At 37.4% G+C, this 144,179-nt stretch overlaps 3 protein-coding genes and 3 long non-coding RNA genes across 18 annotated transcripts; 4 read left to right on the top strand and 2 right to left on the bottom strand.

The window, feature by feature from the left end:
* Positions 1 to 27,444: 27,444 nt before the first annotated feature.
* On the bottom strand, positions 27,445 to 31,667 carry LOC110890482. 8 transcript variants are annotated; one of them, XR_004871675.1, is made up of 8 exons: positions 31,396 to 31,667; positions 30,840 to 31,266; positions 30,589 to 30,654; positions 30,288 to 30,446; positions 29,077 to 29,148; positions 28,569 to 28,688; positions 28,005 to 28,129; positions 27,445 to 27,683 (listed from the first exon to the last, which is right to left on the bottom strand). It is a non-coding gene; the product is annotated as an uncharacterized LOC110890482 (long non-coding RNA). The 8 variants fall into 8 exon arrangements; XR_002564524.2 differs by lacking the exon at positions 29,077 to 29,148 and having other exon boundaries at positions 30,840 to 31,065; positions 31,169 to 31,284; positions 31,396 to 31,663; XR_002564526.2 differs by lacking the exon at positions 29,077 to 29,148 and having other exon boundaries at positions 30,840 to 31,041; positions 31,182 to 31,266; positions 31,396 to 31,662.
* A 6,753-nt stretch (positions 31,668 to 38,420) lies between these two features.
* On the top strand, positions 38,421 to 40,891 carry LOC110890481. 5 transcript variants are annotated; one of them, XR_002564520.2, is made up of 7 exons: positions 38,421 to 39,241; positions 39,392 to 39,607; positions 39,689 to 39,810; positions 39,889 to 40,098; positions 40,517 to 40,551; positions 40,629 to 40,690; positions 40,767 to 40,891. It is a non-coding gene; the product is annotated as an uncharacterized LOC110890481 (long non-coding RNA). The 5 variants fall into 5 exon arrangements; XR_002564521.2 differs by having other exon boundaries at positions 39,392 to 39,578; XR_002564522.2 differs by having other exon boundaries at positions 38,421 to 38,893; positions 39,396 to 39,610.
* Positions 40,892 to 45,714: 4,823 nt separating this feature from the next.
* Positions 45,715 to 58,492, top strand: LOC110890479 (pleiotropic drug resistance protein 3). The gene is made up of 24 exons (XM_022138089.1): positions 45,715 to 46,076; positions 46,230 to 46,353; positions 47,332 to 47,417; positions 47,558 to 47,642; positions 52,831 to 52,990; positions 53,104 to 53,180; positions 53,268 to 53,321; positions 53,416 to 53,506; positions 53,622 to 53,923; positions 53,988 to 54,269; positions 54,350 to 54,663; positions 54,765 to 54,925; positions 55,008 to 55,111; positions 55,184 to 55,337; positions 55,414 to 55,545; positions 55,631 to 55,704; positions 55,784 to 56,116; positions 56,212 to 56,502; positions 56,598 to 56,681; positions 56,832 to 56,965; positions 57,103 to 57,330; positions 57,403 to 57,574; positions 57,654 to 57,908; positions 58,226 to 58,492. Exons 1-24 carry the CDS (start codon positions 45,715 to 45,717, stop codon positions 58,490 to 58,492), a joined length of 4,326 nt encoding a protein of 1,441 aa, XP_021993781.1.
* Positions 48,445 to 49,783, top strand: LOC110890480 (heterogeneous nuclear ribonucleoprotein U-like protein 1). Its single transcript, XM_022138090.2, has 2 exons — positions 48,445 to 49,441; positions 49,678 to 49,783. Exons 1-2 carry the CDS (start codon positions 48,667 to 48,669, stop codon positions 49,710 to 49,712), a joined length of 810 nt encoding a protein of 269 aa, XP_021993782.1. The 5' UTR covers positions 48,445 to 48,666; the 3' UTR covers positions 49,713 to 49,783.
* Positions 58,493 to 98,912: 40,420 nt separating the features above from the next.
* LOC110890478 lies at positions 98,913 to 100,374 on the top strand. Of its 2 annotated transcripts, none has more exons than XR_004871677.1 (3): positions 98,913 to 99,426; positions 99,620 to 99,702; positions 100,058 to 100,374. It is a non-coding gene; the product is annotated as an uncharacterized LOC110890478 (long non-coding RNA). The 2 variants fall into 2 exon arrangements; XR_004871678.1 differs by having other exon boundaries at positions 100,094 to 100,374.
* Positions 100,375 to 130,611: 30,237 nt separating this feature from the next.
* On the bottom strand, positions 130,612 to 131,511 carry LOC110888399. Its single transcript, XM_022135926.1, has one exon. The coding sequence runs from the start codon at positions 131,509 to 131,511 to the stop codon at positions 130,612 to 130,614; it is 900 nt and encodes a 299-aa protein (XP_021991618.1).
* Between the last annotated feature and the right edge of the window lie 12,668 nt (positions 131,512 to 144,179).

Genomic DNA, 144,179 nt, shown 5'->3' on the forward strand with positions numbered 1-144,179 from the left:
TGCTGCCAGTAACAATATCCTGAACTACGTCAGGAAGCCCATCAATGTATTTCTCAATCGCCTTATCCAGAGGCGTAACCATAATAGGGCATAACAAGCTCAATTCCTCATAGCGGTCAGTATAGGCTCGATGTTCCCCACTGTCTTGCTTTAAATCATCAAATTCCCTTTCTAGAGCCCTAAGCTCATGACGAGGACAGAATTCTTTCATCCTAAGAGCCCTAAGCTCGGCCCAAGTCTGTGCTAATGCAACCTCAGCACCGCGGTCTCTCATAACCCCGTTCCACCACGTAAGAGCCCTCTTCTGAAACACACTCGAAGAAAACTCGACCTTGCGATTTTCAGGACACTGAACGTGACAGAAAGTATTCTTAATGCTCTCGAACCACTGAAGAAGCCCAGTTTCTCCCTCAGAACCACTAAACTTGAGTGGTTTAGCCAAGTTAAAAATATTGAAATTGCATGGAGCATTGTTGTTGTTGATGGCTTGAGTTATTTGAGCATAAAGATTTGGGAAGGCAGCAGCCATTTGCTGCACGATAATTCCCGCCAGTTCGGCATTCGCCATCTGATTGTCGCGTCGAGGAGGCATTCTAAAAGAGGAAACATGAGAGGAAACGAGTGAGAGAGTTAGACGAAAAGAATGAGATGAAACAAATCTGAGGAAAGCAAGGATAGTGGTCATTTGTTTGTTACTACAAAGCAACAAATGACCTGGGTGATAAATCAAAGCAAATAGGTCAAAAATAATGTATCGCGAAGACATGCTCGCCTATAAGTGGACACTCACCCCAAGAGTTCCCAGGTAAGAGTGACTGGTCCGATCATGAGGATTTGTACGAACACTCTAGCCTTAGACAGAAAACTCAGGGTACAGGCACCCACCCTTCCAGTTTGCATGTGTTCACATTATTTAGACCAACTTTGACGGGATTTTGAAAATTCAAAGGGGTTCAAAACCTTATAACAGAGGGTTCAAAACCTAGTAATCAATCATCCTAGAACAGATGATTAGTTTTCAAAGCGGTTTTGAAATTTATGTTCTTGTTGGGGTCGTCGCCTAAGGATAGGTGACGGTATTGTTTTATAACTAAACGCAAGTGAATTCGCGTTAGGGTCCTAGGAAGGTTATAGACTAGGTCAAAGCATTACTAATAACCTAATTCCCTATAACCATTGGCTCTGATACCAACTTTTCTGTCACACCCCGACCACATGGAACAACAAAACGTGGCGGAAACGTCGGGGAGTGTTGTAACAGAATCATTGTTTCATAACACATGGAAATTGAAATATTGTTTTATTGATTAAATGGACTCATTGTTCTAGTACAATCAAATAAGTACAACTATGATCTTCCAAGTTTTAAAGTTGCTAAGGCACGAGTCCATCCTAAATGTACCACATATCAACAATCATCTCAAGACGGCACCTGAAACATGTGTAAAAATAGGTACGTCAGCATAAAAATGCCTGTGAGATACATAGGTTTTGTGAAAATGGGATTCATGACTTGAGTTTAAAGAAAACGTTTAATAACAGTCAGTCATGAACCTTTAAATTTGCTTTGTCTTGTAAATCATTTTTAAAAAAAATGGTAAAATCAGATGATATGTAATAATAAGAGAACACTGTGTGGTTAAATGGATAACCATGTAAAATGAGTTTGTATAAGATAAGTCGTTTGTAAATCATTGTCTTGTGAAAAGTGTGTTATTTGTATAAAATGTTATATGACCTAAATTGAAAGGATTCAAATAACGCTACGATATGTGATACCATACAAACACTTATATATAGGAAGTACCAGCGGCGTATCCACCATGCTTGTATCATATTACATCCGCCTCGTTACTTAAGTCACTTACGCAAACCAAACCACCAATATTGAATGTTCATGTTTAAACCAATAGTCCAAGGTTATTGTATAACTCAACTTAAATGTAAACCATGTAATGTATAAACAAAAGTTATGTATGGTAAGTGAAATGAGATTTCTTAAACCACAAGTAAAAATTGTACAAAACAAGGTGTTTGAATAAATCAAAAGTTATGCTTTGTAAAATAATGTAAGGTTAAACGAATAACCTTATTGTAGCATATTAACAGTATACTTTGGATTTGTAAATAACATATTAAAAATATGTTTTGGTTTGTTGATAAAATGCATCGGTTGGTTCTGTACAATACCACACATGAGAGTATATCAAACTATACTTTTTGGGAGTATATCAAAATATACTTTAAAGGTGCGATTTAAGAATTCATTCAGACCTAGTGCATCAAACTACACCTTTGAGACTATAAGGATACCACAAAGGAAATCCCTATTTGGATGGAGAAACAAATTGGTTTCAGACATTCCATGACAACAGGAATGGGGTGTCTAGTCCTATAGCGCTATATCATACTACCAATCGGTCTGGTGAACAAAATAAGTACTATTCCAACAATTACTTTTGTAATCTTTGAGAAAATCAGTGTTTAAACCATAGATAGTCATTTAGTTTGTCAAAAGATAAATACTAACATGTATAATCAATTATACTTTGAAATCATGAAAATAACAGATAGGTACACATGCTTCACCCCAAAACAGTTTGGAAAACAGTAAAAGAGGGGTTCAATGTACTCACCTGAGATTGCTTAGAAGTTCTTGTATGATAACCAAACAATGCTAGAGATTACGGAATATCAGACGGCACCTAATAGGTAGCTATGTTAATATACCGGACCAAATCGGAAGGATCGGATAGTATGCGGGTTCGTAAACCAAACGAGTATGGAGACTCGTGTAATATGGTTTAACAAAGCCTACATACTAAAATGACGCCTAACCTAAGTGCTTGCGACCCATCACGACCTGTTTAGGTAGCTTATGCTACCTTAACGCGTCGTTCGCGTAGAACGCGTTTGGAACGCCTAACACCGTGACCACAAGGCATAACCTCGGAAGGTTATAGCTATGGTCACCTAATGTGTTTGGTCGGATCCTAATGATCAACCAAACGGGTCGGGTTCGAAAGTATAAGCGATGGTTTAGATCGCTTACCTTACGACCCTATATAAGCACTAAACTAAAAGTGACGAGCTAAGCATGTTAGAACATGCTTAACTAAGATTTGAAAATAGGTTTGGCATCAAAACAAACGGCTTTGATGCTCACGAGTAGTTTGGTTACAAAATATGCAAGAATGCACATTTTGGCCGAAACTACGACTCGTCACTGAGCCTAGATAACGTGGTAATCAGTAGGTATAGTCACTACGGACTATAACCATCGTGATCACACTCACGTTATGAAGTTCCATGAACTTCGGGTTGACCATAGGCTGGTCAATGCAGAAAGTCAACAAAACGTTGACTTTCGGACTCAAAAAGCGTATAAAAGAGCGAAAGAATACTTACGGAGGGTCCCCGAATGCTAATCTAGATCAAAGAGCTCAGGTATGAAGCAAAGGCATCAACTTAGAGCATTTTGATCAGATTGTGTGGGTTTTTGGCAACAAGGGGGGGTATTTATAGGAAAAGTAGAACCGTTAGGATCGTTTATCGAATATCGTGCCATGATCTTGCCCATACACTTGTCAAAATGTTGTGGTTACTGACAATGGCCCTTGGCTCTTGATTAGGTGAAAGGGCATTACCCCTTGAACAAACGAAAGGCCAACTGCAAGTGGATTCAATGAATCTGCTGTACTGGGGACTCCTTACGGACCGTATGGGTTTTGGCTTATGGTCCGTAAGCCCTTAGTTTGGCAGATTTACAGTTTTGGTCCCTGCAGCTCCAAAACTTGGTATTTGATGCATTTTTGACACGTTTAAGCCCCGTTAACCCCATTTCAAAGCTCTAAAATGATGTTAAAGTATAGTGAACTTAAAATGTGCTCAAAAATATCTCGGATGTCGGTTCGTTTGGCTGTACGGTCGTGATGTTCGGTTAATTACGACGGAATGCGCATAAGCGCGAAAGACGATCCAAATTGCGCGACGAATGGATTTTTCTCATGCCATACACTAAGGCATAATATAAGGATGCTTACATAAATTTCTAGATGTCCGGATGTATTCAGAACGTAAGTTATGCGCAAAAGTGCAAACTTGTGCACTTTTGACACTTTTAGCCCTTGAATGATCCAAAAGTTTGTTTTAGCATACCAAACACCTCAAAGCCTATTTCTAAGCTACGTAAAGGATATTTATGGTATGTTTAACTTATGGACATGTTCCGAAATGTTCGTTACAGTTCAAATTGGCATACTTTCGCAGTTTGTCAAGTTTAGTCCCTGTAAGCGAATTAACTTGTTTTTGCCATACCAAAGCCTTCAAAACTTATTTCTAAGTTATGTAAAAGTTATTTAAGGTATGTTAAGCCTATGTCACTATTCCGGAGTGTTCGTTGGATTAAACTGGTTATTTTTACGCATCAGAGCGCGTATAACCTTCCAGAGAGCGGTTTAAAGCTTAAAATCGAACAAGAGTTGATGTGTGCAAATGATACACATATTTTTACGAATCCCAAGTATGAGATACAATTTTTTTCATTGTTTTGGAATTTGTTTGATGGTTGAAGTGACACAGGTGTCACAAGTTTGGTTGGATTTCAACTATCCATTAGTTATTAGTTAGGTTAAATAGGTTAGTTAGGTGCTTAACCCGGTTAGTAGTGTGTTGTGCTTTAGGGCGGGTGTTCGGGTATTCGGGGACCCTAACTGGCTCAGAAAAAGACAAATAATGTTTATGGCAATATTTTCATGTTCCGGGTATAGTCCGGTTGTTCGGTTGGATAGTAATCCGTTAAAGTGCTTAACAAAGCTTTTAAGTGTCGTTAATACCATTTTTAGTGACGCAACTTATTCCCGACATTTTGGAAAGTGTCTAGTAATATTTTTCTCATGTTTTGGCACTTTATTAGTTAACCAAATGCTGAATTGTTAATTAAAGTGCTGAGTTTTGTGCTTAGTGCATGTCCTAGGCACATCCTGTCATTGTATCTTATTCCGAGAGCCGCAGTTCTACAACCCTTGTATCCCTACACTCACTATGGGTGTAGTAAAATCTTTCTGGCTCATACAGGCCATAGAGGCAATATCTGCCTGATGCTGACTTTATCAGCATGTTCAATAGGTTATCCGTTCATAGTGCTATTGTGCTTTTGTGCATCATGTTTGTCACTAAGGTTCAGCATGTAAATAATGTAGTGACGGTATGTAGAGTATGATGCGGGAATACGCATGTATCAGAAATCAAGTAGCAGTTCATCAGTAATTTCAAGCAAGCAAAATAATTAAGCAGTAATTAATTGTTAATTAAGTCGTACGGATACCTGGTTTAGTGAGGGTTGTCACAGTTCAGGTGCCAGTAACGAAAACTTACAGAAGTTGGACACGGGGGCGTGTTGGCTGGGCACGACCCCGTGTTTGGTAAAAATCTGCAGAAAACTAAACAAACAGCAGGTCTGTGAGGTGGGCACGGGGGCGTGTCGGCTGGACACGACCCCGTGTGGACAGTCTGCAAGGCTGAAAAACAGGTTTCTTTCTTCGGTTTTCCTGTCCTGGCTTTAGTAGTACTAATGTTTAGTACTCTAAGCCTCGTTTGTACCCGTTCTATCAATAAATACCACACCAAACAATACCAAACGTCCTAAATTACCAAGTCAAACATCAAACCATCAAGTTAAAAGTAAAAACAAAAGTAGAAAATAAAAAGAGTTAGGGAAAGTAAATTGTTCAACACTTCGGCATGCAGGCTGGAAATTGTCTGATAGAAAGGGGAATTAACCTGTGGGCTCACCAACCGTCCACTCCTAGTCCATGTCTTCATCACTGTCATCACCTCCTCCCCCATGACCCGCCATATACTCCCGGATGTTCCCGATGTCATCTTGGATATCGGTGATGTTTCTCTCAATGGCTCCGACCAGGTGGTATGTGTTGTTGGCGAGGTTGTAGGTGTTCCTGGTGCACATAAGGTTTTCCTGCAAAAGATCATGTAAACTCTGAAGGTTAGGAAAACCACCTCCTTGTGAGGAGGACTGCCCCGGATCACCGTGGGGTTGGTACTGGTATTGGGGAGGTGGAGCGTGAAGGACTAGCGCCTCTTGCGGGTTCCATGCATAGCCTTGCATCCTCTGAAAGCTTACCGACCCGTCTTCCGCCTCATAGATCAGGTTCATGGCATGACAAATGTGCACATCGACCCGTCCCGACCATGGGCTTCTCTGGAAGGACCTAGGGATGTTCGTGAAGTGCTTGAAGAGGCGGTACACCCATCCCCCATAGAAGATAGGGGTTGGTGCATGAGCAAGCCGGTTCAGATGCATGTTCCGGAGTAGGAGGAATGGAACATCGAGGGCTCTTCGGGTGTGAATGCAGTGTAGGACTACCAAATCTCTCAACCCAACAACGCCGCTGCTGTCACGTCTCTGACTAAGAGAGTAAGTAAGGAGCCTGTGAATGTAGCGATATAGCGGATCCCTTAGCTTAGTGCTCTTAGTACTGCTCGGATTGTAAAACCCATCACCAATCTGAGCCCATGTAGCCTGGCATTCATTTTCATCCAACTCTCGCATTCCCCCGGTGTTTTCTTCACTTCCCGAATCTTCCTCTGAATACAGCCCCACTATTGCCCCGAATTGCGCCATAGAGATCGAATACCTTGTCCCACCACATCGGAATGCAACCCCATCATTGTCGAACGGGTCACACCTTGAAGTGAAGGTGAAGGTACTGTAGAACTCCAAAGTGTACTCGTGTACCGACCGGAGTCGAGTGGTCAAAGCAACCCTGAGCGGGCCGGTAACGAGGTTGTTAAAGCGGTCAAGTTGGTTCACCATGAGTAACAGGTCCGTGCATGCTTGCCTTGGGTATTCCTCTGGTCTTGTTTGAAGCGTATCATATCTGGCCCTAGCATCGAGCTCATTAGCGTTGAATCTCGTAAACTTCTTCGACATCTGAAAGAATACACCAAAATTTAGCACGAAACAGTGGAATTTTCGGAAAAAAAACTGCAAACAGTGAGCTGGACACGGCCCCGTGCTCAGCGGGCATGACCCCGTGTCCAGGCTTCTGTTACTCAAAAATTGCATTTTTCGTTCCGGTCCTGAAAATCTGAAAATTTTTGGCCAAGTTGGTGCGGTTTCCCCCGAAAATAAAACCCCAAGTGCCTTTTTTCCCAAAACAAACCGTTTACCCCTTCGATTTTAACTTTTTCGGTTCAAAAACAAGGGTTTGGGGTTTTCATGAGAAATTGGGCAAATCTATCAACAATATAAGTGTATTTACTTCCCATTATACTAATCTAAACTAACGCTAACAGATTATAACAAAAATTTGAGGTTTGATCCGGATGAACTTCAAGAACCCTAGATTTTTCCCCAAATTTTTGATGTTTTTACTACATGCAACTAACTAATCTAACTACTAATGATGATAGAATCATACCTTGATGTTGTTAGAGTGAGAGGAGACGTCGAAAATCTGCGGAAAATCGCCTGGACCAGAGCGTTTTTCGGGGAAACGGGGCGTGTGGAATGAAACTGTTTGTGAAAAAGGGGGGTTTTATCCCGACAGTTGCGCGGACATGGCCCCGTGCTGAGCAAAGTTTTTTTTTGAAGTGCACGTGTGAGTGCCCTGTTTTCCCAGAAACTTGGTTCGAAGACTTACCGTTTTCGATGTTTACCCGCTTGTTCGTAACTTACCAGGTATGATGTTGATGCCTTTAGTCGTCACCGTTTGGAGCGAGATTTCTTCCTCTTCATCCTCAATGGATCCTTGATAGAGCTTTAGCCGTTGGCTATTGACTTTGAATGGGATTCCATTTCGAGATTTAATTTCTGCTGCACCGTGAGGAAAAATATGGGTGATGGAAAAAGGTCCTGACCACCTAGATTTTAGTTTACCCGGAAATAATGGAAGTCATGAATTAAACAACAGAACCTGATCTCCTACTCGAAATTCATTAGGTTTAATGTATTTGTCATGTAAGTTTTTCATTCTTTCTTTATAAATTTCCGAGTTAGAGTATGCATAATTCCTTAGTTCGTCTAATTCATTTATTTGACAAAATCGATTTTTTCCTGCAATATCTAGATCTAAGTTTACATTTTTTATTGCCCAGTAGGCTTTGTGAGCTATTTCTACCGGCAAATGACAACTTTTTCCATAGACGAGCTTATATGGGGTTGTGCCTATAGTGGTTTTATAAGCAGTACGAAATGCCCATAAAGCATCATCTAATTTATCAGCCCATTCCTTTTTATTTAATCCTACGGTTTTTTCAAGTATTCGTTTTGAACCTCTATTAGTCACTTCGGCTTGTCCGTTTGTTTGAGGGTGATATGCTGTTGAGACCTGATGATAGACCCCATATCTTATTAAAAAATTTTCGAGTTGATGGTTACAAAAATGGGTACCTCTATCACTTATTAATGTTTTAGGTGTTCCAAAACGAGAGAATATTTTTTTCAGAAATTTTACCACAACTCTTCCATCATTTGTTTGAAGGGCTTCGGCCTCGGCACATTTAGACAAGTAATCAACTGCCACAAGTATATATTTGTTTCCTTTTGACGGTGGGAAAGGTCCCATGAAATCGAGTCCCCGCACATTAAAAATTTCACAAACGAGAATGCCATTTTGTGGCATTTCATTTTTGGAAGAAATATTACATGTTCTTTGGCAAGCATCACACGTCTTGACAAGATTTTTCGCATCTTTGTAAATGGTCGGCCAATAAAATCCTGAATCAAATACCTTCCGTGCTGTACTGGCAGCACCATGATGTCCTCCGTATGGACCTTCATGACAATGGCGGAGTATTCTTCTTGCTTCGTTCTCATGTACGCACCTTCGGATGAGTTGGTCAGCACACATTTTGAAAAGATAAGGGTCTTCCCAAAAGTAATGCCTTACATCAGCAAAGAACTTATTTCTTTGGTGATGTGGCCATCCCTTGGTGACTATACCGCTAGCTAAGTAATTAGCATAGTCGGCATACCATGGTTCTTGTCTGTATTCCACCATCTCCAGGGACTCTATTGGGAATTTTTCGTTGATTTGTTCGTCCCTGGTTGCCTCTAAAGCTGGGTCTTCTAGGCGCGAAAGATGGTCTGCTGCTGTGTTTTCTGCTCCTCTTTTGTCTTTGATTTCAATATCAAATTCTTGGAGGAGTAGAATCCACCTGATCAAACGGGGTTTGGCATCTTGTTTCTTGAAGAGGTATCGGATAGCTGCATGATCTGTATAGACTACAGATTTAGAAAGAACAAGGTAAGAACGGAACTTATCAAAAGCAAATACCACGACTAGTAATTCTTTTTCAGTAGTTGTGTAATTTTCTTGTGCATCATTAAGTGTTTTACTAGCATAATAAATTGGGTGGAAATGCTTTTCTTTTCTCTGTCCCAAGACTGCTCCAACAGCAAAGTCACTTGCATCACACATGATTTCGAAAGGTAGTTTCCAATTGGGCGCTATCATGATAGGTGCATTGACCAGCATTTCCTTGAGGGTGAGAAATGCTTGATTGCAGTCCTTGTCAAAGATGAAAGGCGCATCTTTTTCAAGTAATTTTGTTAGAGGTCTTGAAATTTTTGAAAAGTCTTTGATAAACCGTCTGTAAAATCCGGCATGCCCTAAGAAACTTCTGATTGCTCTAACGGAGGATGGTGGAGGTAATCGAGAAATCGTGTCAATCTTTGCTCGATCAACTTCCATTCCTTCGCTCGAGATCTTGTGACCGAGTACTATTCCCTCTGTTACCATGAAATGGCATTTTTCCCAGTTAAGGGCGAGGTTAGTTTCCTTACATCGGGATAGCATTCGTTCGAGGTTATCGAGGCATTGGTCGTATGAATATCCAAAGATAGAAAAGTCGTCCATGAAGACTTCCATTGTCTTTTCTATCATGTCATGGAAAATGGCCACCAAGCAACGTTGGAAAGTTGCGGGGGCATTACATAGACCGAATGGCATGCGACGATAAGCAAAAGTTCCATAGGGGCATGTGAAAGTTGTCTTTTCTTGGTCTTCAGGTGCTATTGGAATTTGAAAGTAACCTGAAAAACCATCCAAGAAACAGTAAAATTTATGATCGGATAGTCGTTCTAACATTTGATCAATGAAGGGCAAAGGAAAGTGATCATTCCTCGTTGCTTCATTTAATCGTCTGTAATCTATACACACTCTCCATCCTGTGACGGTTCTCATTGGTATTAATTCATTATTTTCATTAGTTATTACCGTCATACCTCCCTTCTTTGGGACTAGTTGGACTGGACTTACCCATGGACTATCGGAGATAGGATAAATAAGTCCGGCGTCAAGCAGTTTGATGACCTCGTTTTTAACCACTTCTTGGACATTTGGATTTACTCTCCTTTGTGGTTGTATCACGGATTTATAATCATCGTTCATCAGAATTTTGTGCGTGCACATGGAAGGGCTTATTCCTTTTATATCTACAAGCTTCCAAGCGATCGCATTTTTATGTTTTTTTCAAAAGTTTAATTAATTTTTCTTTTTCTATATTATTTAGTTTAGATGAAATAATTACAGGAGAACCACCATCTTTGTCTAGAAAAGCATATTCCAAACCTTTTGGGAGTTCTTTGAGCTCAAGAGGTGGGTCTTTAGGAGACTCCTTATTTTGGGCTCATCTAGATTAAGAACTTTAAAGGTTTGTTCTATGGCGACCTCTTCTTCAACAAAGTGTTCAACTTTTTCACTTGTATCGGGTGGCTCATCTTCATCTTCAATTAGGGGTCATTATTGCCAAAAGGATATTTCATTGAACGCTCAATATCTATGCTCCTTTTGAATGTCCCTAGTTGAAGAGGTAGATTATTAAACTTCCGGTTTTTCAAAGCTTCATGAGTTTTTACAAAAGGTCTTCCCAACACTAGAGGAGCGTCATCGAGGATGACAAAATCGGTTGGAATAACCATTTGATTTGTTTGAACCAAGACGTCCTCAACTACACCGATTGATTTTATTACTTTCCGATTGGATAGAAAAATGGGTATTTGAAGTGGAGCAAAATCACTAATACTTAATTTTTCGAAAATGCAATTAGGCATTATGTTAACACAAAGATCTTTATCAATGGTGACATTACTAATAAATGAATTTTGAAAAAAACATGGAACCGGTGTAATGTTAATTTCAAAAGGGTCTTCCTTTATTAGTGAAGTTTGATCATGAGTTAACTTAACACTTACCATTTCTTCAATTTTTGCGTTAGCGTTTAGTTCTTTTAAAAACTTAGCATGAGTTGACACTAAACAATGGTTTTCAAAAGAAGGTGACAAGAGATTAATTTCTTCAAAATTAGACTCTTCTTGGATTTTAACGTTATCGGCCTCACCTCTTTCGTTGTTTAACTCATGTGTCGGTTTTTTACTTGTTTGTTCTTCCATTTTTAACTCTTCGACTATCGTTTCTTTATTTAATTCTTCTCTTCCGCGGGACTCCTCTTCCCTTGCGCGAGATTCTTTTATGTAGCGTTCGATAGTTTTAAGTATTTCTACTATCCTCTCGGCTATGTCGGTGATAGAGTAAGGATCAGGATCTTCAAAGCTTGAATCCGGTTGTTCGATCCTTGGTTCGTCATAGCACCCATATGAAGTAGATGGTTCACACCATTGTCCTTCATTGTAAGCATATGATGGATAAGGGTCGTAATTTTGTTCTTTATAGTACTCATATGAGGTGGGTTGTTCACACCATGGTTCCTCATAATAAGTATATGAAGGTGGTGGCTCATATCTTGACTCCTCAAAGTATGAGTATGAAGGTTCATACCTTGGTTCATCAAAATATGAGTATGAGGGGCTAGGTTCATACCTTGGTTCATCAAAATATGAGTATGAGGGGCTAGGTTCATACCTTTGGTCTTCATAGGATGTGTATGAAGTTGATGGCTCGTACCTGGGCTCCTCATAATAGTTGTATGAAGTGGATGGTTGAAATAAGTTACAACATTGTACCGAGTGCGGGTTACCACAATTAGTGCAATATCCTCTCATATAATCATCCTCCTCATAGGTGTAGTTGTAGCCTCCTGAGTATTGATCCATAAGAATCACTCAGCAGACCACAACTGAGTCTCGGGACCAGAAAACAGAAATAAAGATGGAAATAGAGGCTGGACACGGCCCCGTGTCTGGTGAACACGGCCCCGTGTTCAGGGTCTGTATCTGGGTGTTTTAATTAAAGCTCCTGGTCTCGTTGAGCACGGGGGCGTGTTCAGTGAGCACGGCCCCGTGTTCAGACTCTGTATCTGGGTATTTAACTTAAAATATGCAGCACGGCCCCGTGTTCAGTGAACACGGCCCCGTGTTCAGGCTACTGTAAATGCAAACTAAACTAAAATGCAGAAAAATGTGCGCGCATTTTGAAAAAGTTTTGAAAAACTGATTAGGTCGTCGATTTTAAGCTTTCTTAAAATCCTTGTGTCCCCGGCAGCGGCGCCAAAAACTTGATGTGCGTGAAGTGTGTTATAATTAGGATGTATATTTTAAGCCCTTTTTACACTTTTAGCCAAGTTTTAAATTTATAAAACACGATATTTACTAACACTAATCACACATATGGGCAAGTGCACCCATCGTGGACGTAGTATAGTGTGGGTAAGATACCGAGGTCGTCCAAGGACACAAGAGCTTTTAGTACCGGTTTATCCTCAACGTCTAATCAAATCAAAATGTTAGAAAAAAGATTTTTTAACTAAGAAAATAAAACTAACTAAAATGCTGAAAATAAAAATAAAAATAAAACAGATAGACAAGATGAATCACTTGGATCCGACTCGTGTGTTAGTGTAACCTTTGATTATTTTCGCACTTTTGCACTTGTTTAAGAGATTATGTTAGTTATTGTAGTAGGCCCCTCTTTTGAAGGCGACGTTACCCTCAACCCAGTAGTTTGAGTCAGCAAGGATACAATCCTAAAGGGTCGGATTATTGAAAGATAATTAACTAAGTTATTAATGCATAATGTGGTAGGCCCCTCTTTTGAAGGCGACGTTACCCTCAGCTAAGTAGTCTGAGTCAGCAGGGATACAGTCCTAAATAGCTGAGTTAAAGTTTTAATAGTAGTTTAACTTATGAGGGGATCAAAGAGTTTGGACCCCCCGCCATCCAATACCTTTGGGTATTGAAGGAGGTCCTACTAAATTTGACCCAGGTCCCTTGCAGGATCTCTAAACGCTGAACAACGGCAAGACTCTTACCAAACCGTTCCCTTAACCCCCGACCAGGTAGCCAACATACCTCCATATAGACCGTGGAGATATGAATGGTGAAAATCTTTTATTTTATATAGACAGTAAAATAATGCCAAGACACCACGGACAAACGATAAGGAAGAATCACCTTCAACATAAGAAACTAGTAATTAAAGTCATTAATACAAAACCAATTAAAAAGTGCAAAAGATTAAAAATAAAAAGTATTACACTAAACACTTGTCTTCACCAAGTGATGTAAGAGACTTAGGCAAACATGGCCTTTGATTGTCAAGAACTCTTACGATCAATCTTGGATCCCGAGACGACTCACACACTCTATGATGGACAATGGACAATGGATGATGGTGGTGGATGATGGTGTTATGGTGGTGGTGCGTGGTGGGTGAAGTGAGAGAGGTGGTGTGCCAAGGGATGAGTTGAAATGTCTCCAAGCACTCCTATTTATAGGTTGAACAGAAGCTCGGGCACGGCCCCGTGTCCATCCTTGTCTCTCTCCTCATTAATTGTAATTGAAATTACAATAAATGCGCCTGCAGGAGTCTGACCACGCCCTCGTGTCCACTGGGCACGGCCCCGTGGTGGGCAATAGAAGCTTCTAAAGGTTTGTCTTTTCTGCTGCTTCTTGGGCACGGCCCCGTGCTTGCTGAGCACGGGGCGTGTTCAGTCTTCTGTTTTCTTGGGTTTGCTTGGGAAGATGCTGTTGAGGGGTCGGGCATTCCACTTTTGTTCCTTTTCTTGTATTTATGTTAGATTTTTCCGTCTTTTTGCTTCTTTTGTTAATTTGAGCTCATTTATTCCTGAAAATACAAAAGGAAGACAAAAACACACTTTTTCCAACATTAGTACTAAAAAAGGGTTAGTTTTATGCCTCATTTGATATAATTTATATGTTGCATTTTGTGCATATCAGGTATCATATATACGTGAAATTTATTAATTATAACCCTACTATGCACCATAGGGGCATTTTGGTAATTTCACATAAGCCTAAAAGATCAAAACTGGGAATCTGAGTTTAAAACATTTGCTTACTGTTAAAATATAAAAATTTACTGAGTATATCAGTAGGTATCAAACCTTATATGTTTAAAATAGTTTTATTACATACTACGTGTTAAAAACGCTTAAAAAGGCGATTTGGAGCCATTACCGGGTTTTCAAAGGAAAGCTGATATTTTTATTATTCCAGAAGGCTCAAAATAATTTATTTATCATATTAGATCAGTAGAAAAAGGTTTGGTATCAAAAGGATTTGTAAAACTCATTTTATAGCCCGAAAGGGCAAAACCGACAATAACCGTAATAAGCTTAGAACTCTAAGTTATGCTCAGCCTAAAAATAAATAAAAATCGCCAAAAATCTCAAAATATTATTTCATATCAGTAGGTAAAAAGTTTGATACCAAAAATTGGGTTTAGATAGGCTATATGCTAATTATGCCATTTAATTACTAAAAGCTTTCTAATTACGCTAACGAGCATAACTCTTAATCTAGACCTCAAACTGATGTCAAATTTTAAGTACAAGTTTATAAATTAGTGACTAAGGTGTCTACTCTTTTATATTTTCAAAATTCATATTTTAAGGTGAAAAGGGCATAATAGTCAACATTTAAGCAATTAACGGAAACATGCATATGAATTAGATATCTAATGAACCAAGTTGTATAACCACAGAGGGTTATACTAACATGTAATTAGGTCCAAAAGAAGCTCTTAGGCAATCCTAAACTAGGCTCAAACGGGTCAGAACTGAAAGTCAAAGTGTAAGTCAAACTATGCGACTGTCGGTTCCGAACCGGACCTAAACTGGAAATTGTCGGGGTGAACATGTTTAGACATGTTCTTACATTAATTACCAAGTTATATTAATGACAAAACAGGTTACATGGATCCCACATTGCTAATTATGTATTAATTTGAAATTAAGTATTCTATTGACTTTTTAAAGTTAGCTTTGACCCGACAATTGTCCTAGTTAAAGTGGGAATCAGAGGGTACCCTTTTAAGGGTTTATTACCCACGTAATTACCTAATCATAGGTATTTTTAATTCGAGATTTGACTGGGTAATTATGGACTAATCTCGAAGTCAAACTTTAATTACGATGGTTTGACTTTTAGCTAATTAACTAAGCTAAACTGAATTAAAGAGGATTAAGGACACTTACAAGAGTCCTAAGTATGCTTATGGATCCTAGGAGAAGTTGGTTGCTGTCCAGAGAGCTCCAGAAATGCTTGAGAAGAGTTGCAAATGAGCAAGTGAAAGTTGCAACAAAAGAACCACCTTATATAGCAAACAAGATTGCATGGGATCATTCCACCTTAGTCTAGGATTGATCCCAGATGAGTCCAGGTGCCCCCTATGATGCCAAAACCAGTTGCCCAACTCCTGATTTCGAAATCCACTCAAGTAAGGCGGTGGAACTGGCTGAACAGCCAGCTGTCCATTTTCTGCTGCCAGCGACAGCCTTACGGACCGTAAGCAAAAAGTCTTGCGGTCCGTATCCACCTCTTACGGACCGAAAGCCTAGGTGGTTGCGGTCCGTAACCGAACCTGGTCTGATGCGCCCAGATATGATCCTTACAGTCCGTATGCTTAACCGGATGCGGTCCGTAACCGACTCTTGCGGACCGTAAGCTTAAAGCCATACGGTCCGTATCTGATGACCAGACTCCAAAAATTTGTAAACTTCCAAGCTTTGACCATGCATTTCTTACAAGTCCGAATCTTATGCTTTCCTTTTCAGTTGGGGGACCAATTGCTCAGACTTTGCATGCTTTGCATGCACTTACACATTTTGGATCTTGTGGGAGGTTTTAAAATGTCGGAAATACCAAGAATTCACATTGGATCCATGTCTTATGTTACAATCAATTTATTATTTAGGATAACAAGAATTATTTGCATAATTTAGATGTTGATTAAATATCATGGTTAGGGATTTATTAATAGGTCACTCAGAGGAATAAATTAACACGTCGACGCTTTTAAATCCTACCGTACATCTTTATCTGGATCCGTTTTCATAACACGTTTGCATTACATGACAAGTGTCTTTATTTTATTGGGTATGATTTTACGAGGTGTTACAGGATAGCATATCAGTGGATAAAACACTGATTTTAAACAACAATGCTTATCAAAGAAATGAGAGGACAGGGGTTGACTTTCAGCAGTGGACAAACTTTTAGGGAGAACAGACTTTTGAACAAAGCAGTGGTTATGGCAGACTTTTAAGGATTTAATGAAAAAATTCATTTTTAGCTATTTTTAAGGATGGATTTTTGATTTTCTGAAAACATTTTAATGCTTTTATTCATAGAAAAACAGGATTTTGCCTGTTATTCCATGTTTAGCATTCCAATCCTAGAGATCAAGCTTTCAAAGGTGGATGTGTCTAATGCTTTGGTTAGCACATCTGCCAGCTGATCCTTAGTTGGAACATGGTGCAGAGAAATCAAACCTTTTTCATAGCAATCCCTCACAAAGTGATGTCTGATGTCAATGTGCTTGGTGGTTGAATGAGAAACTGGATTTTTGATGATATTTTCTGCTGCCTGACTGTCCAACATGAGTGGTGTCTTTAGGGCAGTGATACCAAAATCCAGCAACTGATTTTGAAGCCAGAGCAGTTGGGCTGTACAGCTTGCAGCAGCTATGTATTCTGCCTCAGCAGTGGATGTGGAAACAACTGCTTGCTTTTTGCTTTGCCAAGACACTAAACAATTGCCTAGGAATTGGCACCCTCCTGAAGTGGACTTCCTTGTCTTGTCACATCCAGCAAAGTCAATATCTGAGAAACCTAAAAGCTCAAATTTACCATCAGCTGGATACCAGATACCAAGTGTGGGAGCACCTTTTTGGTATCTGAATATCCTTTTTACAGCAATAAGGTTTGACTTTCTAGGGGCTGATTGGGATCTAGCACAAACACATGTTGCAAACATGATGTCTGGCCCGGATGCAGTTAGGTACAATAAAGACCCAATCATGCTACTGTACAAAGTTTGATCAACCAATTCATCCTTTTCATCAGATATGACTACTTTATTGGTTGCAATGGGTGTGCTGCATAGCTTACAATCATCCATCTCAAATTTCTTTAACAGTTCTTTGACATATTTGCCTTGATGGATAAAAGTGCCATTTTGCAGTTGCCTTACTTGGAGACTAAGAAAGCACTGGAGTTCACCCATTGCACTCATTTCAAACTCAGCTGTCATGAGTTGCCTAAACTCTTCACACATTTTATTACATGTGCTTCCAAAGATGTTGTCATCCACATAAATTTGGACAATCATTAAATCCTTTCCTCTCCATTTTAAAAACAATGTTTTATCTATTCTACCTCTTGTGAAATCAATGGATAGTAGGAAAGTGGAAAGGGTTTCATACCAGGCCCTTGGTGCTTGTTTACAAAGCTTTATTCAGCTTGTAGATATGATCTGGATTAAATGGATCCTCAAAACCTGGAGGTTGACAAACATATACCTCTTCTTGAATCTTACCATAGAGGAATGCACATTTGATATCCATTTGGTACACCTTGATGTTGTGGTTGACAGCAAAGGCCAGAAATAGTCTGATTGCTTCAAGTCTTGCAACAGGGGCAAATGTTTCATCATAATCAATCCCCTCTTCTTGTCTGTACCCTTGAACCATAAGCCTGGCTTTATTTTTGACAACAATACCCCTTTCATCAGTTTTATTTTTGAAGACCCATTCTGTGCCAATAGGACTTACACCCTCTGGCAATGGAACAAGCTCCCATACTTGTTGCCTTCTAAACTGTTGGAGCTCCTTTTGCATGGCTTCTACCCAGCTGTTGTCTTTCAGTGCCTCTTGGTACTTGACTGGCTGATGGAGTGATAAAAAACCAGCAAATAGACAAATGTTTTGGGATTGACTTCTTGTGAGCACCCCTTCAATGATGTTGCCAATAATTTGGTCTGGTGGATGAGATTTCAAGAAGATGAGCTCTCCTTGGTATGGAACAATGGCATTAAGTGGGGAGGCTGCAGATGTGAATCATCTGAGCTAACCACTACTGGTGACTTTGATGATCCAGCAGTGGCTTCAAAACGTGGTGGAATAGAAGGTAAAGGTGTGGACACATGCTGACTTTGATCCCCTGTTTGAGGACTTTTATCAACAGTGTTTGATGATGTGGAAGTAGGGGTTAAGGGGCTACTTTGGTCAACAACTGTTGAGGTAGCAGTGGTTGAGCTTTGACAGCTGTTTTGAACATCTGCTGCTCTTCCCATTTTGACAGACTTTTGAGGAATGATGATTTCATATCCATAGTCTGGTGCTGAATCCTCTTATGGACCTGCATTGTTAGTCTTGACATCAGTATTTTCAAAAGTGAATTTATCAAGATCAAACAAATCTGCAGGATTTGCTGGGATTTTCGTTGATGAAAGTTCATTGAATTTAGCAGTGGCTGAGTATCCCAGATGATATCCACAATCAATTTTGGCAGCAAACTTAGAAATGGAATCTTTTAAGTTTAAAATGAAGCATGGGCAACCGAAAACTTTGAAGTATGAAATCAATGGCTTTATTTTATACAGCAGTTCATAGGCAGTCTTTTGATGCCTGGGGTTGATTAGAACTCTATTTTGGACATAGCAAGTAGTGTTTACTGCCTCTGCCCAAAAAGTTAATGGCAAACCTGAATCAGCAAGCATGGTTCTGGCAGCCTCAATCAAAGTCCTGTTCTTTCTTTCAACCACCCCATTTTGTTCTAGTGTTCTTGGAATGCTGTATTGTCTCACAATTCCTTTTTACACACAGAAATCAACCAACTCCTTGTTCCTGAACTCTGTGCCATTGTCACTTCTGAAGATTTTTTACTGGAAGGTCAAACTGATTTTCAACCTGTTTCACAAAGTCTTGCAAAATACCTACAGTCTCATCTTTTGAGTGTAAAAAGTAAGTCCATGTAAACCTAGAAAAGTCATCAACAATAACTAAACAATATCTCTTTTTCTTAAGACTCATGACTTTAACTGGGCCAAACAAATCCATATGAAGCATTTGCAAACATTTGGTTGTTTTGGAATCATCAATGGATTTGTAGGAGCTTTTATGTTGTTTTCCTTTTAGGCAGGAAACACAATGCTCAGGACAGGTGAACAGTTTTTGAGGTAAACCTCTTACTAACCCCTGTTTTGAAATGGCAGTGATTGTCTTGAGATTGTGTGCCCCAATCTTCTGTGCCATAGTTCTGTCTCTTTGTTTGATGCAGCTGAGAACAGACAGGCATCAGTTCTGGGGCTCTCTTTTGACATATCCACCACATAAACATTGCCACTTCTTTGAGCAACAAGTTTGGTTTTTCCAGAATTGATTATTTCTTCAATCTTTTCAACCATTTCTGGTCCAACAATCCTACAACACTCCTTTGTGAAGAATGACCCATACCCCTTATCACTCATTTGTGAAACACTCAGGAGGTTGAATTTTAGATTGTTTATCAGATTGACATTTTCAAATTTTACATTTCCAGACTGTACTGTACCAGACCCCAGAACCTTCCCTTTACTATTATTACCAAAGGATATATCACCCCCTCCATGAATTTTGAAATCTTTGAGAAGGGCTTTACATCCTGTCATGTGCCTGGAGCCTCCACTATCTACATACCAAAGGCTATCTAAGCATGCAGAAGCTCCCTTAGCAGTAGCCATCATGGCACAATCACATTGATGATCATCTTCATCATCGGTTCTAACTCTTTCTCACCTGCTTTCTTCTCTTCCTTTTCTTCTTTGTCTTCTTTGGACCAGGGATCAGACAGTGGTTCAATCAGGGTTTCTGAATTTTCTCCCAGCAGTAGTTCACCAGCAACTACAGTAACCACTGCTTCAGCCACTTCATCCACTGTTTCAGCACTTAGCTGTTCACCTTCAGTTTCTACCCCTTCTGGTATTGACTCTAAAGCCATCAAGCAAAATTCATCATTAGAAGGTTCATTAAAAGCATAGAGTGCAAAATTTTCATCACCAAGCTCATTAGGCATGCTGCTCCAGTCAACAAAGCCTTGGGTGAAAAAGCTTTGTTGATCTGGTTGTACCACTGTTGGAGCAGCTTGTTGAGGTGCAACAGGTTGCACTTGTGCCTGAGGGACAGGGGCTTGAACATACTGAATTTGTGGAACAGTGGTTTGAACATAATGCACAGGCACAGGGGTTGCAGCATAGTGAGCAGTGTTAACATGGGCTGCAGGGGTATATTGGGTATAGTGCACAGTGCTTTGATTTTGTGGTCTAGGGTTTGAGCTAGGATGAGTTATTATTGGACCAGTGGTTTGACTCCTGCATTCCGTAGCAAAATGACCTAGCCTATTGCACTTATAGCACTTAATTTTTGACTTATCCAACCCCACTTTTAAATTCCCATGTAACCCTGGGAATTTTCTCCCTGTTCTTTTGTAGAATTTGCTTGTTCTTACACTAAGCAAAGCCAATTGATGCAAAAAATCCATCTCTTCTAAGTCAGTGGGATCAAAGTGTTGCAAATCATTGAGTTCAAAACACAAGTTATCTGACATCTAGTTTTCACAATTTGCAGTAAAAGCATAATTTGCAGAGTGAGAATCAGGGTTGTTGAAATTTCCACCTGCAGTTATATCAATAAAGTGATCATAACCCTAATCCTTACTACTGCTACCATATTCTTCCTGACCAAAAAGAGTTGTGCTGCCAAATGAATAATCATCAGCAACTTTGCAAGACTCTTGCAACTTCTTTTTCTGGTTTAACTCCCTTTCATAGGTCAGGAGTCTACCATGAAGTTGGGTCAGGGTCAGATCTTTGAACTCAGGAGAGTTTCTAGTAACAAATGCAATGGTATCCCATTTTTCTGGTAGTGATCTAAGGAACCTGCTATTTTGAGTTGAATTTGGAAATGTTACTTTAACAAGCCTTAGTTCACTAATGAGACAACTGAATCGCTCAAACTGCTGAGTCAATTATTCACCCTTGATGTGACAAAATGTTTCATACTGCTGATTCAGAATTTCCCTATTGTTTTTAATAACTTCTTCTGTTCCCCCAAACTGTTCCTTCAGTGCATCCCATAGCTCTTTGGCACTGTTACAATGTAACAGGCCAGCATAGATCTCATTGGGTAATGCAGATGCTATGATGCTAAATGCTTTGGAATCGAGTTCGAACTTTTGAAAGTCAGATTCAGTATAATTTTCAGTTGGTTTAGGTACGAACTTCTTTGCATCCTCGGCACTTGGCACCATAGGAACATAGGGACCAAAAACAACAGACCTCCAACATCCAATGTTCTGTTGAGCAAGGATGTGACCCATCCTTCTCTCCCAAATGTTGTATTCATTACGTTTAAGCATGGGTGGTTTGAAAAGAGAGCCAATGTTATTCTTATCATCTTGTGATTGTGACGTCATCCTGGTTGTCTTACAAGCACTGATTAATCAACTTTGATGGTGATTAAGCCTTGCTCTATTTTTCAACAAAATGAACAAACTATCAGTATCAACGATTTTGAGCTGAACTATTTATGTCAAAATGATTGTTAAATCAAATTGGACTGTCCAAGCTCTGATACCAATTGTTAGGATCTGAGTTTGGTTTTGATTGTGTTTTACGTTTGAATTAAAATGATCTATGAATGAGTAGTGCAGCGGAATATAATGGAAGCAAACTTTTCACAATCAAACATGAGAATTGCTTTTAACATACAAGTTTAACATTGAACCGAATGCTTGAATTTATTACACGATTCAATTACAATTGCAAGTATGTAACAAACTCCCCCTCAGCCTGAGCTCACTATGATTTGTTCGTGCAGGAAGAAGATGGTGAAAGAGCTGATAGAACAGTACAGGGTATTGTTCTATTTATAGGCACGGACAAACCACTGAGCATCTTTGCTGACGTCACCATGAAAGTGACATCTAACCTCCTAACAAACTCTAACCTCTGATCTATACAAGTACTGTTATGCTAACTACTGCTATTACAATACATTACATAAAGACAACAAAACTACTGCTGAATCCTTCCATTGATGTGAACCCAGCAGCACTTGATATAACCCAGCAGTGCTTGAACCAAGGTAGTAGATAGAACGACAGGGCTTTAGTCTTCATCAGTCTTTGACTTGATCAGTAGTTGTAGGTCAGCAGTTTGTACGATCAGTAGATAGGAGGTCAGCAGATGTTGAAACCACTTTCAAGGGGGGAGACTTGTATACATAACATCTGCTTATTCTGGATCCACTGCTCTGATCCAGTTTTGACTTTAATTATTTGTTCCTCTGATAGGGTTCAATCCCAACAATGAACAAATGCAAAATATTGTGTATTGAAAATGAGTAAAAAAAATACTAACTTCTGAATAACATTGATACGAATGTAAAAAATAACCTAGAAAATTGACATAAATGTTTAAGAGATGGTTCACCAGAGAAAAGCCAGACTAAGGCCTGGAAGATCCCATCATCTCTGAGATCTGAGTGCTTGACCAGGAGATTTTGAGATATAACCACAAATTGATTGCTGAGAAAAACAGAAAACAATGAAGAGAAACACATTTGGTGGTGCGACTACTGCACTAGAATGCGAAATCAATTTAACCTTAAATTTCTTACCCAATGGTCGAAGATGAAAAATTAGACGAGAATCGCCATATTGCAATAACCATTTGCTCGATTAGATAGAAAGCAACCTACGATTGAAGACCAGAGAACCAATCGCCTAATTGTAGTGAGGAAGCAGAATGATTTCACCTTTCATTGTAATTAGGGTTGAGGTGGGTTTCATAAGGGTGAACTACAACACGAAATTAAGGGAAATTGACGTTTTGGGGGAAATGTGATTTGAGAGGGGGGATGAAAAAAATTTCAAGGGAATGTTTGATTTTACGTGTACTGGTGGGGGAATGTAATTTGGGAGGGAGATGAAAAATAGCATTGTGGTTAATACTTTTTATTTTATATAACTAATCATTTTTTATAGTTTAAGTATATAATCATTCATCAATATATACACTAAATCTTATCTTATAAAATAATATATTTACCTAATGTATCATACTTAGTCACAATTAAGGGTGCAAACGAGTTGAGACGAGCTTGACTCGGGCTTGAGGTTGTTTAACTTACGAGGACTTGACTCGGTTCCAGTGGTGGACCTAACCCATTAATTTAGGGGTATCCCAAAAAGAATTTTTTACCGTGCAATCATACAATAATAAAAAAAGAAATTTGTTTTGGGGCTTGGGCTATGTTTATCAATTGGGCGTCTTTCAATTATATTATACTTAATTTGTGCTTAATTATTCTACAAGTTTGGTGTTGTAAAAGGTTTGTGCTTATAAAATTTGGAATTTTAATAAATTAAAGTATCCTATTTTTTAGGGGTATCCCCGTATTTGTTCAAGGGTATCTTTTATATAAAACCGAAAAAAAATACACTACGAAAACGAGGTTGAGCCGTAGCCCATGATACCCCTCATTATATTATAAGTCCGCCACTGCTCGGTTTGGTTTTGTTTTTAAAATTCGAGCTCGACTCGTGGGTAGTTTCTCAAGCTCAAGATCAGCTCAAATTTTATTTATTAAATGATTTATATGAATTATAATTACTATTTATTATGAACTGATATATAACATAACACATATAATTTAGTTGTTTTATCATAAATTTATAAATATAAATTATATATATAATAGGCTCATTTATGCTTGCGAGTTGGCCCAAGCTCGATAAGTAAAGCTCGAGTTCGGGCTTGGGCTCACTTAGAAGATGTTTGACACTAATTTTCAGGCCTTGATACTTCTCTTACAATCGTAGAACTTGAGCCTCGATACTAAAAATCAGTCCTTAATCCTTTTCATACATATAAAGGTATTCAAGACTGAATATCAATCCCAAATTTGATTCATTTTTGAAATATTAAGGACTGATTTTCATTCTCTACTATGTTCCATTCACACTAAAGACAAAAGATCAGTCGCTGATACACTTGCACCATTTTTCATTATCGAAAGAACTTATCTGGGACTGAAATTCAGTCATCGAAAAAGTTCCACCTAAAACCTTATATTGCACAGGAATATTTGTGACTGAAATTTAGTCCCAAATATGGTAGAAAAATATTAGCGACTGATTATCAGTCACTAACATAAGTCGTATAAAAATCAGTCCCCAATGTTATTAGTAACTGATAAATCAGTCCCAAATATTATGTATTCGAGACTAATATATCAGTCCCTAAGAGTTTAGTTTCTAATAGTCACTTTTGTTGTAGTGTTTATGTATTTCTTTTATGATTTCCAATCTTTGACTCCTTTTTACTTGGGTATGTATTAATGACGTTAATAAATAGTTTTTTTTTATATTGAAGGCGAATTTAATCAATCATTCTTCATATGTTCGTTGATTCAACATATTCATGTCTTTACGGTCTATATAAAGCATGTTAATTTCCTGTAAGGGGGTTAGAAGGGTGGTTTGGGTAATTCTATGTCTCGTTCAGTGTATAGATCCTGCGGGAACCTGGTTCAAGCCTAGTAACACCTCACGAGTCGGAGTGGGCATTACCCACCACGGGAGAGGTGCAAAAAGCTTGAATCCCTTATTCTTAAACTTTTATTAAAACATTAAACCAACCCCACGAGGACTGTATCCCTGCTGACTCAGACCAATGGGTTGAGGGTGATCGCCGCCTCAGAAGGGGGGTCCACGACATTTTGCATTAATAACTTACTTAATTATCTTTCAATAATCCAACATCTTGGGATTGTATCCTTGCTGACTCAAACCACTAGGTTGAGGGTAACGTCGCCTTGGAAGAGGGGCCTACTACTATAACTAAGATAATCTCTTAAAATGCCCAAAGTGTGGAAATCATCAAAAGGGTACATGAAAGATAAGTTGGATCCAAGTGATTCTTTCTTGTCTATCATTTTTATTTTATTTTTATTTTCTTTTTTATCTTTTTATTAGTTTAAAACTCTTTTATCAAAAGTCGGTTAGATTAGACGTTGACGATAAGCCGGTACTAAAAGCTCTTGTGTCCTTGGATGACCTCGGTATTTTGCCATCACTATACTACGTCCGCGATAGGTATACTTGCCCTAAGCGTGTGTGTAGAGTGATAGTAGAATATCGTGTTTTATAAATTTAAAACTTGAAATCGGCGAGTAAAAGAGTTAAAAATAACTAAAAAATATACACACCCGCACGCACGTTAACAGTAGCGGCAATTATGTTATGAAATGGAGTAAGCTCGTTCCTTTGAAATGTAATGTGCTAGCCTGGAGAGCGGTGATGGGGAAAATTCCTACCAGAGTGGCGCTTCGAAACCGGAATATTAACGTTGAAGACGTAAAATGCCCTTTTGCAAATCGAATGAGGAAACGAGGGGACATATCTTCACTTCACGTCCGGCTGCCTCGATTGTGTGGCAACATGTTAGCATTTGGTGTAAGGTGATCCTGTTCTTCGCCTCAATGATTATAGAAATTCCGGAGATGCACGACCACGTCGACGTTAAAGGGCTAGCTAAAGACGTGTTCCACGTTATCATTATTATTGGCTTTTGGAGTTTATGGCAGGCTAGGAATGGTATTGAGTTCGAGAACAAGCAAGTGCGGGTTGAAGACATTACTAGGGAAGTGAAATCGGTAAGATACCTTTGGATTAGTAGTAGACTTAAAGCGAGGTCCATATCATGGACCGACTGGTGTCATTTTGTGATTATGTAATTTGTCTTGTGTTGGCTTTGGCCGTCCCGTTTTGTAGGTTGGTGTTTTTTTATGAAGCTCAAGTTAAAAAAAAAGTATCTGTTATGATTTGTTAAATCCCATAATATTTTTTGATCAACTTATGTACTATAATTGTAGCTTATCGTTTTTTAGTATTACATGTAAAGTGGGAATGCCCACACGTTACGACGGGTGTCCCGGTTGACGTAAGATTCAATGATGATGTCTATTACGAACCAAAACCCATTTTTTTACCGGAACGCGATCCATGTGTAAGTTTAAAGGTGTTTGAATACTAAATTATAGTGTTATCATATTGTCAAAAGTGGTGACTTACAGCATAACATATTTTGAATGGGTAAGTGTCAAAAGATAACCAAACAACATTAAGGGCGTTTGGGGTCACAATTTACAATTGTTTACTATTTTATTAATTTTAAATATGTTATTGTATCCTCAAAACAAGTTATTGATGTATAAAAACATAATAACAAGAGATATGCTAATGATTTGCACAAGATCGCATACACGATCCTCAATTATCATCAAATTTCTCTCACGACATGAGTCTTACATGTTATGTTTTTACGCTGTAAATCATAAAAATTGTCACAGCCCAGCGTAACCACACCATGATATTGTTCGCTTTGGCGGCCAGCACGCCCCCGGCGTCCGCCCCTCACGGTTTTCAAAACGCGTCATGATGGTGAAGGTATCCAGCCCCTTATAAGGAAGCCTTTGTTCCCCTTCATAACTGATGTGGGATGTCACAATCCACCCCCTTAAGGGGTCCAGCGTCCTCGCAGGACCTGGCACCACCGGTCCGGCCCTGGCTCTGATACCATCTGTAACCGCCCAACGTAACTGCACCATGATATTGTCGGCTTTAGCGGCCAGCACGCTCTCGGCGTCTGCCACTCACGGTTTTCAAAACGCGTCATAATGGTGAAGGTACCCAGCCCCTTATAAGGAAGTCTTTGTTCCCCTTCACAACCGATGTGGGATGTCACAAAAACGATCTCCTTACAACCTAAAACATAAAGAAAACATATAAAGACATATTTCACCAAATGGTTGGAGAATCAAGCATTATCAACCCTTGAGGGCCTATATTACATCGAAAAAGGACTACAACATACACGATTCACATCTAAATTGAATCCAGTTATAACTTATAAGTAAACTTCCATCTTTAAACAATCAAACTCAAACATAACCAACAAACAATGATTTGAAATGATGTTGTAAACTTTCAAGTAATTATCTTTTGTTGAGATGTAAACTTTAAACTAAATTGTTTTTTGGATGATTAAACTTTGGAATTGCAAATTGGAGTTTGTTTTATATCATGCAGTATGTTTACTTATCGTATGGAATGATAACTTTTCAAGATCACACCTCGTGCTTCCGCCTCAGAAAGTGGTGTGACAACCATGGATTTTACAAAGAAAATAATATTAACTTTCTTAAGCATATATGGATGTTTTAAATCATTAAAACTAGTTTAATACTCGTCCGGTGGACGGGCTTTGCATTCCAAACAAAAACATTAGTTGTATACACATCCGGTGTGTGTGTGCCTGCGCGCTAGGCAAAGTTCATTCCTCAGCTTCAAGACACTTGGCAGGTCTTCAATGGAAATCTCTCCTAGTTTACGCCTTTCCATCTCTTCAAACCTTTATACCACTGCAAAATATGAACAATTAAGAATACTTGAAGCAAAAAAAAAAAAAGAGAATTAAGATAATTTCTCATGTCTAAAAAGATTAAGAAAAAGAATGAGAAGTTTGTTCTACCTCTCATGGCAAAATAAATCTTTGCTACTCTTTTAGGAAGAGACCTCAAGGGTATTGCAATTGCTTAGGGTAAAATAATATCATACAGTATATGATCTTTTTGTATCCTATCGACCACTAAAAAATCTTGTGTGGAAAAAGGATGAATTGAATTATAAGTATGGTTGATTCTAGCAGATCATGTTTTGAGTAGTATTTGAAGAAGTCATACCTCAAATGATGGGTACTGTGATTGGCATGCAACCAAGTTTAGAGTTGTATTTGATCAAGCCCTAATGTCCATTGTTATCTTCAGAGTAGGCAGGGAGAGTTTCAATAACGCCACTGTGACAAAATCTAAAAATGAATATAAGAGTTGTCAATTGATGGAATGACCCAGAAACAGTAGAATTTATAGTGGTGTAATATAGTTTAATACCCGTCCGGTGGACGGGTATTTTAGTGTCAAAATGACATAAATTTTTTTTTTCTTTGAATTTTAAACGAAAAGATTATTTGTTTAAAAAAATTATGCGGAATATTTTATAAATGGATTCATATTTACATGTATATTATCCCTAAAGAGAATCAAATGTTGAAGATTGACATAGAACGGGATCCATTCAACAGTATGTTTCATAATCATCAACATGAATTACATACTTTTGAGTGTCAAAGTCTCTCTTCATTTGAAAAACTCCCAACTAAGTGTGTGAATATAGGGAAGTGTCAATATCTCTCTTCTTTTAAAAAACCATCAATTGACTGTGTGAGTTAGGGAACTATGTCGGCTTACGATGGTCATGTCGTTGTTCTTGGTGTCGGCATCCCCTAGACTTGTCTCTTATCCCCATTATCATTGGACTCTTTATTCTTTAACATATCAAGAGTTTCACCTACTTCAAACCCTTTTCACCTACAGAATCAACCAAACATCATTAACAGAAATTCAGGGCTTATAAGCTGGTGAGTAATTTTCTATATAGGTCAAAATGCATTAGCACAGTTGCCCAAAACAGGTTTTGGGGAATTAAAACGGAAAGTTATACAGTTAATGATATGTGTGCTAAAGATTATTACTCAACAATAATTTTTTTTTATAAAACGAATTATTACGTTGTATGCTTAAAAACATTCTACATGAGACTTTCAACCCATTAACCCATTTGGCGCTAGAGATAAAACATGACCCATAAAATCAACATACATGTCTATAAGTAAATGGTATCGAACCTTTTACCCAACTGCTAATGGTGCTAATAAATAAACTTGTTGCATGGACATGGTAAAATAAGGCTACCTACCAGATTCTTTATTGTATATTTGAAATTATATAAGATAACATGAACCAGTTCACTAACGATGAAGATGCGTTCCTATAAAATTTTAAAGAAATTAATTAATAAATTAATAGAAAAAGCACATATATTGCATCAACCATTAGATTACTTCCAACTACTTGCATGAAAAAAATTAATCAGAAAGCCTTAAAATTTGGTGGTCATTTGCGATTTAATTCAGTCAATAGATCCTTATTCACATCAAAACCGGTGCCGCATATTCCATAAAGATAGTACATTATACATTAACACATCCTTAAATATAACAAACCATGGGTCAACAAACCTGTTCTCTTGAAAATCTATTTGTTTAAAAACCACTAACTAAAATCAACTAAATAGACTAACAACATGAATGAACCTATAAACACAAAATCCACCCCTACCCGGACCCGAACCGGCCAAACCCCGAAAAAAACCCAGATAAACCGGTCAAAAACCCGAATGCACCCGAAACCAATTCCTACCCGACCCGGTTCTTGACTTTGTTGACCAAACCCAGACCCGGTTCTTAAAAAAAACCTGTTTTGTGCACCTCTACAGTCTACACTAAGGTATAGTTTTGCTAGGCCCTGTGTCTCAGTTATGGCTATCATCCAAATCCCATATTCTCTGGCCAAGAGGTTTAACGTCATAATAGCAAAACTATCTTTCTTAAATTAAATTAATAATGAATGAAACATGATAAACTTAAATTAATAATGAATTGGAGACCTCTAGATGGAAACCCCATCAAATCACATTGTAATAAATGCAAAATTTTAACAATACACCAGTCATGTCACAGCCAATAACAAACAGGTATTTTGTATATTGAATTGTGATTGTCATTGTACGACTGAATACAATGGAAACTGAGATATATATAGACATGCTAGACCTAATCATAGACAGCTAATATAACATGATTAAGAAAACATAATCAGGCCTAATATATAGTATGATTGTTCTGTTTAATAGCCAAAATCACTTGTTTACGTCCTATAGGCAGTTGTATCCAATGGCTGAACAAACACCTCAGATGTATAAATAAGTCATGTCACAGCCAAAATCACTTGTGTGCGTCCTCGGCGCGTTTCATGGGTCGAATATTTATAACTCATATCTGGGTCACACGGGTCCACCCAACCTGACGCGTACAAGAAAGTTAACTTGTTCCATGTATTGCAACTCACCTGGGTTGTTGCAAGTTTGCAACCGTACAGGCGCCAACAACAGCAATAAGCAAGTAAGCTTTGCTCCCAATGATAGATATGTATCCAGATCTCCCAATGTACATCGTCCATTATAAATGATGAGAAACGATTGCTTCCTAGAATACATCAGTACGGTTCCTATACAAGATATGAATAAAAACAAAATACAATTAGTAAGTACTTTCACCAATACATTGCAAGGTTCAGATATGACATTAGCATCTAAACTTCAACACATCGTAAAACAACAATATAAGCATGAAACGGAAAACTCGATTACCTTTACGTATAATAGTCCTTGTAGCAGTTGAAGCCTAGACTGAACTTGATACCCTGATGTTTGCTTCTGCAGGAGCATGAAAGAACAACAAATACACACTTTGTAAGGTAATAATTACATAGTTGGATAACCAATTAAAGGACTATATAAACAACTTGGACGGAAATGCATGAACGAAAGCCTAATTCACAGAAAGACTAAGTCACAGCCAAAAGGTTTACCCCACATCAAATGACTCTAAAAGAACTTACATCATCCGACTCTTCTTTCTCTTTGACCTTTTTCTTCTTTCTTTGAAAACAGACCAAATGAGCATTGATCGATTAAGATGCGTATATATCTCAACCGCACATCATATCACAACGCCTTGCGGATTGCAAATTGATAGCATCAAAAACCTTTCCAGCAGAGCTTAGGAGGCTGTATCGCTGTAAGGAGACTGTCTGAATTTGACTTGAAAGCACCGACAAACAAACACTGGAATCATATTCAGGGTTACCATTGGGGGGGGGGGGGGCAAACAATAACACAAATTTACTCAAATAAAATATTTTTTTATCGAATTTTTAAACAATAACACCTCTTCATCTTACGGCGATGTGCTTCGACGCCGACATTAGCACCGCCGACATCGGAACAGGTTCTCCGGCAGCCTCTACTGAACTCGCCATCTCAATCCTGATCAAACAACAAACCCTATTTTAACACACACATCGATTTGGAGTGAGATCGGATCGAAACTAACAGGAAAATAGATGATAATTTGAAGTGAAATAACATGTAAATGTTAAATTAGGGTTTACATACCTTGGTTGGTTCTTGAGTTTTAACTGGAAATTACACACACACAAATGCTTGGAATCGGTGTTGCGACGAAATCGATGCTTCACTTTTACTTTTCAAAGAGCAATGGATTGATACAGAGCGATGAAGGGGAATGGCAAAAATGTAGGTTTGAGATCCCTATTAAAAGGAAGGGTAGGAAGTTACAAGAACCGTGGGGAGGGGACGTGGGAGAAATCAAACCCAAAACTGTTTGTAGTAGTGGATATGATGGGCAGGAAAAGATGGAGATAACCGTCAGCCATGGAAACTGTAAAAAACTGTCCTGAACTGCCCTTTTAGCAGTTAATTTTGTGAGTTTAAACGGCTGAGATTTAATCTCAGCAAGATCCAATGGTCAATATTAACTTCAAAGTTGGTTACACTTAATGGGTTCCATAGATATATATAATTCTATAACAAGAATGTTTTTCCTTATACAAATTGTTACGAATTTGAATATGTGAACTCACCCTCCATTGTGTTGACACTTGATTTTTTCCGTGTTCTTCATGTACATGAGTTCGGATTCGGGGATTTTGGCTTGTGTTGTCTTGTGGTTGTGTGATATTATTGTAATTAAATAATGTTTGGACACTTTTAAATTACTTTTGGGACCTGTGTAATAAGACTCTTAAGGATCAACCAACTATGATGTGGTTGTGATGAATGTGGAAACTTAAAACTACGTTTTAAAATAAACCAAATGTCCAACATGATTATTGTATCGACTACTAAGACGTTTATGGGTACCAACCTCCGTCATCGGCTCATCGCCATATTTGTATTTCCGCTGCGATGTTTTTGGGATGTTAACAACCCCCCTTGTGATTCTATATTCTTTCTTGAATGTTTTATTTAATACGTCAACTTAGCATATTAAAAATCTGCTAAATGTCTTGCGCTTTGGATTTTTTTTTTTTAACATAAAACATGGTGTTACTGCAGGTTCCAACACACATCCTTCTCCCCTATGACGTCCCTTACTTTATCCTTCACCGTTCAATCCGTTTTTCAACTAAATAATTCTTCTAGACCATGAGGTACGTAAATCATTATTTTTCTCTACAAGTCGGAACGGGTTGATCTGTCCTGAATTACTTTTTGTGTTTGAATAGTAAGTTTAATTTAATAATTTACGGCTGAAAACTGACAAGTTGCTTATGGATCGAACTTACGTAAATGGCCGGTTCAAGGGGGAGTGAAATAAAGCAAGTGTTTTGAGCCATCACTTTCATAGGGCCTAAAATTCTACAAAAAGATATTATATGTAGGTGATCTTGGATTTAAGATTATTGATATTGAGATTTATGATCTATAATTATGCATACACAGAGATGGTATATGAATAACTAGGTTGAAACCCCGTGTATTACACAGGTTGAATAAATGTAATTTTATATATTAAATAATAAAAAAAGTTATATCTTTATGAACCTCGTATATTGTACGGGTTAAATAAATGTAATTTTATATATCAAATAATAAAAAAGTTATATCTTTGAAAACCATGTGTATTACACAGATTAAATAAATGTAATTTTGTATACTAAATACTAAAAACGACGTATCTTTAAAAAACCCGTGTGTAATCGGGTTGAATAAATCTACCAAATAATAAAAAATTACATCCTAAAAACCCCGTATATTACACGTGTTGAATAGATCTAAAAAAAGTTATATCTTTAAAAACCATGTCTATACACAGATTAAATAAATGTAATTTTATATATTACTTTAGATTAATCTGATTTTATCTAGAATTTTATAATAACTTTAGATAAAACTGATTTTATCTAGAATTTTTAAATTAAAAACTGATTTATCTATAATTTTTTAAAACTGATAACTTTTATTAATGATCAAGAGATATTGATTTCTTTTATTAATGATCAAGAGATATCAAGAAATTAATACAAAGAATATATACTATTATTAATATTATCTCTGCATTTGAGTATGATACAAATCCTCATCTAACTAACTGATAATACAACAATAACTAAAACAATAAACAAACAAAAAATCATCCTTCATGTAAAATTACACATCCTAGAATACTCAAATCCAGTAAACTCTACCAAATCAACAAATCATAAAAATCAAAACGTAAAATCAAAACCTGAGTGACTCTGTAATTGAAATACGGGTCGAATTCATGAATCACACTCTCATACTTAATAACCTGTAACAAAAACGTTTCAAAACACATCAAAAACATACAAAACATATCAGTATACACAAATCGAAACTATATCATCATATACACATAAAACGATGTCCAGTAATTTTACCGAAAAAAGACGGATCGAGAACGCAAGCACTCCGATCAACAACAGAATGACACACACCAAGGGTAAATCAGTAACAAGCTCACTCATCATACCTTCATCACTCTCTCAGGAGGCTCTCTCTCTGAAGCCAAAGTCTCCTCTTCGTAAGTCTCGATTTGACTCCAAATCTCACACACAGAGGTCGTTAATGGTGGTTCTCGTAGATAGTCTCGGAAAACCACCGCCTGCATCGTCAACTCTACGGTTCGCGTTTGGAAATGTTCTCGCGTTTAATCATCCATCGGAGAGAAGAAATTCAACCGGAGATCTGCTCATACTTCATATTATCATCAAATTCACATCAGATTTGCATCAATTTCCAGTCCAGCAAGTCCGACGAAAGCAATCAACAATAGATAGTGAAGATTTGGGGGCGTTGTTTGCTTGCCAAAGGTTTTATTAGGGTAAAGATGAGAAGGGAAAGAGAATATGATGGGAAAAAAGGCGTGGGTACGGATATAATAGGATCCGAAAGTTGTCATAGGTCAGGAATTATACCCGCACCAACGACCCATTTAATCAAATGCCCTCTTTGAGCGATATGTGTCCCAAACTTGGTTTCTTTTATTATAGTAGATAGATAATGGGATCTAGATACCCGCACCAACGACCCATTTAATCAAATGCCCTCTTTGAGCGACATGTGTCCCAAACTTGGTTTCTTTTATTATAGTAGATAGATAATAGGATCTAGAACAATTTTTTTCTTTTTTCTTTTTTTTATGAAAAGGGTCTCAATTTTTCTATCCGCTTTAGGCCTACAATATTTTAGGCCACTCAAGTTTCAAAAGTGTTCTAATCAGGTCACTCAACATTCATTTTTATTAAAATTAAGGGTTTTTTTCATCAATTTCATAGGTAATTGTGGCGATGTGAATTTTGTTTCTTTTTTCCCTTTTATTTGATGCTAACGCCGAGTGATGACGTGGATTTTAACTTGTTTATTTTATTTTTAATGTAATAAAGTGTTTTTATTTTTAATAAATATAATTTCACATATTAAAATAATCTGACCCTAACATCTTATGCTATATTTTTCTCTTGACACATGGAAAAAAAGACATGACCCGATTTGAATGTTAACTTATCTAATGGGGAAAAAAACGATACGAGTAACCTAATTAGAACACTTTTGAAACTTGGTTACTATTTTATGACATCTATACTCTATAATAAAAGAAACCATTTTATGGACACTTGGCATTCTCTCCTTCAATCTCATAACTTTAATTTGTAATTTTATAATTAATAATTATTCTCTCATTCAATTAATAATTAATATATCTTGTATTATTAATATTATTAATTAATAATATATTAGTTTAAAATCTAATATCTAAAATATTGTTAATACATATAATAGGATATAAATGCTTTAAATCGTATCATATTTCATATATGCATAGACTTGTGGATTAAATTTTGGTTATTCTATAGAACTTTCTTTTCTACCTAGAAACTTTTTTTTCTACCTAGATATAGTTGTGGCCAGATTTATTTTTCATATCTATACTTTCTATATAATAAAAGATACCATTAAATGGACACTTGTCATTATATTAGGCTATGTAATTTTATTTTAATTATATATAATTTCCTACTAAATTATATATAATTGTTATTTTATCTCATCCTTAATTATAGATAATTATTATTTAGTTTAATCTTATATAGATAACTCTCCTACTAAATTATAGATAATTGTTATTTAGCTTAAATATAAAATTTATTTTTTTCATTATTAAAAAATTATATCAATTTTATTACATAATTTATAACTCAAATTGTATATAACTTGCAAATAATAATTTGATATATAAAATTAGATTTATTCAAACCGTGTAATACACGGGGTTTTTAAAAATATAACTTTGTATTAAAATGCTATTTATTTTTTTCATTATTTATTGCAAATAATAATTTGACATATAAGATTAGATTTATTCAAACAGTGTAATAAAGGGAGGTTTTTAAAGATATAACTTTGTATTAATGTATTATTTATATTTATTTTCATTATTAAAATATTATATCGATTTTATTACATAATATATAAATCAAATGGTATATAACTTTCAAATAATAATTTGATATATAAGATTAGATTTATTGATACCATGTAATACACGGGGTTTTTAAGGACATAACATTTTTATTATTTGGAATACAAAATTACGTTTTTTTCAACATGTGTAATACACGTGGTTTTTAAAAGTATAACTGTTTATTATTTTGTATATAAAATTACATTTATTCAATTTATACAATACACGAGGTTTTTAAAGATATAATTTATTTATTATTTGATACATAAAATTAAATTTATTCAACTCATGTAATAAATAATATTTTTAAGGATATATTGTTTTATCATTTAGAATATCAAATTACATTTATTCAACCCGTGTAATACACGGGGTTGTAACCTAGTTTTCCCTATATTTAATAAGGTTAGTCTTGAATTTATGTTTTTCTATTTTCGTTGATTAGTTTTGTGACATTTTTAACATGTCTTTTGGTAAGTCTTCAATAATGGATTATTTCTGCATTTGAAAATCTTTTCCAATTATGAAGTTATGCTAACCAATGTTTTAAAAACCGGTAAATACCGGTCGGTTATACCGGTACTACCGTTTTCAGATGTAAAACCGATAGGAAACACCCGGTAAATAAGTGAAATGGCATAAGGTTTGTACCGGCGGTAAAATCCGGTATACCGGTTTGAAACGTAATACCGGTACCGGCCTAGGGTTATTTTAGTTTGGGTCATTACTTATTTTTATTAAATATGTTACTTATCTTACGTAATTTTTATATATTATGATTATTCATAACTAAAAGTTTATTTAATCTATAAAACGAAAATAGTTATCCTTTAGTTGATGATGATGGCGATAATAGTGAATTTATCTTTTATGTGATCGTGAACTTAATGTATTTAACACTCAAATGGCTTAAACATATCGTACACTTTCATTTAAAAGAGCATGTTGGAAAATTGGATGATGTTCGATTATCTTTTGGATAATTTTTTTATTATAAATTTACTTTTGAATCATCTTTTAATATGTAATCATGTTTTTTTGGATTAACTTTTGAGTTGATATTGTAATTTGCGAAATTATAGAGTTAGGTAGTCAATCCGGTTGAACCGCTCGGTACAACTTGGTTCAACCGGTTAAACCATATTTTAGCCTATTCCGGTTTGATCTAAAAACCGGTATTTAAAACATTGATGCTAACCTTTAAGGCATTTTTTTATAGGTAAATCAAGGGCTTACTACGGAAATAAAGGGAGAACGGATCAATATGCTTAAGTTTCTACTATAAGGTAATGCGTAGTGGGGCGTTTTGGCCCCTTATAGCACCGTAATGGCACCGTCTACACCACCCCAAAGGGCGCTATGCCCAAATTTTTTTTGGAAGCGCGATGTTTATCGCGGCGTGAAGAGGAGAGGATTTTGAATTTTTGACCATTTACAAACGGTCATTTTAATAAAAAAAAATCAATTTATTTTTCAAACTTTCCTTTAAATCATTCTCCTCCCCTATTTTTTTACCACACACACTCAAACATTCTCATCTCTTCCATATTTTTTTAAAATTCTTGATATTTTATACAATGAATCCATTCAACCGTGGCTTCATTCCTCCCCGATCTAGTGCGGACCCAAACCAAAGTGGTAATCCTACTCGCCCCGTGGCGCCGGTTCCCACTAGACCCAACCCTTTCGGCTCCGGTTTTCTCGATTACAATCAACAAAGTCCCGGGTTCATGAATCTTTTGAACTAACCGCTATCATGGGACCCTAATCTCTACGGGTGGAACCCAAATCAAAACACGGATGGGATGGGGTCGTCTCAAGCGTTTGGGTCGGCTCAAGCTTTCGGCTCCCCACTACACGAACCTGATGTTGTTCCGGAGACGCAACCCGAGGTACCGGATACGCAACCGGAGACGCAAAAAGGAAAAGGAAAAGCAAAACGGGCACATAAAAAGAAAGTGGAAACCAACACCCGAGCGAAAAAAAATGTGATAACGTGGGAGCCCGAAGAGGAGTATGCGTTAACCCGCGCTTTCATCGATGTTTCGGAGGACCCGGTCATATGTATGTTTATTTATTTTCTGTTTTTAAATTTATTTTCTGTTTTTTATTTATTTTCTGTTTTTTTTTTAATTTTCTGTTTTGTTTTTTTTTCTGTTTTATATTTTTTTTCTGTTTTTTATTTATTTTCTGTTTTGTTTTTATTTTCTGTTTTTTATTAATTTTCTGTTTTTTATTATTTTCTGTTTTTTATTATTTTCTGTTTTTTATTATTTTCAGTTTTTATTTTTTTAAATTTTGAACTAACATTTTATTTTTTTTTAAATGATTACACAGGGGCTTTATAACTACGGCTTCAAATTGCATAACGCCCCATAAAGCCCCGAGGTGACGTGGCATGCCACATGTCACATAACGCCCCTAACAGGGCTTTATGACTATTTGGAATCTATTATAGATAAAGGCGTTTGCTTATTGATTATAAATTATAGATATTATAGACTGCTCCCAGATTGAATCAAATGACCGTCGGATCTTATCAACTTTAAATCTTGACCGTTTAAACTCTAAAAAAGACCGTAAAAATGGCAGTTATTGGCGGTTCAGGCTCTCTCACCTGAATTGCTAATAATCTGGCCATAATTCTTGAATTATAGCTAAAAGATAACTGAAAAAAGTGGTAGTTTTCATCAGCAGTATATGGAGGTTACACATTGTCTCCTAAAATTTGCAGTTAGGGACGGTTTTTATTTGAATCTGCAGTTTACACTACTCCTCAACCTATGCGCCTAAATTCATCCTTATAAACCCCCTTCCACTTGCTGAATCGATGCATCCTCTGGCTCTTTCTTCTCCCATTTGACCGATCCTTCTTCTCTCACATCCAAACATCTCAATACCACCTGGTGTCCATTGCCCAAATTGGAAAAAAAAAAAGGATCCGTAGGCCACTGGTGTTCACTTCCACTACCACAGTCGACGGTTGCGAGAAGTGGGCACTGCCTTTCGACCACAATTTGGTAATTTGTTCGTTTGGCTTGTCGTTCTCATCGTTTTCAGTAGTTCTGGCATAGCTTGGAGCACCATCAATCTCTCACACTCTCGGTAATGCGTTCTGTTTTTCAAAGCCCTAATTAGAGAGAATTTGTTAGGTGTTTGTTTGTTTGTTTTGATGAATTCGTAATATTATTGATAACGGTTTAAGGTAACACGGCTGAATTCCTTAAGTTACAATTTGCTTGATCTGGTTATGTTTTGAATTTGTTGGTCATTATTGAAGTTGATGGGATGTGTATAGAATTTAGGTCTGTTGTATTACATACATTATGCCTGTAATAGTTGTAATCATGTTCTTGTGCTTCTGGGGCTTTCCGAATCGAAACAAGGAGTCGGTAATGCCGCTGAGCTCCGTCACATTTTCGATCTTCAATTCCATTCATCAGTGCCAAAATTGTAAGATTTACATATTTTCGCTCCTGTTGCATCGTTTCTTTATTATCCATTGACTTCACTCCACTAATTGTTGGATTCGAAAGTCATATGTGTTCAATCCCTTTCTTGGAAATCGGTAAGTTCTAACGTGTGATTTACTTCTGTTATTAGGCAGATCTTTAGTGATGCCTCAACCAGCTAGAAATTTGGGATGTTTGAGAGGAAAAGTAAAAGTTGTTTAGTCTGGTGACACCATGGGCAGATCTTTAGTGATGCCTCAACCAAAGCAGAAAATTCTCCTAAGAAGGCTTTGGTTTTGCCTCATCTATGCACGTCGAGGTGGCCAGGATGACCATTTGTATGGGATAGCAGCAAATATCTCTAGAAGTTGTACATATCATGTTGCATTCTATTATTTAATGATGATTATATCAATAATTAATCTTTCTTTATATTTTTGTTTAATAGGCTGTTGTTTTTAGAACGGTATACACCATCTCAAATTTCGCCCAAAGATTCTGCACTATTTTCGTTGGTACCACAAACATTGGAAACAAGGTTGTCACACACGGCTGGGCAAAGCTGCAAAGGTAGTTTAAATTCCGTTACCAGCATATATCATTAATGATTTCATCTTTTCTTTCAACATCGGTTCACCATTCACTTAGTAATTACAAGTTAAGGAGGCTAAAGGAGAGGTGACCCACTGAGCATACCGAGCTGCTACACCGTGAAGAACAAGCTAGACAACAGGGTTAGTTACTGTTGCTTAAGTCCACAGATCGTTGCTAGGTGGCACAATGCAGGGCTTGTCATCCATTTTCTGTTTTGGAAGTGGAAGCTTTAGTTAAAGCTGTTGGGAAGCTTGGAATAGGAAGGTATATTGTTATTATCTCTTAAGAAAGAAACTTTATTTGAGAACATATATACATTAGTAATTTGCTTTGATGTATATGCTTGCAACATCATTACATTGTAAGCATATGATATGATTGACATATTCAAGCTGTTAACAACCCATGTTGGACATATATTAATGAGGAGGCCCCACCTGATGTGTGGATATTGGGACCAAATTCAAATGAAAGATATACAAACAAAACAAATAATAAACTGAAAATTTGTTCTTTTCTTTCATGTTACATGAACGATTTCTGACAATCAAGTTTGTCATCCTAAATACAATGACTTTTATTTATGTGCATAAGATGGACTAATTGTGAATATTGTATATCAAATCAATAAATTTATACATGATAAAAAGTATGATGACTAAATTATATATTGATTTTTTAGGGAACCACCTGACCCATCCATTTGCTATCCTATGTGTAAGTCGTCTTAACTAATTAATCGATGCAAATGAGCTTTAAATTCAAGAATTATATCGATTCATCGGAATATGCAGGTATAGAAGGAGCACAACTGCCACATATGTCCTGCCTGACCCATCCATTTGCTATCCTATGTGTAAGTCGTCTAACTAACTAATCAATACAAATGAGCTTTAAATTCAAGAATTATATCGTTTCATCGGAATATGCAGGTATCGGAGGAGCACAACTGCCACATATGTGGGTAAACATTACGAATATTTTGAATAGCTTGCATATTTGTTGATTCTATATATCAAAATGCTTATTTTTATTATAAAACTAACCCTCAAACTGACTATGGATTGTAATCACTTGCGTAAGTTTGTAAGTTTCCAGTCACTTCATAAGTTTTTTCGGGTGACCATATTGGTTAAGTTTGAAATGTAAATAAAAACCTGTCATTATGACACTAAAAAACCTGTCCACAGGATGGGTATACTGCTAGTTGTCTAATAGCCCATACAACTTTGCCTTCTGCGGTGTTCCATATCCCATATCAATTAATTAAAAGTGGGCTAGATTCTATCTTAGTTAAAACAACATTTTAAATAACCGGGCTGGGCCCAATTATTAAAGCTACATTACAAATTATACATAAAAATTAGTTCCGGGCGATATGATAAAAAATGGAGAGCCTATACAATAATTACATTATGTCATTACTCATTACCCTCTTCGATATCTTTAAATATTTTTATTTTTATTCAAATGAGGGGAAAAGATAAAATAAGAAGTTTATTTTGGCTAGCAAGAATAAGAAGCAATAGGATTATGACATGTGACAAATTTTAAAATAAAGAGAAAGAGTATTTTAGTCAATCCCATTATTTCTTCTTCCTTCTTCTCCCCAGTTACTTCAAAACCCACCATTTTCAAAACCCACTATCTCCAACCTTTTCTTTACTTACTATCTCAATAATTACTACATTATAGTGTGATTTTCGTCATCAATCAATGATTCAAACACCCGATCAACATGTTCTTCAGTTTTTTTTTTTGAAGAAAACCCAGTTTAATTTCATTCAAAATCTCGTTTTTTCCCGTGATTTTGAAGATAATCACTCGATCCATTCGATTCAATCACTGATAAGTTTTTCTATCATTCAAATTTCGTCAATCGATAAAGAAATCGGTTTCGATCCATGTAAGAAATTCTTTAATTTCATTTTCACGATCTGGGTTTTTGATTTAGTCATTGCGTTTGACGATCTTGACGGGGGTCCGGAGGGCGGCAGCCCCTGGCTGGCTGGGGTTGAATTGCTTTAATAGAAATGCATGAGAAAAAATAATGAGTTTTATAAATAAAGGATTGTGACTGTAATTATTAAAGTTAAAGGCTATATATGGGTTTTGTACCCTCATGTGCAAAACACATGCTATATTTAACTGAAATATTAACCAGGTTATGGCCAAAGGACGTACAGTGTAATGAGTTTTATAAATAAAGGATTGTGACTGTAATTATTAAAGTTAAAGGCTATCTATTGCAATTCGATACAAACATAAAGGACGAAAACTGTAATTTACCCTAGAAATTTATTAATCATATTGTTTCGGTTATGCAACCCATGTAATTCACGGGTTCTAACCTAGTTTACAGTTATTTGAATTCTTCAATGTGATTTGAAATTTGGGATCGGCGAGCAATATGATGGCAAAGATTCCCGGCAGCAAAAGGCGGTGGCGGGAGATGAAGAGAAAAGCTGACCCTTTGATTTCGATTGAAATGTGAATGTTTCCCAGTTTCAAGTTTGAACTCTCTAAACTACTGATTATCTTTTTACGAAAGGTTACTTTGAAAAACATACAAGATGAGGTCAGTTATGACACCAGAAAGAAAAGAGTGAGTTGTAAGTATCACTTCCTGTTTAGCTCCAAGGGCATAGTTAGAGTTTACTTGTTTAATTAACATCCTTTTCACCAATACCACCCTGTCAGCTTATTTGCAATCTGTTTATAATGCTTAGGTTGCATACCCCATAAGTCGTCTTCGGTTACACTATTTTAGTTGTGTCCAAGTTAGAGTTGATGTCTTCGAAACAATAGATACATGGATCCTGTTCTGGTTCATCAATTCAACTCGCCAAACCAACTCGAGTGTCAACTCAAGAATATATATTATTGTTCTTGTGAGAAAAAAAATGCAATGTATTTAGTAAGTTTCTGACCTTTGATCTACGAAGTTGACTGGTCTTCCAAAATCTTTGTGAATTGGGTCAGAATAATCTAATAAAAAAGTTGCATAATTTGTGGATCTTCAATATAAATAAATAAACTGTTTTGGACATAATATGGGTAATGATTATTTTGTTTATTGGGAATCTTCATCAGTACCTATGTCATGCCCTACCTCATATCTGGAAGGTTTCAACCTTGGATAATATAAAACAAAACAGCCTTAATTTTAGGGTATTTTTTTTATTAAATTACATATTTTAATATGACATCATTGGATAATATAAAACAAAACAGCCTTAATTTTAGGGTATTTTTTTTATTAAATCTATACATATAATAAAGTAAACCAATGTATGGCACGTGTCATTCATTGGAGGCCTCTATTTTTTTATTTTCCCGCCTTTCTTTCATATTTATCTTCTAACAATTTATCTTTTAATTTGTAGATAATATTAAATAGAAAAATATTTTAATAATTGTAAATAATATATTAAATAGAAAAATATTTATCTGATAACTATAACCCTTTTATTGAAGTTTTAAAGGGTTTCACGCCTAATAAAGTAAACCAATGTGTGACACGTGTCATTCATTAGAGGCGTCTATTTTTTTTGTTTTCCCGCCTTTCTTTCATATTTATCTTCTAACAATTTATCTTTTAATTTGTAGATAATATTAAATAGAAAAATATTTTAATAATTGAAATAATATATTAAATAGAAAAATGTTTATCTGATAACTATAACCCTTTTATTGAAGTTTTAAAGGGTTTCACGCTTTTTTGCACCTGGTCTTTTATGTTTTAAATTCTAGGATTTGGCTAAAACACACTTTGCCATTAATCACATAATTTTTTTTGGATTTATTAAAAATTCATGACTATATTATATACTTATAAGCTTGAATATATATGTCAAACTTAAAAATTATTCTTAAAAAAATTCAGTAACATCTATACTCAATATATAGTGACACGTGTCATTTATTGAAGACACATATTTTTTAAGTTTTCCCGCTTTTCTTTCATATATATCTTCTAATAATTGTAAATAATACTAAATAGAAAAATGTTAATCGAATACAAAAAATATAGGATAACATCAAATGTATATCGATTACTTAAATGAGTATACACATGTATGAGATTTTTTTACTATTATTATTAGTTTCAGTATTTATCAAATATATATAAGTGTTTCCGTCTTTGATTTGCATTTACAAGAAATATTTATTATATATGGTCGGCTCAACCATTTTAGAGGCCTAAAGCAAGTTTCAAAATCGGGGCCCTTCTTGCCTATTTTTTTTCTTATCCAAAAAGAATAAACGACGGTCGATCGGCCTAAAGGAGATTCAAACCCACCCCCTTAAGGTACACAGATGACATGCGCGCCAACTGGGCTACAACCTTTTAATAACAAGGCTCATACCCATATAGTATATAATTTTTTTTTAATCTTGAGGCCCTATACATTTGGTGGCATGAGACCCAAGCCTCAAAATACTTGGGCTTGGGCCGACCCTGTTATTATACAGTTTAAATTGTTCAACCCGTGTAACACACGGGGAACTAACCTAGTTACATATATTTTAATATGACATCATACTTGAATAAACGGTTATGCTTAGAAGGTAGTCCATGTTGCATATAAATAATGGGAACAGAACAGGGTGAATCAGCAGGATGCATATGTTAATCATAAGTTATGCTGACTATTCAATTAAGACCAAATGAACCCTTGACTGCACCTTAAGTAAGATCATATATCTGTTGGATTTATTTACCTTATTTGTAATTATCGTTAATTAAAATCAAATCATAGTTAATTGTATTATTTCTTTTTAGCTGTTAATAAGGTTTCCGCTGCTATGGGAGTTGCCACTTGGGAGCTCGATTCAATTGATTTAATATGAATACCAGTGGCGTTATTCACGTACCCTGTTCAAGCTCGAAAAATGTGCCCATATGCTTTAACAATAAACAATATAATTACGAAAATGACAAAAATTGTAGTATTTGATAAACAACACAACTGTCTAGTATGATTAATCTACAATTTACAATTTACATCGTTATTTGCAGATTACCGCGATCTACCAATATAGGACAATACTCAATAGTCAATCCAATACGATACGCCGTACGCGGATACGGGCAACATGGTTCTGATGTTAACAACAATTAACAGACTAACAATTTAACAATTAACACTAAACTGACGAACGGACCTTTTGAGTTCTGAATCTTCTGATCGATGTTTTTGTTCGTGTCTCTGATCAATGTTGTTCTTGTTCAGGTCTTTGAATCTTCTGTTCACAGTAGTCCAGGCCCAGCGACTCAGCGAAGTTCTGATGAAGTGATGATGTTCGACTGTTCGTTACTCTGATGAGTTTGTTCCCTTTCAGATTCCAGGAGTCCATGAAATTGCCGTCGTGTGTTATAATTTTATTAAAATCATATTAGTATTAGGCCAATAAACCTAATAAACCTAATGTGTAGTGGGCTAAATTATAAACCATTAAAAAGTATTTGATAATGGGCCTATATTGGAATTGGTATATGTTTACAATTTAAAAAAAAATAAAATAACATATATATATCGAATGTTTTAAAAAATCTGGTGCCCCTCGAAATCACAGGCCTTGTGCGGAAGTCCTCCCCGCACACCATCATAGCCGTCCCTGAATTGAATACTCATGGTCTGTTATTTATTCAGCTGCAAGACAAATGAAGATATAGTTAGTAAATAATATATATGAAAATCAACGTGTTGTTCACAGATACAGTTGTGAAGCATTAAAAAACGACTTCTTAAGTTATGAATGCGTAATGCATGATGCATTGCCTTATCATCATTTGAAGGAACAAGTGCCCTTACATGTGCATATGTTTATTTGTATATAGATACATACATAGAAAGCTCTACACAGCCATTTAGTATGGCTCAGTTAGTTGGATCTGAAGAAATAGAGTCACTTAGAATCGAGCTATCAGAAATAGGAAGAAGTTTAAGATCATCTTTTCGTCGTCATTCATCTAGTTGGCGTGCTAATTCAGAAACAAGTTCTGTGAACAACAATGATGAGACAGAAGATTCTCTTCTTCAATGGGCTGCAATCGATAGATTGTCAACATTTGAACGGCTGAGATCATCTTTGTTCGATGAAGAAGATGGAAAGAAGGTGGTTGACGTCACTAAACTCCTTCCTGCTGAGAGACACATGTTCATTGAGAAGCTCATTAAACACATTGAGCATGACAATCTTCAATTGTTGCAGAAACTTAGAAAAAGAACAGACAAGTGAGTTTTCATTTTCTGTTTGAATAATTGGTACTAAATTTATACGTTTCTTTCAATTTTCTCGTTATACAGTTTATCTGTTCAATTAGGTGCAATAGTTCCACTATGTTTTACCAATAAGGCGTTATCTGACAGTTAAATCTGTTTTGTTAGAGTTGGTGTCCAGTTGCCTTCTGTGGAGGTGAGATACAAGAATCTTCGCGTAGAAGCAGAGTGTGAAGTAGTTCATGGCAAACCCCTCCCAACTCTCTGGAATTCTTTTCAAAGTTTGCTTTCTGTAAGTATCTAAGTGTGACTGTTACTTGATTTTGTAGGCATAACTGATGTTAATTAACAAACTGTAAAGTGTTGTTGGTTCAAAGTTAAGATCCAGTTCATGGAATTACTAATCACAATCAATCGGTGAACAGGTTTAACTGAAGCATTTAGTACACAATTATTACTTTTCATCTTGGTAAAAAGCTTGCTACATATTTTCAATTTACAGTTTTATGATTTTGCTGTGAATGGGATACCAAGGTTATTGTTAAAACAATTATGACACTACATGAACCAAATGAGCTTTATCTAAAACCAGAAGCCGTGTCTCTCTCATGTAGTTTTATATCAACCTTCTTATCAAGTAAACCGTTCTCAGTTATTTCATCCCTTTGGTTGTTGTTAGATATTAGTGTGCCTATAGACCCTAATTTTGACCTACTTTGACCAATTTTGACCCTGAGTTACCCTGGCGAAGCTTGAGATTTCTGATTGGGGGGGGGGGGGGGAGTCACCGGACCTAAAAATTTCTATAAATTCCCGGGGGTTGAAAACGTATATACCCAAAAAATTCTATACGAAAACTACATATTCTCCACTACTAAGCGAAAAGTTCGGGGGGTCGGCCGCCACCTCCCGCCCCACTTAAACTTCACCTAAGGCACCGCCTCAAGGCCCTAAGGTGCTTTCCTGATCTCCTTGTTCGCCTTGCACATCAGGCGTGCCCTTTTAAACTAAAGTGACTATTATGTAGCTCATGAGCCAGAATGGTGTGTTATAGCATTGAACTAATTAAACTGTAAGGGTTATAAGGAACTTAACAAAGTCAGTACACAAATAAGACTGTTTCTTGTGTCACTTACTATGGATTACCAAAAGTATTGAATAAAGTGAAAGGATTTGTGATTGGTTCTCATGTGCATCCTTTTGGTGATATCTTCCGTGATTTATTACCTAAACTCCAATTCCAAATGAATGCTTTCTTCATCTCTGACAGGACATTATTATGATACCTGGTTTAAAGTCTAAACGGGCGAAGATAACCATCTTAAATGATGTCAGTGGTGTTATTAAGCCAGGAAGGTAAGAATACAACTTCTCACTCTCTCCAGCCTCCTATAATAGATTTTAATATGATGACGGTATGGTGTGCCCTTCCGCCTTCTCATAACATTGAGATGAAGTCATTATTTAATATTTGCTTGTTTAATTTTATTTTTCAGGATGACTTTGCTTCTCGGTCCTCCAGGATGTGGGAAAACAACATTGTTGAAAGCACTCTCTGGGAACCTAGACAAATCTCTTAAGGTTTTAAACTTATGTTTTCATGATTTTATAAGCATTATTTTTCCATGCTAAGAATACTTGTAACTAAGTGTATGTGTGCGTATAACTATATACATACGAAGAGGGGGAAGGGGGGTTCCGTGTGATCGACTCATTGACCTAAGAGAACATAAAGTTTGGATGGTAAGTTGCCTATAACTAAAATGGGTTAAACAGATCACATTTGATGGTATAATCATTCTGCACCCATATATTGTCAATATTACCAAGATGCTTACTCTGGTTCGTAGTTTGAGGCATTACATTATTAGCGGAAATATTGCACATAGTCAAACCTGTTATGTATATCTCATTTATGATAGGGAATATTGTTAGCAATCATCCATATTTAGATTAGGGCTTCGGTTGTATGTAATCCCTATATATAGGGTCAATAATTTCTCAATGAGATACACAGAAATTATACCATATTATCATTGCCTTTATGGTATTAGAGCCTTGGCTCTATACCCTAATCGCTGCCGCCACAACTTCCGATCATCCCCTTCATTTTGTTTTCTGATCTGTTGTTACGATGAGAGATAAACCCGAAGCCTCACAACCAAAACCGGTGGCCCTTCACCCGGCCTACTCGGTTTCCAACATCACATCCAAAGTCCGCATACTTGATGGTATACCAAGGTGACATATTCATCTTGGACAAAACTTTTCCGACTCCACGCCATGGCGTACAAAGTTTTGGATCATATTGACGGGACCCCGGCTCCGGCCGAATCTGCTGATGAATATCCCGTCTGGAAGGAACTAGATGCTCTCGTCCTTCAATGGATTTTCAGCACGGTCACCGACTCTATGGTTGGCCGTGTGATCAACTCAGCCACGACTGCTCGTGAAGCCTGGGTTCAGATCGAGAAAATCTATCTGAGTAACAAACAAGCCCGCGCTGCGGCTTTAGAAACAATCTTCGTGAATCTGACTCTGGCTGCCTGTTCATCACTGGACGATTACTGCACCCGCCTGCAGGATCTCGCTAACCAGTTGGCCGATGTTGACCAACCCATTGCCGAATCCCGGCTGGTTCTCCAACTCGTTCGCGGGTTACCAGCCGAATACGACACATGCTGACTGGGACACGGCACGGACCATGCTCAACGATGAAAAGATCCGTGTTGAAGCCCGTCAGCAACAACAATCATCCGTCCTCGCTGCTGCCTCTGTGCCTTCGAACGCCCCATCTCAGCCGCACCCTTCAACCAATCCGACCTACTACTCTAATAGGGGTAGGGGTTGTGGTCGGGGACAAGGATTTCGGTCTTACCGGGGTGGCCGCGGACGTGGAGGCGGCACCCGCCCTTCACAGTCAAACACATATAACCAAAACAATCCCACTCACTTTTCCAACACTTACCCTCCTTGGGCTTGGTGGAACATTCCGCCATGTCCCTACCCGACCCAACCCAACTACAGGCCCAATAACCCTCCACAAAACCCACCTGCCCCTAACACTCCATCGGCCCACTATGCAACCCAATACCCGCCTCCTGGCTTTGATCCATTTAATGCAGCAGCCTACGGCCCAAATGATCAGCAGACCGGCCCACCACAGGTTTCCTCAGAACCGCAACCTGGCCCAGCCGCATCACAGCCTGCTCATGCTTCCATTGCACAGGGGTTCTATAATCCAGCCGGTTCTGCGCAAGAGTTTGATGCTTTGAATCCTTCGGACCTCGGTGCAGCGTTCACCACTATGGTGCTCAACGAACCAGAACCCACCTGGACCATGGACACAGGTGCCACTGAGCATCTCACTACTCACCAAGGTATGATTCATATCCCATCTTCATTACCTGTATGCACTAAAATTTTGGTTGGCGATGGCAATTGTTTACCTATACTCGGATCCGGTACTGGCTTTCATACCCTACCCAACCGAAACTATGTTTTACCAAATATACTTTACACTCCTAAAGTCATTAAAAACCTTTTATCTGTGCGTCGTTTCACCCGTGATAATAATGTTTCTGTTGAATTTGACCCGTATGGTTTTTCTTTGAAGGACCTTACAACTGGCGACCACCTTTCGCGCCATAACAGCACAGGGGACCTCTACACATTTACCGCACCAGAGCCTTCCGCTTGTCTCATTACTTCTCAGTCTTTCCCATGGCATGATAGACTTGGACATCCCGGTGCACAAGTCCTGGACACGCTTATTCGTCATTTTAATTTTCCATGTAATAAAACAAAGGTTTCTACCTTTTGTGATTCTTGTCCTGTTTCGAACAGTAAACGTTTGCCATTTTATTCTTCTACTTCTATTACATTTGCACCGTTTGACATAATTCATTGTGACCTATGGACCTCACCGGTACTTAGTAAAAGTGGTTACAAATATTATATGGTCCTTGTTGACAATTTTACACATTTTGTTTGGGTCTACCCGTTAAAATACAAGTCAGAAACATTTCCTACTTTTACTAAATTTCACCGCCTCATTAAAACCCAATTTCATAAAAACATCAAATCTTTTCAATGCGATCTTGGAGGCGAATTCGACAACAACACCTTCAAAGAATTCGCTCACCAACATGGCCTTCTTTTCCGGTTTGCGTGTCCCCAAACGTCCTCTCAAAATGGACGTGCCGAACGTATGCTACGTCGCCTTAACGATGTCATTCGTTCTCTCCTCATTCATGCCAATCTCCCACCTACCTTTTGGGTGGAAGCCCTTCACACCGCTACCTACCTACACAACATATTGCCCACCAAACGTCTCAACTTTTTCACCCCTACATTCGCCTTATACCTACGCCACCCCTCCTACGACCACTTACGTGTCTTCGGGTGCGCATGCTATCCCAACAACTCCGCTACCCAACCTCACAAACTTCACCCTCGTGCCACTCGATGCATCTTCCTCGGATATCCTCCCGATTTCCGAGGCTATAGATGTTTTGACCCAACAACCGGAAAAGTATCCATCTCCCGCCACGTCACTTTTGATGAACAAACCTTTCCCTATAACTCCCCACAACCGGTCGAATCATTCCAATTTCTTGATGACCCGGTCCCTATCAATTTCACCTACCCCCAACCATCAGACCCGCCACCCCAACCCAACAGTCCAGTACCACAACCACACCACCCACCTCCCTCCCCACCCGCACCACCACCACCACAGCCTATCACCTATAGCCGAAGACCAAAAACTTCCACCCACTCCTCTACAACCGCAACTGCCAACCCCCCCCACTTCGGCCTAGCCTACACCCCCGGTTCCACAGTCCCAGGCCCAACAGTCCATGGCCCAGCACCCCTCTGCCCACCAGTCCACGGCCCAACCCTCAAACACTCACCCCATGGCGACCCGGTCCAAAACGGGATCCTCCAGACCAGCCCACAAACTTAATCTTCACACAACCACAATATCACCCATTCCCACTAACTACACCAAAGCCTTTTCGGATCCGAATTGGGTACAGGCTATGCAAGCCGAATTTAATGCGTTGCAGGTTAATGACACTTGGGAGTTGGTTCCACGTCCGGATAACCATCCTGTGATTCGTTGTATGTGGTTATTCCGGCACAAATTCAAATCAGACGGAGCATTGGAAAGGTATAAAGCACGACTTGTAGTTAATGGAAAATCACAGACCGTCGTCATCGATTGCGAAGATACTTTTAGCCCGGTCGACAAACCGGCCACCATCCGCACCGTACTTTCATTAGCCGTCACTCGCGCCTGGCCGATACATCAGCTTGATGTCAAAAATGCTTTTCTCCATGGGCACTTAAATGAAACGGTTTATATGCATCAACCGGCTGGCTTTGTTGATAAAAGATACCCCAATTTTTTTGTCGTCTTAAGAAGTCACTATACGGCTTGAAGCAAGCCCCTCGCGCTTGGTATACACGGTTCGCAAGTTACATAACCAGCCACGGGTTTCACAGCAGCAAATGCGATAACTCTCTGTTCATTTACCGGCACGGCCCACACACGGCGTATTTGCTTTTATACGTTGATGACATAGTTATTACAGCATCTTCTACTTCCTTCCTTTCGCAGATCATACAAACGCTCTCTCGGGAGTTCGCTATGACTGATCTCGGCCAGCTGCATCATTTTTTGGGTATCAAAGTCACCCACACTCCTCATGGCTTGTTCTTAAATCAGTCTCAGTATGCAAAGGAAATTATCAGTCGTGCCTCTATGACCGATTGCAAACCGTGCTGCACACCCGTGGATTTGGCAGCCAAACTAAGTACCACCAACGGTGACCCGTTCCACGACCCGACCCTCTATCGGAGTCTTACAGGTGCCCTTCAATACCTGACTTTCACAAGGCCAGATATCTCATATGCAGTGCAACAAATATGCCTTTTCATGCATGACCCGCGGGATTCCCATTTTGCATTTATGAAACGAATAATCCGCTACCTCCAAGGCATCACTGACTATGGCATTCGGATTATCCGCACCGCTTCTCATGAACTTGTAGCTTACTCAGACGCCGATTGGGGTGGCTGTCCGGATTCTCGACGGTCCACCAGTGGGTATTGCGTTTTCTTGGGTGACAATCTCATCTCATGGTCCTCTAAACGGCAACCCACAGTCTCACGATTAAGTGCCGAAGCCGAATATCGCGATGTGGCAAATGCAGTGGCTGAAGCTACATGGGTTCGCAACTTGTTACTTGAATTACACATCCCGTTACGACGGGCGTCGGTCGTCTATTGCGATAATGTCTCCGCCGTTTATCTGTCCGACAATCCGGTGCAGCATCAGAGAACGAAACACATCGAGATTGATATTCATTTCGTTCGTGAAAAAGTTCGTGTCGGACATATTCGAGTCTTGCATGTGCCCTCTTCCCTACAATATGCTGATATCTGTACTAAGGGTCTTTCCAAGGAGATCTTCACTTCTTTTCGGTCCAGTTTGACCGTGTGTTTACCTCACGCTCAAACTGCGGGGGGCTATTAGCGGAAATATTGCACATAGTCAAACCTGTTATGTATATCTCATTTATGATAGGGAATATTGTTAGCAATCATCCATATTTAGATTAGGGCTTCGGTTGTATGTAATCCCTATATATAGGTTCAATATTTTCTCAATGAGATATACAGAAATTATATCATATTATCATTGCCTTTATACATGAACTGCCTTCACTCAGTAATGTTTTTTCATTCACTAATGATCCAGATTAGTGGTGATGTTTTTTACAATGGATACAAACTGGAAGAATTTGTTCCCCAGAGAACCGCTGCCTATATAAGCCAAAATGATTTGCATATTCCCGAGATGACTGTTAGGGAAACACTTGATTTCTCATCCCGTTGTCAGGGTACTGGAAACCGTGCAGGTATGACTGATTGCTTGCTTCATTCACACACAACAAACACTACATTGTTTTGTATTCCATTTAAAGGGATGGGGGTTTAAGAACTAATTCAAAACCGATTTATTCTCGTAAAGAGATTATGATGGAGGTTAATAGAAGGGAGAAAGAAGGTGGAATCATTCCAGATCCAGATATAGACACTTTTATGAAGGTAACATGCTGATATGTATTGTTTGTGTATTAGATTACTTTCTGTAGTGTAGAATATTTCCTTTCATCTAATCTTTAATTTCCATAGGCAATTTCCTTTGAAGGACAAAAGACAACTCTCCAGACAAACTACATACTGAAGGTATTTCTTTTAGCTGACATGAACTTATTATATACTATTGTTTATATATGGATATGAACAACATGATTATTTTTCTGTTATCATGTTATTCCAGATTCTGGGACTTGATATTTGTGCTGATACCATGTTTGGAGATGCCATGAGGAGGGGAATCTCTGGCGGTCAAAAGAAAAGATTGACTACAGGTAACTTCTTCATTTGATGCCTTTTAGACATGGTCAATACATCAGCCCTATTTGATCACCTTTATTGCCTGCTACCTTCATGCAAATATAATTTACCTTGTATGGTTGTTTGCAGGGGAGATGATTGTCGGTCCAACTAAAGCTTTATATATGGATGACATATCAAATGGGTTAGACAGCTCGACTACTTATCAGATAATCACTTGTCTTCAGCAGTTGGCACATATAACAGATGCTTCTATACTCATTTCACTTCTTCAGCCATCACCAGAAGCATTTGATCTCTTCGATGACATTATGTTAATGGCAGAAGGTATGATTGTGTATCATGGTCCCCGCAGTAATGTTTTAGAGTATTTTGAGGGTCTTGGTTTTACGTGCCCCGAGAGAAAAGGCGTAGCTGACTTTCTCCAAGAGGTAATATCACATCCATGTACAACTTAATGTTGTTGAATATCATGCAATAACAACTTATTAACAGGTTGTGTCAAGGAAAGATCAAGGAACCTACTGGTGCCGGACCGAAGAAGCGTATGATTATGTCTCTGTTCACACCTTATCCATGAGATTTAAGGAATCTTATTTGGGTAAAGAAATTAATGATGATATATCCAAACCCTTCACGAGATTGCAAAACCATGAAGATGCCATTTCTTTCCATGTGTATTCTCTTTCTAAATGGGATCTTTTTAAAGCTTGTATGTCTAGAGAGATTCTTCTCATGAAAAGAAATTCTTTTCTCTACATCTTCAAAACAGTCCAGGTACTATCACAACTTTCACCATCTTATACCGTTATCTCTCAGTTCATATGAAAAGTTGTTTTTCTATTACTTGTGTGCAGCTTACTATAATTGCAGTGATCACAATGACTGTCTTTTTGAGAACTAGATTGAAGCCTGATATCATTGATGCGAATTATTATCTTGGTTCACTCTTTTATGGACTTGTGATGCTTATAGTTGATGGGTTCCCAGAATCGGCTATGACAGTTTCGAGACTTCCGATTTTCTATAAACAGAGGGATATGTACTTCTACCCTGCATGGGCTTATGCGATTCCTGCATCCATTCTTAAGATTCCCCTTTCATTGTTGGAATCCATTATTTGGACATGCCTCACTTATTATGTTATTGGATACAGTCCTGAACCAGGGAGGTGGGCATCGCATAAACTATTTTTATAAACATATGTCAAAAGTTTCCTTCAAAACTGAGATTATAATCAATCTCAACAATAAATCTCCTTTACCTTCACAGGTTCTTCCGCCACCTAATGCTACTTTTTGCGTTACACTTTACCTCAGTATCCATGTTCCGGTTTCTTGCATCTGTATTTCAAACCGTGGTTGCTTCTACAACTGCAAGCAGTATATCAATATTATTTTTGCTAACGTTTGGTGGATTCATTATACCACACCGTAGGTTCCCTGTATTTTAATTTATATTTTATTTTATATTTTATTTTTAACGTGGTGTCTTCAAACCGGTTACCGGTTGCAGCTTCAATGCCAGCTTGGATAAAATGGGGTTTTTGGTTTTGTCCACTGTCATATGGTGAGATAGGCCTTGTGGTGAATGAATTTCTTTCTCCCAGATGGAACAAGGTAAATCCCTAGGATCCTTATTTGATTTGATTTTTGCATAAAGTAATACACTGGAGGACAATTTTCATACAGATGACTTCCACAAACACAACCATAGGACAACAAACACTTCAAAGCCGTGGTCTAGATTTCGAGGGATACTATTATTGGATATCACTTGGTGCTTTGTTTGGTTTTGTACTGCTATTCAACATAGGCTTCGTCTTGGCTTTAAGCTACTTAAAGGGTAACTTCATCTTTTTCATTGTAAGTCTATTTTGAACTTAAGACTGCCCTGTTATTATTAATTAATCTGGTTACAGCTCCGGGTACTCGTGCCATTATTTCCAAGGAAAAGATATCTCAAGTAAATGGAGGGGAAGGATCTAAACACCAAACTCACAACAATGAAATAACAAAAAATTCCAATACAAATGTCTCTGAGCCTTATGAAGGTTAGGATATTTCTTTTCTTCTTTATGATATGATGTTTTATAACATTTTGATCAGTAGATGTTAATCCATGTAGTTATCTTACAGGAAAAATGGTGTTACCTTTTGAACCACTAACGATTACCTTTCAAGATCTTCAATACCATGTTGAGCCTCCACTGGTAATTGGTCGAAAGTATCTTATATAAATCTTTTAAATATATGTTGTTCAGATTATGCTATAGGTGATTGTTGTGTCAGGAAATGAGAGAGCATGGCTTTACTGGAAAAAGACTTCAGTTACTTCATGACATCACAGGCGCTTTTAGACCCGGTGTTCTTACAGCGTTAATGGGTGTAAGTGGTGCTGGAAAAACAACACTTCTTGATGTTCTTGCTGGAAGGAAAACTAGTGGCATTGTTGAAGGAGAGATTAGGATTGGCGGGTATCCAAAAGTTCAAGATACATTTGCAAGGATTTCGGGTTACTGTGAACAAACTGATATACATTCTCCCCAAATTACAGTTGAGGAATCTGTCATATTCTCTGCATGGCTTCGACTTCATCCCGACATTGATTCGAGAACTAAATATGTATTGAGATATCTTTACGAAATGATTACATATATAGAAATTGTTTGACTGATTACTTTTGGTAATTTGACATACATTTTTCTGTTGGAGTCCAGAAATTTGTAGAAGAAATCTTGGAAACAGTTGAGCTTAATGCCATAAAAGATTCCTTAGTCGGTATTCCTGGGGTTAGTGGGCTATCAACAGAGCAGCGTAAGCGGCTCACAATTGCTGTTGAAGTTGTTGCTAATCCCTCCATCATATTCATGGATGAGCCTACAACCGGACTGGATGCTCGGTCAGCTGCCATTGTCATGCGGGCTGTGAAGAATATTGTTGATACAGGAAGAACAATTGTCTGTACCATTCACCAACCGAGCATTGACATTTTTGAGGCCTTCGATGAGGTAGAAAATAGATACTTATATTTTGGAGCTCTAATTTCTTTATCTAGTTTGACATAAAATGTCTCATATATATTGCCCCATCTATGATCCTGCAGTTGATCCTATTGAAAAATGGTGGACGTATGATCTACTGTGGGCCCCTGGGGCACAACTCATGTAGAGTCATTGAATACTTTGAGGTTAGTTGACATTTGCTAACAGATTCACATATTAGATATACATAATCCCTCTTCTTTTAAGCTTGATTTGCTTTTTTTTTTTTTTGTTTTTGCTTCTAGTATGGTAATTTCATGTATCATAATTAGTTACATGAAATATATTTGAAACAGAGCATCTCTGAGGTGCCGAAGATTAGAGACAACTATAATCCAGCAACATGGATGTTAGAGGTTACTTCCGCATCAATGGAAGCTAAACTTGGAGTTGATTTTGGACAAATCTATTCTACTTCAACTTTGTATGAGTAAGTGTAATCCTTTCTAGATTGTTATTGTAGCGCATATTGTACAGACCATTTCAACTTTTAACTTACATTTTTCTACTTTAGTATAAGAACATTTAGTTCTTGTCTGACTATTTCTGCATTTGTTATTACAATAGGAGCAATAAAGAACTTGTAAACACATTAAGTAAACCACCTGCTGGTTCAAAAGACTTGTATTTTCCAACGCGTTTCCCACAAAATGGTTGGGGCCAGTTCAAGGCCTGCCTTTGGAAACAACACTTGTCTTATTGGAGAAGTCCCTCTTACAACTTAATGCGTTCCCTACATATGCTCTTTGCCTCGCTTATTTTCGGGTTACTTTTCTGGAACCAAGGCAGAAACATGTTAGTTAAAATATCATCTCCTTAATGTTTTCTTTAAATTAGCCCTGAAATTATCTAATATGTGAGTGACAGACATAACCAGCAGAGTTTATTCAATGTTCTCGGTTCAATGTCCACTGCTGTAATATTTTGCGGCATAAACAACGCGTCCTCAGCTATACCATATGTTTCCATGGAGCGGACTGTTTTGTATCGAGAAAGGTTTTCCGGGATGTATGCATCATGGGCTTATGCTCTTGCACAGGTATTACTAAAACCCTTCCTTTTGGAGATTTATGTGATGATTCTGTATGTATTAAAAATGTTTTAATTATACTTTTTAGGTGACAATCGAGTTCCCATACCTTTTTGTGCTATCATTTGCATTTGTGTGCATCACGTATCCTATGATCGGGTATTATTGGTTAGCATACAAGGTTTTCTGCTACTTTTATGCATTCTTGTGCTCATTGATGTACTTCAACTATTTGGGAATGCTTCTTGGTGCTGTTACACCAAGCTTTCCAGTAGCTGCCATTCTACAGTCTGCGTTTTACACAATATTTAACTTGTTTGCTGGATTTTTAATCCCTAAAACAGTGAGTCCTTGTTCACTCCTATGTTCCCTATTTCTTTTTTACTTTGTGGTCCATTTTACTTCGTCTTAGGGAAAACTCGCAGGATCCACCAATTGTTAGATTGGTTATGTTTCTATCTTTCATTATCATAGTCTAGAGGGTATTTATACGAGACACTTATTTTATGCTCCTATCTATCATTTAAAGTTGTAGCCTTCAGTTTTTGGAATAAGTGTCGCAAAGAATAGAACACTAAATCACTTGGGTCCTACTACTTTTGAAGCGTTGGCTATAGGATGTCACATGTGCATGTCTTGATCTTTTCCTTTTCTTTGCAGAAAATTCCGAATTGGTGGATATGGCTGTACTATCTAACTCCTACTTCATGGTCACTTAATGCAATGTTTACTTCTCAGTATGGTGATGTGAAGACTGAGATCTTGGTCTTTGGGGAAACAAAGTCTGTGGAAGCTTTCTTAAGAGATTACTTTGGGTATCGTCATGACCTATTACCACTCACCTATGTTATTCTTACTTTATTTCCTGTTATTCTTGCTTCTCTATTTGCAATTTGTATAGCAAAACTCAACTTTCAAAGAAGGTAAGTTTTGCAGCTAAACCTTTGTACATCATAAGTTCAGTCACAAATATATATATATATATATATTAAAACAAAGTGAATAAACTTTACAATATCTTCTACAGAAACATGAATTTGAAAGTAATTGAAGAACGTATCCAAATGATTTGTTTCTTTCGTCAAATTAGTCAAATTATTGTTGGTAAAACTTTGTGAAATATGATTTTCACTGATTTTGGACACTAATAGTTATATGCAATTATTGTTAATACAATTCTTATTTAATGGGTTTGCGATCTTCGAGGCGAGCCATTGAGTGTCCAAAATAAAATTAGATGAATGGCATGAATGTTTAAATTGGTGTGTTTGAAATAGTCTGTTTAGAAATTGGGTGCAAACTTGTCTTGATTAGGAAGATGCGGTTTATAAGTAACAACACATACACATTATTGGAGAAGATGTGAAATCTGTTTTAAGGGAATCATGTCTAACATATGCCTCAACTATTCTCCTTCTACCTCATTCTCCATATTTGTCTATTTCAACTGTTACTCATGTACTTTTCTTTCAAATTACATTTGTTATTCATTTGTATTGCATATATTATATATATTTCAACTATTCTCCTTCTACCTCATTCTCCATATTTGTCTATTTCAACTGTTACTCATGTACTTTTCTTTCAAATTACATTTGTTATTCATTTGTATTGCATATATTATGTATATATATACTGTATTTATTTATGTAATTGTGAACAGTATCTCTATGATGAGTTCTATGATAACCAGGTATTTACCAATCAAATCTTTTTTCATGTATACTTGGTGCCATTACCTTCATTCGTATCATGAAATTTGTTATCATTATTTTGCTAACCTATGACACATTACAGAACATATTTAGTAGAACTTGTTTGTGAACCATGAAAACAATTGTTAAAATTATATTTGTTTATAACTAGGAAAGTTCCCTTGCGCGTTACGGCAGAAATTCGAGTGGTATCAGTTCGGTTCGTTATAATACCAATATGGTATCGCCAATCGGTATAACAACCGAAATAGAAAACTAAAAAAACCAAAGTCGTGATATACCCAAAAGGATGACAATACGTCTTTTACATCAATCCAAAACCATAAAAATGAATATTAGTATCGACTCCGATAGTAACGATACCGGTAACGGTATCGCTCAGTTAAAATCACCTTGATACCTATGTTGTTGGGATCATAGTTGTTAAAAGTCATCGCCTCTTGCGCCTAGGCCCATGTTCCAGACGAGGCGAGCAAATTGTGCTTTAAGTCGAGGCAATTGCGCTTTTGTTCTCCAGGTGATGGTTCAGGCGCAGATTCATAGATTCTGGAGATTTTCCGGCCAAGTTCTCTAAATTCCGGCAAAATTCCAGGCAAATTTCCACTTTTATCTAAGATAAACTACTTTTCACACTAATACACTAATATTTTAGAACTTTTGGTACTAAATGTAACGCTTCGCATTTTTTGTACTTTCCTTTTTTAGAAAGTGTAATCGTATTTCTGTTTTTGGAAACTTGTAATTATATTGTATTCCTTTCTCAATGTTGTAATCCGAGACCTTGATCATAATGAAACGTAATTGTTTTATGCATACTTGTGTTATATGTTGCAAGCTTGAATACATGCTCATACGCGAAAACTCATACTTGGAATACTTGAAACATTCATTATACATGCATTATACTCAATACATTACACTTTTATGCTTGAAATACTTGAAACCGGCTGAAATACGTGAAATTGACTCAACCTGACCCCCTCGCACGAATGAACCCTTCGTGCGAGTGAACCCCCGTCTGTGCGGACTGACCTCAGTCGCACGAGCCAATCTCATCTGCACCAACTCTAATCCGCATCTATAAATACAAGACCACTTCCACTCCTCACCACTTTCTAGCCACTTCATACTCTCTCAACCTCTATACTCTCCTTGCACTTACACACTTCGGACAACAAGTTGCAACAATTCTAAGTGAGTTCTAGCTCACTCCCTTAATCATTTTCTTCCATTTTTGTGCTTTTCTTCCATTTTCTTCAAATCTTCATACTTGGACAAACCTCTAGGATGGTTTTCACCAGTTTGCAAAGGCAAGCTAAGGTAAAACCTCACCACATTGAGGTCCAAAGTAAGATTTAAATATATGTTTTAATTTAAAGTTCTTGTACAAACCTTCTGATTTGAAACTTGGTAGAAATCTGGTATCCACCGAGCTCACAACTAAGTCTATAGCGGTGGGTTAGTGTTGAGGTTGATTTCCACCAAGAAACGAGCCTGTTCGCACAAAACAAAACTCTCTCGCACGAAGCAGTCTCTTCACACGGACTGACCTCACTCGTTCGACTGAGTCCATTCGCACGAACTGACTTTCTGTTAATTTCCGTTCATATATAATTCCAAGTGTTGAAACCATCCAGGATTAACCATCCTCAATATGGATGAACCTGTGTTTTGGTAGAAGTGTGAACCGTGGGAGCTCTGGCTTTCCAAACTAGTTCCATTACGTTACTTGCGTACTTTGTAAATGAACGCCCAAGCAGTTTCCTAGAATCAAAGTAAGTTAACCCCGCCTCGCCTCCAACACTTCATGTTGGGAATGACACGCCCGAGTTGTCCTTGTTTGGCTGCTTAGATAATTTGTTTAGTTATGATATTCTTATTCTTGACCAACCGGGTTTTATCGACTATGTTGATAAACTTTGAGCTTTGGTGAATCATACAATGAGGTGTTCGTACCTCCATGCTTGACTTCCATGAAATCTGTGACAATACTGGACTGATAATACTAAATAATATAAAATATATGAAAACATATATTGCCAAATTCACGATGTTAACCGGTTTAGGTTAAATGCTCGAGAGGACCTTCTGTTCGCACGAACTGGCCCCTCCTTACGGAAGGAACTTCTGTTCGCACGAAATAGCCCCTTCGCATGAAAGGATCTTCTACTCGCACGAACTGGCACCCTTTCGCACGAAAGGACCTTCCATCCGCACGAATAGTGTTATGAACGTTAGGCAACTTTCTATCTCAGTTCCAAGTTCCTTGTTTCTGATTCTAATGGGCAAATCAGGACCCATGAAATCACATAAACTTAGTGTCAGAACGAGTGCTTAGACGAGATATATTTTCGTGTATACATACTTTTTGTACTTAACTTCCAATCCGAATCCTTCGTCAAAATCCAATAACTCACGCCTTCGTTTACCCAAATGTAGGGTAACCTCGGCGTTCCGACTCTCACAATAGTCAATTGGTGGATTAACCTGTGTTTTGGTAGAAGTGTGAACCGTGGGAGCTCTGGCTTTCCAAACTAGTTCCATTACGTTACTTGCGTACTTTGTAAATGAACGCCCAAGCAGTTTCCTAGAATCAAAGTAAGTTAACCCCGCCTCGCCTCCAACACTTCATGTTGGGAATGACACGCCCGAATTGTCCTTGTTTGGCTGCTTGGATAATTTGTTTAGTTATGTTATTCTTATTCTTAACCAACCGGGTTTTGTCGACTATGTTGATAAACTTTGAGCTTTGGTGAATCATACAATGAGGTGTTCGTACCTCCATGCTTGACTTCCATGAAATCTGTGACAATACTGGACTGATAATACTAAATAATATAAAATATATGAAAACATATATTGCCGAATTCACGATGTTAACCGGTTTAGGTTAAATGCTCGAGAGGACCTTCTGTTCGCACGAACTGGCCCCCTCCCTACGGAAGGACCTTCTGTTCGCACGAAATAGCCCCTTCGCATGAAAGGATCTTCTACTCGCACGAACTGGCACCCTTTCGCTCGAAAGGACCTTCCATCCGCACGAATAGTGTTATGAACATTAGGCAACTTTCTATCTCAGTTCCAAGTTCCTTGTTTCTGATTCTAATGGGCAAATCAGGACCCATGAAATCACATAAACTTAGTGTCAGAACGAGTGCTTAGACGAGATATATTTTCGTGTATACATACTTTTTGTACTTAACTTCCAATCCGAATCCTTCGTTAAAATCCAATAACTCACGCCTTCGTTTACCCAAATGTAGGGTAACCTCGGTGTTCCGACTCTCACAATAGTCAATTGGTGGATTAAAAAGGAAAGCTTTGCAAAACCGTGAGTATGCTCGACACCCTTTTTACTTTTTACACTTTTGGGTGCACACGTTCATGCTATCAAACTCACACTTAATCACATATTTTATGCTTAAAATCACAAACAAACATTGCATCATACATGCTTATACGTTGTACATGAACACATACATGCTAGACTATTCTTATGATTTATACTTGTCATTAACTTCGTACAAGTATCCCTTAACATGTATAGTGCTATAGGAGTAATGCACCGCCCGTGTTCTTGAGGTCATGTTAAGTTTAACAAAATGGTCTATTCATTGTTATGATTAGATTACGCTAGCGGGAATCTTTGGTTTGACTTGTATAGTTCTATGCTAGTATATTATGTTAGTTTAAGTTAACGTTTATGCCATGTGGAATTGTTTAAACTTTTGATACTATGCAAGTAATTAAACTTGTATACTCGTCAATACTTTTGTGGTGAACTATACTTTGAAATGTGTTGCATGAATTTGATGACGATGATGAAATCTAGTAGGGTGAACTAGAAACTCATTTTTGAATTTTAGTATTGTTGTTGGAATTGTTTCATGTACTTTGTTCTATTTGTTTCATGTTGTTGTATCTTGTTTCAAAATGTTGTACTCGAATGATTATCAATGAAATGAAATTTGATTTTATTAAATATTATCGCAAAATAGTGTTATGAAGTCTCTTATAATCTTGTTTTCGTGTCACTCCGATGTTTCCGCTATCGGTTGGGGTGTGACACTAAATACATGATATTAAATGTTATATAATAGCTTCTGTTTATTTTATTTGAAGAATAGTATTATTTTTGTAACACATAATGGGTATGTTTGGCATGGAGCTTTTAGGAGATTCTAGCTTTAAGTTTTTAAGAAAAAGCTCATACTCAATAAAAAGGCTTGTTTGGTTGAAGGAGCTTGTAGCTTTTAGGTTAGGAGTTTGAAGCTTTTGGTTGAGCGCTCCTACTAGTAGCGTTTAGAGGGAACTACAACCTTTTAGGGAAAAAATGACTATTTTAACCTCTAAAGATAATAAGCTTTTTAATTCACAAACTTTTTAAATTTTAATTATGTCCATTTTGGTCATTTTATACATTTTATTAAAAGCTCTAACTACTCTGTTAAACACCAAATATATCTAAAAAGATACAGCTACCAGCTTCTAGCCACCAACTATCGGCTTCCAGCCACCAGCTACTTTTGCCAAACATACCCAATATACTTTAGATTTTTTTCATTGTGCGCTTTTTCTCTCTCAGGCCCTCGCTTTTTTTTGCGCTTTGCGCCTTGACCCCAAGTGAGACCTATGCGCCTTGAGTGCGCCTAGCGCCTTTAATAACTATGGTTGGGATGGTATAAGTTCGGTTCGTTGAAGTACCATAACGACACTCGCTATACCTTAAAAAAGATACTCTAATGTGAATAAAACTCAGATTTTAATAAAATGTATATGTAAATTAAGCAACAATATATTTAGGATTATATCAATCATTATATTTTTTTGAACGACCAACAAATCAATCCCAAGCACTCTTAGGGCATCCACTGGACAAACGGAGTACTACGAGAGTAACCCGAGTCGTCTACCACCAATTCTGGGGAAAACCCAGTAACCCACCTGCCCGTAGACATGACGGTAAATTACCAGTAAAACCCGTTTGCCTCAAGAATCGAACCCAGGTTTCCCTAGGTCTCACTCTTTTTTGCACCAAATGGGAATTGAACTTGAGTCTTCAAAGAAGAACCGAAGTCCTCATACCACTTAAGCTAGAGGCTATATCAATCTTTATATTATTTGACTAGCAGGGTGCCCGCGCGATGCGGCGGAGGTGACACTTTGCATTGTGGTACTCATTTCTGTTAGTTTTTCTTATTCGTGCTATATTTATTATAACGTCATTTTGGTGGATATATGCCATAGGCGAAATCATTTGTTAGTCCATTTCATTGTAGTATGTATGGTTCAGTTGTTTTGGTTCTTATCCTCAACCGAAGTCATCGGTTGGTCAATTTTATTAACCAATTGGTTTTCTGTTATCAATTTTAATTATTTGGTTAGATTGACGGTTTTTTGTTCGATTCGTTTAATAGCCAAAACCAAAGTTTGGCTAATACTTTTGCTTAGAAATACATGAAGTAGAAGTATAAATACATAAAATGGATGTGTAAAATATATACATGAACTAAAGGTATAAAAGCTAGAAATATATGATAATATGAATGGTTCGGTTTGGTTAATTTTGGTCAAATAGGGTACAAAAAATCAATAACTAATTTTGGTTCATTTAGGTTTTCGTTAATTGGTTTTCAGCTAATTCATTTGTTGGTTGATTTCGTTCGGTTTCGTTTGTTTTCGGTTCGGTTTTGGTTAATGATTCAGTTATTGTTCACCTCAAACATTGTAATTACGTAACCTATCATTTTTTTTAAGATTTACAGTGTAAAGATTTTTAAAATTTTAAAAGTTGTTTCCCACTTAATTTTTTCCATCCTTTTTCGTAGAAAGTTTGTTATTATATCTATACCAACATATGGCGAAATATACATTTTAAAATGAGTCAAACCCATGCTAATATATAGCATATACATCTAGTCAATTTTTGACTTTTTCAAATAATATCTATACAAAATCGGAATATTATTCTTAAGTGAATCAAACTCATGCTAATAAATAGCATATATCTAGTCATTTTTTACTTTGTCAAATAATATTTATACAAAACTGAAATATTTACGTAGATTGTTAGAGTTTTATAATATAACTAATATTTAGTCATTGAATCTATACTTTAATACTTTTTATAGTTTCTAGTAATCAAATACAAACATGACACAATTATTCAATAATGGTAGAATCAATAAATTTAACTCTTAAAATGATTACATAAAGTTTATTGATTTACTTATTCTACTTCTTTGCAATGATCACTTGTACAATAAGGCATCGTCTACTTGTACCTTTTAATCCGTACGTCAACACTGAACAAGACAATTACCGAAACGTTGACAAAAATATATAGGTCGTCATGCTATCTTTGGATTTTTTTAAAACATTATAGTTAATAAGATATGACAAGAATATGTAAAAGAATTATAAGTTTGTTGTGGAGGGGGAAAATGTAACTAATTATCGATAATTTTGTTAAAACTTAGGGATTTAAGTGTAATAAGTTTAGGGGTTAAAAAATAAATAGTGTTTTAGACCAAACTACCCTCATTTTAGGGGTATTTCTATAAATAAATGGGTGGAAAAGTTCTTATTTTTTGGGTATCTTAACATACCACTCCCTCATGCATTATAATATAGTATATAAATTTGTATAATGCAAGGATTAACCGCTTCAGTTTATAATAAAGAAAAAAAACCTAAATGTGAGACAATTTTTATGTGTTATGAAGTTGTATATGTATAGTAACGACAAAGAATTATATTGAGATGTGGATAAAATTAGACGCATTGCAATGTCATATTTAACATTTTATAGAACATCGTATATTAAAAGATATAAAAGAAAAAAATATGTGGTCACAATTGATAATTTAAATATAACTAGTGTTTTTAAATTACGCGCGTTGCGCGAAAGGCTTTGGTGTTTTCGACCGTGGGGTATGATGGGACGGGGGTTTGGGGCATGGGTTGACACGTGGACTAGGGCTGTTCATGAGCCGAGCCGAACCGAGCCAGGCCAAGCTCGGGCTCGGCTCGGCTCGAATTTGAAACCGAGCTGAAAATCTAAGCTCGGGCTCGGCTTGGTTTTAAACCGAGCTAGCTCAGCTCGGCTTGGTTTGGCTCGATTTTATAAAAAAAACTAATATATACCTCTTAAAATTTAATAGCCTAAAATATTATTCAATAATTTAAAAGAATACATTCAAAATAAGTTCAACCTAATACAATTCAAACCAAAATCAAGTTTAACAACACAAAATAAGTTTTAATTTCAATAAAATACAATACTAGTTCATTAGTATGGTAATCAATCTTCAAATATGCCATAAATATCAAATTACAAACCTATATACATGTAAATAATAATCAGTTTTTTTGTAATATATTATAATGTATATAAAATTAAAACTTGTTATAAGTAAAATAATTCGAGCTAAACCGAGCCGAGCTACAAAGCGAGCCGAACCGAGCCAGCTCGGCTCGTTACGAGCCGAGCCGAGCTAGGCTCACTTTCTAACCGAGCCGAGCCGGCTCGGCTCACTTTTAAACCGAGCCAAATCGAGCGAGCTTTTTCCGAGCTAAATCCGAGCGAGCCTCGAGCAAGCTCCGAGCCGCGAGCTTTTTGAACAGCCCTAACGTGGACTTCGAGCCCCCCGCTGGTAAGTGACGTGTTGGGTCGGTATGGCGGGGCGTGGCTAGCCCGCGTGGGTTGGCCAGTTTTATAAAAATTTTAAAAAAACCTAAAATTAAAAAATACACACAGAATTAAAAAAAAAGCCTAAAATTATTATTAAAAGTTCCTAAAAATTACAAAATTCTACAAAAAAAAGATTACAAAATTAAAAAAAAAGCCTAAAGTGTTAGGTAGATTTCGAACAGGGCGAGCTTGTCAAACGGCTTCCGCTCCTTGCCCCGGAATTGGATGTTGGCTACCGCCACCCAGTCTTCGTGACTTATATCATCGCATGGGACGCTATTGTAGTAGGCTTTAAAACGGTCGAGCTTCGGTCGTAGCTCGCGCCACTTGTGTTGGCACGCGTTTAAATTGTCCGGTCGTTCCCCACGTTGTGCCGGTAGCTAGCGAAAGCTTCCGGCCAGTAACAGGTCTCACTAGGTTGGCGGCCCTTCATCGCGTTGTGCCGGTATCAAGTGTGGGTAGCGGGTTCGGGTAGGTGGAGTGAAGGTTTGGAGTAGCGATGTGGACATGCGGTGGGGTTGGGGGGGTTTTATAGTGACTTGGGTGAACCGTTTGGCTTGGCCAAACGGTTATTTTTTAGAATTTAAACCTAGCTGTTGGTGCATTTGTGTTTGTACTTTGTCTGTATTTTGTAATGTTATAAAACGATGTCTTTTGTTAGTCTTGTGTACGTCTTGTGTTTGGTTTGTATATGTGTTTGACTGTAAGTTTGACCAAGTCAACCATCCTCCTGGTTTGACTTGGCCAAACAGTCAACACTAAGTATGTAAGTTTGTTTTGCTTCGAAGGATGTCATCGAAGGATGGTTTATATCCTTTGATGACCTCGAAAGACAACCTTCGATGGATACAGATGGACCTCGAAGGATATATCATCCTTCGAGGTATGTATGGATCCTTCGGTAGATTTCTGGTCGATAGATGATCCTTCGACCAGACTATCTTATCCTTCGAGCATGCAATCTGTTATGGGTATATATATACCATGTATGGTTCATTTCACAGTTAGATATCAGAGAGTTCTTTGATAGTGTATGTGAGTGAACCAAGTCTTGTAGAGAGCATTTTCAGTTTGGTCAAGGGCTGTAACCGTGTCCACTGAAATACAAGAGAAAACTTTGATATCTTGCGTGTCTACTCTTTCTCTTTGTTGCTTGTGCTTTCATATAAACTATCGGTTTGCATTCTAGCTTGGATTCCGCACTTGCTAGAGTGTTAAACATAACAAGGATAAGGTTTAGCCTCAACCTCCGAGGGACCTACAAGTGGTATCAGAGCCGTGGCTCTTTTCCTTTTTAAAAAAAAACCGGGTTTGTACAAGACTTTGGAGTGTTTGGACAAAACTCACTTGGTTTAGCACCCGTTTTTAGGGTGTTTCTTGCATTTCTAGACTTAAAAACGCGTTCTAAACTAACCGGGTGTGTTAAAAGACGGGTTGGGTAACTTAAAAATCTTGTTTTAAGAAGTTTGGTTATTTTCCGGCAAACTTCCGGCTTACTCCGGTGACCGGTTTCTGGATAAGAAGCTTCCTTTTTGGGCAATTTTTAAAAAGTCAAATCTGAGTTGGTAGAAAGTTGAGGTCTGAACATACCTTCTGCCGAAAGTTGTCTACCAACCCCATCACCTTTTCACCAACCTGTCTACTTTGTGTCAGTGTGTCAGTTGTGTTCGAAAGATATCCTTCGAAGTCGAAAGATCATCTTTCGATCAAGGAGGTTCGACAGATACCCATCCTTCGAACATCTTTCGAAGTCTGTGAGTTATCTTTCGAGCCAAGGAATCTTTTCGAAGGATATATCGTTCGAGCTACTGTTTCTTTTCGAAAGATAAGGATCCTTCGTCTTGGAGAATCTTTCGAAGTCATTTGTTCGAAATTCAACAGTGATCTTTCGAACACTGTTGATCCTTCGAACAGGTGTTATCTTTCGATTCTTATCTGTTTAATTTAACAGTTGTGATTTTCAGGTCTTTCGATCCAGTATCCTTCGGCTGTTTGTTCATTTCCACATATTAACATAGTTTGTGAACATTGAATTTTCAAAAAGAAAAACTTGTTTGTTTTTAAATTTTTAAATCAATTTTCACTTAATATATTAATTTTTTATAAAATGGGAACAAACGGTCAGTGGGATCCATCCGCGTGGACTACAACAACTTTGACTCCACAATCATCAGCTACGCAATCATCAGCCACGCAATCTGCGTCAGAGTTCAACAAAGCTGCATGGATGCAGGCTATTGCCCCACCTCAAGCTGCAATGATAACTGCAAATCAATGGGCATTGGTCACAAATCAAAGCAGCAACATTCAAGCCATGATGCAGAACGACAGTGAAACTGGTACAAGCACAAAGCCGCCAAAACTAAATCACATCAATGATTGGGGATGGTGGAAAGAAAGGCTGAGAACTTATGTTCAGGGGCAAGGTCAAGATCTATGGATGTGTTTCTTCACCCCATTTGAAAATGAGTTGGAAGTTGCAGGATCTAATCCAGAAACTTACAGCACTATGTCTGATGATGATAAGAAGAAATTCGAGTTAGAAAAGAAAGCATTCATGATTCTCACACAAGCTCTTCACAGAGACATTTACCACCAGTTTGTTTACTGCACAACTACTAAAAGCTTGTGGGATATGCTCACGTTACGATGTGAAGGAAATGCTCAATCTAGGAAGATCAAGCAAGAATTGCTGAAGAAAGAGTTTGAAGGTTTCACATGTATGGAGAATGAGGGTTTGGCTGAGTTATCTACAAGGTTCCATCACTTGTTGAGTGAGATGTTTGCCTTCCGAGTCACTGCCACTCCACAAGAAATGGTGAAGAGATTCGCTGATAGCTTACCAGCAAAATGGAGCGGTTATCTTGAAATTCTCAAGGAAAATGGTGTTCTGGACACAATCACCGTTTATGAGTTAATTAAAAAACTGGAGAACAAAGATGTACAAGAAAAGCTAAAGGCAAAAAGAACAATAACTCCTCAGAATCCAGAGATGTACTATGGGATTGCAGGTGGTATTAGTGGAGAAAAACCAGCCTCTCAACATGCAAAGCTTCAAACAGCTTTCATCTCAAACACCGGACCTTCCACAACAAATCAGTTTGATCCTTCAGCATACACGATGATGTATTCAAGACCAGATTCTTCTTCTCAACAACAACAGACAGCTCAGCAATTCACACCACCGCCTTTCTTAGACCCAAGCAGAGCTCAGCAGCAACAACCGCAACAGCAAGGGTTTTATGGAAACTCTTCAAACTTTCAAGCCACTTCCAATCCGAACACAGTCAGATTAGACACTTCCAACTTTTCCAAAGTCACTGTCGAAATAGCCAAGGAGCATATGGAGATGTTGAATACCTTGCTTAGTGCTTATTGTGGATTAGTTGCAGGTCAGATTGGGAATATCAATCTAACTAATGAAGATTATCAGCAAGTGGATAAAGAAGAGTTTGAGATGATGAATATCAAATGGGCTCTTGCTAGTGCAATTCGAAGAGCAAAGGAGTTTATGGAAAGGACTGGGAGAACCAACTTGGAAAGCAACAACAACACCAAGTATGGTTTTGATAAGAATGCTGTCACTTGCTTCAATTGTGGTGAAAAGGGTCATTTCAAGCGGGAGTGTCAGAAGCCACCTAAGCAAGGCAATCAGAATCCCTTCAGGAATCAAAGACAGCCACAACAGCAACAGAACAACAATTCTGACAGATCAATAGTTCCCGTTGGAGGAAATACATCTGGTTCCACAAACACCAATCCCCATAGAGGATTAGTTGTTCAAGCTGATGAAATATGCAACTGGAATCTTCAGCTCGGAGAAGGTGGAAATGGTGGAACAGCATGTTATGCTAATGTGGTTGAAAAGGTAGTTGAACCCGTATCTGCTGGTGAATCTTCGGAAGATGAAGATAGTTCGGGTTATAGTGGGACCATGGATGGGGAATCACTTGATGCTGATGATTTATCAAGTGATACTTTAGATTTGGAGGTTGATGAGCTTTTGGCTGAAGCTGAAGCATTATGCAAGAGGAGATCTATTCTTTGCCAGAAATCTGCTGGAACTTCCGAGAAGCTTGCTCAGTTTTTCTCTGAAGATGGATCTTTTTCTTTTCATACAGCCTTTATGGCTCATGTAGAAGGTCAAACCTCTCAGGTATGTGATACTAACTCTGACTCTATTTCTGCTTCTGTTGAATGTGCAAAGTGTTTAGAATATGCAGAAAAGGAAATTCAGTTTGAAATCACGCACAAACACAATCAAGAATTGATTGTAGATCTTTCTAAAGCAACCGAAGCTAACTTGTTTTTAACCAGAAATGAAAAGGAGTTTAAAGCAACAATTGCGTCATTAAAACATGATGTTTCTGAATTACAAAAGGCTGTTTTGAGAGAACAACATGCTAACAATAATCTAATTGACACAATTGAAAAGCAAATGGTAGAGTTAGCAACAGCTCGATGTGAATGTGAGACAATTAAGCAGAAATTGGAAAGCTATTCCAATTCCCGCTATGTTTTGGATCACATTATTGATGTTCAAAAGAAAAAGGGGGATGTAAAATGTATTGGTTACAAATCATGTCCTCCCCCGATGAATCACAATTACTCCAAGTTGCCTGATGACGAGGATATGCCCCGTTTTGAACCTACTGTGCCACTCGGTCTAGATGACTTTGCAGCAGGCCTCGGGTTCACAACTGGTACATCATCCTCGGGTCAATCAGAATCTGAGAAAGTGACAGAATCATCGTGTGTTAAGGAACAGAGTTCTCCCATTATTGAGGATGCTGATTCTTCGGACGATGAATCTGAAGAAATTGTGAAACAACAGCCTAACTCGGTTACAACAGATATTCCTATCGAGAATAACTTGTTGTATACGCTCAAAGGAGATAGCAAAATCTACTCTAACAAAGATTTTCCAATTAAAAATGTAAATCAAGATTTAATTGAGCAAATTTTTGAAGGATGCACTGATAAGTTTTTGGGGAACAAAAGTGGCAAAGTTACAGTAACTCAATGTGATCCAATTCCGTGTGAACAAATTAGAAAACAATACGGAAACCAAAAACTACCAATTGAGCGAAAACAACAAGTCAACTCCAGAAAGGGTAAGGTACAGGGAAAGAAGGCTCAGAACAAGAATGTTCAAGCACCTAAAGTTCAGCAGCCTAAGACTGAACAACCAAAGGTTCAACAACCTAAAGTTGAACAGTCTAAGGCTACTCAACCTAAGGCTGCACAACCTAAAATTCAACAATCAAGGGTTGAGCAACCTAAGGTTCAACAACAAAAGGTACAAAACAAAAGAGCTCCTGTTAAGAGACAAGAACCAAAAATGAACTTTGTTGGATCCACTGGTTCAGACAAACTTGAAACATTTCAGGATAAATCTAACGTTGATTTTGTAAAACAAGTTAGAATTTTAAAACGAAATGATCAGAACAATTACACCCAACACACCAACGGATGTGATTTAGGTCCTAGTACGTCTAGATCACAAAGTTCATTGTCTGGTTCTCCGTCTGGTCATCAACATGTTTCTCCGAGGTTTGTAGAGCGGAGAACATGTTTTGAATGTGGCACAGTTGGGCATATTGTAAGATACTGCCCATACCTGCAAAAGTTGAAGTCAAAAACGAGTGCTCCCCAAGAAACCAATTACCAAAAACGACCTGTTTCCCTGAAACAAGACCCACGTGTCTTGAAAGAAAGGGAAAAGAAGTTAAAACAAAAGAACCAAAAGGTAATTGAAAAGGCCTTAAAATCAGAGGTCAAAGAAGAAAAACCTGTACAAGCAAAATCTACAACTGTAAAACAAGTAAATGCTAAAACAATTAATACAAATACTGGTAAAGGACAAACAGCTTGGAAACAAAAACAGGTAATTCAATCAGGGGGAGCACCACAGGTTCTTTTTCCTAATCATCAAGTGATTGAAATCACTTTCCTTGATGATCAAGGACGACCCAAGTCCACAAAGGCTTGGGTCCCCCTCTCAAACTGATAAGTTAGTTGCATGTGCAGGCGGCTCCAGGAGGAACTATTAATAGTCTTTGGATTGTTGATAGTGGGGCTTCCAGGCACATGACGGGCGACTATCGTCTTCTTTTCGATGTGCGAAGTATAAGAGGAGGATATGTTGCGTTTGCTGGAGACAAAGGAGGGTATATCACCGGCGAGGGAATGATCTCAAATGGAATTGTGAGTTTCGACAAAATCAATTATGTGCAACAGTTGGATCACAATCTCCTAAGTGTTTCTCAGATCTGCGACAAGAAGTTCACCGTGCATTTTGATGATGCCGGTTGTTATGTGCTGAAGCCAGGATTCAAGATTCCCGCAGAATGGATTCTCTTATCAGCTCCAAGAGTTAATGATTTGTATGTCCTTGATATGAGCCAAGCAATAACTCAGTCCAAACAAGTTACTTGCTTTATTTCAAAAGCCACTGAAAAGGAGACGATCTCTTGGCACAGACGGATGGGTCATATTCACCTCAGAAAAATGAATCACATTGTCAAAAACAATTTGGTGAGAGGTGTCAATGTGAAGAACTTTCAACTTCAAGATGTCTGTGTGCCGTGTCAGAAAGGGAAGAAAATCAAGAAATCACATCCATTGAAAAAGGTTAACACTGTAAACATGCCACTCGAACGTCTGCATATGGACCTTTTCGGCCCAGTCAAACACAAGAGTGTGCACGGGAAGGTTTTCTGCTTGGTAGTTACTGATGACTATTCAAGATTTTCATGGGTTGACTTTATGGTTCACAAGAGTGAGACTCCAGAAATTCTAAAGAAATTGATCACCTTGTTGGAAAATCTTTATAATCTAAAGGTGAGGCGAATTCGAAGCGACAATGGAACCGAGTTCAAAAACAGGGTTATGGATGAATTTTGCACTGCAAAAGGAATCCTTCATGAATACAGCTCTCGGTACACGCCACAACAAAATGGAGTTGCTGAAAGAAAGAACAGAACCTTAATTGAGACTGCAAGAACCATGTTGGTTGAGTCTCAGCTTCCAGTTCGATTCTGGACTGAAGCTGTTGCCTCGGCTTGCTACACGTTAAACAGGGTTCTCACAGTGAAAAGAAATGGCAAAACGTGCTTCGAACTCCTACACAAGAAGACTCCTGACTTGGAATATCTAGAACCTTTTGGAGCACCATGTACCATGATTGAGCCTGACGGGAAGTTTGGTGCCAAAGCTATCGAAGGTTACTTCCTTGGGTATGCTACTCCTAATCTGCGAGTATGGAATCTGACTACCAAAAGGATTGAAGAATGGGGTGAAGTAAGAGTTCAAATATATTCTAATCCTCCGAAGCCTTCTGGAGATCCATGGATGTTCAATTATGATGGTCTTTTCGACTCATTTAATCTGCCGACATTTGATGATGACAATGCAATTGCTCAAATGTTGTCTGAAAGCGAGAATGCGACTGGCTCTCAGCTAGCTCGCCCAATCATTGTTGACTCACAAGCATCTTCTTCTGTCAACAATCTCGTTTCAAATGAGGTGTTTAATGATGCTGTCGATTACAATTTGTCATCGGAAGATGAGGAGTATGTTGATGCAAATGATGGTGAAGCACTGCGTCCAGTTCAAGGTACTTCAGAAGCAACGGATCCAGTGTCTGCGCCAATTATCCAAGAAGAAAATGCATCATCTTCTACAACTCAACAGCTTCAGAATGATATCGGGAATTTAAATATCAATAACTTGAGGTCAAATGTTGAAATTCCTCCAGTTTCTGAAACCCGAATTCATAACATTCATCCTCAGCAGAATATTATAGGTGATGTTCTCAGTGGTGTAAGGACAAGGAATCAAATCAGAAATAACGAAAATGCTGGCTTGTATGCTGAGATACGAGAATCGGGACAACAAAATGATTGGTCTTTCGCCTGCTATGTTAGCCAAGAAGAGCCTAGATCTTGGAAGGAGGCATTGAAAGATGATTCCTGGGTGGAATCCATGCAAGAAGAACTTCAGCAGTTCGAGAAGTTGGGCGTATGGAAATTGGTTGATAGGCCCGACAACTACAAGAAGATCGGAACTCGTTGGGTGTTTAAGTGCAAGAAGGACGACCGTGGGATTGTTGTCCGAAACAAAGCAAGGTTAGTTGTTCAAGGCTTCAGTCAGATCGAAGGTATTGACTACAATGAAGTGTATGCACCTGTTGCTCGTCTGGAAGCTATTAGAATCTTTCTAGCCTACGCATCCTTCAAGAAATTCAAGGTGTACCAGATGGATGTTAAAAGTGCTTTTCTTCACGGAGTAGTCGAAGAGGAAGTATATGTCGAGCAACCACCGGGGTTTGAAGATCCATTACATCCTGACAGATTTTTATTACTTAACAAGGCGTTATATGGTCTTCATCAAGCACCCAGAGCCTGGTATGAGACACTGTCTACCTACCTGCTGAGCAATGGGTTTAGACGGGGTTTGATCGATTGTACCCTCTTCATCAAGGAAAAAGGTGAAGATATTCTGTTGGTGCAGGTGTATGTCGATGACATTATCTTTGGTTCTACCGATGATAAACTATGCAAGGAATTTGAAAAGGTGATGCAAGATCGATTCGAGATGAGTGCGATGGGTGAAATGACGTTCTTCTTGGGTTTGCAAGTTAATCAGTCCGAATCTGGAATTTTTATCCATCAAACCAAGTACGTCGGAGACATCTTGAGCCGGTTCCAGATGTCCGATTCGAAGCCAATTTCTACTCCTCTTCCGCAGAATCACGGGATTACTCCGGATGAAAAAGGGGATGCTGTGGATTCTTCACTTTATCGTGCTATGATTGGATCCTTAATGTATCTCACCGCATCAAGACCCGACATTATGTATCCAACTTGTCTTCTCGCTAGGTACCAAGCGAATCCGAAGGTCTCTCACTATGCTGCTGTCAAAAGGATTTTTCGTTATCTGAAGGGTTGCCCTGACACCGGGTTATGGTACCCTAAGGATGATAACTTCGATCTCAAGGCTTACAGTGATTCTGATTTCGGCGGCTGCAAGAAAGATGGAAAATCAACTACAGCAGGATGTCAGTTCTTAGGCAATCGCCTAGTCACTTGGCAGTGCAAGAAGCAGACATGTGTGGCTACATCTACATGTGAAGCGGAATACATTGCTGCGTCTAGTTGCTGCTCCCAGGTTCTATGAATCCAACAACAGATGCGGCACTACGGTTTTGAATTCCTAACTACTCCTATTTATGTTGATAATGAAGCTGCTTTACAGATCACTAGAAATCCTGTACAGCACTCAAAAACGAAGCACATCGATATTAAATATCACTTCATACGTGATTGCTTTGAAAAGAGACTTATCGATGTGGTTCACATTCATACCGATCACCAACGTGCCGACCTTTTTACCAAAGCATTTGATAAATCAAGATTTGATTATTTACTTTTGGTAAACGGCATAAAGGTGAAGCAAGAGTAACCGACATCGGGAAATCGTTTTTGTAAATATTTTTCTAAAACCAAAAATCCAAAAATATGTTTTTACTTTATTTTATTTTTGAATTTTAGGGGGAGAAAGTTTCAAGAAAAATACAAAAACATTGAAAAACCACAAAAATACAAAAATATGTCTTTAATTTATTTACTTTCTGCATTTAAGGGGGAGAAAATTCAGAAAAACACAAAAACAATAGAAAAACAAAAATGAGTTTCTTGGTAATATAAGAGAAAGTGATATTACGTCAGAGGTCGGTTGAAACATGCTTCTAGAAATCAAAAGAAAAGAAAATGATAAGTAGCTCTACTAATGATGTACCGGTAGACTCACGATCATTTTAAAGTATGCAGGAGATATAAACATAACGAACTGAAAACCGTGTGGGAACCGCTCATTGGCATATGGTCTTGGTACCGAAATTTCGTTTGATAGATTGCCGAGGTTCTGAGATATTCGGGGTTTATGCTGTTTATCATCTGGGTATCATGGTTGTTTCTATAAAAGACAAAGTCTAAGTTCTTCCATGATACCATATATACGTGTACATAATTCATACTGCATTCGACCTCAATAAGTGATAAACAATCACATGTCCATACAAAATAAGTGATAAAATATCACATTTATCCGGGAGTCAAGTTCGTCTCTCTGCTGTACGGAAGTACTGACCTGTTCACGGACTTGCTCCTGTGCCCTCATGCATCGAAAATCAAGTTCCTCATCAATAAGTGATTCTATCACATAGGGCTTGTTTTCAACTCAAATAAGTGACTTGTTCACATGCTATATACGTTAAAAAAAACGGATGATAAATGGTATACTCCCCAGTAAGATGAACTCTCGTGCATACCTTGATACGGGAATGTGTCGTGAGTGGATGAACACCGGTCGGTAAGTATAAATCATACCTTAAATGTATCTCATTGTATTATGATTACACTTGATCGCTGAGTTTAAGTTGACAACAATATCGGTAATTGTGGTAGAATACTTATCCGCGTCTGTAAAAGAATTTTAAAAGGAAATGTGTTTTGACAAAAGACCGCAAGCTGATATGATTCTCTTCGCCAGAAACTCGCAAAAATATTGTTGTGTTTGTACATATTTATTTTCTGCTTAGTTTATTGTCTTATTTTAAACAGTTTTGTCGTTTGGTGCATATCAGCACGACATTAGCGGTGATGTCGTTTGATAACATTCAAAGGATATTAAAATTGTTGTCTTTTATTTCATCAAAAATCCAAAAAGATTTTCAACTTAATATTATTTTTGATTAACTGATGTTGGTGCTCGATCCGATACCTGGCAAGCCGAGATACTTCATAAAACTAACCTTTGCAGAACTTCATAACGGACAACTTTTCAAAATGGTCATTTCTGAAAACCTCTAAAATTTGAAGGGTTTAAATTGAAAATTCCCAAAAATCCAAAGTGTTGGTGGAAATCTGATCCTTCGAGGAAGCAATGGCCCTCGAAAGATCAGATGGTCAATGAAAGTCAATGAAAGTCAATCATCTCAGTCGAAAGATAAATTGGTCAACGAAGGATTTGACCAAATTGATCTTTCGAGCTGATCAGACCTTGTTGAAAGATGGATAAGGTTGAAAGATATCTTTCGAAGGATAACAACAAATATCTGGTATCCTTCGATCCAGATCTTTCAAATATCTGGTATCCTTCGATCCAGATAGGGATCCTTCGACCCAAAGTTGATCTTTCGAATCACTTTTACATCTTTCGAAAGGTCATGGATCTTTCGAGACAGTTCGACTTTCGAGGTCAGACTATATAAAGGTGTCATCTTCTTCACAACAACATAACAGTTTCAAACTTCATCACTCAAAAACCTCTGATCATCCCGAAACTCTGTCAAAATCAAAACAAAGCTTAGAATATCTGTTTTATAACGACACTCTTGGTAGGATATCCCTAATACAGTTTATAAACAACATTGTCTTAGAATAATCCTCTTTGATCATGTATTTCTAATTTTTCTTTGTTCTTGAACTTTTGAAAAAGATGAATGACATGTGATGGATGTAATGTGCAAATGTTATAAACATGTTAATGATAAGCCTTTTTTGATGAGTATAATGTTCATAACAGGTTTTGGTTGAATCTTGTTGTCAAGGATTGTGGGTTGGATTAAACAGAGCTTGTTTTGGGTTTTGGGTTGTGGTTATTATCCGGGTTGAATTAGTGTTCGGTTTGATCTAAAATGTTGATGTTTAAATGGTTTTTAGTGTTGTTGTTTTTATGGCTTAAAACATACTTGAAAACCACTTGAAACTATTACCGGAAACAATCCTAAAAATCCCACCGGAAAATTTTCCGATGATCTGTGTTGCCGGAAAACAAAATGAAAGATGATGACTCATAACTTCGAAAGATGGATTACATATTATCCTTCGAAGTGAGACTCGAAGGATACAGGGCCTTTCGAAGGATTCATCTTTCGACTGATCAGACCTTTCAAATGATCAAGACATCTTTCAAATTCTTGATTCTTCGAAAGATGATCCTTCGATAAGGCACTTAATCCTTCGAGGAAAACAACATCTTTCGAACAATCTGTCATCCTTCGAGACATGCTTCAATCTTTCGATGGCCAAATAGCATCCTTCGAGGGTTAAACACTTAGAAATTTTTCAAGAAATTGAAATTTTTCTAAGTGTGAAATCCTTGTTGACTGTTTTGACTTTTTCTCATTACGTGTCAATGTTTTTATGTACAGAAATGGCACCAAAAGTGAGGAAAGAACGGGCAAAGCCAACGAAGAAGGAAAAATCTGAGGTTGAATCTATGTCTGAACCTAGACATAACATGGCAGCTTATCTTCAACCGGAGGGCAAAATCAGTCCGGAATTCACGGGAATTATGGAGTATCTTCATCGCGCTCGTATCAACTATGCAATCACTACACAGCATACTGCTTATCAATCTCATATCAAGGAGTTCTGGAATTCGGCTGTGGTTGAAACAGTGGAGAACAAGGAAGTGATTAGTGGATCAGTTGCTGGGAGACCCGTGGTGATTACAGAGAACACCATCAGAGCACGCTTGCAACTAGGCGATCAACCAGAAGATTCTACTTCTATCGATTTACAATGTCAGCGGGGATTACTGATGAGGCTACGGTACAACGACAACGTTCTTGCAAATCAGATCAACAAGAAGTTTATGCCGCTTCGATACAAGCTCTTGTTGCATATCCTTGTTCACTGCCTGAGCAACAAAAGATCTGGATATAATCTGTCGTCGATTGATTTAACGGGATTGTTTACGGCTTTGATTCTGAATAAGCCGTTCAACATATCTCGTTATATTTTCGACAATCTGAAGGAAAATGCTCGAAGGCCACTCCCGTCAGCTACTCAACGAACATCTACCAAGTTTTGGCTGTATCTTAGATTTCTGCAGATGATGATTGATGATCAGATTCCTGATCTTCCTAAAGCTGAAGCAGATGTTCTACCTGTCAATCCGATGAATGAGTGTACTCTACTGATCTTCAAGTCCATGTCCGCCTATACGGAATCGGATCCAATTAGAAAGCTTATTGGTCATCTCGATGTTCCGAACTACAAGGCACCGCAGAACAACAAATGGCGTCGAGCTGCGAGTGATTCTGATGATGAAGAGCCAAGGTTAATCGCTTTGGCTAATACGCAGCTCGGGGCTAAGCATGGTATTAAAGCATCGAGCAGAAAGTCTGCTGGCAGTTCCAGTGCTGCAGCACATGTTGAAGTCGATGTGAATGTTGCTGCAGAAGAAGTTCAGGGAGTGCTTGTTGATCCTGATGCTCGTGTTGGTGCAGGTGGTGATGGTGGTACTATAGTTGGTGAGACAGGCGGTAGTGAAGGTGGAGCTGGTGGTCCTGCTAGTCAGTCAGGTAATGTTGCGACTGACAAAGGCAAAGGAAAGGCGGACGAGCCGAGGAAGTTGATAGATGAAAGCAGTTCATCTTCTGAAGATGAAGGAGGTTATGGTGACGATGGTTCATCTTCTGAGGATGATAATCCTCCTCCTCCAGGGATGCGAAAGGTCTATGATAATCGCGGGAATCTCCGTTTTGAACGAATAGAGAAGACGGTTAGAACTGGAGAATCTGACAAAGATGAGGATTATATCCCTGCTGCTCCGGGTTTTATTAGAAAGAGGAAAGCAAAAAGACAGGGTACTCGTGCGTCAAAGAAAACGGCTGGTGATTCCTCTATTCCTGTTTCTATTCAGCTTTCAACTGCTCCAGAGCAACAGCTGCCTCCTGTTAGTGATCAACTGACAGCATCAGAGACGCTGGAGCTGATGTCTTCTCCTCAGAGGTCTTCTGGGACGCGCACGGTGACTGTTGATCAACAGCCGCCTGCAACTCCCGCCTCAGGTACACATGTCCGACCTCCTCTTGTTATCACTGGTCCCACAGGTGCTTCTGGTCAGGCTGGTCAGTCTGGCTCCTCAGGACCTGAGCCTTCACGACCGACTCTGGTAGATACTTTGTCTGTATTATCTGAAGCTGAAAAGATTCAATTCCTGATCGAACAAGTCAGTGAATTGGGTTCCATAGTCGGTCGGCATACAAGAACGATTGAAGAGTATCGTGTGCAACGAACACGGGATGTGGAGGCACACAACAAGTTAGTCTCAATTGTTGATGCCCAGAATCTTAAGATAAATGCACAGGCTATAGAAATCGAAAGGTTGAAAGAAGCCAACAGGGCTCGTGATAGGGAGGTCGAGATAATGAAAAGGCATAGTACTGTGTTGGAGAATGAGGCAAAAGCACTAAGGCAGAAGCATGAAGAGCTGTCAGAGCGCTATAAAAATCGCGATGATCGATTAATAGAAGGCTTCAAGCCTGTGTACGCAAACTTCAAGAAGATTAATCAGAAAGTGGGTACGCTGTGGAATGAAAGATGCAATGCATTAGGCATTGTACCCTCAAGGCGTGAGGATGACAAGGATGATGATGCAGCAAATCCGGATCAACCAGCTGCCTCAGGTTCCGGTGCAACTGCATCCGGGGCTGCAGGTGGGTCTGGTACATCTCAAGATGCTCCTACTGCTGGCCCATCTGAGCAGACAGAATGTAACACCTCGAATTTTTGTGTCCAATGATGTGTTAACACGTGTCATTTGATTACACGTGGCATTGATATTAAATAAAGGACTAATTTTGACAAACCTTGAATGTATGTAAATTCGAGGGTTATAGATGTCAAACAAGGGTGAATATACTGTATGGTAACCCTAGATGGTGCTTGTACCTTCAAACGAATAAATCATGGATCGTACGGAAGCGAAACGCGGAAGGAAGTGAGAGGTTACAAGCTACAGGGGTTAACCGTGTCAACATGTTTAATTATACCTCTGAGTGACCCTTTAACACTCCCGAGGCCTTGTAACAGTATTATACGCTCACAAGAACATATTGTATAAATTCCGCGAAGTTCCGTTTTAAAACGAGAAAGTTATAATCAAATTCGTATGAGAAGGGTTAAAAGAGTCAATAATAAAAGATAGGACTTTCTGAATAATTAATAAACTAACTGGGGACTTAACAACACGGGTAAATAACACGGGGTCCTTAGTTGTAATTAACCGAGGGTCAAACCGCAAAGTTACCCCTTCAAACCCGAAAGGTCAGGTAAATCATTACGAAAGATTTCGTTATTAATTACCAGATTCTGATAATCATTACAAAAGATTTAAAATTTCTGGAAATCTAACCTCTCGCGACCCGCGTGAAGTTTCGAGTTAAGTTGAGGCGGGCCGCGAGCCACCTAAGATACGCGTCTGATCTTTACACATCAGGCGACCCGCGTAAAAGCAGCATGGATTCTCCATGCGGGCCGCATTAGACGCCCAGATGCAGAATGATTGTAGTTTCTTGCCTTTTGAGCTTGTGAACGATCAAAACGCCAATAAATGAGGCATGGGCACCCTATACTCGACCCATAGCTCTATGGGACACCTGCCCATCATCCATGATCAGTGTAGGTTGTTGTGTAATGATCTTGAGGGCTTTGTTGCACTATAAATAGCCACATTGAGCTCATAACATTCACACAACTCAAACACTCAACTACTGATCATTCTAAAGCTCTCAAGCATTCCTCTCTGCTCTCTAAGCAAGATACAACTTCTGTAAGTCGTTCAAATCCATTTTGGTCTTATATTTCCATAGATTTAGCTTATAAACTCAACCGTCGTAACTAACGGTTGTCATAACGATAATTCACAAATGGTCCAGTGAATTGTCGGATCAAAAGTAGTTTTGAGTTGGTATTTATGTGGGTAATAAACCCCTAAAAGGGTTCCCTCTGATCACCACTCTAACTATGTCAAATATCGAGTCAAACGCGCACTTAAAAAGTCAACAGAAAGTCGTTTTGCCATTTTGTACATAATCTGTAATGTATATGCTATGAAACCTGTTTTGATAATCATAAAACATGAAAATAAGTATGTAAACTTGTTTGCGCTCGTTTGAATCGACCATTTGCTATATTGACCCGGTTCGGAGCCGAATGTCGCAAAAGTTTGACTTTTGCTTTGACTTCAGTTCTGACCCGTTTTAGTGAGGTATAGATATGCCTTAGGACTCTCTTAGGACCAGGTTACATGATGGTATAAACCTCTGTGATCGGTTCACGAGTTATCCGAGTCTTTTGCGCATTTCCGTTAATCGCCTAAAAGTTGACCGTAACGCCATTTTGAAAATAAAACGAGTATTTCGGACATGTGAACAGACCAGAACCTTGCTTATTAAATTATAAGCATGTCCTTAAAGTTTCACGTCAATCCGAGGTCTAGAATGAGAGTTATGCTAAATAGCGCGATTAAAATAAACTTTTGTAATAAAAGGCGCAATTAGCATAACACCTATCTAAACCAAGATTTCGTCACCAAAACTTTTACCCACTGTTATAAAATAATATTTTGGGAATTTTAGAGATTTTTAATAATTTTTACCTTGCTCATAACCTGCGGTTATGGCTACGGTTCGGTAAATACCGAATATGCCCTTTTCGGCCAAAACTTGAGTTCTACAAGGTCTTTTGACCCGATTCCAGTTGCTACTGATTTTAAATAATAAATAAGTATTTTAGACTTTATAAACTGTTCGGGAAACTCAGATTTCCTGTAGAACTCGAAAAGCTCTTTAAAAGTCTTTAAAATGACCGGAAAACCCCTACGGGGCGTAATATTAACTTAAACTCGTTACGGGCATCACGGAAGGTATCCTACTGATACCACAACCTCTTTAAGGCATATTGACTTAGGAAATAAGCGTAAGACTCTCATGGTTAACCGTTTCGCCTATTGCGCGCACTGTTCGGCTTACGAAACTAGTTTTCATAAATTAGCCGATACGGGTCAAATTATATTATTTGAACCCCAAAATCCAGAGTGTGAACCTTGAACCCATATAAAACAAGTCTCTGAACTTGTTTGGGGCAGAATCACATTCCATTATCGGTTTTCGCCTTTTCGCGCGATTAAACCATATTTATATTCCGGAACCAACCGGTCTAGGCTACGGCCAATATAAAGACCCGTTAGGATTCTAAGAGGTTAATTAAAACCTTCGTTCCAGATTAGGAGCCCAGTAAAAGCTATCGGTGATTTAATCAAACTAAGGAATAATACTTGCAAAGGTAAATACTTTAACTTATTTCCCCTATACGGGCTTGGGTTACGGTATGTTAATACCGCTTGATTGAGCATTATATTTTTCCATCGCTTAGGTGGTTAATTAAATAATATGATCGGCTCATTTAAACAGTTTTGTTTCTTAAAAGCCTTTGGGGGGTTTAATGACCGTTGTCCCGGATATCCTTGGCATCATTTTACGAAATGGCCACACCATCGACATCCCGGTGTAGGCGTACACCCGGTATACATTGTCGACATTAAATTAAAAGACGTAGCCGTTGGTTTTTATACTACGGTTTTACGCAATGTGGTGTGTCTATAAATCTTTAACCCGGCACGACCCGGGGTACTGAATGCATAAAAGAACATGTAAAACGTTCACAAGATTATTATGATTTTCCCAAGTTATAAAAGAGTTTGTGCCTTGTGCATTCAAATCAATTTTAATAAACATTTTCAAATGTGTCAGTTGAATGTATTTACCAGTGTAAACTGACGTATTTTCCCCAAAAGGATTAAGTGCAGGTACTATACGAAATTGGCTGGTATAAGCTTCCTAAGCATCACGAATAGTCTCGCAAACTCGATGCCGTATCTGAATGGACAATATTTATTTATTTTGATCCGCTGTGGATACATTCGACTTCTGTAATACATTTGATATTACAACCAGAGGTTGAAGTATATATTTATCTTTAAAGCTTCCGCTGTGCATTTATATAATTGTGTGGTTTGACTATATTGTTGCCAACATCGTCACGGTAATCCCCCACCGGGCCCACCGGTGAGACACGTGGAAATCGGGGTGTGACACAGAAACACTAGAAACTTCTACAGGGCATGAGCATGTTAGTCTGGAACAAGAAACGTTTGCAGATCTCCCTGAATCCTCAGGTGTTCTTCAGTATCATCCAGTCACGGGTGAACTGTTAGAAGAGGGAGAACATGTTACTGAAATGTCTGATGAACAGGTACTGGCTCTGACAGAATTGGATGAAGTTGATGTGAGCATGATTGATGCTACTCCGTTGGTTCAGGACCAAACCGATTTCTCTACAATTGATGAAATCTTCATCGGTTCGGATCCTGAACGTCCTGTCTATGTTGGGCAAGATAATGCGAAGGTTAATTCTCTTGATGATGAGTATGTGGCAGAAAAGACAGCAGAATTTGCCAATCTTTCTTCAGATTCTCCGATAGCTCAAGAAAACCGTGAGAAGACTGTGAATGAATGGCGAGCGGATTTCCTAGCTAGGAATCCTCCTCCGCTCGCTCCGTTGGATCAGGTTAATTACATGCGTCTGGAAAAGAATCAGGCTCGGGGTCGTATCATTAGTTGGATGTTCGTTAAGGAACTTCACTGCATGGTCGTGAAACGAGAAAGTGGTCTTCAGTATTTTAGGACTCTTCTAAGCATTCTGTCACTTCCGTACTATGATGTTGCTGTTTTAGCTCAACTAGATGTTATCAATCGAGTCGAAGACAAGATGGTGGATTTGTTTGCAAAGAAGATCAGGTTGGAAAGAAGAAGGGGTTGGAAGGATCCGTTATACAAGCCGCAGTTTCCTCGATACGAGCAGATCAGATTTACACTTGATCCAGAAACAAACACTGCTCGATATCGTTTGGTTTATGATCCTCCAAAAGTGATGAAGAAGATACCTTTGTTGAAAATGAAGACAGACTTTCTAGGAAACTTTCGTTGCTGGGTCTATGATGCGGATACTGGAGAAGCCGTGATCTTATTCCAAGATAGTCAAGAGAACTTTCGAATAATAGATCCGATGTGGATTACTAACATGTCCAGGTCGGATATTATTGTTCTTAAGGATCACGAGATCAACTACTTGGTTCGGGATCGGGAACAAGCAATGAAGTTTCAGAAGATGGCCTTGTACTGCTTCAATCTACTGGTTAATGCGGGAAGTGCATGGTCATCGCATCATTTGACAGTTGAAAGGACGTCCGAGACTTAAAGACACGAAGATCGAGACAAAGCTACAGCCAAGGGGGAGTTTGTTGGTGCATTTGTGTCGTACTTTGTCTGTATTTTGTAATGTTATAAAACGATGTCTTTTGTTAGTCTTGTGTACGTCTTGTGTTTGGGTTGTATATGTATTTGACTGTAAGTTTGACCAAGTCAACCATCCTCCTGGTTTGACTTGGCCAAACAGTCAACACTAAGTATGTAAGTTTGTTTTGCTTCGAAGGATGTCATCGAAGGATGGTTTATATCCTTCGATGACCTCGAAAGACAACCTTCGATGGATACAGATGGACCTCGAAGGATATATCATCCTTCGAGGTATGTATGGATCCTTCGGTAGATTTCTGGTCGATAGATGATCCTTCGACCAGACTATCTTATCCTTCGAGCATGCAATCTGTTATGGGTATATATATACCATGTATGGTTCATTTCACAGTTAGATATCAGAGAGTTCTTTGATAGTGTATGTGAGTGAACCAAGTCTTGTAGAGAGCATTTTCAGTTTGGTCAAGGGCTGTAACCGTGTCCACTGAAATACAAGAGAAAACTTTGATATCTTGCGTGTCTACTCTTTCTCTTTGTTGCTTGTGCTTTTATATAAACTATCGGTTCGCATTCTAGCTTGGATTCCGCACTTGCTAGAGTGTTAAACATAACAAGGATAAGGTTTAACCTCAACCTCCGAGGGACCTACACTAGCCGCTATGGCCTAGCCAACCCAGCCAATGAGAGCGGGCCACGGAGGACCGCCAGTCATGCCCAACGCCCGGACTGAAACTCCAGCCCAAGAGGCCACACCGAAACCCAAGCCCACCCGGGGTGGTGACTTGGGTAGCCAAACGGTTATTTTTTAAAATTTAAACCTAGCCGCTATGGCCTAGCCAACCCAGCCAATGAGAGCCGGCCACGGAGGACCGCTAGTCATGCCCAACGCCCGGAGTGAAACTCCCGCCCAAGAGGCCACACCGAAACCCAAGCCCACCCGGGGTGGTGACTTGGGTATTTGTACCCAACCCACGCCCCAACCCTCGTCCCATACCCCATAGTCTAATAAATAAATATAAAGTATTTTCAATATAATAAAAAATTAGATAATAAAGAATGATTACTGTTCATTCACTTTTAATTGTATCATATATTAATATTAATATTAATATTAATATTAATAATAAAATTATAAAAACAAAAGGTTGAATTGAAAAGAAGTTGAATAAATTATTAATATTTTTACTGCCAATCTGTATGACTTGATGGTAAACAGCTTCAGTTTTATATATAAAAAAAAAAAAAAAAACCCTAAGGTAGTGTTTGGTATGTAGGAATGAGAGGTGGAATAGAATGGATGATTACTAGGGAAGGAAAAAAAATGGTTTTTGGTTGGTCAATGGAATGGAATCACCCATTCTAAAAGGCATTCCATTCCCTCAAAATCATTTCTTCCACCCCCAATGTTTTTTTTTCCATTCCATCCCCTCTTGCACCATTCACCAACAACACCACAACCCACCTCCTTCGCCACAACCCACCACCACCACCCATCACCGACGCCATTGCCGCCACCCGCCAGCCGCCACCACCTCACCCCGACAACCACCGCCACCGTCGCCACTCACTCGCCACCGTTATCACCCACAGCTGCAACCAACCGCCAACGCCACTCGCCGCCGCCGCCCACCACCATCGTCGACGCCACACACATCGCCACCACCAACCGCCGTTGCCGCCACCAACCATCACCTCTGCTGCCACCCACCACCAACGGCCACCTTGCCTCCATCACCACTCGTCGTCACCGTCACACCGCCACTCACCGCCACCACCACCACCCATCGCCGCCGCCGACACCCACCACCGCCACCTATAACCACCCACAATCACTACCACCGACCACAACCACAACTCACCGTTGATTTTATTACTCCGTTTTTCTTGCCTACCGAATAATACACGATAATAATTCATTCAATTCACACGTGGTTACCAAACAAGACATGGAATGGTAATGATCCATTGCATTCACTCGTCCATTCCATTACCTCGTCCATTCCATTCCTTCGTTCATTCCATTACCCCATACCAAACAGACCCTAAAAATTTGAGACATTGATTATGTGATATGTAGTTGTATATCTATAGTAACGAAAAAGTTATTTCGAGATGTAGATAAAAACAGATGCATCGTAATGGTATACTTGAATAGAACATCGTATCTTAAAAGATATAAAAGACAGAAATATGGTCAAAATTAATAATTTAAATATAATAATAAAATTATAAAAATACAATTTTGAATTAAAAAAAGGTTGAATAAATTAATAATACTTTTTACAGTTAATCTGTATAACGTAAGAGTAAACCGCTTTAGGGGTTGTTTGGTAGCCTCTGAATTAGAAGAATGTGACATGTGATAATTTACCATTCAAAGGTTACCTCTTAACCATTCAGACTTGAGGTTACCTCTTATTCATTCAAAGGTTTTAAACCATTAAGAGGTAGTATCTGAATGGTCATTAAGAGGCTACCAAACAGCCCCTTAGATTATAAAAAAGAAAAAAAAAACTTAAATGTGAGATATATGTAGTTGTATATGTATAGTAACGAAAAAAATTATTTTGAGATGTAGATAAAAATAGCCGCGTCATATTGGTATTCTCAAAAATTTATAGAGCATCATATTTTGAAAGATATAAAAGAAAAAAAGTGTGGTCAAAATCAATAATTTAAATATAATAATTAAATTGTAAAATTAAAATTTGAATTAAAAAAGTTGAATAAATTAATAATAAACTTTTTTACAGTAATCAACATAACGCAAGGATAAACCGCTTCAGATTATAAAAAGAAAAAAAAAAACTTAAATGTGAGATATATGTAGTTGTATATGTATAGTCATGAAAAAAATTATTTCGAGTTATAGATAAAAAAAAAGACGCATTGTAATGGTATACTCGAAATTTTAAGAGCATCGTATCTTAAAAGATATAAAAATATGGTCAAAATTAATAATTTAAATATAGTAATAAAATTATAAAAACAAAATTTTGAAATAAAAAAAGTTGAATAAATTAATAATATTTTTTTACAACTAATCAATATAACGTAAGGGTAAACTGCTTCAGATTATTAAAAGGAAAATAACTTAAATGTGAGATATTGTTTGAGGTGCTACTTTCTACACCCCCCTATTTACTTTTTTCACCCTCCTCCTCTCACATACTTACAGGTGGGGCCTGCGTGGGACCGACAGTTTTCCTCTCACAAGGGGGGTGTAATCAGGAAGGAGGGGTGTGTGTATAGAATGGGCCTATTGTTTATGTGTTACGTAATTGTATATGTATAGTAACGAAAACTAATTATATCGAGATATAGATAAAAATAGATGCAACGTAATACCATACTTGAATTATTATAAACTAGTAAAGTACTCTCGCGTTTCGCGGCGGGAATTTTATTAGTATTGATTTGTTTCGTAACCGTATTGCAATGGTACCAACACTCGGTATAACAACCAAATAAGAAAATCAAAAAAGAAAAGACCGAAAAAATGTTTACATGTATTTTATATTGATTGATTTTTTTAAAAGATCATAAAAAGTAGCTTTCAAAAATTAGTGTATGATAAAATTATAGTTAAAGAGCACAAATATAATAGAGGGTGGAGATACAATAGAAAGTTTATTTGGCTAGGAAGGATAGGAAGTGATCTTGACCATCCATTAAGTTAATCAAGGGCTAAGATTAAATCAGGGAAATTGAAAAGAAGAAAAGAGGCGCGTGAGTTTGTTCAAAGGCATTCTAGTCAATCCAAGCCAATAGTTTCTCTCTCTTCCAATTCCCCCCCATTTTTTAAACGTTAATAACTCTTTCATACGACATTATTTTTTTATAAAAATTGCACCAAAAAAACGAGCGTTTTTTTATCTTTAAAACGAGTATACTATTGCTATATTTAAAAAAAAAAAAATTAAAACCCAGTTGCGTAAAACGCAATAGAAAAACCACCAGTTACGTAAAACGCAATGAAAAAAAAACCTAAAAAATGTCATTTTTCTAAAACGCAATGCACCAAAAACACAAAGAAATTACTTATTTGTAAAACGCAATGGCCAGAAAACACACAGAAATGTCTTATTTGTAAAACGCAATGGCCAGAAAACACATAAAAATGTGTTTTACCTAAAACGCAATGCACCAAAAACACAAAGAAATGACTTATTTGTAAAACGCAATGGCCAGAATACACTTAAAATGTCTGTTTTCTAAAACGCAATGGACTGAAAACACATAAAAAAGTGTTTTACCTAAAACGCAATGAACAAAAAACACAAAGAAATGTCTTATATGTAAAACGCAATGGCCAGAAAACACTTAAAAATGACTCATTCTAAAACGCAATGGACTGAAAACACCTAAAAAATGTGTTTTACCTAAATGAGCCAATTTATGGAAAATTAATTTTTTTGATGCGTTTTTAGTACAGCAATTTTAGTACAGCAACCCCAGCCAGGGGCTCTGCCCCTTGGACCCCGCCAGGGGCTGCCGCCCCTGGGACCCCGCTACCGGGGGCTGCCGCCCCCGGACCCCCGCAAAGATCGTAAAACACAATGACTAAATAAAAAACCCAGATCATGAAAATGAAATTAAAGAATTTCTTATATGGATCAAAGCCGATTTCTTCATCAATTGACAAAATTTGAATGATAAAAACACTTATCAACGCTCGAATCGAACGAATCGAGTGATTATCTCCAAAATCACCGGAAAAAACGAGATTTTTTTATAAAATTAAACTGGGTTTTCTTCAAAAAAAAGCTGAAGAACACGTTGATCGGGTTCTGAATCATTGATTGGTGATGAAAATCGCACTATAATGTAGTGATTATTGAGATAGAAAGTGAAGAAATAGTTGAAGATGGTGGGTTTTGAAAATGGTGGGTTTTTGAATTTACTGGGTTTTGAAAAAGGAAGAAGAAGGAGTTGGATTGACTAAAATACCCTTTCTCTTTATTTTAAAATTTACCAAATATCATAATCCTATGGCTTCCTATCCTTCCTAGCGAAAATTAACTTCCTATTTGATTTTTCCCATATAATAGATAGTTTTAGGTATAAAGTAATATAAAATATTCATTTTGACAAAGTATCACTATCAATACAGAGTTTGCCAAAAGGAACAAGCGAATAACACTATGTAAATTAGATCCAAAGTTTGGGTAATTGCTTTCCGGTTCACAAGCCTCAACGTAAATTGTATTATATAATTTAACCCTGTATCTTAGAGGATAAAGAAAAACAAAACATGATTAAAATTAATAATTTAAATATATAATAATAAAATCATTAAAACAAAATTTTGGTTAAAAAGAACTTGAATAAATTTTTAATATTTTTTACTGTTAATCCCTTTGTAATGTAATGTAATGTAATGTAATGTAATGTAATGTAATGTAATGTAATGTGTCAGCTTGAGAGCATGTTCAACAAGTCTTTTCTTATCTCATTACATCATAAAGCCTAATATTAAAAGACTTTAAAATTCAAATTTGGCCCACATTTAGATTTCAAAGGTCTGCCCATTCAAAATCTCATACGAACCACTATCCATTCAAGCCACTATAATCAAAACCATTGCCCATTCAAAGGTCTGTCCATTCAAACGAATGTAATCAAACCACAGTAACCAAACCACTGATGATTAAAAATTCAAACTTCAAAACCTCTGACGATTCAATATTATGGCTCCAAATTCAAAATTCAAAATTACAGTGGCTCCAGATATATAACATATCATCTTCTTCAATCAATTACTCTCTCTAATCAACATCTTCTCCAATTCAAATTCTGGCTCCACATTCAAAATTCTAAATTCAAACCATATTCAAATTCTATAAATAAGACATAATTATCTGGCTGCACATTCAAATCTCTCTCGCTGATATCTGCAAGCATGTCTCTCTCTCTCTCTCTCTCAAATGCATCTTTCTTGACTCTCGTGATTTAGCCATTATTCTCCGATTACACAATTTTGTTCGAATATTTGATGATTCTGTTTACATGTAATCGTTCCGCTATCATTGTTCCAACATCGTCGTATCAATGATGTTGGCCATCACACATCAACCTTTCAATGTCGATGTTGCAATATAATTGTTGCAACATCATGAAAAGTTGCATGTGTTACATTCTTTGATGGGAGAGTTGCAACTTCAATCGACGATATGTATCTTCTATCGTGAAAAGGTCAGTTGTGCTACACCAGTTGAGAAGAGACCTTTGCATTTTAGGTTTGTTTCTTATTTTTTATTAACTGTTAAGATGCATGTTTATATTATTAAAATGAACTACTACAGAGAAAAATGTTGAATTTGAATGAAATATTTATAAAGTATTACACGCTAGGATTAACACTTGCTAAGTTTTGTAGACTCTAGCCTTTCTCCATGTGATTTCATGCTCTCTTTTTAATTTCAGGTCAGTTAACATGTTGCAGATTTTCTGATCCTGTTCAAGAAGTTGTGTAAGAAACTCTTCTGCATTCTTCTGGAAGTCTGATGGAGGAGAGTGGAGGACTTCATCGAGCAATGCTATGCTGTTCCAGGTTTTGTTGTTATTAGTGTTGTTGATTATGTCGACTTTCCTGTTTACTTCTTGGTTTGTTCTTTGTTCTTTGAGTGACCACATCGAGAATTGTGTTTTAAGATCGCTGGTGTCTGACCAGTGGTAGAAACTGAACTTTGCCATGTAGATTTTTTGTAGGTTTTCTGATTTGGAACTATTTTTGACAGAAAGTGTTTTAAGATAGGTTTTTTATAGAGTTTAAAAAACCCGTTTACATGGAAAATGAATCGTTTAATTGTAATTTTCATAATCTGCTTTTGTTCTTTGATTTTCGATATTTTATCCCTTGGGTTTCTTGGTATTTAATTTTACAGATTTCCCATAAAAGTTAGGGTTTTGAAAAGGTTTTTGCATTAAAAGACTGTTTAATGAAGCAGATTATGTTTATATATATATATATATATATATATATATATATATATATATATATATATATATATATATATATATATATATATATATATATTAAATCTACACGTTTTCATAATTACCAAGTTCAGTATATAAACTCATAGTCACTTCACCTGTTTTTTCATCACGTTTTCCTAAGAAGATATCATACTTTCAGGAAAGTCGAGTTATATAGTTTATTCAAATGGCCTCATTCACAGATGCAAAATCGGATGATTTCAAGCAGCGTTTTGTTAGGAAAATCGAGTAACAGGTGTATGAAGACAGGGCTACTCTTCAAGAGTTGAAGAGATGTTTTGATGGATTGCAGGTTGGCCTGCTCACTAGAGAGCAGGTTTCCAGAGATCTTATGCGCATGCCTTCAACTTCCATTTGTGAGCTTTGTGTTGTTAGTAATATAGAGTGCGGTGATAGAGACGTGGAGTTCATGGCGATGCTGAAGGACATACATCAAGAGGTTCAGCAATCGATGGTGCTGAAGCTAAAGTTTCTTCATTCTTGTTGTTATTGTTAGATTTGAACTTTAATGTTGTTCAGTATGTGATGTAATTTTTGGACTTTTAATGTCATGAATAAATGAATAAATTTTAAACTTATGAATCTATGTTGCCTTTTAGTTTTATTTATTTAGTTTGAATTAGTTTAATTATTGGTAAGTCAACAGAAGTTTAATAATATGAAGGGTTGGTTTGATGGCGAAGAGATAATGTTGATGTTGTATTGTGTCTGAACATCTATTTGGTAAGTCAACAGAGGTCTAATAGTATCAACGGTTGATTTGATGGTTAACAGATTATGTTGATGTTGAATTCTGTTTGAACATCTGCTTGGTAAGTCAACAGAGGTTTAATAGCATCAGGGGTTGGTTTGATGGTGAACAGATGAGTTCAAAGATAAAACAAATGTTCAGAATTTGATCATTGATAGTAGTTTTTTGAAGAATCTGCTGATGATGAAACAACTGTGTATGCTAACGACTGTTTGATTTACCACTGTTGACTAAATGACATAAATTTAAATACTTTGTTGTCGCATCTTCATTTTAATTATTTCAGTCATTCCTAACAGTGGTTGGGCTATTAGCAGATGTTAGACTTACCACTGTTGAATTACACTGATTGAAAACAACTGTTTTTGAAACTTATGCTTGCCTAAAAACACATCCACAGCTAAATGGTACCGTCCGTTATCATAATTTCTATTTTTCCTAATGAATGTTCATTTACTATAGTGCTGACTGCTGACTGTCATGCATTATGATAACAGAGGTTCTGACGTGGATAGACGTTAGCTAAAAATAAAACAACTGCTAAAAGTTATCATCTGTTGTCATAACTTCTGTTTATGTAACAACTTGTTGACTTACACTGTTTCCAATGACCAACAGAGGTTTCCAAACACATTTTGTTAGACATCTTTTATTAAGTTTGTAAATGTAAATAACAAATTCAATAAGGGGTCTATGTGTAAATATTTTTCATTTGTTGAAAATATGGGAAAACGAAAACACAACTGTCATTATTTCTTTAGCATTATTACACATCAAACATCTATCATCTGACTTCTTTCAAAAATCTCTTCTTCCCAGTCATTTTCTAGGGTTTCAACTTTCTTATTCTCCGTTTTCTACACTTGAATCACTGGAGGTTTTGTTGTTTTTTCTTCAACAACTGGTATGTAAATTCATATTGTAATACTTTATATTGTTTAACCGATTTTAATTCAAAAAAAAAAAAAATCAAATCCTATCTTGCTACAAATACGATTTTAAGTTTATTTAGGCCTGTAAACGAACCGAACGTTCATGAACTGTTCATGAACTTGTTCGGCGGGAAGTTCGTTTATGTTCGTTTATTTAATAAACGAACGAACACGAACAAAAAAATTTGTTCGTTTAATTAAATGAACGAACATGAACCCACCTTGTGTTCGTTCATTTATGTTCGTGAACGTTCATTTATTTACGTTCGTTTAAATTTTAAAGAATACATAAATAGTTTATATTTATATAAATATTAGGTTTTCTAAATACTTATATAAATATAACTAATTAGTATATCTATTAACCCTTATTTAAATGTGTTTTCGGATGAAATGTAATATATTAGACTTGTTTTTTCAATCATGTTAATTTATGTTTATTCAAATATGTCCAGTTAATTTTTTTTATGTTTGTTTGTGTTCGTTTATGTTCATGAACTATTCGTTTAGGCTTTAAACAAACGAACATAAACGAACACGAACATGCTCGATTTCTTAATGAACGAACACGAACAAAAAAAATGTGTTCGATTATATGTTCGTGTTCGTGTTCATGTTCGGTTAAAGTTAAATGAACGAACACGAACATGCCTATGTTCGTGTTCGTTCGGTTCGTTTACAAGCCTAAGTTTATTGCTATACATTCAAGAAGGGTTTAGTTAGGTGTTTGAATCATTTGTTGATAACATATTAAAATAGTTATTATTTGCAGAAAATTTTTAACTCATACTCTGTTTCTATGATTAATTTCAGTAGATACTCTGTTAATACAAAAAGTTAATGTTCATCTTCGAAGCCAACTTTTTATTTCAATGTTTTAACATCTTTACTGATTCAGGTTTTGTCATGTATACTACATTTGTCAAGTTTCTTGATAACCCAGAATCTTTGAAACTGGTATGAAATGTTTTTATATACATAATTTATTTTTATTGAGATATATATTTAACAGTTGTTATGGTTTATATTTTCTTACACTACTTAAAAATTATATACAGGATGTACCTATAGCCTTTGCTAATCAAAAGTGGGGAGATTGTTGGCAATAATAACTGAAGGTCAGAACAGAAAATTCAACACCAATAATAACTGACGGTTGGGACAATGTTGTTAAAGATCTCAATCTGCCGAGGGATACTTTGTTGGTTTTCAAAGCGTTAGGTGATTTTGGGTTTGAACTTTGATGTTTTGTTGATGGGATGTGTGGTGAATCTTATTTCATGTTTAATCGTTATGAAAGATTTGGTTTTACGGTATGACTATTGATCTTAACTTCAATCCTTTTGCATCTTAAACGTGTCAGCACTTATTCTCATAAGTTACATACTTCACATACAGTATTCATTATTTTTAATTTTATGCAGGTAATCGAAGACTGCTTCATTAAACAGTTTTATGTAAACAGCCCACCAAGTGGCAAATTTCAAATCTGTTATAAGGGTTCCTATTGGAATGTTGAGGTGTCTAAGGTTGATACAAACTTTGTATTTGCTAGAGGATGGCCTGAAATGTGCAAGGATGTTGGGATACTTGAGGATGATTGCTTGTGTTTAGCAGAATTGATGATGTTGTTTTTGAGGTAGTAGTTTATAGAGATGAGATTGAGATTTGCTTTTCGAAGAAAGCTGAATCTGACGATGATAGTGTACTTGAGATATCGAAGGCTGATTATATTGAGAATGCATTCAAGGTACATATGTATTTAGCATTAGCAGTAAAAGTTTTAATTATTTTAGCATTATATTAATTATTTCATTAATGTTGACCAGGACATCTATGAGGATGAAGAAGTTGTGTCTGTAGGTGAAGGAAGAACTGTTACTCAGGTACTTACTAAATTATTAAAATTATTTATTTTTAATTTAACAAATATAAGAATTTAATGTTTTTACAACTATTAGTAATGCTGTTTACTGATGTTACATTTATCCAATAATGTATTATTTAGAAGAGTTACGAACGAATGCCAAATGCACGTCGAAGAGACGCATGTCTTCACGATTGAATAAAACACAAGATGTAAGTTTACCGTGTTAAAGATTGTTATATTACTATGGTTATTAAAGTCACTGTATGACAACAGGTTAAGAAGAAAGGTAAAGTTACTTCTGAGAGAAAGGAGACGGTCAAGAATATGACTAAGGGAAATGCTGCCTTACCTGTTGACACAAGTGATCATAATGGATGTTCTTCATCTGCTCACAAAGTTAAGGTATCTATACTCGCCACTTAATCATTATATCATATAAACTGTTTTTTTTTGTTCATATATTCAACACTCCTTTAATTCACATGTATATGTTTACTTTTTCATCAAGGGGAAGAGAGTCGCCAATGTTCCGAAAAAGCTTATCTGTAGAAATAAGATGATAAAGACTGCAAAAAAAATTCTGGACATCTTCTCGACCCTAAGTTCTTTCATTTCGATCGCAAAGGAGACTATAGGCTAGTATACCGTTTTTTATAACAACCTAATGATTTATGTTTATTTGTCTGACTATTATTTTTTTCCACACAATACATGTAGCGTCTTCCTGTTGAAGTTTCCAGACGAGCATGTCTTTCTGTTGATCTTCATCCTTTGAAAGTTCAAAACATGGTTGGAGTTGTGGAGGTTTATGATGTTAAGTCGGAGTTAAATGATTTGAAGCCACGTTATGCGTTGGACGGTTGGCGAAAGTTTATGACTGAGAATAAGTTGAGATTTGGTGATATGTTGCACTTCACATACGTGTTCGGAACAGAAGATCATATTAAATCAAGTTACCTCAGTTTAACAACGACATTTAAGTATGTTCTGATATCAGATATTATAATTATGAATTTTTTGATGGTGAAATTGTAAGTTTTTTTTTTTAAATTATTAACTTGATGTTTTGCTACTATGTATAGCTAACATGATAAAACACTGTTATTAGCACTTTATGTTTTATATATAGATGATATCATGCTTCTTTTTGCTAATAGTAACTGCAACTAGTAGAAACTTGGTTTATTAATCGCAAATGTGACATTATTCTGCATTTATGGTTTATGAATTCAGAATAATGGATGGATGTATATGACTGTATTTGGCATGATGATGTTGTGTTTCATGTTGTCAAAACCAGGGTTTGAACATCTTTTTGACTTTTGGTCAATAGTTAATGGAAATACAAGAACAAACAGTGGTTTGAACATCTGTTTGACTTTTGGTCAATAGTTAATGGAAACCCATGTTAGGTTCAACAGTGTTTTGAAGAGGAAAACAGTGTGAGAAGACAGTAGATATGATTAAGTTAAACATCTGTTTAGATTTAAACAGATGTTTGGCCTTAAACAGATGTTTGGCCTTTAACAGATGTTTGGCCTTTTATATCAGAGGTTTGGACTTAAACAGATGTTTGTGCTTAAACAGATGTTTGGTCATAAACAAATGTTTCACCTTGAACAGATGTTTTTCCTTAAACAGATGTTTGGCCTTCTATATCAGATATTTGGACTTAAATAGATGTTTGGCCATAAACAGATCTGTGGCGTTAAACCAAACATCTGTTTAAGGTCAACATCTGTTTAACTATTGGTCAATATCTGTTTGACTTTTGGTCAACATCTGTTTTAATTTTGGTCAACATCTGTTTTAATTTTGGTCAACATCTCATTTAGTATTCAACAGAACTTTGAATAACTCAATATCTGTTTAATATGTTGTTTCATTTTCTTGAATTCTATGTAATTTTGTAAAGTAGTATAAAAACAAACATTTTTTAAAATCCCAAGTCACCCTATCATTAAAGTAATTTTGTAAAGTAGTTTGTTCTCAACATAATGGAATTGTTGTTGAATAAAGCTATTAATCATTAATTTATATCAATTTTGTAAGTCTGCAGTAATTATTTTTTTACTCTCTGTCAATATATGTTATGCATGGTTTTCTAAGAAATGACCCATGTTTACACACGGGTCTTACCGCTAGTATAATATAATAAAACAATCCAAGAAAAGTCCACATGTCAATACCTCTCTTTCTCAGTTTATTGAAATGCTACGTGCCATTTTCTAATGTTGTGTCAACCATTCAACCAAAACCAAAAGGATCTAAACCCGATATTCTTTACCCTGAGATCAATTTCACTCGAACCCTAACCAGCATCTCCCTCATCATGCTCAAAACCGTCTCCCTCCCCACCACCACTGATTCGCATCTCCATCACTCCCAAACCCTAATCAACCCTATCCACTTCCCTCAAACATACAAAGAGAAAAAGCGGAGATAGAGTTAGAACAAATTATTCTCCCAAATTCATTAAGGCCCAAAACAGCAAACGGGTTTTCAAGAAATGTTGATGGGTTTAAAAAATTGGAAGCTTTTTGACACCTACAAGTTTGACCGCCATCAAAAAAGTCAAAGTTCATCTCTGCAAGGCTTACTCCGTCACCGTTCCGGACGGCCCCGGTGCTGAACCACCGAATTTTTGGGCGTTGATTTTCGATCCTGAAAAAGATTGTACCTTTAAGGTTGATGTTAAAGAGCTTGATTCAAGAGTTCGAGCAGGTCAGATTCTATCACATCATTCGCATATCAACACCTAATTTCGTCTATTTTAATTCCCATACCTTATTCGGTTAAATAGATTTGACTATTTGAGGTTTTTAGGTTTAATTTCGTCTATGTTGATAACTGATTGAAATATGCGTTTCTAAATATAAAGTTTTGTTAAGTTAGAAAATTAACATTTTTTTTGCAGATATTTTTGGCGAATTTTTAAATTGTAAGCTTTTAATTATGTGATCTACGAGGTGTTGTAACAGCCAAGGATTTGCAAATCAGGTAATCATCTTCTTTTTTGATTGACTTTATATTGTTTTATTGACTCTGTTTATGAGTATTGAGTTGTGATAGATTTATAGTTTCTTTATAGTTGCTGGATCATATCTTGAATGGAGATCATGATCTAGTTTGTTGCGAAAGTCGATACCAAACCAGTACCGAAAATATTCTGGTTGGTAAATTCGGTACCCTTACCCGGTACCATTTGCTCATCCCAAACGCTATTATACTGAGTTTAGTTTTTTTTTTACTTTTTTTGTATACCTGTTGAACCGCTAAAATCAAAACGTAATATTCGGTTTATCGGTTATGGCTTAACCGAACTATCGGTTCATTGTTTGATTCGGTAACTTAGGCATATGCATTAAACTTGACTTTGGATAAAGCACAGAACAATTGCTGGAGTAAAAGAAGAGAATACGACAACCGGAGTAAAAGAAGAGAATACAGCAACTGGGATACATTTGGATACATATCAAAGGCTCAATCTTTGTAAAGGGAATAATTGTGTAGGTTTGACTTGGAAAGTAGGAATACATAATGTTTCTAATTCTCTGACTTTGTATGTATTGTGGTGATGGACTAATAGTTTTGTTGGTCCTTGATGGAATAGTATATTTGTTGGCCTTTCAACAAAAAAAAAATATAAAAGTCAACAAATATCTTGTATAAGGCTATGTGCGTGTGTGATTAATTGGTTCATCATAGACATCAAAAGTATCACTTATTCAACTGACTAAAGGTCATCGAACACCCCAAAGTTAACACATAAGGTGAGCTTGGTTCTTATTTTTTAATTATAAAACTAAGATATCATGTATCCAATGATTACCTGTTTATTTACAATACTATCTAGGGAAATCTTGATGGGTTTAAAAAAATTATAAGCTTTTTGACACCTACTGATTTGACCGCCACCCAAAAAGTCATACTTCATCTCTGCAAGGCTTTCTCCACCGCCGTGCCGGATGGCGTCGGTGCTGAACCACCAAGTTTTTGGGCGTTGAGGTTCTGACCTCATTCGCATATCAACACCTAATTTCGAGCAGGTCAGATTCTATAACATCTTTTTTTTATTAACTTGAGATTATTTGTAGACTCTATTTATGAGAATTAAGTTGTGAAAGATTGATAGTTTCGTCATAGTTTTTGGATCATATCTTGATTGGAGATCACGATTTACTTTGTTGCAAATGCTTTATGTTTTAAAGTACTAAAAACATCAAAATTGGATACCGAATCGGTATCGAAAATATTCCGGTTCGGTAAATTCAGTACATGTACCCGGTACCATTTGCTCATCCTTAACGCTATCTATTGAGTTTAGTATTTTTTTTTTACTATTTATATTTGGGTACCTGTTGAACCGCTAAAGCTGAAACGTAATTTTTGGTTAATCGGTTATGGCTTAACCGAACTATCGGTTCATTGTTTGGTTGGGTAACTTAGGCATATACATTAAGCAAGATATTGGTCACAATGGGTGTCACTGACACACCTTTGCAACTTGACTTGAATTTGTATAGGAGCCAGACCAAATAAATGATTCAATTGTGGTTTGGGATATATTCTCAGGCACGTCTATGAAGTCTTGATAGTTTGCACATTCTGATTAATTTTATTTTGGGATTTTAACATTTTGCATTATGATAAATAAAACATTATCAATATGAGATAATAAAGTGAAGAGCCTTAACAATTTTGGACTAATTATTTTATGAGATGTTAGTGCAGTAATGTCTATCGCCTCCGTCAATCCAGTTCGTAGCTGAATCTGAAGAAAACAAGACTTTATGTTGTAATATTTAGGAAAAAGGCAAGGTGGCATTTCTATAATTAATGAGTTCTCTCATTAAGCCCCTTGGTCTATAAATAGAAGAGTTAGGGTTATGTTTTAGAACTTTTGCACATTTGGAAACTTGGAAAGCTTGGAGCTAGAGAGAGAGTCTAGAGAGAGAAAGTGCAAAAGGTGATTCACGTGATTGTACGATTTCAGATCCTTTATAGAATCACAGATTTAGTATGTTTTCGTGTTCGGTCCACGCACGTGTACGGATTCCGCATGTCACACGTGTCGATACGCAATCGTTCGGGAGTCGAAAACCGATCCTACAAGTGGTATCAGAGCAGGAGCTCGATTGCACGGATCAAACACACAATTTCGCACACGAATTCAACAGATTCAGAGTCAATTTCATCCAGATTTGTCAAAATTTCTTCACTTTTTCATCTCCTTCACGTTTCTAACTGAAAATCACCAAATTAAATGAGTTTTTACGGATAAAATCGGCTGATTTTTGGATATTATGTGCGAAAATCATTGATCTATAAGCCTTCAAAATTTCAGATCTTAATTCGAAGTAATTTGGGAGAAATCTAGAATTTTGTGGTTCGAATATCGTGAATATGTTAACTGTTGTTGCTGTTGAAATTGATGTTCACCGATCGGATCATCACCCGATCGGGCGGTAATCCGATTCAACAACACCCCACCCGATTCATTGCATTTCACTAAAGGTTTGACTTTGGTTGACCTACCTGATCGGATTACAATCCGATTCAAGGGACTTGGTTTGTTCAAAAAGTTTAAGGTGCAACGAATCGAGTGGCAATCCGAACGGATTACCACCCTATTCATTGCAAGGTTGACTTTGTTGACTCACCCGATCGGATTATCACCCTATTCATTGCAAGGTTGACTTTGTTGACTCACCCGATCGGATCTCCACCCTATCCAAGACATACCCACCCGATTCAAAGGACTTGGTTTGTTCAAAAAGTTTAAGGTGCAACGAATCGAGTGGCAATCCGAACGGATTACCACCCTATCCAAGACATACCCACCCGATTCAAGGGACTTGGTTTGTTCAAAGGTTTAAGGTGCAACGAATCGAGTGGCAATCCGAACGGATACCACCCGATCCTAATCATTTCATTTGTTTGTGTTTCAGGTGTTTGTCAAAGAATCGGATCTCCACCCGATCGGGCAGCATCGTCACCCGATCGGATCCCCACCCGATCCAAAATACACTGTCACCCGATCAGATCCCCACCCGATCCAAAACACACTGTCACCTGATCGGATCTCCACCCGATCCGTTGTCATCTGATCTGTGTTTCTCTGTTGACTTCTGTTGACCCACTCGATCGAATACTCATCCAATCCAACAGTTGTTTGATAGTGTTTGAACTGATCGTTTTATTTGATCGTTTGTAGGTGATTCGAAGTGATAAAAGAGGCGAAAGATTCGAGGAACGAAAAATTCAAGAAGCATTTCAAAATGTCGGAAATAGGCGACGAGTTTTATAACACGTTCTATAACGCTTTTACATCTGAAGAAACTCCAGTGACACCAAAGAATGCTATAACTGTTATTTCTGAGAGTTTGAATCATGATAACGTGTACGGAAATCATCTGAGACCAGCGAAGCTCATGAATATCGAAGATTATCACTGGTGGTATGAAAGATTTGAGAACTGGGTGCAAGCCTATGCGTATGATAGTTGGATCATGTTGACAATAGGATATGAAAACCAAGAAATGAAAAACATAAATTAATCACACTTAAACAGTTCACAGCTGATGATAAAAAGGAACATTCAAGTGAATTAAGAATGAAAACTCTACTTCAACAATCTATCGGAGAGGATATTTTCTCACTACTTCAGCATGGTGAATCGTAAGCCTGTAAACGAACCGAACGAACACGAACATGAACATATAATCGAACATATTTTTTTGTTCGTGTTTGTTCATTAAGAAATCGGGCATGTTCGCGTTCATTTATGTTCGTTCGTTTAAAGCCTAAACGAACAGTTCACGAACATAACGAACACAAACGAACATAGAAAAATTAACTGAACATATTTGAATAAACATAAATTAACATGATTGAAAAAACAAGTCTAATATATTACATTTCATTCGAAAACACATCTAAATAAGGGTTCATAGATATACTAATTAGTTATATTTATATAAGTAGTTAGAAAACCTATATTTATATAAATATAACTATTTATGTATTTATTAAAATTTAAACGAACATAAACAAACGTTCACGAACATAAAGGAATGTCCATGAACATAAATGAACGAACATAAGGTATGTTCATGTTCGTTCATTTAATTAAACGAACAATTTTTTGTGTTCGTGTTCGTTCGTTTATTAAATAAACGAACATAAACGAACTTCCCGCCGAACAAGTTCATGAACAGTTCATGAACGTTCGGTTCGTTTATAGGCCACTGAAACGTCTAAGTCAATTTGGGAAGTGTTAAAGTTAAAAGCTGAAGGTGGAAAGGATATCAAGAAAAACAAGATATCATTGTTGAAGAAAGAGTTTGACTTGTTCGGTTGCATTAAGAATGAAACTGTCCGTCAAATGATTGAACGATTTTGCCATCTAAAGATTGAAATGGAAAGATTTGGAATTCATAAAGAAAGAGAAGAGATGGTGGATAAACTCGTCGAGGCATTGCCACATGAGGAAGATTGGAAAACCTATGTGATCGTTTTGAAAAATGATGATAAGTTCGACGAGATGACGTTAGAGAGTTTGATTGAGAAAATAGAGGGACATGATTTGTTGCTACAAACAAAACAAGATGTCCAGCTCCAGTTATCAACAGAATGTTGGTTTGTACAATCGCAGAGGAATGCTACAAAACAACAAATCTTCAAAGATCAAAACTGGTTATAGTGCAGAAAAGACTGGTGACTCATCAAACAATAAATCTTCGAGCTATGATCCTGGATACCATTCTTCATCTGCATCTGCATCGTCAAAATCTAATCCAAACCAGGATTGGAAAAATTCTCCACTTTTGAACAATGAGTTTGCTCAACAGCACATGAGCTTCTTAGCTTCTATTCTGGTATCTTATGAAGGTTTAACTGCAGGTAAGATCGGGAATCCAAACATGACGAAGGAGGATTACGATCAAGTTGAATCAGAAGAGATAGAACTCATGGACATTCGCTGGTGCATGGCAAGCGTCATCCGAAGAGCTCAAAGATTCATGGAGATAACAGGCAAAAAGTGCTTGGAAGGCCCAGACATGAAGATAGGTTTTGACAAGAACAAAGTCACTTGCTTTAAGTGTAAACAAAAGGGGCACTTTAAGAGGGAATGCACGAACAACAAAGCCGATGATAGCGTGAATCCTGTTTATGAGGATTACTACAAAAAGGCCATTTATCATCAGAATAACGAGCAACCAACCAGAAAGCAGATTGAAGAAGGATCTTCTGAAGAAAAGAGACAAGCTGTGATGACACTTCATGATCTTAGTGAATCCAGTATACAAAATGAAAAATCTGTGTGGGATAATTTTGATTGGGATAAATACTTTGATGAGGAAGAAGGAGGAGTCAGAATTGTAATTCATGATGATGAAGGGTATGATTGGAGTCAACATGACAAAGTAGTTGGAAAGGCCAAAGCAATGGTTGCTGAAATTAAACAAAGTCGAGAAGAAAGGCATGCTCACATTAGGCTGGATGAAGTGTACGATGCCTACAAGGAAGCAATACAAGCAGGCAGGTGGGGCAAAGAAAAGGAATGCTTTGTCGATCCTCCAGGAAATTCGACAGTTAATCCTGAAACGGTTGATTTTGAAGCACTTGTTGCTGCAATACTGACTGTGAGTGTTTGGTGCAAAGGCCTTGAGGAGATTCCAAGGTACAAAGAAAAGGTTGAAGAAGGCATTAGGAAGGTGATATATGCCAGTCTGGAGAAGAAGAAGAAGACGGTTGAGGAAATTGTGGATGAGAGTGAGAAGCTGGTGAATGAAGTAAACAAAGCTGATGAGAAAGCTGAGGAAGCTGTTGTAGAGAAACAACAGGAGATTGAAAAAGTTCAGAATCAACAAGCAAACGAAACCACAGTGCCAATCACTGAGGTAACAACTCAAACTGATTCTTCTGATCAATCAGTTGACAATAAAGCTGAACAACAGTGCAAGAAATGCATGAAAACGTGCAGTGAGTGTACTAAAAAAGATGAAAAGCTTAAAATCAGAGACATTGAATTCACCAAAATAGAAAAGATTTTCAAAAATAAAAGTCATGAAATGATTGAAAATGAAAAGTTTTTGAAACAAGAAAATGAAAAGCTGAAACAAAAATGTGATGATCCTGAAAAAGAAAACAAAATATTGAAAGAAAAATGTTCAGCTGTTTGCAACGAATGTGTTCCAAAAGATAAAACTATTCAACAGTTGCAAAAAGAATATGATGGAATGAAATTGTCATATCATACTGTAAAAGAAGCTTATGAAACTTTGAAAAGTAAAGTGAAAAGTTTAGATGATAGATTGTCTGCATGTCAGAAAACAATTAAATTTCTTGAAGCTAGATATGAAGGTAAACAAATGGTTTTAAATCAATATATTGATGATGTTGCTAAGCTTAAACAAGAACTGACAGATAAAGAAAAGTTGGTCAATAAACTGCAAAGTTATCATGCTTCTTCATACATTCTGTAATGTATTTTCAACATCACACCCAATGGGAAAGAGTCAGAAAAGAACAAAAATGGAATTGGGTCTGAATACCATCAGGTTCCACCACCGTTGGAGAATAATTATACATTCTATGACGGCAAAAAGGTGGAAAAAGAAATAAACATGGTTGACCAATTACCCGACAACATCGATGTGACTTACACCAAATCTGATGACATCAGTGATTCAGAGGTGGTTGGTAAGGTTGTTGAAAGTGTTCTAGCAGAGGAGTCTACCAAAAACAGATAAGTCTGAATCACAAGATGAGAGGGAAGTTTTCATGATAGTTATATTAAACACTCAAAATCTGAAAAAGTCGTGAATGATGATTCAAAAGGATTGGTTTATATCATGACTGGATCGGACAAACTATTTTCGGATAATGAATTCCCAATTCAAAATGTGATTTCAGATAAAATCAACAAAGTTTTCAAACTATTAGAGATTCAAAAGTCTGAAATTTCAAAGTTTGCTGGAAAAAGTCACAAAACTTTTTATAACAAACCTAGTTACAAAAAGAAAAATATGAAGGCTGGGTTGGGTTATAAAAAGAAACAAAAGTGGAAACGAAATGAAACACCAAATTATCAGGAAAAGATGAACTTCGTTCACGGAACAAGTTCTGAAGAAGAGAAAGAACTCCAATTTAGACGACAGTCTAATGAAGAGTTCTATCCTCAAAAGAAAAAGCAACAACAACATGTTAAAGATGTGTCTAAGAGAAGATGCTTTAAGTGTGATCAACTTGGACATCTCAGTCGAAATTGTCCAAATCTTAAACCTGTTGGTGTTGAAAAGAAAAATAAGTCTGATGTTGTGAATCAGAAGTCAACCAAGTTTGATTCAAAGCAAACTTGGAAGCCGAAAATGTCAAAGGCTGACTCACAACAAACATGGAAACCAGAGACACCCAGACTTAACAACACAAAGTTGGAAAACAACTGTTGATGCAACAAAACCAAACCAGTTTTGGAAAAAAAAAGCTGTTGTTCAAAATCAAAATGTTCAAAAAGAATCCCATTTTTACAAGAGAAGTGTTTCAAAAGGACAAAGCTGGGTAGTTAAGACACAACTTGTTTCTGACAGAAAACCGATTCAATAAAAAAAGATCAAAAGTTGTTTCTTCAAAACGATGATAATTTTTCGAAGTTGAATGAAATGTATTGTGTTGAAATGCCTAAGGTCAAACAGACCTGGGCTAATTTGTTCACGTAATTGAATAGTCTGAATGTGCAGGTGCTTCTGAAAGAAGATGAAAGGAAAATCAACGGAGGAAGTAGCCTGGCACGAGAAGAGCAGGCTGTTGATCCCTGTGATTGTTAAACAGGGAGTTTGTCCATTTCTGTATATAAATAAACCATATCTCAAAAACTCTAAAAACTGTAAAATTTAAAAACCAAATATATGTTTTTATTTTGTCAAAATTTTGAAAAATAAAAAATATGTTTGTTTTTAACTTTTTCAAAAATCCAAAAATTCAAAAATATGTTGATTAAATACGCCGAAACCCTCACGGCTGAACAAACATGATTAATTTCACAAGATTGAAAAACGGTTTTCAAACTGTAAAATATCAATGTGTTGTAAATCATGAAGGTACATTATATTTTCTGCAAAACAGAGCATGAGATGCAGAAAATGGATGACGGGACAAAGCTATCAGTATCGGTTTGTCAAATTTTCTTTAAATGTTTTGAATTTTAGGGAGAGTAAGAATTTCAGAAAATCCAAAAACATTAGAAAATTTGAAAAAGCCAAAAACATGATAAAATTCAAAAATGAGTTTTGTGTAAAAAGAGGAAATGACAGTACATCAGTATACAATCACAGTACGCTAAAGAAATGGAATGGTTTAATGTGATAAACGGTCTCACTGATGATATGCCAGTAGGTTTTTAAACGCTTAGTAGATTGTTTTCGAGATATAAACCTAAATATCAATACTTACTTATCTCGTGGGGAACATCTCTCGGATATATGGGTAACCCCCGAAATCTTGTTTGAGAGATTGCCTGATTCTGAGATACTAGGTCTTTATACTGTTTGATATCTGGGGTATTATACCTGGTCTTCTGATATTGCGGAAGAAATGGCCTAGACCTCGTATAATACTTTACGCGCTTTAAAAGCTTACCCTCTGCATAAAAATTGAAAAATATTGAAAGATATGAATCAATTGCAGTTGAAAAAAACATTCCCTAAAGGGAACACACCTAAAGTCGAGCCTTCATCTCTTTGACTGAACGGAAGTTCATACCTGAGCTCTGAAGGTCTCGCACTAACCCAGAATACAGATATCAAATTAGTATACTCACCCGTAAGACTGAATCTAGGGAATTTTGATACGGGAGTATATTCTGAGATGGGACACGCGAATAAGTTTAAGTCCTTAAAACACTAATCCGTATCTCGAATCGATTGAACTTTGTGTGAAAATTTAAGTGGATTAGTATACTGACAATCTAAGTGAATCGTTAAGAACTTAAAGTGTTTAAAGCTCAACGGTACTAGTGATTTGTCATAAACTGATATGATCCTCTAACACGAACTCAAACAAAAAATATTGTCTGTAGATATGTTTGTAAATATTTCTTTACTGCTTTATGTTTTAGAAAAATACAAAAAGATTTTGATTCTGCTTTATTTTCGACAACCGATGTCTGAATGCTGAGTTTCAAAATCTAAGTATGCTGATCGTGTTTCTGAAAATAAACAAGTTCATTAATTTGAAACTTGAAGTTATAAAATCAAAAATCAAAAACAGTTTGTGATATCTCCAAGGTCATTAAGTTGGACTTGGATGATAAACTGTGAGGGATTTGGATGCTTAAACTGTTATAATCTGTTGTAAAAAACTAGATTTCGATTTTGGATTCTTAATACTGCCAAATCTATGAAGATTGTCGATAGGGGGAGAAAATCGAGTATTCCTGGATATATTCATAATATTATATTCTAAAGCCAGGATCTTGATTAAAAGTTTTTGAGAGCCAGGTTACGATTCCTGGACAATCAAAAAAACTTTCACTGTCGCATATTTGAAATATTTCAGCATATGCTGGAATATTCAAAATGTTTTTACTTACAGATGTTTGAGATTTGCAGATGATGTACCAGACTACGATCCCGACAGCTGAGTCTAAGGGGGAGTCTGAAGACGAGCTCAACGCAAGGGGGAGCGTGCATTCAAGGAGCCAGGTAACTATCCTGAAGGAGCTTGTATCCGGAAAGCCAGGTGTCGATCCCAAAAGCACGGAAGCTTGTCGAAAGGGGGAGCCTGAAGGAAGAGTCTACCGAAAGGGGGAACTGAAGCTGAAGACAGATCCACGGGGATTCTGGTCGAGCAAGAGGGAGTCTATGTTGCTGAAGACGCGATAAAGCTTCAAGAAGACTCAGAAAGAGAGAAAGACAAGACGCTACGAGATTGACTGCGGCAATATCCAAGGGGGAGTCTGTTAGTGCCGTAATGTCTATCGCCTCCGTCAATCTAGTTCGTAGCTGAATCTGAAGAAAACAAGACTTTATGTTGTAATATTTAGGGAAAAGGCAAGGTGGCGTTTCTGTAATTAATGAGTTCTCTCATTAAGCCCCTTGGCCTATAAATAGAAGAGTTAGCGTTATGTTTTAGAACTTTTGCACAATTGGAAACTTGGAGAGCTTGGAGCTAGAGAGAGAGTCTAGAGAGAGAAAGTGCAAAAGGTGATTCACGTGATTGTACGATTTCAGATCCTTAATAGAATCACAGATTTAGTACGTTTTCGTGTTCGGTCCACGCATGTGTACGGATTCCGGACGTCACACGTGTCGATACACAATCGTTCGGGAGTCGAAAACTGATCTTACATGAGATAATAAAGATTATCAATTACAAAATTTATAAACCTTTGAGAGAATGAAGAATCCCAATCAACACCCATCATCTCTAATCCATTAATATATATATAGAGTTATTTACTCCTCTTTCAATCCTCGTAAAAAAGAAACCTCAGAATTCGACTCCTCTATGCACACAAGTAAGACTTCTAACCTCCATCCTCAATTTAGGCATTATGACCGGTTATGTTATTATAGGTTAAGTTGTATTATACTATTTATGTGGCCCTTCATCTATAGCAATATGTATTATTTATTTTTATTCGTTTAACATGATTTGAGGATTCTTACTCTTCCTTGATATAAAAACAGTTAAATGGCTACAACAAACATATCCTTGCTAAGTGAACTTTATGTTCTAATTGATGATTCAACTATAAAAGTCCACATCATTAGACTGTGGAGGTAACCGGTCTACAAAAACCCAACCGCATCACCATTTTATGGGATGGTCTTCATAGATGAGCAGGTAATAAATTAAAAGTTCAGATTTTCACTAATTTTTTTTTATTATTGTTGTCGATTTATATATATATATATATATATATATATATATATATATATATATATATATATATATATATATATATATATATATATATATATATATATATATATAGGGAGGGGCTCATGCGAGAACCACCCTTATTGTGAGAACCTTGAGAACCAATGTGAACACAACCTAAAATAGCTAAAAAAACCTAAAAAAAACCTAACCCCCACCCCCCAAAAAAACCTAACCCCCCCCCCTCCAAAAAAAAAACCTAAAAAAAACCTAACCCCCCCCCCCAAAACCTAAACCCCCCTCCCCCACCCCCAAAAACCTAAACCCCCCCCCCCCCAAAAAAAAAACCTAAACCCCCCCCCCCCCCAAAGCTAAAATGCTAAAAACTAAACCCCCAAAAAACCTAAAAAAATCTAAAAAAATCTAAAAAAAAATCTATTTTTTTTTTTTGAATTTTTTTAATATTTTTATGTTAAAATCGCTACTTTTAGAAGCCAAAAAATTTTTTTTTTAAAAAAAAAATTAATTTTTTTTTGCTTCGAAAAGTAGCGATTTTTTTATAAAAAATATTAAAAAATTCAAAAAAAAATTTTTGTGTGATTTTTAGCTATTTTTAGGCATTTTTGGTGTGTTCACATTGGTTCTCGCGGTTCTCACAATAAGAGGTGGTTCTCGCATGATCTTCTCCCTATATATATATATATATATATATATATATAGGAGCGCAAAAATGAAAACCACCTCCAGTTGTAAGAACCATGAGAACCACTCTCCACCAATCATATCCTGCCAACAAAAAGAGTAGTTTGGTCATTTACCCTAAATGTCAAATCTATACCTCTCTCCACATTTAAAACCATCACCTTTTTAAAATGTCAGATATATTAAAAACCCTTCTTTATCCCTCTCTCCTCATTTGAAACTCACCACTAATACCCAACCATCCTCCTCCTTTACTACCCAGTCCTTCATCCATCCACCATTTCTTCACTACTAGTGCATCACACATTGTAAAGTACACATCTTATTTTGACTTATGTGAACATGTGAAACAAATGTTCAAGATACAGATTTATATGCTCATATTTTTCATTTACAAATCACTTAATGAACCTCTCATCTTTCTCATCTCTCTTTTTGAAATCCTTCTCCAGCGAGGATTGTGGCCACACACATCAATCTTCCTCACAAGTCTGAGAGAGAATCGGAGGGGAGAAAGAGAGTGCCGGAGAGAGAGAGAGAGAGATTGGCTCGTGGTTTCCAGTCATCATCATCAATGGTAGGCGATGACACGGCGGCGTAGCGGAACCCTACAGCCGGCGGCGTTGTGGGGGTGGCATCGAGTGGCGGTGAGGAGAACCGAGAGAGAGGAAGAATGATTGGAGAGAGAGAGAGAGAGAGAGAAGATGAGAGAGAGAGGCAGGAGAAGGAGTCACGGCGAAGATAGAGAGACACGGCGGCGGAGGTTGCCGGCGCTAGTCAGATTCGAGCCGACAGCCCGATTTTTTTAGGATTTCTCCGGTAAGTTCTAAAACAACATTTTTTTTCTCTCGAATCTATGTTCTCCGGCCGTTCTGGTTTAAGTTAATTTGGGTTCGGATTTTATGAAGCGTGGTCAACAGAAGTCAACCGCAGATCGTTACGGTTCGTTGGTTCAGTTGTGGGTCAGGGGATTATTTTGGGTTCGAGTTTGCCCAATTCAGTTTCGGCTCGGATCATGGTTCATTTTCGGTTCGACATAGTTCAGTTACGGTTCACTCGGTTCAAGTTCGGTTCGACAAGAAAACAGGGCGGTGACACAGTTCAGTAGCGGCTCGGTTTTCAGCTCGACGCGGTGCAACTCGGGTTAGCTTCGGGGTTTGGTTTGGGTCGAAAGCAGTCAACGGACCCGAGCTTGAACCGATACTTTAGTGACTTGTTACGTTTGTCATTTTGATAGAAATTTTATATATTGTGTTTATATTGTTGAGAATTGTTGAGTTTTGAAAAGATAATGACAACTTGAGTTGTCGGCTTATTCCAAAAACAGAGGAAACTCTGTCCATTTTCCGTAAAAACGTAAATAGTTTAACATAAAACGTAAAACGTAAAACATAAAACGTAAAAATTTTAACGTAAAACGTAAAAAGTTTAACGTAAAACGTAAAGTAAAAAATTTAACGCAAAACGTAAAAAGTTTAACGTAAAAAGTTTAACGTAAAACGTAAAAAGTTTAAAAAGTTTAACGTAAAAGATAAAACATAAACTTTTTAACGTAAAACGTAAAACTTTTTCTACGTAAATTGTAAAACGTAAAAAACCGTATGATAAAACGGCGCCTAAAAAAACGCCGCGTTAAAACGGGACGTACAAAAACGACGCGTGAAAAAAACGGCGCGGTAAAAAACGACGATTGAAAAAGCCGGGCATTAAAACGGCGTAGAAAAACCGGCGTGCAAAAAAAATTTGTTTTGTTAAAAAATCTAAATTTAAAGTGGTTTTTAATAAAAATTTTCTATTTATAAAAAACAAGTAATATAATAATATAAAAAAGTAATAAAATACAATAAAGACAAAAAGACAAAAATGAGTAAATTTACTGAACTAACCTTTTGGATTAAAATATTAAAAACATAATAAGACAAAAAATATTTAATATTAGTTTAAATTACTTTTAATCTCATCCATCCATCTTATTGATCTAGTGGCTAGAAAGTGGTTCTCTCGGTTCTTACAACTGGAAGGTGGTTTTCATTTTAGCGGTCCCCTATATATATATATATATATATATATATATATATATATATATATATATATATATATATATATATATATATATATATATATAGGGTCGGGATTTAGAGAAAACGGTAGAAAGTGTGAGAATGGTGAGAACGCTTATGGATCGTCCGATTAAAACAATCTATGAACTAGATTGGAGTGGTGGCGTTTTCGTAATAATATCAATTTTATTACGTGGACGTGACGTGTTGTCGTAGTCACACGCAAATTTAATCCAAATTACAACTAATAGATAGCAGCAAATGGGTATCGAACATGTAGGATCGAATTCTGACCCAAACGAGTCTATCAGAGGAGTTTTGATCAGATACAGGTGCGGAAAACAAGTACCTGACGTAGAAACAACTAGATCTTCACTTAAATCACACTTTTGATTGATATAACAGCGTTTACAACCAAATCTCACACCGGCAGCACCTCGGTATGGAAAACAAGAACGTTACAAATGATTTCGCTCAAGATCCTATTTATAGTGTTGGTAGTTTCGCTTTTATGTACACGTACATATAAGCGGAACTACTCATGTCCATATAAGCGGAACTACTCATGTCCATATAAGCGGAACTACTTTCAAGGTTTCCCACATACGGACATCTATGTGGTTTCCCACATACGGACATGTAGTTTCCCACATACGAACATGTGGTTTCCCACATATGGACATGTCGGGAAATCTCATACAATGTGCCCTAATCTAACATTCTAAGACTAAGACACGATACAAGACGAAGTCGACAGATGTATGCACCAACAGACTCCCCCTCAGATGTTGACAAGTCTTAAGTGTCGAGTCTTCGCATCTTCAGTCTTGATCTGTCTCTGGGCTTCAATCTATCAATCTTTTCTTGCAAATCTTCAGACTCCCCCTTGCGATATGCTGGCATTTCTTCAGTTCATCAGCATCATCAGCAAAATTTTCATCACTAAGGTCTTCAGGCAAACTGCTCCAGTCAACAAACCCTTGAGTGAAAAAGCTTTGTTGATCTGGTTGTACTGCTGCTAGAGCAGTGGTTTGAGGTGCAGGTTGCACTTGTGCCTGAGGGACAGGGGTTTGAACATATTGGATATATGGAGCAGCTGTTTGGACATAATGTACTGGCACAGGGGCAACAGCATAGTGAGCAGTGTTCACTTGTGCTGCTGGGGCATATTGGGCATAGTGCACAGTGTTTTGATTTTGAGGTCTAGGGTTTGAACTAGGATGAGTGACTATGGGGCCAGCAGTTTGACTCCTACATTCCCTAGCAAAGTGTCCTAACCTATTACACATGTAGCACTTGATTTTCGATTTATCCAACCCAACCCTTAGATTCCCATGCAACCCTGGGAATTTTCGCCCTGTTCTTTTATAAAATTTGCTAGTTCTAACACTTAGCAAGGCCAGTTGATGCAGGATGTCCATTTCCTCTAAATCAGTGGGGTCAAAATGCTGTAGATCATTGAGTTCAAAGCTTAGATTGTCTGACATCTGGTTTTCGTTTGCAGTGAATGCATAACTTGTAGAGTGAGGATCAGGGTTGTTAAAATTTGCACCAGCAGTTATATCAATGAAGTGATCATAACCCTGATCCTTACCACTACTCCCAGATTCTTCTTGACCCAAAAGAGCAGTGTTACCGAATATATAATCATCAACGGTTTTTCCTGACTCTTGTAACTTCCTTTTCTGGTTCAACTCCCTTTCGTAGATCAGGAGTCGACCATGGAGTTGGGTCAAGGTCAGATCCTTGAACTCAGGTGAATTTCGGGTGACAAAAGCTATGGTGTCCATTTTTCTGGCAGTGACCTGAGGAACCTGCTATTTTGAGTTGAGTTTGTAAAAGTGGTTTTAACAAGCCTTAGTTCACTGATGAGACAACTGAAACGCTCAAATTGTTGCATCGGTGATTCACCTTTAACATGACAAAATGTTTCATACTGTTGGTTCAGGATTTCCCTATTGTTTTCTATGACTTCTTCGGTACCACCAAACTGTTCCTTAAGCGCGTCCCACAATTCTTTGTCACTGTTACAATGTAACAGTCCAGCATATATTTCATTGGGCAGCGCTGATGCTTTGATGCTAAATGCTTTAGCATCTAGTTCAATCCTTTGAAAATCGGTTTCGGTATAATTTTCAATATTTGGCATCTTCAGCGCTTGGCACTGTAGGAACATGGGGACCAAAGACGACAGACCTCCAACAACCTGTGCTTTGTTGAGCAAGGATGTAACCCATCCTCCTCTACCAGATGTTGTACTCATTTCTTTTTAGCATAGGTGGTTTAAAAAGCGAGCCGATGTTGTTTTTATCGTCCTGAGATTGTGACGTCATTCTTGTTGTTTTACACATACTGAGAAATCAACTTTAGTGGTGATTAATCCTTACTCTGTTTTTCAACGACGAATAAACGATCAGTATCAACTGTTTTGAGCTGAACTATTTACGTCAAAATGATTGTTAAATCAAATTTGACTGTTCTAGCTCTGATACCAATTGTTGGATCTGAGTTTGATTTTGATTGTATTTTGTGTTTGAAATTAATATGAAAGTGGATGAGTGTGCAGTGGAATTAAGATGAAAACAAACTTTGCATACAATCAAACGAGAGTAATACTTTGATCAAACATCTTTACACAATGAACCGAAAGATTGAATTTATTTCAACAACGATTACAATGATTGATGAATGAATGCAAACTCCCCCTCAGCCAGAGCTCAGTTGTTTGTTCGTGCAAAGAAGACGAATGATGCAAAAGAGCTAATAGAACAGTACAAAGTACTGAACTATTTATAGGCACTTGCAAACTACTGAGCATCTTAGCTGACGTCACCATGAAAGTGACATCTAACCTCCTAACAAACTCTAACCTCTGATCTATACAGACACTGCTTGTGTTGACTACTGCTAATACATTCTATTACAAAACAGACTTTAGAACAGCTGCTGCAACCTTCTACTGCTGTGAACCCAGTAGCACTTGTCCGGATCATCAGTGCTTGACTCAAGGCAGTAGATTGAATCAGCAGGACTTTAGTCTTCCATCAGATCTTTACTTGAGCAGCAGTTGTAGGTCAGCACTTTGCAAGATCAGCAGATAGGAGGTCATCAGTTGTTGTAATCACTTTCAAGGGGAGAGACTTGTATGTAAACATCTGCTTATTCTGGATCCACTGCTCTGATCCAGTTTTGGCTTTAATTATCTGTTCCTCTGATAGGGTTCAATCCCAACAAGTGAGAACATGATAAAGAGCAAGAAGGCATTGCTCAAGAAAGAGTTTGATCTGTTCAGCAGTTTACCGGGAGAAGATATGAAGAAGCTGATAGAACAATACTACCACCTAGTGCGATCAATGTCAATGTTAAGTATTACAAAAGATCGTGAAGAGTGGGTAGACAAGTTAGCCGATGCGTTACCACAGAAAGAGTGGGGAACGTATTTGATGATTCTGAAGAATACGGGTGTTTATGACGGGCTAACGATTTCTCAGTTTATTGAAAAGATCGGGAGTCAGGACTTGGAACAGCAGAAGATCGCTAGGATGAACAGTCCAATTGGTCAACAGGACGTAAAGATGTACTACAAAGGTAGTGTTCCAGTTCCAGAAGCTGAGAGAAGTCCGAAAATCCAGACTGCGTTTAGTGCTGGAGATTCAACAGAAAAGGTTGATTAGGGTTCTATCAAAAGTAGCAGTGGATTCTCATCATTTCCAAGTGTCAATTCTAAAGAGTCAAATACAAGCTTTCAGTCTCAGAGCACAAAGACAGGAAAGGGTTACGTGATTCAGTGCAACATCGCTCTAAATCTTCTAGAAGGTCAAAGTTTTTCGGAGGAAACTGCTAAAGACCACATGGCTCTACTTGGTTCTGTGTTGTTATCTTATGAGGGTCTAGTTGCTGGTCGAATCAGAAATCCTATGCTAACAAAGGAGGATTACGATTAAATAGACGCCGAAGAGATGGAACTGATGGATATCAAATGGTGTCTTGCAAGTGTACTCAAACGAGCTGAAAAGTTCAAACTTATTACTGGGAGAAATGACTTTCTCGATGCTCATGTATCTACTTTAGGTTTTGACAAATCTAAAGTTACTTGTTTTTGATGCAGGGAGAAGGGCCATTTCAAGCAAGAGTGCAAGAACAGAGAAGCTAGTGGTGCTCAGAATCCGTTTGGAAAAGATGATTACTACCGGAAAGCCATTTATCAACAGGTTGGTCAACAGCAAGAATCACAGACGGCTCATGGTAGAAAGATTGAGGATTCCAAGAGAGCGTGTTTGGTAGATTTCAACTGGAACAACTACATATCACTTGAAAGCAAAGCATGTTTAGTCAATCAAGATGATGAAAGACTACCTGAAGGCTTCAGCTGGGATATGTTTGTTGATGAAAAAGGAGAATTCAAAGCTTTCATTGCTAAAATTGTCAGAGAACCAGACATGTTTGCCGCTTGGATGAAGTCTATTGGTGAGACTGTGAAGAGTGTGGATGAAGAGTCTGTTGTTTCTGATGAAAGCTCATTAAATGTTGATAAAAGTTCACAGATTTCAGATGAGAGTGTACAGAATGATGTTAGTTCAGAAAAGGAAGTTGTTTTTGATCAAACACCATCAGATTCTGGTGTATCAGATGCTAGTTCTGAAAAATCTGTATAGTTTGATCAGTCACCTCCAGATGATAGCAGTAGTGATGATGAGGAGGAAAAGCATATTAACATTGCAAAATATCATCTTTCTCCTGAAAGTTTTCATTTCTATTTTGAAGATCGTATGGAGAAACTAAAGGAGAAACGAGCTGCTAAAGAACAACAACAAATGAAATCTGAAGATGTTCTTCAGAATGAGAACGTTGAAAGTGTTGCTGAGGAGATGGTTGAGACTGAGAAAGTGAAGGTAGAAGAAAAGGTGAAAGAAGAAGAAAAAGTGATTGAAGTAGTGAAAACAATCGAAGTTGAAAAGATTGTTGAAGTTGTCAAGCCTTGTGAAAAGTGTCTTGAAGATTGCAAGGAATGTGCAGCAAAGAATGAGATAATTGCTGAGTATGAGAAGAAGAAGGAGCAGTTGTTGTTCAACCTCAACTACGTGAAAGAATCTTATGATGTTTTGAACAAAACAGTAACTGGTCTCCAAAAGACAAATTCAGAAAGAGAACAAGCACTGACGATGATGAATGCAGTCATGATGTCGAAGCAGAAAGCTATCAACTTTTACATCAAAGAAAGTGCTAAGTGGAAGCAAGAGTTGGAGACAAAGAAGATTGAGAATGAGAGAATTAGACGTTTATTGCAAAGTTACTCTAGTTCTGATTATCTCATTGATCGTATTTACCCAACTGTTGCAGGTATGGAAGCTTTTCAAGATGACAAGCCAAAGAAAAAGGATACTAGTAAGAAACCGACTGTTAGCTATAACAAGTGTCCGCCTCCAATTTGGGAAGGATATTCTCCTAGAAAACCAAACGAGGAGCAACTTGAAAAAGCAGTCAATATAAAGCTAAAAACCGACACAACTGATGAATTACTAGAAAACATTAACGTCACATTTACCTCGTCTGACACTGATTATGAGTCTGAGTTAATAAAAAAGGTGGTCAATCAGGTGTTGGATACTAATGAGGAGTCCGAGTCAAAATCTGAGTCTGGAGGGTCATGTTCATCAGTCAACAGTCAAAAGTCGTCGATCAAACGGTCTTACAGTAAAGAATTTTTGTTATCAAAAGCAAATTTGGATGATGAAACATTTGAAGTCGCATACACTTTAAATGATTCTGACAAATTATACTCTGACAAAGAGTTTCCAATAAGAAGTGTTCGTTTTGACATGATCAAAAAGGTTTTCAAAATGACAGAAATTAATATTTCTGAAATAAAAGATTTAAATCTTACTGGAAAACCTAAAAAATACACTTCAAGAGTTCAATAACGTTTAAAAAAGAAAAAGGGTTACAATTCTGGTCCTGGTTTTCAAAAGAAACCAAACCAAAATCGTAGCTACAAAAAGAAAGGTTTAGGCTTTATTCCACCAGAAAATCATAAAAATATGAAAAATTCTAAAACAAAAACAGAATTTGTTTCAGGTGGGAGTGCTGAAGATGAACAGAAGAAACCATTTTGGAGACAGTCAAATCAAGAGTTTCTTGCTGAAAAGAAGAGAAATAGAACTGAAGTGGTTTATCCAAAGGAAACTCGAACCTGTTACAAATGCAATGAAGCTGGTCACATTGCATGGAACTGTCAGAGAAACGCCAAAACAAAACAGGGAGTTTCTCAAAAATTAAAAGAAAAAGTTGTTGATGTTGAACCACCAACCGACAGACTTAAAATTTTTGAAAATTCAACATATGAGGTTGGTGAGTGTTCGAAAAAGAATTTTTACAAAAAGAAAGAGAATGACAACCAAGTGTGGGTTGTAAAGAAGGTTGATGTGAATGTCGGTGATGAATCTGGTTCCACAAAGCCAGAAGAGCCACAGGTTGAGATAAAAATTTCAGTGAATGATGATGATTTTCCATCGCTGAAATTTGAAGAGGTTAAACAGAAAGTTGGCAAGGTTGAAATCTCAAATCAGTTTTACACCGAGAAAACTAAGTTTAATGTTGAGAAAACATTTAATGGGAATGTAAAGAAAATTTTTGGGAAAATGTTGAATGGGAAAGCAAAGGGGGTTAAAGATTTTTATGCAACTAAAAAGGCAACATACAACCCCACTGCGCAAGAATTGAAAGCCATCAAGTCTGAGAAGACTTGGATGGAAGTTTGTTTTCCTTGAAGTCTTAGGACTATGCCGGAGATCCCAAGTTTATATCGTGGATTAGGAATCGGCATCATTCATGTTTAATGAGTTTGTATGAAAATGTGTTGAAATTGTTAAAATTTTACAGGTGAAAGGACTACGCCGGAGCTTCCAGATTGGTAAGTGCGAAGCAGGAATCGGCATCCTGATTGGTAAAATGATTCATGTAGACGTAATATTCCTACAATTGATATTGTTTGGTTATACCTACAAGTGGTATTGTTGGTAATCCTTACAATTGGTACAGAGGTTGCTTGAATGCAATACGGTAAATCAGGGACATTAAGTTGTACTTGATTTACTACATATGCATAAAGGACAGAGACGATGAACCATATCCCCGATTTTAACAAGTGGTTAATCTACAAGTGGTAAAAACAAATTCATTTTCTGGAAAAATCATTTTGATTAAAATAAACTTAAGTGTTTTGAAATCTAAATGAGAAAATGGTTTGTTGTAAGGGGGAGCTCGGATTGTTTATGCCTAGTGGATGGCGAATTGATGCAATTCGATGTCAGTTGTCAAGTTTTTGTACAGTTTGGTTTTACAATTAGGTCAAGCGCTTAGTTGTTTTCAAATTTTTCTTTAATGTGTTTGCATTTTAGGGGGTTTAGAAAATTTTCAGAAAATCCAAAAACATTAGAAAATTTGAAAAAGTCAAAAACATTGAAAAATTAAAAAAAAAAAACGAGTTTTGTTGTGAAAAGAGGAAACGATAGTACATCAGTGGACTGTCACATCATGCTAAAGAATTGTAAAGATAAAATGTGATAAACAACCTCACCGAGGATATGCCAGTAGGTTTTTACACACTTAGTAAATTGTGACGAGATATAAACATAAAAATTCAAACTTGCTTGTTCTATGGGTTAACAACTTCTTGAATATATAGGTAACCCCTGAAATCTTGTTTGAAAGGTCCCTTATTCTGAGATACTAGGTCTTTATGCTCAGTGATATCTGGGGTATTATCTCGGGACTTCTGCTGTATGGAAGTACTGACCTAGTCCCCGGATAATGCTTTCTGCAAAAGCTTTGAAATATAAGCTCGCCCTCAGCATGCTGATGAAACAATAAAATTGATAGTCGCTGCTGTTGTAATCAAAAGATCCTCTAAAGAGGACACACCGAAAAGTCGAAGCCGTCATCTCTTTGCGTATACGGAAGTATCGACCTGAGCTCTCACGGCCCTCACATTTTATCCCCTGAACAGATATCATCTGTGGTATACTCACCTGTAAGACTGGATATTGGGATCTGGATACAGGAGTATATTCAAGTAGTGGGACACATGGATAAGTTCAAGAATTTAAAACATTAACATCATATCTCGAAACAGTTGAAATTTGTGTGAAAATTTAAGTGGACCAATATACTGACAATCTAAGTGAATTGTTTAGAGCTTAAAATGTAATCAGCTTAACGGTGTTGGTGACATGTCTCATAAACTGATATGATCCTTTTACGCAAACTCACAAAAATGTTGTTTGTAAATATTTCATTTCTGCATTTTCTGATTCTTCAATTGGTGTCATTTACTTTCTTTCAGAAAAATCCAAAAAGATTTTGTGTGTGTTTTAGCATAAATTTTGAAAAAGTTAAAAAGATTTTCGATAACTGATGTTGGAGAGCTGATTTTCAAAATTCCAAAGTGCTAAACATGATGACATTGTTGTGAGGGGGAGTGTGCTTTGAATGTCAAAATATGTTTTTAATTCAACAGTTGGTTCATCAAAGAGGAAGTTATTATGAGAGGGAGTCGTCTGATTATATCAGCGTGGTTGGTGCATACGTTTATATTCGAATTGTTAAATTTTGAAAATTTATTTCTGGGTTAAGAATGTGCAGGAATAGCCAGGTTTCAATCTTGAACCTGAAGATAGTGTGCCAGGTTCCGATACCTGAGGTTTCTGTGATGATAACAAGCCAGGCTGTGATCCCAGCAAACTGAGAGGGGGAGTCTGAAGACATCCGAGTAGACAAAGTTGAGCCAGGGTATTCGATCTTGAGTCCTGAGCAGAGATAGAGCCAAGTTTCAATCTTGGAATCTAAAGATTCTGTAGAAAGAGATTGAGCCAGATTTTGATTCTGTGGACAAAGTTAAAGCTAGGCAACAATCTTGGAACATGAAGAGCCAGGATGATCGTTCCTAAGAAGCTATGGGATGGAAAGCCAGATAACGATCCTGATACAGATGCTGCTGAAGAACAAAGAAATACCAGCACATTGTTAAAGGGGAGTCTGTTGTTGAAGATAGAGAGAGAGAAGCCCAGTGTTGGACATTAATGTCTATCGCCTCCGTCAATTCAAACCGTAGCTGAAACTGTAGAAATCTAGGATTATATTGTAATATCTAGTTACTAAAAGGCAAGGTGGCATAATGGTAAATAAGGAGAACCTCCTTATACCTTGGCCTATAAATAGAACCATTAGGGTTCTCATTTAAGACTTTTGCTCATTTGGTGATTTAGAAGATTCAAGTCTAGAGAGAGAAAGTCTAGAGAGAGAAAGTACTCTCTACGTGATTCTTGTATTGTACACGTCATATCTTTCAATAGATTCACGGTTCTAGTACGTTATTGTGTGTTCGGTCACGCACGTTCACGGATTCCGCACGTCGAACATTCGTTACGCAATTGAATGGTGTCAAAACCGATCCTACAAGTGGTATCAGAGCTAGGAGCTCGATTGCACTGATCAAACACATTGATTCGTACCAGATTTCAGCGTTTTCAGATCCGAATTGCATCATTTCTTCATCTTCTACTCATTCTTTCACGAGTTTCACTGTTTTTCGTCAAATTGAACGGGATTTTACGGTCCGAATCGGCTGATTTTTTGATATGTTGTGCGAAAACACCTGATCTATAACCCTACCAAGTTTCAGATCCAAACTCCTAGCCGTTTAGGAGAAATCGAAGGTTTTAGGTCCGATTTCGCGTCAAAATCGCTGATTTCGCTTGAAACACCTGATTTCGCTCTTGTGGTTTCAAAGTGCTGATTTCGCTCATCATTACACCCTGATTTCGCTCATTTGGTCATTTCCTGATTTCGCTCCATTTGATCAATTTTTGATTTCGCTCATAAGACACCACATCTGATTCCGCTCGTGTGTACCAAACAAGAGATTCCGCTCCAAGATTAGTTTTGGTTTCGCTCCAACGGTCCAATAAAATCAAATTGTCGGCCAAATTTAAATCATAACTATCCAATATAAGAAAGGTCCAATTAGAACTTAAGGGTCTTTGAAATTGTCGACCACCATTTTGCAAAAATCAATAACTTTGCATGTGAAAAGTTAATGAGTAAATTGAAAGGCCCAATCAGAGTAAATTGAATATTCGGCTTAATTGTGCTTAGTTGTTTGGTCCTATCACCGACCCAATAAAGCTTAGCTGTCCAATAACAATTAAAGTGCATTAAACGTTGTTGGTATAGTGCAAGATGAGGCCCAATGAGATGTAAGTGGTGAATGTAGTTTGTCGGCACAAGAGATTAGTCAAATAACATCGGCCCAATCACAATTAAAGGTTGTATTGTTTTTCGGCCATTCATTGTTTGTCGGTCACATTTTATTAGGCTTTTGAAACATATCATTAATAACAAACAGTATACGGCCCAATCAGTTGCATTTTGTCAGCCCAATCAAAGTTGTCAACAAGATTAAATAAGAATTGAGCGGATTTCAGTAACATTCATTGGTCTTATTCTCGGCCCAATCAGCTTTGGATATAAAAAATTTCGGCCCAATCATGTAAAGGATAAACATTATCATATTGCATGTGAGTTTTTGATAGTTGTCAGCAATTTTCGAATTGAGTGTGCATGTGATTTGTTCTAGATTTTGTCGACAACTTGTGACTATAAGTGTTGAATTGAGTGTTTGAACAGGTTGTTTTTGAAAGTTAGAAAAAAATGTTTGATGAAGATGAAAATTATAATTTTGAAAGATTTAACAATTGGAATCGTGGGTTAATAGATGATAGTTATAGAAATGTGAAAAAGGATGGTTGGGTCAAAAGGTTTAAATATTTTGTATGTTTGAAAAATGAAACTTTGGAAGATTTAGAAAACCGATATGAAGTCTTACTTGAATACTTAAAAAATCATGAGATATTTCTATCAGATGCTGAAAAGATAGAAAAGTTTGCAGATGCATTACCTATTAAATGGAGTGAATGTTTGAAAAATTTAAGAAAGGACTCAAATTTTTCAAAATTACATCTGAAAGGATTCATCAACAAACTTAAAATTCATGAATTTGAAAATGGAAAGAAAAGGAAAGATTTGATAAGGGAATTGGAAAAACATCTAGTGGATATGAGTTTAGATGTGATTGATGAGATGAAAAAAGGGTTGTTGAATGTATTAGAGCAAAATATGTAATGAAATACGATATCAAGAGGGGGTGTTATATTGATGAGAATGCGAATCCTCTTGATTTCGTTAAAATCTTTTGTGCAGGTACATACAAAACAGAGGAAGAGCAAGTTCCAAAGAATGAAGAATTTGTGAAGATTGGATCTTCAGAATCTGAATCAGTATGTTCTAAATGTGATAAACTTGAAGCTGACAATGACAAACTCTTAAAAGATGCGGAGAGTTTGACATTGGAAAACAAAACTTTGAAGATCGAGAAGAAAGCTGATGATGAACAGATTCTGGTGTTGTGCTTGAACCGTGAAAAACTGAAATCTGAAAATGACAAACTTTTGAAGAATATTGAGAGTTTGTCTTTAGAAAACAAAGATTTTGAAAAAATTAAAAGTGAAAATAAAGATGTTTCTTGGATAAAGCTGGAAAACAAAGTTTTGAAAGAAAAAGAAACAGAATTTCAAAATCAAATAAAAATTTTAGAAAATGAAAAATCAATTTTTGAGAAAAACAAACATGTGAATGAAAAGGCAATCAATTCTCATCTTGAGAAAATCTCTCAGCTTAAAAAAGAAGCTGAGAATTCAAGGAACAAAATTGAGGAACTTGAAAAGAAATTGAAAGGTTTTGTGACTTCATCATCATTACCAAATCTTGTATGTCCAAAACCAATCAATTCTGTTCCAATAAGTGACAATGTCACAAATTTTGACAAAGTCAAAATTGAAGATTGTGATGATAAATCTGATGATGAGAAAGAAAAAGAAGAAAAAAGAAAAATATTTTTGGAATTAAAAGAAAATTTTAAAAATACTGTTTTGCAATCTACTGAAATAGGTGAATGCTCAAAGCAAAAACATGTTAAGAAGAGTGTAGAACAGAAACAAAAAGTTAAAAATTTGAAAAATTTTAAAAATGAAAATAAAAGCTCATCAGATCAGTCATCCAATCACTATGAAAAACCACAAAAAATAAACTCACAAAAAGTTGGTAATGAGTGGTGCAGGTTTGGCCACAGTGCTCAAGCGTCAAATCAAGCTTATAGGAGAAGTCATGAGTACTACAAATCAAATCAGTGCTATGATCTGAGTGTTTGGATTGATAGTGGAGATTGGTACGATAAAAGGGTGTGTTACAACTGTGGTTTTCAAGGACATATTGCTGTTAACTGCCAGAGACAGAGATTTGAGACAAGAAGATGTAATGAATGCCAAATCAAAGGTCACATTGCCAGAGATTGCCCAATGAGATCAAATGAAAGATCGAGGGCAGAATGTCAGAAAATGGCAAAGAAATCAGTCAAAGTCGAAGTAAAGCCCAAAGAACAGAAAGTTCAAAATCAGAAAGTGAAGCTTTCACAAGGGCAGAAAGACAGACTGAGGAAGAAGAGGAAGAAAGCACGAGAGTATCTCGAAAGGATTTTGTCCTCGGATACAACCAGAAAATCAGATAACAGTTCTGATAAATCGTTTTGCTCCCCAAAGAATGACAATTCAAGCAAAACGAATTCATCAGATACAAATCTGAGGACAGAATGGAGTGTTAAGAAAGAACAAAGTTCTGGTAATGAATTTGTTTCTTCAGAAGCAAAGGAGCCACGTATTGGCGATGATTCTAATTCGTCAAAGTCAGAGGAGCCACAAGTTGAGCTCAAAAGTAAAAATTCAGTTCCGCCAATGGATGACACAAACTTTCCACCATTACGAACTGAAAATTTTAAACAAAAAGTTGTAAAGTGAAAATTTCGAATCAATTCTATTCTGAAAAGAAAGAATTCGATGTTGAAAAGGCTTTTAATAACAAAGTGAAAAATACTTTTGGAAAAATGGTTGAGGGTAAGGTTAAAGGGGTTAAAGAATTTTATGAAACGAAAAGGAATGTTCAAACCCCGAGTGAAAATAACTCAAATACACCCAAGGCTGGTCAGGTTTGGGTGCCTGCATTCGTTGCTTAAAAGCCTGACTTGCCGGAACTTCCAGGTTGGTAATTGGGGAGTAGGAATCGACATCTTTCTTGAGAAATTCACTTCGGTGATATTTTGACTTTCAAAAGATTAATTAAGGACATTAAGTTGTACTTGATTCATCTTTCTTACAAGTGGTTGAAAAACAATGTGATGAAACCCCATGTTTGTGAAATGGCAGACAAAACTAATTTTCCAGAAAAACCATTTTGATTAAAACAAACTTAAGTGTTTTGAAATCATAATGGGAAAATAGTTTGTTGTCAAGGGGAATTCTGATTGTTTATGCCAAGTGGATGGCGAATTGAAGCAATTCGATATCATGTTGTCACTTTATCTGTATAGTTTGTTTTCAAATTTTCCAGAAAATCAAAATTGAAACATATTTTGATTTTAGGGGGAGTAAAAATTTTTAAAAAAATTAGAAAATACCAAAAACATTGAAAAATAAAAAATGAGTTCTTTTTTGTGAAAAAGAGGAAATGATAGTACATCAGTGGACTATCACAGCACGCTAAAGAAATGGAAAGTTAAAATGTTATAAACGGTCTCACTAAAGATGTGACGATAGGCTCAGCTAGACTAGTAGATTTGCGATAACGATACAAACTTAAATGAAAAAGCCTAGTTCTAGTGGGAAACATGGTTAAAAGCATAGTACTTAGTTTTGTCCTTCGTGATTGTGTACCTACTTAGTAATCGCTGAATGCCAAAAAGCATAAAACTGGTTAAGTTTGTGAACTTTCACAACTTGCTGAAAAAGTCACTGTGATTGTGCATTTCATTTTGCAAAAGATTTAAACTTGTTTTATTTCTTTATTTTGTTTAAGCATTGGACATCCTCTGCGTATACGTGAGTATCGACCTGGATGTTATTGCCTAAACGTTCTGCTTTATTTTCTTTGGTGTTTCGTTTAAGCTTTGGACCTCCTCTGCGTATACGGAAGTATCGACCTGGTGGTTAAAGCCTAAACAATTTCAACTTGTTTTTATTTCTTATTTTGTTTAAACATTGGACTTTCTTTGCGTATACGGAAGTATCGACCTGATTGTTAATGTTTAAACATTCTGCTTTATTTTCGCACATATCACAGTTGATGAAAGTTTAAAGGCATTAATTGAGTCAGTGTATTGCATGATGAGGGGATATGCTGGGATATGCTGAGATCGTGGGGTCCATAAGAACTTAGTGCATAATTAATATACCTTAACGTATCGGTAAGCATTTTAAAAGTTTTAGATTGAGTTTAAGTGGACAACAATATCGTCAATCTATGTGAATCGTTTAGAACTTAAAATGATTAAAGCTTAACGGTGCTAGTGATTTGTCTCATAAACTCATATGATCCTCTTACACAAACTCATAAAAATATTGTTTGTATATATTTCTTTACTGCATTTCTTTCAAAAATCCAAAAAGATTTTAGTGTGTTTTAGCATAAAATTTTTGAAAAACCCAAAAAGATTTTCGACAACTGATGTTGGAGAGCTGATATTCAAAATTCTAAGTGCTAAACAGGAAGAACAGTGGGTTGGGAGAGTTTGTTAAAATGAGAAATATTTTGTTTTTGAAATGGATAAATGGCTCATTAATTTGAAATCAATTCAATCATTTTAAATACAAGTGATAAGCATAAAGTCAAATCTTATTGTTGATTAAAGTATGTGTAGGTATGAGGCTAATGAAAGCCAGACTACGATCCCGACAGCTGAGTCTAAGGGGGAGTCTGAAGACAAGCTCAACGCAATGGGGAGTGTGCATTCAAGGAGCCAGATAACTATTTTGGAAGAGCTTGTAACCAGAAAGCTAGGTGTCGATCCCAAAAGCACGGAAGCTTGACAAAAGGGGGAGCCTGAAGAGACTACCGAAAGGGGGGAGCTGAAGCTGAAGACAGATCCACCGGGATTCTGTTCGAGCAAGAGGGAGTCTGTGTTTGCTGAAGACGTTAAATCTTAAAGAAGACTCAAGAGAGAGAGAGAGAGAAAGAGAAGTCGCTACGAGTTTAACGACGGATTGACTGCGGCAATATCGAAGGGGGAGTCTGTTGGTGCATTAATGTCTATCGCCTCCGTCAATTCAAACCGTAGCTGAAACTGTAGAAATCTAGGATTATATTGTAATATCTAGTTACTAAAAGGCAAGGTGGCATAATGGTAAATAAGGAGAACCTCCTTATACCTTGGCCTATAAATAGAACCATTAGGGTTCTCATTTAAGACTTTTGCTCATTTGGTGATTTAGAAGATTCAAGTCTAGAGAGAGAAAGTCTAGAGAGAGAAAGTACTCTCTACGTGATTCTTGTATTGTACACGTCATATCTTTCAATAGATTCACGGTTCTAGTACATTATTGTGTGTTCGGTCACGCACGTTCACGGATTTCGCACGTCGAACGTTCGTTACGCAATCGAACGGTGTCAAAACCGATCCTACACCCAGAGACTGAACAAGATTGAAGATACGAAGACATGGCATGATCTAAGACTTAACGACTCGTCAACATCTGAGGGGGAGTCTGTTGGTGCATTCATCTGTCGACTTCGTCTTGTATCGAGTCTTAGATTGCATTGTATAGATTAGGGCACCATTTACGAGAAAATAGGAAAGATTAGAGAGTTATTAGTCTGATTTCGCTTATAGTGACAGCCAGATGATTTCAGGCGAAATCACAAAGGCTGATTTCGCTTATGTGGTCCGGTTGATTTCGCTTATGTGGTTATTTGGTCATCTTGAGCGAAATCACAGCACTATATATATGTGTCTCTTGGGCGAAATCAGTATGCATTGCCTTGTATTCCACGCCGAGGTGCTACCGGGGTGAAGACTGCTTGTATTCGTGTTATAATCAATACAATCAGTAGTTATAGTGAAGAATCAGCTGTTTCTAGCTTTGTTTCTTGTTATTCCGCACCTGAAACAGAGTAGAACACCTCTGAACGACTCATTCGGGTCAGATCGCGATCCTACAAGAACTTGCTCCGGCTTTGTCTTTAGTTCTCACCATTTCCTACACACATCACAAACACAACACAACAGCCAAACAAACAAAAATCAGTCCCCTTTTTCCAAAAATCCCCACACTTGCTTGTTGCTATAGTTGTAGATGCTAGTAAACACAAAGTTTCATATGGTATTTTCACAAAATTTGGGCATGGTGCCTCTACAATGTAAAGGTTCCCAAAAGTTCAAAAATTTAGCATCAACCTACATCTACAACCATATTCAATCTTTCAAACTAACTATTTTATGACATAAACTAAGAACAAGCAAGTGTATATGCAACAAAGAACAACATTAACCTTCAACTTCACAATGCATCATCAAAAAGAAAGTAAAAACATCACATACCTTGAGTTGAAGATGCAAGAACACGAAGAAAAACAAAAGCTTCAAAAACCCCCAAAAATTCGGCAGCTAGGGTTTCAAAATCGGCCAAGAAAACAAGGTTTTCTTCCAAATATCTCCCCAAAATCAGAAAGCTCATCAAATTTTAGCCAAGATAGACCCGAAAATCACTAGATTTGACCAAGATTTGAGAAAGTTATGGAGGATTGAAGGTTTGAATGTTGTGGGGTTCTTGGGAATTTTGTGGGGGATATGAAAGTGATTGGTAATGTTATGTGGTGGAGAAGATATGCAGAAATCATGTGGATGGGGTGAAATCACGTGATGTTGTTTTTTTATAAAACGCCGTAACTGTTGCGATCCTTCAACTGCCAGATGCTACCGTAAATTACAGTAGCCACTTTAATTTACGGTGCACTCTGGCAAAAAATCCCTACCGTAAGTCAGTAGGGTTGCAGCGTAAAGGACCAAAACATCCCCAGGCGACCGTGAATTACAGTAGCCACCGTAATTTATGGTGGCACCTGGGGATTTGTGATTCGCCAAAAATTCAGTTTTCGTATGTTTTTTTTTTTGGTTTTAAAATTTTTATATTTTTCAAAAACATGGAAATTTACCCTACCCCCTCAAAAAACCTGTGTTGTCCTCAACACTATGTTAGAACCATTCATACGAACGTCCCCACACTTGTTTCAAACACAAATTTCAAGCGGATACGGTAATTGTGCAAACTAAACTAAACAAAACAAACAAAATAAACTATGTACACTACCAAACCTGGGCCTCTTATGGTTGTTCCTCATCCACTGGGCGTAGGATGTAGCCCACTTTGTCAAGCTCCAAATTACTAATGTCGTTTCCTTCCAAGTATGGCTTTAACCGATGTCCATTCACCGTTTGTTGCTTGTTGGTATGAATGTCTTCGATATCAACGTCACCAAATCTTCCAACTCGCCTAATGACATATGGGCCTATCCATTTGCTTTTTAACTTACCCACGAATAATTTCAACCTCGAATTATACAACCAAACTTTCTGACCCACTTCAAAGGTTGGCTTCTTGATTTTCGCGTCATGAACCTTTTTAAGCTTATCTTTGTATGCCGCTGCACACTCGTAAGCTTCATCTCGAATTTCTTCTATCTCACTTAGTTGCAACTTCCGCATCTTACCTGCTTCATCGTAATCCGCGTTTACCGTTTTGATTGCCCAATGTGCCCGGTGAGCTAACTTTACATTGGTAAGTGACAACCCATCCATACACGACCCGGTAAGGAGTTGTACCAATTGGAATTTTGTAGGCCGCCGATATGCCCACAATGCATCGTCTAGTTTGCTTGACCAATCCTGTCTATCTGTTCGAACCGTTTTCATGAGAATTTCTTTAATTTGACGGTTGGACACTTCGACTTGTCCACTTGTTTGCGGATGGTACGGTGTAGCGATCCGGTGATTCACATTATACCGCTTCAATAGTTTTCCGAAATTAAAGTTCTTAAAATGCGACCCACCATCACTAATAATCACTCTTGGAATATCGAAACGAGCAAAGATGTTGGATTGAACGAATTTGCAAACAACCGATTGATCATTCGTTCTTATAGGAAAGGCTTCAATCCACTTCGAGACATAGTCCACCGCCACTAGAATATATAAGAACCCATTTGAACTCGGAAAGTGTGACATCTGTGTCACCAAGACCATCGAACAGATACCAAATCAATGAAATATTGTATTTCATACTTGGAATTTGTATAAATATGTGTATCATTTGCACATATCAATTCTCGTTCGATTTCAAGCTCTAAATCGCTTTCTGGAAAGTTATACGCAAACTGGTGTGTAAACGCAGTCAGTTTAATGCGACAAACACTCCGGGATAGTGAAATAAGCTTAACATCCCTTAAATAACCTTCACATAACTTAGAAATAAGTTTTGGATGGTTTGGTGTGTTGAAAACAAGTTTATTCGCTTATAGGGACTAATTTTGACAAACTGCGAAAGTATGCCGATTCGTACTGTAATGAACAGTCCGGAACTTGATCATAAGCTAAACATACCATAAATAACCTAAACATAGCTTAGAAATAAGCTTTGAGGGGTTCGGTGTGCGAAAATATGCTTATTTGATCTTTCAGGGACTAAAAGCGTCAAAAAGTGCACAAGTTTGCATTTTCACGCATATCTTACGTTCTGAATATATCCGGGCATCCAAAAATTTATGTAATCATTAAAATATTTTATTTTAGTGATTGGCATGATAAAATTCCGTTCGTCGCTTAATTTGGACCGTTTTTGCGTTCGTTACGACTTCCGTCGTAATTAACCGAACAACGCGATCGTACGACCAAACGAACCGACATCCAAGATGTTTTTGAGTATGTTTTGAGTTCTCTATACTTTAACTTCATTTTAGAGCCTTGAAATGAGGTTAACGAGGCTTAAACGTGTCAAAAATGAGCCGAAATGCAAGTTTTGCAAGTTCAGGGGCTAAATTGTCATTTTTGAAAGTTGCTGGTCTGCAGGTCCCTTACGGACCGTATGGACATGTGCTTACGGTCCGTAAGCAGTCCCCAGATCAGCAGAATTGCAGAAACACTGAATCTGGTCATTTCCTCTTGTTCCAATGGTTTTGATCAATGGTTTTTCATGCTATGGGCTGGTTTGTGTGGAGAACAAGTCCCCCAATCATTCTTTGACAATTGTATGGCCTAGATCATGCCCTCTTCTCCAAGAAATGATCCTAACGGTTGCGAAAAACTATATATAGGCCATCCCATTTCACTTGTTCCTTGCTCATTTCTTCTTTCTCTTCTTCACATCTGCTTTGGGAGCTCTCTCAAGCATTTGGGACTTTGTCTTCTTTGTAGAAAATATAGCAAGGACCCTTAGTGAGCCTTCTTTAATTCTTTTATTGCTTTCCTAGCTCGAAAGTCAAACTTAGTTTGACTTTCAGCTTTGACCACGAGTTGGTCAACGAGAAGCTCGTTTGAACTTCGCAACGTGAGCGTAATCATGTTGGTTATAGTCCTTAGTGACTATACCCACTGATTACCACGTTGACTAGGCGTAGTGACGAGTCGTAGTTTCGGTCAAAATGCGCATTTAAGCGTATTTTGAAACCAAACTACTCTAGGTATCAAAACACTTTGTTTTGATATCAAAACCTGTTTTTCTAACTTAGTTAAGCATGTTTTAACATGCTTAGCTCGTCACTTTTAGTTTAGTGCTTGTGTAGAGTCGTAAGTCAAGCGGTCTAAACCACCGCTTAGACTTTCGAACTCGACCCGTTTGGTCGATCTTTAGGATCCGACCAAGCATGTTTAGTGACCATAGTTGTATAGGGAATAACCTTCCGAGGTTATACCTTATGGTCACCGAGTTTAAGTAGTTATATGATAGGTAGATTATATGCCTTAGGTAAATTACCAAAATGCCCTTTTCATGCATAATTGGACTTTAAGCATATGTAACCTAAACTTTTGTCACTTAACTGATTTTACAACATATTTAAACATGTTTAGGCATATAACACTTGTCATAGAACTAGTTAGACGTCTCGAACGCGCGTTTGCGCGAATGACGCGTTAAAGTAGCGTAAGCTACCTTAATGGGTCGTAACGGGTCGAAAGCACTTAGGTAGGTTTCAATCTAGTATGTAGGCATTGTTAAACCATGTCATGTGAGTTCCTATAACTCATTTTGGTTTACAAGACCTCATCCTATCCGATCCTTCGACTTAGGTCCGGTTTATTTATATAGTTATTAGGTTGCCGATTGATTCCGTGCTCCCTCTAGCTTTGCTTGGTTGTTGTTCAAAGACCGCTAAGCATTCTCAGGCGAGTACATAGTTCCCCTATTTTACTGTTTTCGATTGTTTTGGGGTGATCCATATGTGTTAAATGATTTCGATGTTTAAACAATGGTTTATATTAAATTAATAACGATTTTGATAAGGTGAACAAGACTTGTTGGTTGTAATTACATAACGAATAACATTCATTAATTTTGGCCAAACCGACTAGTATTAGGTTATGGTACCATAGGATCTGACAAATCCCGTTATCAGACTGCACCCATGGTTATGTGTGGGTTAGGTGGGTAGCGACCGAACCTGATGATTGTTAACTTACCCTTTGGTGGTTAGTTAATGCGAGATTGTTAACTTACCCTTTGGTGGTTTGTTAATGCGAGATAGGCGAGTCACGAAGGTTTGAATGTTATTAGCGAGGCGACCAAAAGTATTTTCACTATAAAACAAGTTAATCGATTTTGGGATGAGTTACAAGATTTGAAACAAATTAACGAGATAAACGATTTGGTTAAACGATTGGTTTTGGGATGTGATTAAATCATGGGACAAGTGTAGCATGATAAAAGCATGGTAGATACGCCGCTGGTACATCTTATATATAAATGCTCTTATCATTCTACATTCTGTGTCATTATTTAGTTCACTGGGGAAACGATTTTAAAAACGATGTCACACAACGAGGTTTTTGAAATGATATAAACCATACGAGTTTTATTAACAAGTTTTTACGAGACGTTTTACAATTTGATTTGATAAAACAAATGTTTTGGGTTAAGAATCATGGCTACGAGATTTTATAACAAACTATAACCAATTTGATTTGAGTTGGTTATTTATGTTGCAATACACTTTTCAAAACAAGGTTTGTATTTTGACTCTTGTAGTCTAACAAGGTACTGCAACATATAAACTAGCCACGAATCCGACACTCTCATAAAACCTATATACTCGCCAACATTTCTTTGCTGACTTTGTTTTCACATATGTTTCAGGTATTGTTGATTGATGTCGATTGCTAGAAGGCACACTCATATAGGACTGGACGAGGCCTTAGTGACTTAATAACAATGATAGACTATGTTTAACTTGTTTGTTAGATTTCAAGACGATGTAAACGTTTAATGTTTAATAAAACAAAACTTCAAATTTCCGTGTGTTTTGAAACAATGATTCTGTTACAACACTCCCCGACGTTTCCGCCACGGTTTGTTGTTTTAACGTGGTCGGGGTGTGACAGAAAGGGACCCATAAAGTCTATGCCCCACATATCGAATATTTCAACAACCAAAATCAGTTGCAAAGGCATCTCGTCCCTCTTTGAAATACTTCCCATTCTTTGACAATTAACACAATTTCGTGCAAACTTGCATGCATCCTTAAAAATTGTGGGCCAATAAAGCCCACATGAAAGTACCCGGTAGCCCGTTTTATGGCCTTTAAAATGATCCCCACAAGAGGATGAATGGTCATGTGTCAAAATCTCCAACACTTTCGTCTCGTGCACTGATGTGCACAAAATGCAACATATAAATTACATCAATTGTGGCATAAAAGTAACCCTTTTTTTGTACTAATGTCGGAAAAAGTATGCTTTTGTCTTCCTTTTGTATTTTCAGGATTAAATGAGCTCAAATGAACAAAAGAAGCAAAAAGACAGCTAAATCTAACATAAATACAAGAAAATGAACAAAAGTGGCATGCCCGACCTCCCGACAGCATCTTCCCAAGCAAAACAAAGAAGACAGAAGACTGAACATGCCCCGTGCTCAGTGAGCACGGGGCCGTGCCCAAGTGACAGCAGAAAAGACAAACTCATAGAAGCTTTTGTTGCCTACCACGGGGCCGTGCCCAGCGGACACGGGGGCGTGGTCAACTTCCTGCAAGCGCATTTATTGAAATTGTGAATTGCAATTAATGAAGAGAGAGAGTCAGATGGACACGGGGCCGTGCCCGAGCTTCTGTTCAGCCTATAAATAGGAGTGTTTGGAGCTCTTGCAACTCATCCATTGGCACACCACCTCTCTCACACTTCACCCACCACCCACCACCATCACAACACCATCATCCACCACCATCATCCATTGTCCATCATAGAGTGTGTGGGTCGTCTCGGGATCCAAGCTTCTGTTCAGCCTATAAATAGGAGTGTTTGGAGTTCTTGACAATCAAAGGCCATGTTTGCCTAAGTCTCTTACATCACTTGGTGAAGACAAGTGTTTAGTGTAATACTTTTTATTTTAATCTTTTTCACTCTTTAATTGGTTTTGTATTAAAGACTTTAATTACTAGTTTCTTATGTTGAAGGTGATTCTTCCTTATCGTTTGTCTGTGGTGTCTTGGCATTATTTTACTGTCTATATAAAATAAAAGATTTTCACCATTCATATCTCCACGGTCTATATGGAGGTATGTTGGCTACCTGGTCGGGGGTTAAGGGAACGGTTTGGTAAGAGTCTTGTCATTGTTCAGTGTATAGATCCTGCAAAGGACCTGGGTCAAATTTAGTAGGACCTCCTTCAGTACCCAAAGGTATTGGATGGCGGGGTTCCAAACTCTTTGACTCCCTCATAAGTTAAACTACTATTAAAACTTTAACCCGGCTACTTTGGACTGTATCCCTGCTGACTCAGATTACTTAGCCGAGGGTAACGTCTCCTTTTTAGAGGGGCCTACCACATTATGCATTAATAACTTAATTAATAATCTTTCAATAATCCGACCCTTTAGGATTGTATCCTTGCTGACTCAAACTACTGGGTTGAGGGTAACGCCACCTTCAAAAGAGGGGCCTACTACAATAACTAAGATAATCTCTTAAAGAAGTGCAAAAGTGCAAAAATAATCAAAGGTTACACTACACACGAGTCGGATCCAAGTGATTCATCTTGTCTATATATTTTATTTTTATTTTATTTTCAGCATTTTAGTTAGTTTTATTTTCTTAATTTAAAAACCTTTTTTCTAACATTTTGATTGATTAGACGTTGAGGATAAACCGGTACGAAAAGCTCTTGTGTCCTTGGATGACCTGGTATCTTACCAACACTATACTACGTCCACGATGGATGCACTTGCCCATATGTGTGTTTAATTTTAGTAAATATCGTGTTTTATAAATTTAAAACTTGGCTAAAAAGTGTAAAAAGGGCTTAAAATATATACCTAAAACATATACACACTTACACACATCAAGTTTTTGGCGCCGTTGCCAGGGACACAAGGATTTTAAGATAGTTAGGAATCAATGGCCTAATCATTTTTTTCTATTTTCTTTTTATTTTTTTTAGGATTTTCTTAATTTTTCAGCTTCTGCAGAACTCAGCACGGGCCGTGCCCGCTGAACACGCCCCATGCCCAATCATTGGAACTGGCAATCTTGTTTTAAGTCAGACAGTAAGCTGAACACGGGGCCGTGCCCACCCAGCACGCCCCCGTGCCCAAGATTCAGTTACTGAAAAAAGAACCGTAAGATCCCGACGGTTGGTAATTTCTGACACAAAAATGAGTGATAATGATTTTTTTTACTTTCGGCACTCTTATGGTACGTGGTGTCAAATATGTGGAGGCGGTCATAAAGAATTAGAATGCTATTTTCTAAATTATAAGCCCCACTATATAGACCCATCGTTTGCCTGTAGCCTTAAGAGGGGCGAAAGTAAAAATAATCCTTATCTCTCCCTCGAATGCGGCCAGCCAGATATTTTAGGAGAAATGCTTCTTGATGAACTATTTCAACTAGAAGATCTGATTCTTAATTGGTTAAAAGAATTTATGATGGATTTCCTTAATTCATCTTAAGACGATGACCAAGAAGAAGTGTTGGGGTCGCATTCAAACAACCTCGTTGCTCCCGATAATACCTTCAACTCTAGCAAAGACTTGGACGATAGTCGTCCCTGTGCCGATTGTGCCGTGAAGGACTCCCCATCGACTTCGTTCGATGCATACATAGACCTGAGCGATTCGGCATACACCTTCTTTAACGAGAGCCCGGAAAAGGGTGGGACTTGTCCACCTACATTTAGCATAGGAATCACCCTCACCGACAACCTCTTGCGTTCTCGTCTTAATCTAGATCAATTAAGGTATCTTAGGCACTTTGGGGTTGTTCCATCCAGTAAGGAACCGCGCGATCCGGGTAAGTTCCTTGAAAATAGACAAACTTCATAATCAGCCTTTCGACACGGGGCCGTGCCCAGCCAACATGCCCCCGTGTCCACCAAAAGATTCCTTTCTGACTTTATGTCAGAATACGGACAAACTGTGTTAGGATCTTGCCTGCACACGGGGCCGTGTCCAGCCAACACGGGGCCGTGTCCAGCACGCTGTCGTTTTCTATAAATGCAGCCAAGAATCCTGGACATTTGGACCATCCAGGGACAGAGATTTGAAGGGATCTTCTCTCCTACCATCCTAGGTATGTTCTAAAAGAAGGTTCCAACAACCATCTTGTCCTTTCCTCTTTTATCCATTTCCTTCTTCTTCATCTTTCTCCAAAAACCTCCATTAAAGCTTGAGATTTCAAGCTTTAATGCAAGGATTGTTGAGTTTTGTTCAAAGAATCTTGTTAAAAATAAGTTGTATAACACTGTTTTAAGTTATTATTGTTCAAAGAGGCTTCACAAATTAGAAAAATAACTTAAAACTTCAAGATTCCTTGTTTCAAAATTCTGCAGAAAGGTGAACACGGGGCCGTGCTCGTTGAATGTTAAGTGAAAAACAGTGGAACGTCTTCCGTGCATTCAAGAAACAGTCGAAGAGGGAGAAGGCCTTCCATTGAAGCTACCCTTGTACACTACGTCATGGCACTACGGGAAGCTCTCGATGAAATGACTTCGGTAGAGAAGGTCCTAATAGACCGTATAAACTATCTTACGGTGGGGCTGGAAAATAGTTTTCAAGAAATTAACCTCTTGCACCAGAGGTTAAATATTCTTGTAACACCTCCTATGGAACCCGTCCTCCCTCAAGAGGATTGGAACCTAGCACTTAGAGTCAACAACCCTCCCGGGTGAGATGACATTCCAGCGGAACCTCCCATTGAAAATCTACAAGAAGTCCCGGTGGAAGTTGCACCTCCTCAAACCGACGCCAACGAGCCCTCTTTCCTCCCCCCAAGGGAGATAGAGGTGTGGCTCGCCGACATATGAGGAGTCCATGCCCGGAGGAAGGAGTTCTATGAAGCCGCATCCAACCGAGAATATTATCTTCTCGGAAATTTTGCTAATTAGAATACTTGTAGGCTAGAACTCCTTGGTTTAAGCTTCTTGTGCTTACTTATCTAACTTACTAGCATTATAGGATAATGTAATTCTCTCTATGATGGTTTGGTTTGGATGATGTTGAAACTAACAAAACACACTCGGGATGGTGAAGGATAACAAGGGAAATGAGAAACATCACCCCATACACGAAAACAGGGCCATCCAACAACAAATTCTTCATTAAAGTAAGTTCAGCATGGGCCGTGTCCGCCCAACACGGCCCCGTGCTGAACAATCTGCAGAATATTGCCCAGTTCAGGTAACTGGACACGGGCCGTGTTCATTGAACACGCCCCCGTGTCCAGGCTTCTGTTTCTTTTTATTAATTTTTGTCACTGGCACCTGAACACGGGGCCGTGCCCGGTCACCACGGGGCCGTGTCCAGGATGCCAGTAACATAAAATTTTGAAGTTAACACCCTTTTACACATTCAATCAACCTAAAAACTTATTTTTGGGACACATTAAGGACAATGTGTAATATAAGTGTGGGGGGGATGCTAAAACCTTGAATCTTGCAAGTCCTAATAACAAGCCTTACACAAAACTCTATTGGAACCGCTAATCACCCCAATTTTTTTCAAAAATTTTCATTTTTCTTTTTACTTGTCTAAGTTTAAGTTGGGAATTCAAGTTCTAACAAGGTTATATTTTTACAAGTTTACAACCGATAGCGTCGTGATAAAAAGAACCAACATAAGAAAATTATGAAACGGCATGACAAGCTTAGTTAAAATTTTATTATATATACTTGATCACATAAAAACCCTTTCCCACAAAAGTGAGTTTTGAGCCTTTATCGAGCATACAAATACATATCTTTACACTAAATGCTCATTTTTTGTTTCTTGTGTGAATAGCCGCTTGGTTCGTACGACTCTAGAACTTGCCACGACAATACATTCCCGGTCCTTACCAACTTAAACCCAAGTAAGTAAATGATGGAGGCATTAGGACTAACCCTTTTTCTTTCTACACCATTATTTTTCAGTTTTTTACCACCTATCCAAAATCCCCCTAGTTAACCCCTTTGAGCCTAAACCTTTTCATTTCTTAACCCAAAACAATCACCCTTTTTACCCACCTAAACCTTTTTATTTTAACCCTTTCTTTTAGTAACAACGTTCGGTTTTCGGTTTTCTTATGACTTGAAAAAAATGTATTTTGATGAAACCAAATAAACAAACAAGTCCATCAAAAATAAATTTGTTTGAAACAAATGGTTTATCAAAATGAAATAAAAATGTGAAAAATAAAAAGTCTTTCAAAAACCGACGTTTGTTACGCTTTTCGCCTTTTTACTAACCACTAACCCAACCACCCACCTTTAGCCCAACCCTAACCCTTCGCCAAAAAAGTCCTCTTGATATTTATAAAGGTATATAGTTAAAAAGGAGGAGGATTGATTGCTTGGCAAGCTTATGGTAGAAGTAAGTTCCATGCCGCTCTCGAGTGATTCACTAAAAATACACCTTCGGCCGAGTGTTGAGTGATTCACCGTGAGGTATGTGAACTTGTATATAAATGAATTTTTTAAAAGGTATGTTATGCCCTAATAAGTAATTTATTTTATGAAATGTTTTTAATAAATCATGACGAATAAGATTGTAAATAAATAAAAATAAAACCTAAATAAAGAATCTTGGAAATCCCGACACTCTATGAGAAGCCCAAAAACCTTCTCTTCTACCCATTCCATTTGGGTGTGTAAGCCACATGATAAAGAGTTTTGCTTGAGGACAATCAAAGATTCAAGTGTGGGGGTATTTGATGTGCACAAAATGCAACATATAAATTACATCAATTGTGGCATAAAACTAACCCTTTTTTAGTACTAATGTTGGAAAAAGTATGCTTTTGTCTTCCTTGTGTATTTTCAAGATTAAATGAGCTCAAATGAACAAAAGAAGCAAAAAGACAGCTAAATGTAACATATATACAAGAAAAGGAACAAAAGTGGCATGCCCGACCTCCCGACAGCATCTTCCCAAGCAAAACAAAGAAGACAGAAGACTGAACACGACCCATGCTTAGTGAGCACGGGGCCGTGCCCAAGTGACAGCAGAAAAGACAAACTCATAGAAGCTTCTGTTGCCCACCACGGGGTCGTGGTCAACTTCCTGCAGGCGCATTTATTGAAATTACGAATTGCAATTAATGAAGAGAGAGAGTCAGATGGACACGGGGCCGTGCCCAGCGGACACGGGGCCATGCCCGAGCTTCTGTTCAGCCTATAAATAGGAGTGTCTGGAGCTCTTGCAACTCATCCCTTGGCACACCACCTCTCTCACACTTCACCCACCACCCACCACCATCACAACACCATCATCCACCACCATCATCCATTGTCCATCATAGAGTGTGTGAGTCGTCTCGGGATCCAAGATTGATCGTAAGAGTTCTTGACAATCAAAGGCCATGTTTGCCTAAGTCTCTTACATCACTTGGCGAAGACAAGTGTTTAGTGTAATACTTTTTATTTTTAATCTTTTGCACTTTTTAATTGGTTTTGTATTAATGACTTTAAGTACTAGTTTCTTATGTTGAAGGTGATTCTTTCTTATCGTTTGTCCGTGGTGTCTTGGCATTATTTACTGTCTATATAAAATAAAAATTTTCACCATTCATATCTCCACGGTCTATATGGAGGTATGTTGGCTACCTGGTCGGGGGTTAAGGGAACGGTTTGGTAAGAGTCTTGCCATTGTTCAGTGTATAGATCCCGCAAAGGACCTGGGTCAAATTTAGTAGGACCTCCTTCAATACCCAAAGGTATTGGATGGCGGGGGTCCAAACTCTTTGACCCCCTCATAAGTTAAACTACTATTAAAACTTTAACCCAGCTACTTAGGATTGTATCCCTGCCGACTCAGACTACTTAGCCGAGGGTAACGTCGCCTTCAAAAGAGGGGCCTACCACATTATGCATTAATAACTTAATTAATTATCTTTCAATAATCCGAACCTTTAGGATTGTATCCTTGCTGACTCGAACTACTGGGTTGAGGGTAACGTCGCCTTCAAAAGAGGGGCCTACTACAATAACTAAGATAATCTCTTAAACAAGTGCAAAAGTGCAAAAATAATCAAAGGTTACACTACACACGAGTCGGATTCAAGTGATTCATCTTGTCTATCTGTTTTATTTTTATTTTATTTTCAGCTTTTTAGTTAGTTTTATTTTCTTAATTTAAAAACCTTTTTTCTAACATTTTGATTGATTAGACGTTGAGGATAAACCGGTACTAAAAGCTCTTGTGTCCTTGGACGACCTTGGTATCTTACCAACACTATACTACGTCCACGATGGGTGCACTTGCCCATATGTGTGTTTAGTGTTAGTAAATATCTTGTTTTATAAATTTAAAATTTGGCTAAAAAGTGTAAAAATGGCTTAATATATATACCTAAAACATATACACACTTACGCACATCAAGTTTTTGGCGCCGTTGCCGGGGACACAAGGATTTTAAGAAAGTTAGAAATCAACGGCCTAATCATTTTTTTCTATTTTCTTTTTATTTTTTTAGGATTTTCATAATTTTTCAGCATCTGCAGAACTCAGCACGGGTCGTGCCCGCTGAACACGCCCCATGCCCAATCATTGGAACTGGCAATCTTGTTTTAAGTCAGACAGTAAGCTGAACACGGGGTCGTGCCCAACCAACACGCCCGCGCGCCCAAGATTCAGTTACTGAAAACAGAACCGTAAGATCCCGACAGTTGGTAATTTCTGATACAAAAATGAGGGATAATGATTTTTTTTTACTTTCGGCACTCTTATGGTACGTGGTGTCAATTATGTGGAGGCGGTCATAAAGAATTAGAATGCTATTTTCTAAATTATAAGCCTCACTATATAGACCCATCGTTTGCCTGTAGCCTTAAGAGGGGCGAAAGTAAAAATAATCCTTATCTCTCCCTCGAATGCGCCCAGCCAGATATTTTAGGAGAAATGCTTCTTGATGAACTATTTCAACTAGAAGATCTGATTCTTAATTGGTTAAAAGAACTTAAGATGGATTTCCTTAATTCATCTCAAGACGATGACCAAGAAGAAGTGTTGGGGTCGCATTCAAACAACCTCGTTGCACCCGATAATACCTTCAAATCTTGCAAAGACTTGGACGATAGTCGTCCCTGTGTCGATTGTGCCGTGAAGGACTCCCCATCGACTTCGTTCAATGCATAGATAGACCTGAGCGATTCAGCATACACTTTCTTTAAGGAGAGCCCGGAAAAGCGTTGGACTTGTCCACCTACATTTAGCATAGGAATCACCCTCACCGACAACCTCTTGCGTTCTCGTCTTAATCTAGATCATTTAAGGTATCTTAGGCACTTTGGGGTTGTTCCATCCAGTAAGGAACCGCCCGATCCGGATAAGTTCCTTGAAAATAGACAAACTTCATAATCAGCCTTTCGACACGGGGCCGTGCCCAGCCAACACGCCCCCGTGTCCACCAAAAGATTCCTTTCTGACTTTATGTCAGAATACGGACAAACTGTGTCAGGATCTTGCCTGCACACGGGGCCGTGTCCAGCACGCTGTCGTTTTCTATAAATGCAGCCAAGAATCCTGCACATTTGGTTCATCCAGGGACAGAGATTTGAAGGGATCTTCTCTCCTACCATCCTAGGTATGTTCTAAAAGAAGGTTCCAACAACCATCTTGTCCTTTCCTCTTTTATCCATCTCCTTCTTCTTCATCTTTTTCCAAAAACCTCCATTAAAGCTTGAGATTTCAAGCTTTAATGCAAGTATTGTTGAGTTTTGTTCAAAGAATCTTGTTAAAAATAAGTTGTATAACACTGTTTTAAGTTATTATTGTTCAAAGAGGCTTCACAAATTAGAAAAATAACTTAAAACTTCAAGATTCCTTGTTTCAAAATTCTGCAGAAAGGTGAACACGGGGCCGTGCTCATTGAATGTCAAGTGAAAAACAGTGGAACGTCTTCCGTGCATTCAAGAAACAGTCAAAGAGGGAGAAGGCCTTCCATTGAAGCTACCCGTGTACACTACGTCATGGCACTATGGGAAGCTCTCGATGAAATGACTTCGGTAGAGGAGGTCCTAATAGACCGTATAAACTATCTTACGGTGGGGCTGGAAAATAGTTTTCAAGAAATTAACCTCTTATACCCAAGGTTAAATATTCTTGTAACACTTCCTATGGAACCCGTCCTCCCTCAAGAGGATTGGAACCTAGCACTTGGAGTCAACAACCCTACCAGGTGGGATGACATTCCGGCGGAACCTCCCATTGAAAATCTAC

Source organism: Helianthus annuus, chromosome 11 (assembly GCF_002127325.2).
Source record: "Helianthus annuus cultivar XRQ/B chromosome 11, HanXRQr2.0-SUNRISE, whole genome shotgun sequence".
In the NCBI taxonomy this organism is placed as follows: domain Eukaryota; kingdom Viridiplantae; phylum Streptophyta; class Magnoliopsida; order Asterales; family Asteraceae; genus Helianthus; species Helianthus annuus.

Bases quoted from the DNA above. Each gene is read 5' to 3' on its own strand.
- LOC110890479 (XM_022138089.1), top strand. From the start codon at position 45,715: ATGGCTCAGTTAGTTGGATCTGAAGAAATAGAGTCACTTAGAATCGAG. The intron at 53,507-53,621 runs GTAACTTCTTCA...GGTTGTTTGCAG, and splicing joins AAAGAAAAGATTGACTACAG to GGGAGATGATTGTCGGTCCA. The intron at 53,924-53,987 runs GTAATATCACAT...ACTTATTAACAG, and splicing joins TAGCTGACTTTCTCCAAGAG to GTTGTGTCAAGGAAAGATCA.
- LOC110890480 (XM_022138090.2), top strand. From the start codon at position 48,667: ATGTTGACCAACCCATTGCCGAATCCCGGCTGGTTCTCCAACTCGTTC. The intron at 49,442-49,677 runs GTATGATTCATA...TTTTCTTTGAAG, and splicing joins GCATCTCACTACTCACCAAG to GACCTTACAACTGGCGACCA.
- LOC110888399 (XM_022135926.1), bottom strand. From the start codon at position 131,511: ATGTCACACTTTCCGAGTTCAAATGGGTTCTTATATATTCTAGTGGCG.